General features: G+C 43.4%; 1 protein-coding gene across 2 annotated transcripts; it reads left to right on the top strand.

The window, feature by feature from the left end:
• Nucleotides 1-7,259: 7,259 nt before the first annotated feature.
• Nucleotides 7,260-52,511, top strand: BMP7 (bone morphogenetic protein 7). Of its 2 annotated transcripts, XM_086622780.1 has the most exons (8): nucleotides 7,260-7,288; nucleotides 7,634-7,944; nucleotides 32,120-32,312; nucleotides 43,207-43,355; nucleotides 48,217-48,414; nucleotides 50,220-50,296; nucleotides 50,935-51,045; nucleotides 52,362-52,511. In XM_086622780.1, the coding sequence occupies exons 2-8, from the start codon at nucleotides 7,674-7,676 to the stop codon at nucleotides 52,509-52,511; spliced, it is 1,149 nt and encodes a 382-aa protein (XP_086478906.1). In that variant the 5' UTR covers nucleotides 7,260-7,288; nucleotides 7,634-7,673. The 2 variants fall into 2 exon arrangements, with proteins under 2 accessions (XP_086478906.1, XP_086478905.1); XM_086622779.1 differs by lacking the exon at nucleotides 7,260-7,288 and having other exon boundaries at nucleotides 7,428-7,944.
• The last annotated feature ends 69,385 nt before the right edge of the window (nucleotides 52,512-121,896 follow it).

Raw genomic sequence — 121,896 nt, 5'->3', positions numbered from 1 at the left:
GGTCCATAGTGGTTTCGGTTTGTCACCATATCTCCGATTTCTCTAGCAACTAAACAACCAAAGCCTTTTCCCTGCTTCAGAGCTTTCCCCTGCTCATGATAAACACACATTATTCACAAAGATGATTTTTACTCCCCAAACAAACGCAAGGATCTTACTGGAATGTGAAAATCTTAACTTCTTTGGACTTCACATTTTTATTTTTGTATAAGCTTACCAGAAAACAACTAATGTCCTCAAAAAAAAAATTAAGCTTTTATATGGAATTCATAAGAGTCTATTTTATAGCCCTTTGATTTAAGTAAACAAACAAACAAATAAACACACACACTGCACACTGCTTCCTTCTGCTCTTCTCCTGACAATCCAAATATTTAGAACTCTTTATAGGATGCTGATTGTGGAAATTCATGCTTTTACATTATTCTTTTTGGGTGCCTTGAACAACAAAAACAACAGATTCTCTCTTGTGGTCAGACCACCAAAGCGGAGTAAAGTGCAGTCACTCTGAGAGTTTCTGCCCCATGTTCTGCTCCGCTTGTCCTTTTGAAAGGGGTCTCAATGAAGAGCCTTGTTGAGACCTCCGCTGGTGCCACTGTTTATAGAGGGGGTCATTAGCAACAGTTTAGTCAGAACAAAAGGGGGTTTGTTTCTATTGTCCCGCTTGCAGTTTGACGATGTCTTAACTGAAAAATTATCTTAATAGTCTAACAGTATATATTTGCCTATGGGGCTCAGACAACTGCAGAAAGGGCTTTGGATGAATGCTGAAAAGATGCACTTTACAAAGCAAACTCGGTGCACGCTGAGCACCATTCAGGAGGCAAAAATTTTCCGACTGAAAACTTAGAAGTCCCAGTCTCGGAAAGATAAACTCTTACAGTGTTGCACATACAACTAAAGTATCCTCCACAAAAAGAGCAGCAGTAATACCAGCCGCTCCATATAAAGTCCGGAGAGCCTCGGGTTAGTTCCTCAGCTGGTGTAAATAAGCATACCTCCGTCTGCTCACATGCTGCCATGCCAATTTACACCAGCAGAGGAAACAGTCCCTTCCTATTATTTTAAAATCCTCCAGCATAAACTTCTGATTAATGATTTTTCTGCTGCTAAAGCTCTAGGAGATTGCTTCACGCAGCCACTTGTAATGTGGCAAACCTCCTCCCTCCGTCAGGCCCGGAGCTGGACGTTCCTCAAACCATGGAGAACTGGGGCCAAACCGTGCTACTCTGCGCGACTTGGGAAGGGATTTTTGTGGCCAGGGCTTTAGAGAATCAAATGAATCTCCAACTTCCATCTTGTTTCAGACCAGTTCAGAAACACTGCTATAAATCATCGCAGATATAAAGAAGGTTATTTTAGAGGCAGAATCAGAGACAAAAAATGCACATTGTATCTCTGCAGCCCCATGCAGCTCGAAATTGGCAGCTCAGAACTCACAATTTGAGTGGCTCTAATATGTATTCAAAATAAACTGTTAAAATAATTGTTCCTATGGAAATGAAATGTAAATAAAAGTAGAAGCTGAGACCATATTAAGATAATGTTGGACCAAATTCTGTTTCCTGCTTATTTAAATGCACAAGATAAGTCTCAACAGGAGAGAAACCGTGGGGTGCAGCTGTTGTATATAATCCTGTTTCCTACAGACCTGTAAAACCCACAGTCTCCAAAGATCCCTCTGCTCCAGCAACAGAAGTTTTATGATTCAGGGGCATGGTACATACGGTTTAGCATACACACCCCAATTTTCCATGCAACCTCCCCTGTTAGGATTACTAATACTTGTGGCATGAGTAGTTTGTACAGCAGCTGTGCAAGGGTTATGCAAGCATTTATGTACACATAAGAATAAAGGCACAAAATAATGGTTCTTTTGAGGTATTACTCTGCACCTGCCTGGAGAGAAAAAGTAAAGCCATCCAAATTTGTCCCATTGCATTTTACAGGTCAGAATCAGCTATTGTTGTTCCCTTTGAAAACAATGAATAGGTTTTATATGCTTTTTGTACATAGCTGAGTGTAAAAATACCAAACATCTCTACCTTTAGTGAATACAAACAGCAGAAAACTAAAAAATACTCTAGAAGACATAAATATATGCTAATAGGAAGAATCCTCAATGTCTAGTGATGGACTGTAGAAGTAAAGATCATCATTTATTATAAGAAAACATTATAACTAAGCAGAATTTCAGAGGCACATTTCCAAAGTGCCGCACAATGGCTTAAGTCCGCTCCTAACAGGGACATGTAAGTGTGTTCTCAGCATAGTATTTCACAAATATAAGCCTAAGATTTCAGATGTTCAGATCACAATGTTACCAATGAAGGAAATGCCTGGGTTTATGTCAAAAGCTTTAATGAAATCAAGTATGCACAGAAATATTTAATAGTAGAAAATTAAATTCAATTTTGTTTGCCTTGCTTTGGCAATATACAGACCTAAAAGTGGTCCTACGCTAAACAATATACATATGTACACATCTATGCTACAGAAATATGCCACTTACATAAATTTTAAAGACTATTGAAAAATACTGGTGTATGCACACATACACATGCTCATACCAATAAACGAACAATTACATACAAACATATACATAAAATATAACATAGGCCTATATTCAAGCTGTATATAGATGTATGACAAAAATAACACTACAAATGTTTCGATGATGTGAACTCATTTCTAATGTTCTCTGGAGTAAATAATAATAAAAGAATCCCCATGGAGATACAGTTTTATAAAGTGAAGTCCTTTGTAAGTGCTGAACTGCGAAGGACTGAACTTTGTTCACCTTACTCAGCTGATGAACATTGGATTCAGCACTATAGTCCCATTTCATAATTTCAAAGGTCATTTTCTAATTTAGTTATCACTAGCATCTCCAGAAGTAATAATGCCCTTTCTTACCCCAAAACACAGGTTTCATTTCTGATTCTCCTCTGATCAGTAGCGATGAGAATCAATACTTAATTTTTGTAACATAATCAGTATCGTCCAACCCAGCACAGTTCAATCCAGATCTGTTCAAATTCCTGGATTACAGCTAATATAATGGCTTACCCATAATGCGATTACTTTCATATTGGTGAATATGTTCTCAGTAATAATGCCGAAGAGATGAATAGAAGCTTTTGATAAGAATGATCCAACATAGCGTAATTAAACATGCAAGCTAATTACACACTCTTATACAAATAATAATGCTATTATTTTTGTTATATAAGTGTTTTGCATGCACAGGGCCCAGAGGAACTGTTCAAAATTTCCCAAACACATGCTATTTTAGTGGGAATATTTGGAAGAAGAAAAAAGTTTGCTATAATTTAGGGCTTGCATTTTGTTCAAGACAAATGAGAGAAGATGCAAAACAGAATGGAAAAGAAACATGGTTAAAGTTAAAAAGAAGACATCAAAGTAGGAAGGCAAGGAGCTTGAAACTGATTCAGCAGAAAAAAGGAAAAAATGCTGTCTGTCTGAATTTTAAAAAGTCATGAAATGAGTTTGTGAGCAGAACCCCCACTTTTTACTGCCCATTTGGCAAAACTGAATGCAAATGGCCAAATTCTGGCACTGGCATATGCCTAATACAGGTACACAATGATGACAGCAGCACATACACATTCATCAAGCACAAACCTACGCATTTGTGTCCATTTCATGCTTTAAAATCTGACCCTCTATTGCCTAAATACATGCTTCCAGCTATACTGACTTCCACACAAACAAAAATAATGGCTGTAGTTGGTACAAAAACCAGATAAGAGCAGACATGCAAAGCTCAAAGAGATCAAAAAGTTACTCAATTGGTAACGTGGCTTGCACAGAAACTCAGAAACATTGGGAGTTTGTTTTTATAGAAATTATCTGAAGCAGCAAGTGCCAACAAACAGGGATTACTTCATAATAAGCATTTCGTTTTCCTTCTCAAGGAGGACAGACAAGAGAAACAGAGAAGAGTAAGAGGAAAAACTGGTTTCTTAATTGATCCAGGAAGGAGGAGGAAAAAGACAATGACATGAGGGTGCCCACATTTCAGCAACCTGTGTGGAACTGATCCTACAGGAAGCAGGATGGGGCTTATGCAGCAGGCGAGAAAGGAGGGAAGACAAAGACCTTGTCCATGAGAAAGGCAATCCAGTGTGGCAACCTTTTTTGTTGGAAACGTATTTGAAATTCAAGCTTGGATCTGAGGATTGAACCATTGCAGTTTGAGTTGCATCATCCTTTATTATATGCAGCAGAATAAATGCAGCTCTTTGTTGTGTCCCAAAGCAAACTGAAGTCAAGAGCTGAGGACCTCACGTTCAAAGAAACTGTTCTTTGACAGATTCCCTTCCTCATCACGCACTCTTAGAGTGTTTTTGTTATGCTGTTTTAAGAATACACGCAAGCAGTACCCCCATTGCAAACTATCATGTGCTTATTTAATGCTGCACCTGGTGCCACAGGATCACAGAAAATACTGCTATAAAAGATGAAACTCTTGCAACTATTCCTATGAAAGCATAGGATACAGTTGCAGCATTGCCCTCTCTTTAAAGAACATATCCTGCATTAAATCAGGATGTATCTAAACTTGGCCAGGCTAAATAGACAAAACAAGAAGGAAACTGATTCAAACATCACTTTTTCAAGAAATTTGTCAAATCAAGATGTTTCAAGGTGTACTTCTCTCCCTCTGCTGTTTCTTCAATGACACATACAGCTTCAACAGTAGTTATCTGAGGTGTTAATGGATCAGGTTCCCAACCTCCCAAACTATCTTTTTCTTTTCTTTCTCTCAAAAAGTGACGTCATTCTGAAGCACAACACTGACCTGAAATTTAGTCAGTTTTTAAATGTGACCTACAAGCAATTCAGGTGTAAGTAACTCAGGCAGCAGAGACACCTGCTCTCCAGTCAACTGTTCCATCCTTATATATTTTTTAATCTCCTTGTCCATGACAAAGGCGAGTCTCCTTGTCCCACTGCTGCTTGATGAAAGGCCAACACTCAAAACTCCAGAAAAACAAACTGGCTACAAGGAACAAAAAAAAAAAAAAGCGAGACCAAGTTATCTGCAGCTGAAAGGGAGAGTGGAGGTTCACTGAATCATCTGTCTGCCCTTCCACCACCAGTTTAAGCCAACCTAAGGCAGCCCAGCCCAGACACCCTCTCCTTGCCCCCAGCTGTGCATTCCTGTGGCCTCCCCAGTTCCAGCACAGTATGTAATCAGTCAGAACAAGGAGCTGATCCAGCAGAAAATTAATTCAGCAAAAGCAAATACATAAATGGTTAAAAAAAGAATTACTTTTAGAAATAGAATTGGCTTCCTGACCTGTGTGTGGATGTAAGTGTTGGTACCAGCATTGGAGAGAGGTGGGGTTGCACAGCTGAAGGTCCAGGCTCAGGTGGGATGAGAAAAAAACACCTTTCTCAGGAGGAACCTGGCTTTAGATCAGCTTAAATTGATCTAGAAACCACACCCTCAGCAAGAGAGAAATTTAAGCAAATACCTGCCTGGTTAAGAGCAGGTTAGTGCTGCTCCTCAGGAAGTACAAAAGATGCTAGAGAGTTTGATCTTAACTGGGCATCCAAAATGCAACTGCTTAGTTATTGGTGTTTTCATTAGTGGGCAGCAATGGGAAGGCAGCTACAGGGGTGGTGTCTGAGGTCCCTGTGATGAAAAGAGCGGATGATCCATACAGTCCCTCATTAGCACCAGTGAATTTAGCAAGTGCTTTCATATGACCTAAGGTTGCTGTGGCTTCACAACCTCTATCGCCCCACATCCTCCCAGAGCTTGAGCCAGTCCTGAACACGCATGCTCAGTCATGTTAGGACTGAGCATGGAGTTTAATGCTGGTTCCACCACTATTTCAATAGCTCTGAATCATTTCAATGTAATGCCTCAGTTTCCCTGTTATTAAGAGGTGAACATGCATGCCTACAAACACACTAAATCACTCAACGTGTTTCCCATGCCTTCACACACGGATTTTAAACAAAAAGAGCTAAAAAAAGTGCTGAATATTAGTTTCCAGAACAGATACAAGATCTAGTGCTGGATACTACTGGATATTGCTCATCCGGAAACATCAGACAAATAATCTATGAAAAAAACAATGCTGACCTCCTTTATCTCCTGCCCCTCTTCTTCCTCCTTTGCCTAAGGAATGAATCTTAATGTCAGCATAAATTTAGTATATATATATATGTGGTTTCTGAAGTCACCTCTGGCTGGCTTCAGTGACCCAGATAAACTCTTCCATCCCGTCTTCCCCTTGCTTCACAAGTAAGATTTGGGAAACAGTAGTCTACATTTGTTATCTGAGATTATTGTTATTTACTCTTGCAGTACACATCTACCTGGACTAATCAGGACTGGGGCTCCAGTACTGTAGACGTTACACCCACTGAGCTTAAAAAAAAGAAAAAAAAAAAGTCACTGCTTTAAAAAGGTGACAATCCATCTCAAGAAAATATTGCACAAAAGTGTGAACCAGAGAGCAGAAGGAAAGGGGGAGGTGAGACGGTAGGACAATGTAATGGCATAAAGCACCCGTTGCACAGGTTGATGGTTCCAACCCAAGTAAACGTTGCTGGTTTTACGACTCTTACATGATAACTTTCCCCTTGGAGTTCTAATGCTTCTCCATTAACTCTCCCCGCTGCCAGTTAGAAAAAGTGACCTGGGGCTCTACACACACAGACACACATGCCTGCGTGTGTGAATACATAATAATCACATTTTAAGTATTTAGTGCCTTTGGTTTTGTCCTGGACAGTCTCTCCCCAAATGTACTTCTGGAAGAAGAAAGGGTGTAAGGGGAGGAAAGAGCACGTCTGTGTATCCGTGCTTGTGCAGACCGACGACAGCCGTGCATCTACAAACTCTCCGGGAGTTTGGGCCCCTTCCTTATACATAAACCACCCTCCCTCCCGGGGTGTCTTCTCCTTAATTACGTTCACGATAATTGAAGCACTCGGGACCGGCTCGCCCTCTCCCCCAAGCCAGCAGCCTCCGCAAACATCCTGAAAAGCAACCTGATCAGATGTTCCTCCTCTAGGCAGTTACACGGATTTTCTCTCCCAAGCGGTTTGGAGCGGGCGAGCGAGAGCGCTTGGGTTTTCCAGCCTGCTCCTCCCACCAGAGACAACCTCCCGCTGCCTCTCGGCCGCGCAGCACTGCACACACGGCTCCGCCGCGGCGTGCGGGACGCGGGCAGAGCGCGCCGCTCCCGCTGCCGCCGCCGCCGCCGCCGGGGGAAGCGCCTCGGGCCGCCGCCGCCGCCGCTCCGTCCATGGGCCGGGGCCGCTAGGCAGCCCCCCGCCGCCGCCGGCGGGCAATGAGCGGGCTGCGGCTCCTCCGCGGGGGCCGCCGGCCGCCGCAGTGAGCGCGGGGCCGCGCCGTCCCTCCGCGCCGCTCCGCGCCGCGCATGCTGGTGGGGCGCGTCCCGCGGCGGGGCAGCCCCGCGCCCCCCGCGCCGCCCCTCCGCAGCCGCCGCCGCCGCCGCGCCGCGATGCCGGCGGCGGGGCGCGGGCAGCCCGCCTCCTGGCTCCTGGTGCTGGGCGCCGCCGCCCCCGCCCTCTGGCTGCGCTGCGTCCTCGCCGACTTCACGGTGGACAACGAGGTGCACTCCAGCTTCATCCACCGGCGGCTGCGCGGCCCCGAGCGCCGCGAGATGCAGCGGGAGATCCTCTCCATCCTCGGCCTGCCGCACCGCCCGCGGCCCCACCTCCACGGCAAGCACAACTCGGCCCCCATGTTCATGCTGGACCTCTACAATGCCATGTCCGTGGAGGAGGGGGCGGCGGGGGCCGCCGCTGAGGAGGGCGAGGGCTTCTCCTACCCCTACAAGCCCATCTTCAGCACCCAGGGGCCGCCCCTGGCCAGCCTGCAGGACAGCAACTTCCTCACTGAGGCTGACATGGTCATGAGCTTCGTCAACTTGGGTGAGTGTCTGCTGGCGGTGAGCCCCGGGGCTGGAGCCGGGCTGACCGGGCAGGGGACCCGTGCTGAGGGAGGCTGGAACAGGGTCCTGGCCACCAACGGGAGAGCAGGGGCTGGTGGCGGAGATGGCCCCAGCTGGGAGCTGTTTCCGCAGCGGGTCAGATGGGTGGCAGCTCTTTTGGGCGAGGAAGGGCAGGTAGCGACCCTTGGAAAGGTGGCTGCTGTACCAGGTGGTAGTTAAATGGCAGGAAGGTGGAAAGGGCTCTGACTTTCTGTCACAGCATTTGGACAGCCACAGGCTCTCGCCACGCTCCATCCCGCACGCCAACACACTAAGTTCTTTGTCGTCTTCTCCCTTAGTTACTTGCCGCACCTCAGAAATTGGATTCGCAGGTAGGAGTTGAACAGGACGATTAGCAGGTCTGTTCCGCATCCCGCACTGCCAAGGAAGACATGAAACCCAGGCAGGACCATGGCTGGCGCTGGTGCGGGATGCAGGGCCACCAGGAGAGCGGCAGAGCCTGGGTGGATAGTTCCCTGCGGCATCCCAGCGCAACGCTCCCTCGGCCGAAGGGGCCGAGCTGCTCGCACATGTTTTCCTAATGGCTTGAGAGGGATTCCACAGTAAATCCTTATTTACTCCTGCAGCTTTTTCAGTTGACCCCAGTTTATGTGGCTAACTCGCCTCTTTTCACAAGCACATGTGGATGGGTTTATGCAAATGATACGAAAGTTGGCATGCTTTGTATGCGCCTCGCTAGGCCTCCCTAATTGGATGCCACAGCCCAATCTGATTTCCATTTGCGTGCTGTAGATTGCACACCCGTGCAGACTGACTTGGCCGGATTTGAGTGAAACATTGTCAGGACGAGCATTCTATTTTAAATATATAATTATAGACCCTGGTGCACTCTATCCATTTTTAGACCTCATCATGTGCAGCTCTGAAACCACCACACGCACAGATTGGGTGCCTGCAAGTTCAAGACAGAATTTCGGTAGTATTTTCAAAACAAGATCAACTCAAACTGTCCCAAACAAAGGGACATGCAAAGCGCAAGAGGAGCCCACCTCTGGCACGTAGAATTACAGACACCCCCATCGCCAATAAATCCATTAACACCTTTGTGGTTGTCACTGCTCTGGACACTTCCACTGTCTGGAACTTCAGAGGCAACAAAGATTAAACCACCACCTAAATCACCACCTCTCTAATCCCAGCGCTTTAACTAACTGAAAAAGATCGGTAGTTGTAAAGGCTCTGTGACACGCGTTAATAAATTAGACACGGTAGCCATCCTGGCACAATTCTTGCTTGATAGGGAGATACACAGGACGCTGTGGGAGATCTCTAGTTTGCATGAGCTGCACCTCCTTATTAACTACCATTAAGCTTCACAGTAGGGAGCCCTGAAATTACTGCTGGCCTGGGGGCTGCGCTCTCAAGAGCGCTGGTGCTTTCCATTTGGAATTACAGTGTTTGTCTAATCGCTGCTAGATACTTAAGCTGATCAGCAATGATACATTTAAAATCAAATATTTGAGCAGCCAAAAGTACCAATGGTGTCAAAATAGTTGACTTTAGAGATGAGTCGTCTTGCTAACATTGTTCTCTGTGGTTCTTGGGTCCTGCGCCGTGTACAACCTGAGTGCAGGGGGAGTCCCGAACGGAAGACAAAGGATGTTGAAATAACGATAGCGAAATTCACACTTCTCTTTCCGTTTCGGTAGAGAGGAGGGAACCTTTATGAAACATCTAAGTACCTAATGGAAGGGAGTTTAGCTCTGGGGAGACAGCTCTGCTCCTCAGGTGTAGTTATTTACTGCGTAACTTTCATCAGTAAAACTGCAGCGCTCCTGTCCTTCCTACGTAAGGAAGAGCCTTTGCAACCAATGGAAGTTTTACATAAAAGGAATTAATGTTCAGATCCCCAATTGTTTTGAATACAAATGAGTGGAATCGATCTATAAACTGTGACATAAAAATTACATTTTGAACGTGTCTGTTTCTAAGTGAGAACTTTTTATAGAGCAGGTTATACCTGTGTAAACTGTACGTAATCAACAGTCGACATCCCAATGCGATGTCCTGACTGCGGTGGATATATTCATCCATTTCAACCTGCTGGGTTTTGTAGTCTGCTTAGAAATCTGAAAGTGCAAAATACTTCATTATTGCTTTATTTAATTGCGGGCAGCATGGTCAGTGAGTAGTAAGAGTGCAGGCAAAATCCAATAGTTTCAAGAAGGACAGGTGGAATTATTACCAGGAAGGCACATTTTGGAGGTTTATCTGTACTGTTTTGTTCCCTTGTCAACAGTGCATGCCAGGACGAGTTTAAAAAGGACATAGATCTATAACAGCTTTCTTCATCACTGTGCACACCTTTCATCCCATTATAGTCATCGGTCTTTCATCTTTACAGGACAAAGACAGGCTTGTTTATGGACGTTTTAATGAACCAGGCCAGCCACTCGCTCCCGTATATAGTCAAATACAACACCTGCTTTGATATGTACAGTTTTCTATGACATTCAGGGAAAATTAGAAGATCTATTGTAGAAGTGATATTTTTTTGCAGACTTTCTACAATGATCCCTTTTAAAGCAGAGCTGAATTGCTAACTGCAGACTGTAGTAAACTGTGTCCTAGTTTTGTAAGAGATACTCTGTGAGCATTGCATTTCACAGGTAGGCTTTTATTACTATACTCAAGCCATCACAATGAGGAAGTGTCACAGCATAATAAAGTTTCATCTTAGAATGGAGGAAGTAAAAGTGAGTAAAGAAATAATACTTTGAAATTTCAGTAGCTAAAACATATTATTGCAGACTTCCAAATGCTAATCTACAAAAACACTTTTTTGCTTTATTCTTATTCTTCATCTATCTAGTAATACAACTTTAGAGGAAAAAATACATATAAAAAAAAAGATTTGCATTGCAGGATTTACTGGGCTACATAGTAAAAAAAAAAAAAAAAAACAAACGAAAAAAACAACAAACCCCCAAACATTGATTTCTATGGAGATACTGTGTTTGTTTATTCCAGAGAATTTATACTGGGTATTGGTAAGGAGGAACCAGAATACAGGTGCTCCATTTCAGAGTTATGTTGCAGGGAGTTTTGTACTAAGCATGTAATGTTACTGTAAAATCTTGACAATTAATTAGATTTAGATTTATAACCAGTTAATTCACAGGCTACATTTTGCCTTAGCTTACACCTGTGCTAAGATAGATGGGGAATGGATTTGTGTCAAGAATGACGTTACATGTAAATTAAAAGAGAATTTAGCCACAGTGGTCTGACTAAGTCAGTTAATTACTAGCTAATTTTACAAAATTTATTGCTATAATTTCAGTATTTGGAATTTCGTTTCAGATTCTATCCAAGCACAGTTTACAAACTGATCTGTTTTAGGGACTGAAAAAACACAAAGCTTTTTTTTTACACAAGTTAATTTCAAGTTTATAAACAGCAACTAAGGAGTAAACATCCTCTGGATTACTTAGACCCTCTCTTCTAAAAATAATTGAGATGTCCTTAAGTGAGTAATCTTGCTTTAGTAAACAGACTTGCTTAGAATATTTTTAAAAAGAGTCGGCACAAGTGATATGCAATTTGTTAATTTGTCTCGTAGTTGATTATAAAGCGAACAACATTGTTTAATCCTTGCAAAAAATAGGGGGGGGGGGGGAGGAATTAGTCATTCTTGGAAGGAGCACATGAAAGTGGCTTTTGTTAATGTAAATCAAGAAGCTGAAGAGCCCCCAAGTTTCCTTTTATTTCATACCATCTGGCTATCCTTTTTGTTGACAAGTGTTTGGCATAGAGAACCATCCCTTTGCCCTTTAATAACAGGCTTTAACACTGTAGGGTATTAGAAAAAGATTCTATAACAGTTAAAAAATTTCCTTCGGGGAATACTTTATAAAGTGAGCACGGGCTGCAGGCATTTGCAGCTGTAACCTGGCTTGTGTTAAAATTTGGAAGGGGCTGCCTTGCATTCCAGCTCACTACAGGCCTTCATTGGTGTACAGCCAAAGGTTAATATAGATGTCACACAGTTTTTCTTTGGAGAGCCTCAGATATAAGAGTACGCGTACAGCTGTGTTTTTAGTAACCCTTTCATAATCACTTCTTTTAAACCTCATTTTCCTGCTTATATAAATCAAAGATTTTCAAGGATATTTGACCTGGATTTGAACTTATTTGATATTCACATATTTCCCACTTGAAACAAAGCAGATTAAACGTTAGCCCTGGATGCCTGGCCGTGATCACATGGTTTGTCCATACGTTAGGCCAAGCCCTCGGCTTTTTTGTGTGTTTCTCCTCCACCTAGCGCTGTTAGAGGCTCTCAAGCCTGAACAGGTACATCCTGTAATTGCTTTGGACAGTATGGATACATGCAACACTTGGTGGTATAAGATTAGCTAAGGTAGAAATCTTGCAGCAAACTGAAGGTACAACGAGGTGCACTGATAGTGCAGCAAGGAGCTGGCGGGTATTCTATGAATACACAGACCCCTTCTAGAGAGAAATTAATTAATTTTCTAATTTTCAGGTGCATATGGCAGAACAGAACAGGAACCGTTTACCTCTGCCGTAGGGGTGCGGCGGTAGCAGAGAACGGAGCAGCCGAGGACAGATGTCCTCGTGCACGGAAAAAGCACGTGCAGATTGTCCCCATCCGCTGGCGCGCTTCTGCGGCGGATTTATCCCAGAGACAGGGTCTGCCCTCCGTTCCCACACAGGCTGTCCTGGGGAGGTGAAGCCCCCTCCGGGAACCGTAGTTTAAAAGCCAAAACACAACGGCTTGTGAAGTGCTTTGAAGGAGACAAGCCTTGATGGCCAGATCTTGTGATGCTGGTAACAGGAGTTGGGCACAAGTGAAGCGTGCAGGACCTGCTCCCACCCAGCTCCGCTCGCTGTCCCTTTGGCTTGTGTGCCCGCGTGCGTGTGTGTGTGCAAAAGGAGGTTTAATGGCCTCTGGGCAAACCAGGCGGTACGTTTTCGTCTGTAAATAAGCTTGAAACACGTTTTCGGGTAGGAGGGGAGGGGGGAATGTGTGAGAGAAGGTTACACAAGTTGTTGGAAACATTAATTAAAAAAAAAAGATTATAACTATTAAAGGCTAGTCGGGGCTGTTGACAGGCTCCTTTTAAATAGGACACTGTGATGTTTTAGTTTAATACATTCTGGCAGTGTCACCGGGGTTAAGGCTAATACTGGGATGTGTGGATCCTGTCATGTTATTGTCAGGAGGAATGCAGGGATTAGGTTTAAAAGTGGCAGTGGGTGAGTGGTGCAGCTGTGTACACTTATTATAAAAGATTTAAGTCCCACTGGCAAAATCAATATATTAAATTGCAAGAGCCTCTGTTTTTAATTAGTTTAAATCAAATATACTGTTAGTGCCATTATGGCTTCTATCCTTGAACCAAGTGAGGAAATGCTAATATTTGCATGAAAACTGTTAATTTGTGGTTAAAATGATAACACACATTGGTTTTATGCCTCTAAATTGTTCTAACTGGATGAATAGCAGTGAGAAGTTGCAATGATGGATGAAGTCATCTGAGCAAGAACATAAGTAAGCAAACTTTGATAGCGTGCCAGATAAAGAGACTACCTGTTGATACACAGCATTAAGAGATCACAATATTTTAAGCCCTTTCCAGTGGTACAGTCCTCCTCTCTGAGGCATGCATCAAAATACTCATGTGAATTAACTATATATATGTACATTTTAAAAAATATATATAAAAAGGTAAAATATACTATTATATGTATATATTTCTTCTCTAAAGGGAAGAAACTTGCAAAGAAGTGAGTGAGCTGTTTAAATTAGTTTCAGGATGAAGATTTTCATTCTAAAACTGTTTGAAGTAAACGGGACTACTCACGAGGACTAATCACATGGATAAAGTCCTGCACACACATATGTTTGGAAAATGGAAACCCAAGAGAAAATTCTTGGCTAGGTCTTCGTTGGTGTAAATTGTCAAATTTCTACTGAAGCTGGCCCTACGGTCTCATTTATACAACTGTACGTCCAAAGTAATTCCCATAATCTCCCTGTTGATTTACACTAGCACGATTGAGAACAGAATTGGGCCAAAGAAATGCCCCTGTGTTGAAATAACGAGCATGCAGTAGTTTCTGCTAGAGCTTCAAACAGTTTTCTCTCCTAATCTTGAAATTGTTTTTGAGGGAGGCTTCCTTTGCTGCAAATAATCAAAACTTGAACTAGCTCCTATTAGTCACTGCTTATCATTATTAGCCCAATCCATGTTGTTGAACTGCAGCTGAATTCCCATCTTTGCAACAAACAGAATTTAACAAATAATGTTTGACAAAAATGTGAAACTGATATTTCTTAATACGAGACATATTTCATATGGAGAAATTTCAGTGATGAAAGATTCCTGGTATCAAAATATCCGAATCACAGTACAAATAAACAGTGTGTTGTAAAGACTGCAGGGCCAAATTCCCTGCTGGAGTAATTCCACTGAAGTCAGTGGAGTTGTGCCAGGAGATAAACTGCCATCTAGATTTTTTTTGAAAATAGAAGTGCTTAAGATTTTGTCAGTAAACATCTTTGCTAAGAAAAAGGTTGCAGGTAGCAAAGTTTGAACTAATTCTAATTCATATATCTTTCCCGGAAATCCTTATTTTGATGATGAAAACTACAAAGTTTGCCGAGTTCCCCTTTGTTTGGGTATATGTTGTACACTTCCATTCTTTATACATAAATTTACCTGATTTACAGCAGGTAACGTAGGAGGATGCTGGGTGCGAGCTCACACGTGCGAGTCCCACGATACCATGTCTTGCACGTTCTTTTAAACATTTGTATCAGCTACATCTTGAAGTCAGTGAAAATCCTTTAGTGATCCAGATTGAGTGGATTGAATTAATGGCAACTTTGAGACTACAAGTTTTAGTGTAATTGCTTTATTGTTTTGGAACCAAGATGCTTACAACCCAGTTCCTGTGCAAACATGTTTAACGTGTGTTAATGTGTTTCAAAACCAGACCCTCTCCGCAAAATTCTGCTTTTCATTAATTGACATCAGTAGCATGGTACAGTATTTCAAAGCACTGGCCAAATATAAACTGTGTTTCTAATTTCCTTACTTTCCTGTGTTTGGAATGCCAATGTTAATTTGTTCCCATGGAAGAGTGAGAGCTGCCAACCACAGTTTTATATAAATGGCTTTACAGTGCAGGGCTGCCAACATTAAATGATACTTTGGAATTTTCATGACATTTAGTATTTAATGCTTGTGTGTGTATGTGTGAGAGAAATACAGAGAGATATATGGGATGTTGAACAGCACAGCCACTGATGACCAAGGCAAATGTTGGAAGAAATTTATCCATTGAGTAGCTGTTACTTAATGTTTCTACTCATTTAAGATTTTTTAATAATCTACCAGATATTACATCGCATATTGCTTTTGCCTCGAAAAAAACCCTATTTTGCAGGGAATTTTGTTGCTAACTATCTCTTTGGTTCCCCCTACCTCCCACAATTCTAGTTATTTATTAATAGATGAGCAGAAGGACTTTTGTTTACGCTGCTATTCTGATCATTATGAAATAGATTGTAAGAATGTGATATTACTCAGCATGAGAAAATGTAAAAGTAGAAAAAGCTGCCCTAACTAAGGAATAGGGGGATTAACTGATTCAATCAAAACTGCCGACAGATATTTTTTATTTAAAAGAGTAGGAGTACCTAGATAAAATCATTTGCTTTCTTAAAGAAATTCAAGCATAATCATAGTTTCTGTAGTGGTATGTACTGTCTTTGTACATGAAACACACATGACATTCCCTTTAAACAAATTAATTTTAAACTGATGATGGTGAAAACAAGGTCTGTTTATGTATTTCTCCTTTTATTCCTGGAAGATATTCAAAAGACAAATTGTTCATGTTTCAGTAGATTCCTCTTAATGAGTGCTATGGTTTATCTCTCAATTTTCCCGTTTTATTGGAACAGGTGCAATGTCTGCCATCTGTGCCAGCCCTGCGCTATACCAACAAACAAAGTGTTGTTTTGGTTCACTGGATTTAAAAGTCTCCTGAGAGTAAAGAAATGAAAGAGAAAGAATTTAGAAAGTGCCTAGTGAAGGAAAGGCACTTCAAGTAATGTGCTTTGTCACTCAAGTCTTCCCTTAAATTACCTTAAACTATTTCTAAACTGTTTGAAAAATTGTATCCGTAGAGTATTAAGTTTCTGTTTCATCTCAGAGGTCCCACGCTATTCTTTATCATCTCTATCTTGCCGCAGTAGCTTCCAAGCTAGACTCTTTTGTTGTCAGGCTGAATTAAATTTTACAGGAGTAAAAATTCTTTTTTCCTTGCCTTAAAGTAGAAGAATTGTAAATTTTCAGTTTTTCACTGTTTCTGTTTCCAGCCTCATTTAAAAGATACTGCAAATAGCCATCCAAGTTTAAACAAGATTATGTTGTAATTAGACAGACAAACTCATAATTATTTAAGGGCTAAACCAACAACAACAACCCTTTCAGGTTCATTTTGACAGTGTTTATCCAGTGTATCTGGAAAGGCTTACAATTAAAGTGCCTGAAGGGTGGGGATGAGATTTTTCAGCATGCAGTCAGTGCTATCGGGTCCACCTGGCCTGGGAAACTATGCAGGCTTTGTAGTAGAGAAAATCCTTTAACTTAGATCTTCATGGCAAGCTCTTAAAAGCTACCTTCCTTTTAAAGAAAAGAAAAAAAAAAGGGAGGGGGAGAGGGAAGGCACTGCTTCCCTCTAAATAATAGTTGAAACGAGCAAGTGCCGCCTTGGGCTCTTTGTGAGAGGACGCACTGTCGCACTGACGGGCCCACGATCTCAGAGCATGTTGTGTTTTAAAGTTTTCTCTGCAGTGCATGACTGCCTTTCACGGGAGCCAAAAGTTTCCTCTCATTCGGCTGCAGCCTCCCAGTGCGTGATGCTGGTCCCGCCAACACCTCTGCATAAACCCGCCGGTGTCACTGGGCGATACCCTCAGCTGGAGCAGCCTGGCATGAGGCCACCCCAGCAGTGAGGTCGCCACAGTGGACACCATCCGAGGAGCTGGCACAGTGTCCGTACCAAGTTGGGGGGCTGTAAATCAGGCCAAGCTCTGACTCTGGGCCACATCCTGCCTTCAGTCACCTCGTTTGGTTGGCACTGGTGGGGCTGCCTCGGTCCTCTGATTTTACCAATTGTTCTTCCCAGAGCACAGCGGCAGTAAAACATTTTAAAAGAGACCAGAAGAACCCTGGGAGAACTACTAAAAAAATGCTCATAAAATAATACAGCATCAGTAGTTGGAAGTTACAGTTCCGATGGAGGGACAAGTTTCTTACAGAGCAAGGCATAGGAGCAGGGCTGGCAGTATTTCACTGCCTGCGTACCTGGGACGCCCGGTGACTTTAATGAGTCCTTTGGCACCCCCAGGGAAAGCAAGTTCAGGTTTATCATTTAAAGGGAAGATTAAAAATTACTGTAATTTAGAAATTCTGAATTCTGGTGCTTACAATTTAGTAGCGTTCGAATACTTTTATATCAATATTTGAGCAATTTATTTACATCGGCCAAGTATCTATAATGCCACGAGTGATAAATCATTCACCGCTAAGAGGAATCAATTCCGAGTCATATCTGTTCTACCTGCGTGCTCAGTGCTCGTGAGCTGATCCTCTCCTGCTTCTCGAGGTTAAAACTTATCGCTTCTATCACTCAAAATATTTGGAACATTTTAATCTTGCTACTTTTATTTGTTTATTACTGTGCAGTAATTATAATCCCACGGGGACTTTTTAGATGTTAATAAAGAGTATTGCACATCACTTTTCATGAAGCTTGTGTGGCACTATAAACATCATGCTGAGTTTAAGTTCCTCTTTCTGACCATATCCTTAAAAAATCCAGCATTTGTTAAGAGAAAGGAGGGGATTTTTTTTTTTCTTTTTAACAAAAAGAAATAGGAAGAAAAAAAAAAAAGAAGTAACTTTAGCCTCACAATCTGCTAGCTACATAAAGCAGTAAATGGTCAGTTGAGGCAAGGAAAAACCAGAACTGCTGGAGATCGGTTGTTTCCTTTTGGAGGAAACAATAAATGTGCCCACTTGTATTTTAACAACATTACTACTGGGCCCCCTAATTACACAAATATACTTGTAATAAACTGCAGAAGAGAAGAGCTGAAAAAGAATCATTCAGCACAGATCTTTCTCTTCAACTCCAAAAGAAACTTTTGGGTAACGACTCTTAAATCTTGGCCCAAATCAGAAGATGAAGATATTTCAGCACTATGTGATGAATCATTTGTCTCCTGAGACAGGTGAAAAGGAGCAGCTAATTGGACATGTGGTGTAAAACTTCTCTCATTGGTGCGAACACAACTTTGACCTCTGAATACAGCAGTTCCTGCAACTCAGTGGCGTGTGTTATAATCGAATTACAGGAATATTAGACTCCGTATCCACAGAAATCTCTGACCGTTTCACTACATTAAAACCTGACACAGGGAATACAGAACATACAGGAAAGAATCCAGAATGATGCAGCAACACGTTCAAGCAAACCCCAAATATTTTTTTAGAAAACAGTAACTGCCATTTTGCTCATTAGTCCATAACTGTGAGATGAGAGCTGCTTCACTGAAAATATTACAGAGCAGGGAAAAATCTAAGCCAGCGTGTCCAATATTCTGCAAGTCTTTGCTCCTCGTATTGGCAATTGTACCCCAGCAACTGGGAGTAGTGACTGGTAGGCAAGAGACCGAGCTGGACAAGAACGATCTGTGTTCCTGCTCCTTGAGAGACACTTTCATAAATGCTGTACTCTGATTTCTGTGCTATTTTTAATAGTTGCACGCAAGAGGACTTGAACTGCGTTCCCTTCATTCATACCAAACCGACGTGAGGACACGAGCGTGTTACAACAGCTGATCTTTTACCCCAGAACTGCAATTGCAAAATTGTGTTTGAAGACACAGAAAACCCAAAACAAAACAGAAAATGCTGTTGTTAGGGGCTGACTCAGGAGCCTGGATGGCCCAACCCTTGCGAGAGGCTCGGTGTCAGGAATCCAGCCCTGCGATCGGCGAGCTGCAGCGTGGTATGCAGGGCTAGGTGCTGCCGTGACACCGATGGGCTTATCTTGTACCACACAAAAAAATTCCGCTTGTATAATAGGGATCGTGGGTGGGAATCAAGCTGAAAATAAATCTTCTCCTAATCTTCAGATGCTGTTACGCCTGGGGCATTGGCCACCAACATTTAAAGTGTAAAGGGGATGCATGCACACACATGCACGCACACTATATATGCATACGTATATATATGTATGTGTATGTCTTCCTGAGGAAATTTCTGAAATAAGAGTTTAAACTTGCCATCACTCTAAGAAAATAGCATTTTACATCTACCAACAGAAACATATGTGAATGTCATCAACTTACAGATATTTAATATTCATAGTTTTCAGGCCCATATACCAAATTATTAAAAGAATAGACAGTCCCCTGCCTGTTTCTCAATAAAAATAAATGTGTTGCACAGCAGACTTTCCTAGAAAGCAAAAAGATCATATGCATGAGCTATGAGTCCCACCACAGGCAAAAAGACAGCAAGTGGATGTGTGGTGGTTGGCAGCGAGGATCACCACGGGGCAATGGTGTCCTCTCCAGACCCCGTGTCTCAGACCCGGGAGGCTCTGCTCCGTGCCCCACCTGATCTCAGCTGGCTTGGCAGCACGGAGGAAACATGATGATCTCAAAGAAAAATGTGAAATAGGTCACAAAGTCCCGCTTTCATGAGAAAGGGCACTCTAGAGTATCTTTTTAAGCACTTGTTACTTTCCAAAGTGTTTCCTCCCATCCCTCCAAACTTTGTATTTCTGTCTAATAATCCTGGTTTATAAACTGTGTTAATATCACTGGACCTCCCAGGTACAGAACACCTGAAAAACACACGCAATAGATGGAACAGTAAGGATCCGAGACAAGCTCTCGCAGGGATTTCCCCTCCAGGACAGATGAGCCTTTCCCCAAATAGTTTGTTGCCCCCTAATCTCCCAGTGCTTGCCCGACGGAGAAAGGTGCAGATGTTTGTTATTGCACGGACAAGCTCGGAAGGTCCAGCTGATTGCGGTCTCACGGCAGGGCTCGGAGTGTGTACATTCCTAGTCGAAATTCTGCTGATTACAATGAAAGGCTGAGATTCTTATCTGATGGCCGCATGTCTGATATCGACAGTAATGTCCCACAAACTGTTTTCTCAACAAAACCAGAACCTGGGATTTCAGCTGAGAAATCTAGCAAGTCACATGGTTTCAAACTGGAAAACTGGTTCTTGAATTATTTCCTTTTATCATAGTAAACTGCAAAAAAAGGCTCAATTCCTCATGCCTGCAACTCCCACTGTGTTGCTCCCAGAGACCCTGTGCAGGTGTAGACCCACACTCTGGAATATTTGGGGGGATGCTGGTATTGTTGTGGAAATACAATATTAAAGACAGATTAATTAGATTTATGTTACTTATTTGGGCAGCTGTTCAGCAGAGGAAAGGAAGTCTAATGCAAATTAAACGAATAAGCCTTAAGAGGCCAATGTGCAGTCACTTCTCCACTCGTGTCCCTTAGCACAGCTGGTGCAGAAACAGGCACATTCTTTTGAGAAAAATGAGGCATTTGAAGATTCCATCAGCTGAACTTTCTCTTTCAAGTGTTGCCAGTAGATGCACAATATATACATGTGCTTTTAAAAGACTTTTATTTTGAACTCAAGATGTGAATCTATGGTATTAAGGAAAGCAGAACAATCCTTTATTTAGCTGCACCTGCACCTTAATGCCTAATGAGTTTAGTCTGATGGAATCCAGACCTCAGGAAGGATTATAAATTCTCATTTGATTTCATTTACTTCTAAAATACCTTAAACCAGCTGTACCAGTCCAGAATCCAGTCCTTCTTTCTATATCAGTTTTGCAAATGTTGTTGAATCTTTTGCTGTATTAAGTAACTTTATGCTATACAATAGTACACCAATAGTAATAAGGAACAGAAGGCAACTTGAAAAAATCATGTAGTGGAAGATAATTAGCAGCATGTAAGCTTGAAAAGCATCAGTTTACGAGCACAACTTTATGAAAGTTCTTCATACTCTGGAAGCAAGATTTGGAAAACAGTGAAATGAAGTTGGTAGGCAACATCCTGTCTCACTGACCCACTGTACGACAGAGGAGTCTGGCCTTGCAAACGGTGGATGAACACGCTCTCCAAGGCAGTAGTGGTACGTTTAGCCATTTCTGTCTGTTTTGTATAAACACATCAGAGACGCTTGGGCAGTGACCTCTCCAAAATTACTGACTCGGGCTGTTTATTATGAGCAGTATCTAATTTATCAAATACATTTGAAGCCTTCTGCGCTTGCCCCGGTGTGGTTACTGGAATGCAAGAGCATAATTTGATGCTATCGTATCTCTGCATGATCAAATCATTGCATCAAAGAGTTACTATATCACGATTTGTTTTTTCTGTGCATGTCCTCTGCACGTGCCTTCTTGCAGATCAAGGTGCCTGTGCTGCAGGCTCCCAGCTTCCCGCAGAGCTGCCTAGTCCTTCCCTTGGACAGAGACTGGGGTGTGAGCAGACACCCTCAGTGGGGCAGGGAAGCTTGCGGTGCTGCTGCCCGCACCCTCCGCTGATGAACACCCTTCCAAGACTACCAGTCACCAGTGGGCTGTCTTCCTTTACCCAAGGTTAGGTTAGAGCTGGCTAAAAACATGTCAGGGAGATTTCTTGTCTTCCCCCTGAAATGAATTTGGTCCAAGCTGAAGAACTGTTTCACACTTGGAAGATTTCAAGAACAACGTGGATTTTTTCACGTCAAAATTCGCATTTCATCCCAGATAGCCCGTTTTGGGTTTCCCTGTGGTAGTCTCTTGTGCTGCCTCTTATCTTCCCTAGCTGAATACACATTATTTCTGACCAGATCTGTTCAGCCACTTGTCTTTCCTTCCTTGGGCCTGGGGATTTGTTTCCATTTGCTCAACACTGTGTGGACAAGCAGATGGCAGACTCCTGGTTTTTGCATCAGTGATTTTTTGAGAGGCCGTCAGCCTCAGAGCAGGTCGCAGGAAGCACCTTGAGCCCTGTTTGTCTGCTGGTTGGACTGGGGGATTATTCGTTTCAACAAACCATATTGTCACAAACTTTCCTCCCTCTTTGTGCTCTGCAACCTCCTCCCCATCACTCTGCTTTCTCCTCTAGACCAGTACTGCCCTTCTGTGCTGTGGCTGCCACCTTGGTCTCCACCGTCCCGACTCTCGTCCCTGATTCCTCCCCCTCCTCCCCAGGCTGACTATCTCCGTGACCCTTGGATGCACTGGCAAAATGTGTGACTTGGAGTTCACACCTAAGGCTGGCACAGCTCCCCCATGAAGTTGGCCTCGCTGGATACAACTCCCTGATTTCACAGCTCCAGGAAATCAGCCTCGTTGTCCCCCAGATTACAAAAAGAGAGAGCGCAGTGTAACGTAGCAGTCATCTCTGTTCAAAGAAGGAAAATAAAAATGTATTCCTGCATCTTCACATACCTCCCACAGCTGCATCCAGAGGATTTAGGGGAGGTTTGAGGCAGCAGCACACCTCTGCTCTTAGGCTGTGTTATTCCATTATGGTGCAGACAGAGAAAAGAAAACAGGAGTAACGACGAGCTTCTGCCTGTTGTTTTGCTCGCTGTTCAGTTTGACCACAGGGACGTTTCTGGAGGAGGGTGTAGAGAAGCGCTAAGATGGCCTTTGGTGGGCAGGAAGCTTTGCAGCTGCCTCAGCCTGCCCTGGGCAGCCCACGGTCCCTGCGGCAGTTCCCAGCTCGCAGCTGCCGTCCAGGCGCATCCCCGTCTTTCAGCTACGCAGAGAGACGCAACAACCCCGATCTGGGTTAACCAGCCTCAGTTAACCCTGCTACTGGTGACAGCATGAGAGCTCGAGATGTTTTGTGATGGCCGCAATGCTGGCCGGTTGGGAGGACACAGGGAGAGCTGCATTTTGCAGCATCACCACGGTCCCCAGCTTGCCTCTAGGTCTCTCTGGAAAAATGCCACCCCCAAGCTGGGAAAGGGAGAGCTGCTGGGGGCAAACCCCCGGGTCAGCACTGTCCTGAGTCCCCCCTTCCCAGTCAATGGGGGAAGAGAAACAAGATTTGAGAGGCTGAGGAGGGAGGCCCTGCAGGAGATTTCCTTATGGTCGATTCCTGGAAGATGAAGGTAGAGATAGAGAGAGTCTGTCTAAAGGAATAACTTCACTCCCATTTATTTCTTTCCCCTGTCACTCCCCCCATTTCTCTCACACCCCAAATCCCGCAGCAATCCTGAGCGCGTTACAGCAGCTGCAGCACTCTGCGCTGCTGCGTTTCACGTGCTGAGGCTGTGAATAAGGTATTCTGAAGAAACACAACTCTTCTCTGCTTATTTAACTTTGCTTTCCCCAGATACACATACAGACACTGCAAACTCAGCATCAGGATTCACACCGCGGTCGGTCTGTTTACTATTAGGAGAGTTCCGTGTTCACAGAGCAGTCCCACGTGTAAATTTTTCACAATACCTTTCATCTAGTCTGGCTCTGATTTCAGCAGAGAAACCACAGCGTAAACGGGTACCGGTCAGGGCACACTCAGAAAAGAAAATGGATTACCTGTGCATAACCTGCCCAGATATTTCAGTTCTTTAAGGAGAAATAGTTTTACCATCCAGCATTGCCATAAATAGCCTGCAAAGAAATCCTGGCAGGGGAATGTCTCTAAATGCAGAAGGCGGCACGCACGCCTCTCTCTCTCCTTTCCCTACCAATTAAGTTTCTGCTTTGCCATCTCCCATCCTCAGGAATTTTAACTTAAAAGCCTCCTGGGTGACACATGGAGTGAGAGGATGTGGTGACTGGCAGCATCCTCACCCCCCCACTGCCTTCCTCGGCGGGATGGCTCCCGGGGAGGCAGGTACTCCCCACCGCTCCCCAAAGCCCTGCCTGGGGCTGGTATGACACTGACCCTGGAAGAACATCGGAAAGGGCCCAGGCATTTTGTTAGGGAAATACCAATTTCTACCCTGAGCGGTCCTTGCTAGCTGAAGTTCAGCTTGGTCAGGAAGAACTTGCTGCTGCTTCGGAGATAATTAAACCCATCTTCCCTCAACCCGCTGTTTGTACACGCACAATGATACCATTGTTCGGAGTCATGCAACACATATGCTGACATTAAAGTGTTTAATCTTGTAGTACAGTATTCCATTATTTTTTGGACATCTGTACATGATAGAAAGGGTACGTATTAAGGGATTTGTTGACAAAGAAATGGCTAATGCTGATACATGTGTGGACTGAAAGGATCTTTCCAAGTTGTGTTCGGCAGTAGGGAGAGTGCTCCTTCCCAGGCCCGGAGCCTGGCACAGATGTGATATGCACTGTTGCTATTACCACTTCTCAATTTATAACAAGGAGTCAGTGTTGAGAAGAATTTTGGAAGCTCCCTGCTGGGTTTGTGGCTAGGTGGTCTTGCTGGCAACACCACCTTCACGCTGAAAGCTGAAAAAATGAAGTGATGGCTAAAGGAAGAATATTAACTCCAGAGGGCTTTTTTTTCTCCCCGTTTCGAAGCAAAAATGCTTACCCAAGATCACTTTGCAGAGTGAGCACTGAAGAATTCTGAACACCCCTGTTTCTAACCTCTGGGGTTGAGGATCAGGATTTATGGAGCCTGGTTTTCATCTCATCTGAAATTAATGCATTAGTCCTGCTTTCCACCCATGGACAGGACAGGACCTTTCCCTGCTGCACACTGAATTTACCACATGAGAAATAGCTTGTCACCTTCACCTCCCTTTGCCCGGCTGTAAAATGGGTACATGAGCACCAGGCGTCTGGGTGCAGGTTCCCTTCTGCTGAGCGCTGCCTTGACGCAGAGCAGCCTATTCTGCAAAGGGCAGATGGGTGTGAGACCATCAGGACAGGACTTCAGCAGATAATCCTAGAGCCCTGTGAATGCCTGGGGGTCTTGGGCCTGTGGCTGGAGGAGAGGCTATATTTTTAGAAGTGGCAGGATGGTGATGGGATGCATTAATGAGTTATAGAAAAAACACAGACTATTGTTCAATAAGCCTTTCTCGCAGACCAAAATCAAGGATGCATTTGTTTTTCCTTAGGTTTTTCAAAAAACCTGCAGTAGCTTTTAGATGACTTGGAGAGCTGCAACTACCCAATGAAAAAAAAACCTCCAAATGCTGTTTTTATCACTCTTAAAAAAAAAAAAACAAAACAACAAAACATCACACAACCCAGGACATTCGCTCTACTCCATTTATAGAGCTCCCAATTTCTATTCTTGAACTATTTCTTCAAATATTTCTTTAACTGCTGCTTTAGCTGCCTAATGTCAGCATGTAAATCTTGTAGCTGAGAGGATGAAGCAAATGAAAACCAATCACAGAACTTCACATTCCCAGATTCTTGCAGTTATAAATTTGCTGCAACTGCCCCTGTAACTCTTGCTGTCAAGCACAATGAGGAGGGAAACGTGCCTTAGCAGACCATGGCCTGGCACGACATTATTGCAATCTTTATTATACTCCCCCTTTTCCTCAGAAAAATATAAGGACAGACCTTGCACTCCTTGCTCAATCAGGAATCCCACTGAGCCCAGTAGCCTCTTTCAGCTGCGGAGACCTCTGGATCCTTCCCCTAATTGGTTTCCTCCTTCTTGAACCTCACTAACATAAGGAGAAAAGGCCTATATTTCATAAGTGACATGGTTTTATCCACCAATTTAGAGACAAAGAAGTGCAATTTATAGTGGGAACATTTAATGCCTTGTAATTAGAATCCCATCAAGAGGTCTCAAATTTGGCATCCTGAAAATTTACAGCGCAGTTTCACAACCGCCGCAAGCCCAGAGTTTAAGGGGTGGCCCTGCCCTTCCTCCCACCATGCTGGGGGGTCCCTGGTCCTCCTCCTGCCACGGCTGTGGTGAGCCAGGCGAGGACGTGATCCACCTGAACACTCATCTGGGAAAGGGAAAATTATTTTCCACTTGAATCCATTTCCCAAGGGAGACGGCAGAGTGAAGCAGTAGATAGAGTGGACCCTCACTTGGAAAGCAGTTAACATGTGTAGGCTGAAAATGCTCATGGACCCCAGGCTGAGCTGGTGGTCCCAGGGCAGCTGGTTTCTAGGAATCTTGTGTTCTACACTGAAATGATGGAAGAAAGTTTGTCAAGTTTTGGCTTCGATTTCTAAGGGCAGTGATGGAGGAAATTAAAGGTAATTTTTCTAGAAAAATTCAAACAAGATTTTGTGCTGCTGGATGAAAATGGTTTAACTGAAAGCGTAGTTTGCCCTTCCATGAAAACACTAAGGCTAAATGCATTGGTTCCCTGGACAAGCCAGCCAGCCCTTGGCCACCTCTGAAGAAAGAGCACTCATTTTCTGCAGCTGTCAGAGGGAAAGGAGATGAAGACTTTCCTACCCACTAAACTCACCTACATGACTTCTTCAGTCCCTGGGGCCAGGCAGGCACAGGTAGACTCTGAAAACCTGTTAGACCTCAATGCCGGAGTGTGGCAGACTCTGTTTGGCACCCAGATCTCAGAGGGGTTTCGAGGCAGTTGCTGATGGCTCTGCAGCCCAGTCTCCGCCTGGCCGAGAGGCTGAGGTGAGGGGGTGTTGTCTTTTGGAATCTATTTTCCTTTGACTTATCTTTCAGTCTCAGGAATTCAGGACCTTTAATCTATTTGAGATTAAAGTCCTTTACAAATCCCTTCTGGCCTTTTTTGGGAGTAAAGAAGTTACAGACACCCTACTGCACATTCTTTTTGGTGCTTTTTTTTCGTCGTAAATGAGAAACAAGTAGCACTCTAATTGTTGTGAGCACTGCAATAAATGAGACAACTACTCTTAAAGTGCCTTATGAAAACAATTAACATATTATCAGGTGAAAGTGTTAACAGGAAAATTGAAGTTTTACTTGTTTAAATATTCAAAATATATTCCAAGTGCATCACGCAAATGTCCCAGGGAGGAGGAGGTATGGAATTACCAAAGCTTTCCCAGTTTGGCAACCTGAGCACAGAATCTATTCATCTGGTGTTTGCTTGTGAAAAAGAGATTTTTTTTTTACATCTTCAGAAAACCAGAGCATAAAAATACTTAGGTAGGTAGATTGGCAAAAGTCAGGGCTCCCATTGAAATTAGTGGAAATATTTCTGTTGACTTCCCTGGGGTTTGGATTAGCTCTTTAACGCTTCTGTGGTAATTATTTTGTAACACAGTCATTCTTGGAAAATTATTGCTGTGATTCACTGGTTCTTTGCTTGACAGATGGAATTAGTGATTGACATTGTGCTACTGTGCTCAGTACTAAGGCTGAAACGGAATGGTTTCTTTGGTATGTGTAGAGAGAAATAATAACTACTGCAAGCTATGTCTCAGCATAATCTTTGCTGTCACGTGTCACGCCTTACCTACCATCAATCCGAATTACAAAACCAGTGGTCCAACCAGCATTTACAGAATCAGCTCAGGTCGGCTTTTCTCTTACCAGTAGTGATTTACAAAGTAGCTGAAAATAGTTGGGGTTCTTATTTCTAGTGTCAACATGTTTTGTTGTGAAAACGACCAAAGGAGGGATCAGAGGGATCGGTTCAAGTTTCCCAGCTTTCTGCTGATGTGTCATTTGCTTTAGAAGTTTGGGTGCCCTGAGGTGTTAAACCAGGATCACGAGCCTTAGGTTTTTGGTACTGGTTTCAGCTGTATTGGTATGAGCTTTAGATGTGCACAACTATACTTTTTCATCTCTGCATCTTAATGTTTGGAAATTTTGTATCTGAAAAGAGTACACTTCAGGACATGTGAAAACAAGTAGCAGGGTTTTGTTGACATTTTATCTCCAGCTTTCCCGTATTTTTGGATCTGATACCTGGCTACTTCACACCTGAGCACATGTATCCATCGTGTTTTCTTTTAACCATCCCTGTCGTTGCACAACTATGCTGTCCTGCCTCCTCTTGCGTCATTGCAATGCCACAACAGAGGCGGTTTGGAGAGACAAAGGACTTCAGAGAGATCAGAGCCCTATCTGCATCAGATAGACCGTCTGTGCAGCATTCAGATTGTAGACAGATAGTCAAGGCCAGACTTTCAAAGATGCTGAGCTTACTTGCATATGTGCAACTGAGGTGTGGCAAATTGACTGATAACCACTAATTTAAGATACGTGCTTGTTTTGGTCGGATCACCTTAATTGTCCTGCACGCTTTTTGGCATCTTGCTTATTTTCTCATGAATCTGCTGGCTGCCTCCATGCTACAGCTCTCGAGTCCCATCGTCTCAATCTTTCCTTTCCCTAAGGACTATGCCAAAGGGAGTGTCTGATGATCCCCACCTACTGTAGCTACAATTAACTGCCACACTCACCGTGTCCAAGAGTTATTTTGCACCAGCAGATTTTGAGCCGTGTGTTAAATTAGGTCATAATTTGCCTTCAGCAGTTGTGCCTCCAAGATTTGATACCACTTCCAGAAATGGAGAGAGACGTGCATTTACACGTGCATCACCTGTGAGTGGCTTTGGATTGTTTCTTTAAGAGAGGAAATCCACTGTTTTCCCACAGCTAAGGCACACAGGCTGTTTCATAGCAGAATTATTTTTCAAGGATGTTCTTCCTTTTCGTATTTTACAACCTTTGATTGCACATCCAGAGCTTTGGCTTCCTCTCCAAGCAGCTGCCTTGCCAAGGCATTTGAATTGTGACAGTTTCTGAGCTGGAATTTCCAATGTTTGAAATTAGGAACTGGGCTAAAACCATTCACCAAAAGCACTTGGGTAATAGTGATTTGTAAGAGCTATGAATCTGGGACAAACATGACTTCAAGTTCTTTGGGCAGAAAGGCTATACCCAGCAAGTGTTCATATTGCTTGATGACTTTTAAGGAAGCATTTAACACGTAACGGCTGACAAACAGCTGAGATTAAGTCCTTCAAGAATGATCAAAAAGTTCTCATTATGGTATGTCCTGTCTATAGGGATCACGGGGTTTATAGATCTCATGGAGAAACCACAGCCTGGTTTGGAAGAACTGTAGCAATTCTTTTGACCGTTTCGGTGAACACTTAACATACCATCCTCAGGTAATTAATTGGAAATGACCCGGCTGCAGTATTGTCAAGGGTCTGACTAGCACCCATCAAACCCAGGAGACTCAGACTTTTTGAGTGCTCCCCTGCTTACCTCGTGCTGTTGTGCTCAAGGTACTACTGGGGTCTGCAAAAAGCGCACAATAGTATCTACCATACCATATGTTCACAAATACCAACGCACAGCAGCATGAAGTAAGGATATGATTTCAGCCTTCATAACGAAGAGCCTTGCTTTTATGAGTTCGAGTCAGACCCTTAACGTTATTTTAACATAGATTTGGGTGTTTAATTATGTAATAAGATTTACTGCAGTCATCTAACAGATGTTGATTCAGGGTCAGTGTTTCTCATAAATTAGTTCTGAAAGGATTTGTTACTTCTGGGTCAGCAGATAGGTCCAGAGTGCAAAGAAAAAGGGGAAAAACAATAAACACTGAGTTGAAGGGTTTCTTGGGATTCTTTCTTCAGTTACATATCCACATATTTTCATGATCTTAATGACTATAGCCACAGGAATGTTTGCTTTAACACTAAAGATGGCTCAGCCCAAAACCCTATACCCAAACATCTGCAAAGCATGGGAAAGTTCAAACTTTGGAGCTTTTTATTTTATGACCCTGGCCATTAATTTTTCATACTAATATGACACATTTTTCCTAGGGCTCTGCAGTGGGAATCACTGAACAATAGCAGCACCCAAAAAAGTTTTATCTTTGCGTGTTTGTTGTCAGGCTTTGTGTATGGATTCATAGATTCATAGATTTCTAGGTTGGAAAAGACCTTAGAGATCATCGAGTCCAACCATCCCTAATCCCCATTAAACCATATCCTCAAGTAGCTATGGAGTGCAGCCACAGATCAGTGTTGGCTGATGTAGTTGCCATCACATGTGTACACTGAAAAGATGCACCCACCTTCCTTTGAAAATTCAGCCTTCACATGTCTTTGGAAGAAAATTATATTGGTAAATCTTACTGCTGGACCTCTCTATAATACACCCTGCTGGTGGTTTTATCTGTAATATAACTAGAACCATGCAACATTATATTCATTCTTCTATAGTTGTGGTTAAAGGAGCTATTCTGTGTTAAAATATTTTTTCCTTCTCTCTGTAATTTAGGCGTAGACAAATTCCTTTGAGACTGAAATCACACTCTTTATATCTTATTCTGCTGAGAATACTTTGGAGGAAAGGGATTGAGGCACACTTAATAGTGTTGCTAGCAGTTATAGGGCAGTTTTAGCCTGCCAAGTGTTTTACAAACACTGGTGAATATTCACAATATACCCCCACTTCAGGGTACGAGAGACTCCGTGGTATTCCTGAGGCTGTATGAGATGTTACAGCCAGAGATGCAACTATATCTTTGTTCACTCAGTGCGTGCTAGGACTGCCCAACCTATAAAACCATTTGCTGAACTTAATCGTCTTTATCTTGGAAAGTTTAGGGGTTACCTAAAAAACTCCACTAAGATGAATCCCAGCTATCAGTAAGAGCTCTGAAGTATTTCCCTGAACAGCAGCCATACAGTGGCAAACTGTGAGCCCTGGACTCCTTGCAGAAGTAATGTGTGAGAGGAGGAAGAGCCCGTGGCCAGCTGCTGAATCTCAGCCAGCAAAGCAGCGCTGAACCTGCTCCGTGTAAGTGCTTGGCCACAGCCCGGTTCCCGGACGCTCTCCGTGCTCCGTCCCTGCCGCAGGGGAGGCCCTCGTGGGTGCCGATACGCAATTGTGCCGTGAAGCACCGTAAATTTAAATAGCACTTTTCAGACTCAGGCTTGAAACTCTTCTTTTTCAGGAGTAATTCCATTTAAGTCAATGGATTTACACAATGGATTTACTGCTGCCAGAAGAGAATCAGGCCTGTAGAAAGACACACATTCTTTGCCAAGAAAATCTCAGAGCTAACTACTTGAATTGTGCAGTTGAGCTGCAGGGAGGTCAAGTGGACAGACGACGGGGCTGGGACGTATGGGAAGTCCCTGGTTCAAACCTCAGCTCTTAAAATGACATGCAGTGTGACCTCTGGCAAGTCAGTTCACCCTTATACCTCTGTTTCCCCATTTCCCTTTGTCCAACTTGTCTATTTAATTTGGAATTTGTTCCAAGAAGGGCACTGCATTTCATGTGCTGGGCTGGGGCACTGACACCTCTCCTCCCCCTTGCTGGAGGACAGTCTCGAAATCTTTGTTTCCTCACATCAGTGACCCTCAGCTTCAATATGCACAAGCAGTGTTACACAAGACCATCAGCTGTCCATCAGAGGACAGGCAGACCTGTCACTCAGTAGGATAACGCACCGTCCTAATCCTGTCTTGGGAGAACCCTGGCACTGTTATTTCATGGTCTGGGTTGAGAGTTGGAAGAAGGTCCTTGTTTTGAACATTTGCTTCACAGCCCTGCTTGCTAAAGATGCTTTAAAATGAAAGCTTTGGCCCTTCGGACCCGGGCTGGGAGTTTGTGATGAATTCAGCTGGCACTGAATGTGGGTCACTGACATGAAAAGCCTCAAGGACTGGAATTTGTGTATATACGTGTGCGGGTATGCGTGCGTGTTTGCGTGTGTAGTTTTCAGAAGCAAAGTCGGGCCAAGAACCAGCACTCCTGAAAAGCCCCATCTGTTTCTTTCAGCTCCTTCCCACAGCAGCTTGGTCGTTATCGGTGGCAAATGTCCAGAGTCACTTGTCAAGCACAAAGCTGCCAAAAATCATTAAAACACAACGGTCACCCACACCCTGTACCCGCCAGCTGTAAAACTGTTTCAAAGAGAGTCTGATAAACACATATATGCTTATAATAGCCCAGATAGGTCATGTATTTCCTACGCGCTTTAGTGAACCGAACAGCAGCATGAGATGCTGCAATCAGATATTCTTGCCCTTTTCTGTTGTGGCAACTCGCAAGCTTGTTTGATGGCGAGGGGAAGGGGAACAAAGCAGGTGGCTAATGGGCTGTTTTTCTGTTTCAGTGGAGCATGACAGAGAGTTTCACCATCAGCGCTGCCACTACCGAGAGTTCAGGTTTGATCTCTCCAGAATCCCAGAGGGGGAAGCAGTGACGGCTGCCGAGTTCAGAATATACAAGGATTACATCCGCGAACGCTTCGATAATGAAACGTTTCAGATTAGTGTCTACCAGGTACTCCAGGAGCACCCAGGAAGGTGAGTGACCCACAGGGAAATCCTGATGAAAGCATAAGCACAGTACATTCCTTCTAAGAGTTACATCCAATGCTTTTAGAAACACTGGTGCCATCAGCAAATGTGTCTGAAGAGCTGGGCTTGGGCATTAGGGTCGTACAGAGAAATCTCAGTCAATGCAAGTGCAGTGGGCACGTAGCTAGTGTCCGGTCAGCCACCGAGGGCACAGGGCAAAGGTGCCCCGTGAGCCTCCGCATGTCCCGAGGAGCATCCCCAGCATCCTCACTCTTGTCGCTGGGAGCACTCAGTAGCTGAGGAGCCAACAAGCCTGGCTATGTGCTGGTGCAGGAAAAGGTCATAAACTCAGAGTATTTCAAGATTTCTGGAAGACCTACCCTCTTCCTCCTGCCGTTTATGGATCCTGAGGAGGCGAAACCACATCCTAATGCTTCCTTTCTAATTATAGCTTAATTACTAGCCTTTATTACCAAAGGCGTTCAAGATCCCTAATTAACAAAGACAGATGACACCATGCGTTTTATATTGACTGATTGTTTTGTGTGTGCAAAACTACAAGATGAGCTATTAAATCCATTCCGAGCAATTATTAATGTATGCCAAGCTCCCTCACAAATACTCCAGGGAACTTGAATAAGAACATATGTTCAATTTTCTCATCTGTTTTTAGTTCCAATTAATCAGCAATCTCAAACCATTTATCAAAGGCACTTAGTTTCATTTGCACATATTTCTTTTACGTACAAATCCTACCAAAAGTGAGACTGCGTTTATTTACATGAAAAGTATTTACAGTCACATGCTAGTCAGAAGTTACTCTCTAGGACTACTAAATAGGAGGTAATAATACTACAGCCTTAATTTAGGTTTATGAAAAGAGAAACACTAGGGATTTAAAGAGGGGGAAGTCCAAAAGGGTAATAAAAAATAGTGTAATCAGGACTCTGGCTTTATATTTCACAAGAGCTAATAAAAACACAGAAAAACATGTTTTGCATGTTTTGATCCGTTAAAATGTGACAGGAAACCTTATCAACATTTTAAATGGTGAGAATTTCTACCAGCTTTGCTGTATGGTAGAAGTGTTTAAATACATGTGTTTTCTTCCATATCTGAAATTCCAGCTTTATGAGTCAAAACTCGTGGTTCTCTTGGCATTTCTAGTGACATGGTTATTTGCAGGGTTTGGGCACTATGCTAATATTAGTCTATTTTTATCAAATAATGATAATTCAAATGATACATTTTAACCAGGCTTTCTTAAAGGAGAAGGCAACAAGCTGCAAATGTGTATAGGACCTGTTAGATGTCACACCTGTTAGATGTCCTGCTTACTACAAGCACTGAAGTTTGTTCCATCTTAGGCCCTTCCAAAGATAGAAGCCTCTCTTTGCTGTATTTCTTGAGTAGCTTATATAGGTACAAGCCTGCAGGGATGACTTTTTGCTCCCAAGAGCAGAAACAAGCAATGTGTTGGCAGATGAAGAGGTGCCAGGGCATTAGGGAATTGCCAGAAACCTGTTCTTGGAGTAAGTGCCCTTCATCATCAGATGCCAGGGAATTTCTCCTTCAGTTCCTGACGAGTGAGGTAGGTGCCCACTAGGAATCTTACTGACAGAGTTAGGATGACATTTATTACCTTAGTTTTAAGACGATACGTCCACAGGCTTATTAAAACTATGTCTAGAGAGGACTGCAAGGTACCCAACTGGGAATAGTTACGTGTGGAGCAGCAAGTGTTTCTGCAAGCTGTCTCCTTCACAAATTGTTATTCCTAAAGGAAAAAATGTATGCAAAGGGCAGGCGTGTACATGAACCATTGGCTGGAAGAGGTGAGGAATCTTGCTAATTATACAGATGTTCCAGCTACAAGATTAGATGCAATTTTACTGCATCATATTCACCACAGGAACACTTTTTAAAATGAGTGTTCGTGCATATTCACCCTTCGCATACATTTTGGCACAGGCAATGGTGAGTTTTGAACAGTTTGTCCTGAAAAAACATTCATGTTCGTTTGGATTGACCAAAGGTAAAAATATTGTCCCTAACATTTGTAAAAATATTTGCTCTTTTTCTGCATTTTTCCACTGACATTTTCCAACCGGCTCTGTCACAGACCAGTCATCCAAGTCAGTGTGTCATTGGGCAAGTAGGAGAAAGAAAACAAACTCTCTCCAATGTTGATCAAAAAACACCCGTTCACTTTGATGCTTCCTTGGCTGTTTGTCTCATCCTGAGCAGACTGGAAAGTCAGATCCATCTGACGTTGTTAGCAACAAGAGCAAAACAAAGCCAAACCCTCCCCCCCATGCAGGCAAGAAAACCTTTGCTCACGTTTGGCTTTGTACATTCTTCTCCCTAGAGCATGCCAGGTACAATGGCCAACGAAAAGCCAAATGGTTTTCCCTCTCCCTGTGCCCTTATGATGATACAAGAGCATGTATCATCCCAGGAGATCTCTGGATCTCCCAGGGGATTGCTGGAATTGTCTTTTGGGATCTGAAACACGAGGTATTCTCCTGCCCTGTGCCCCGCCACTGCGTGCACCTTCGTTTAAGCGCGCCGAGGCACAGAAGCTCGGTGCCAGGCTCCCTGGAGGCAGGTACAGAGTCACCTCTCCTTTGTCACACAGCAGAGATCGAGACGACTTCTAGGACCACAAAACCAGCACTAGATGCAGCTGAAAAGCCCACGCTGAGACTGACCAGAGATTTTTTCCTTTGAGGATGAAGAGACCATTGCATATGCTGAAAGCTTGATTTTCATTTAAACCTCAGATGAGCCTCCAGCTTGGAGGGTGTGATGGTGTGCCCTCAGTTCAAATAAACCATAAACGCGAGCGGTTCAGCAACTAATAACTTGCTTTACGAGTTCAGACAGGTTGGGAGGTATCTAACCTGCAACATCGCTTGTCTGCAGTTTATTGTCGGTGAAAAATACTGGCATCAGTCTTTCCAGACAAACAGCTGCACCCACAGCAGACAATTTCTGAAACCCTGCCCCTCAACAGTATCGACACTTGGACAGAGGGTGGAAGGTCCCCTCCATCCGCCCGCTCAGTCGCAGGCAGATACACACCTAACAACTGCAACAGTGACCTGTCCTTTGTATGGGGTTGCCACTCTGGACTTCGACTAACAGAAGTTATATCGTTGTCAGACTGAAGATATTATTACAGGTGTTTATAGGAAACCAGACTAAATGATCAAACATTCTTTCTGGCCTTTCTAAATCTCTGCATTCATTGCAAGGCAAGCTTTTCAAACTGGCAGCATCTCCTTTATAAAGGGGCACGTAGAGCATTCTTTAGGCACAAAGCATCAGTTATTCACTTTAAGCAAACAAGTACATTCATGAACAAAAATGTTCCTAATATCATAAACACTGTGAAAACAGTTGATGTTTTGACTAATATAACATGTCTCAAAGCTTTCGTGTGCATAACTTAAAGTCCAGTGACTCATGTCCAACTTCTGTTTGGTCTTCATGGTTCACTCGCCCAAAAGCCTGGGAAAAGAGTTTTGTAAAGCCAGCGACTGGCTTGAGAAGGGTGCTGAGCAGCAGGACATCAAGTCCCTGTTGTGGTCACAGACCCTGCCAGCGGGAACTAAAGGTTGCCATCAGGGAGCTGGGTGCTGCTCAAGCCTCCATCTCCTCCCTCCTGGGCACTGCAGGAAAGCAAAGCAGATTCCGGTGCTCAGGAGTGCCCATCACAAGGCACAAGGCTTGCTACAAGGTGTTGAAAGTCATTTATCTAGGGCACCTACACAGAGAACATGTCAAAATAAAGCTCATGGATATCAACCTGAAAAAAACCAAACTTTGATACTTTTACAGTGCAAAAACACTTTTACTTTGCAAAAGAAATATCCATTACCTGCAGACTTTCCACTGTTGTAAGCCATGGCCAAAGCAAGAATTTCAAAGGGACTAAAGGGCTGAAGAGACAGACAGGCATGCAGTGGGATTTCTGAGAGCAGCTAAGCAGGTTGCATACCTAACTCCTATTGCAATTGATAGGAACTTATTTATTTTTGAAAAGTACCCTTGCACTTCTGGGGCAGATTATCAGTCAGGGCATCATCCTCCATTTATTAACCTGAAGCTGCAGAAAAAACGCAGACTGTATAGCTCCCCTCAACCCCAGAGCTTGATCCTGCCCATCTGTCTGCAACTTCAGAAGCTAAAATATCTCGTCCCAGGATTACATCTCCAATTTCATTGGACCCAGCACTTGCACTATGGAGTAAATCCCAACCCCTTTGAAGTCGATGGGAGTTTTGTTACTGGAGAGAATAAAGCCGGGTACTTGACCAGCCTTTGGTAATTGAAATGTAGTTGCTACATGTTCGCTTTGTGGCCATTATGGATTTCACAGGCTTCAAAGGCAGTGAACGATTTGAATGCTCATGTTACCAGCCCTACAGAAAAATAAGATCTTGCATGATGCATTCCTGGGTTTGACTTGCAGCTGGAACGCTTTAGTTTGTGCTTCAGACTACACCACTTCTGCACCCAGATCAAACCTGAGCCCCTCTCCAGACCCCTTTCTCCCGTTCATTGGAATCTGTTTCCATGTTGTGGGTTGAAACATGTAATTCTAGTAACTAAGAAAGGCTTAGGCCCACCCAACCCGTGAAGCAGATGTGCCTTCTTTTCAGAGCTTTTTTTAAATACTAACGTGATCGTTCTTGGGCTGGTGCAGCAGAGAAGAGTATAGTTTGTTTTAACATCATGCCCCAGCACCGCAATGGTATCTGCAAGTACTAACAGTATCTAGAAAGGTATTGACAATAGCTTTGATTATTTTTTTTATGACTTATCTACAAATCAGTTGAAAACTGTACTCGTCCTGATACACTCTTGGGCACAGTAGCAAGGGAACTTAAGCACGGAAACCCTGTAGCTCTCCAAGAACAGAGCTGCATCTAGTTATTGCTTTCAGACCATTCCTAAAAGCCACTGCAGAACCTCTGACCAATCCTGAACTCACTTAGCAAGGCACAGCTCTTCACAGGCACTTGGGCAGCTGCAGGAGGCATTTTGCAGACCCCAGTGGGTTCTTGCTCAGCTAAGCGATGCACTAATGAACAGCGATTCAATGCTGAACAGAAACAGCTGTATATAAAGTGTCAGAGATACGTATATAACTGCACTTCTCTCAGCACTGCTTTGACAAGAGGCTTCATATTTAGGAAACGTGCTGCATCTCTGCGTAACAAACTCCCATTGCCACTTTTAATCAGTCTTTGATTACCCTTCTCAAACACCACATAGGAAAGGGACTACTGGAAACGCACAAAACACAATTAAGAATCTGCTGAAATTTTAAAGTGAATTTAATTTCTCCCAAGATTCAGCAAAATTTAGACAGATCTGTTTCACTGCCAGCACAGCCAGTTTTCAGACCAGTCTTTGGAAACCACCTCCAGCAAAGTGCACTCCTGCTGCAGCCACCCCTTCACCTGGAGGAGCCCCCAGGCTGTGTTTGGCCACGGGCTCCTTGGGAAGGGTTTTTATCAGCGGGGAGGGAGAGGGCAGGATAAGCAGGGGATCCCGGGCTGGCAGGGAAGGGAAGGGAAGGTGTGGGAGGAGGGCTGCGTCAGGTCTGTGTGCGGAGGGTGTTGCAAACGTGCCAGGGAGAGGCCCAGGGAGATCCTGGGGCCCTCTCGAAGTAGGAAAGTCTGAAAAATATTTTCCTAAGCTTGTCTTTGGACAGCTGCAGCCGACTTTAAGCAATGACACCAAGCAAACTGGAATCTGGATACTGCAGTTTTTTAATCCAAACAGATGTCTTCTAACCCCAGATCTCCTCTCACCCTCACAGGATGCCCCTTCTGCCTTCTCCTCCCTCCAGCGCCTCAAACCTGGATGTGAAATGCCCCTGACCCCCCACGCCAGCTCTGTCCCTGGCCTGCCTGTTAGCGAACTTGCTGCCTCGCGCCATGCGTGTGACCCTGGTAGGGTTAGAACACCAGTCAAGAGGACAGGGTTGTGCTCCTGGCTTAGGGGCTGTGGTTTACATGCCACGTCAATAAGACATTGAACATAGCTGTGCCTCAAGTGTTTCCCACTTTAAAATGGAAGCGGAAGGGTTGACCCATATTTGTAAAGCGATCCGAAGCCTGTTGTACTGTGTCACAGTATGGTTACTGTTTAAAACACTGCTAGATCTGTAATTCCTCAAACCAGCAGGTAGGGATTAGAGCGGTGCTGCTGCCGGGCAGCCTCAGTGTGCTCCTTGGGCTGTCAGGTTCACCTGCATGCAGGCAGGGGATGGCAGGACCTGCTGGCAGTGGCCGGGGCTGGCTGCTGCCCGGGCACGGCCGGGTGAGCCAGGGCTCCGAGCTGCCCGCGCCGCGGAGTGCCAGCACCTCACAGAAAGCAGCGCATCTTGCAATGAATGTTGCTGAGAGTCACCTTCTGTTCTGCCTGCCTGTCCTTCTTCCCATTTATTTCTATCCCATTTGTAAGTTCTCCTTAGTGTTTGCTACCACTTGTCAACCAGCAGCTTGAAGTAACAGAGCTGACGAGGGGGATGGGGAAAGTGCGTGAAGAAAGCAGACCCAAGAGCAGGTGCTGTTTGATGAGAGGGCCACCCTAGAGCAGTATCGACCATACAGCATTGTAGGGTACAGCTGCAGAGTTTTGTCTCCCGTTCTTCTTGCTATTGCAGAATCGCCAGCTCTCATCTTTTTACTGAATCTCTCTTTCTTGTCCATGTTCTTCCTCATCCCCCAGCTCATCAAGGCAGGTGATTAGGAGAGATGGTGCACTTCTGATTTTGAGATACGCTTCTAAAATTTATGGCTACAAACCAAAGTGCATCCTAGAGGCTGAAAAAATATGCCAGCAAAAGGCAAAGAGCCTTTTCAGGAAGCTTCATGGTTGTTAATCCATTTTCTTAGAATTACTGTGCTGCAACGTGGCAATTCTCTTCCTCACTGTTTGCTTTCAGGATACTCTTACTTGCCTGTCCTGTATTTTGTCTCCTCTTATTTCTTCTTCCAGTCCATTTCTCTTCCACTACTTACCTGTGATTCCCTTTCCTACCCCACTCATGCCTCCAGCCCTCCACAGCCCTTTGGCAGCTTCAGCCTTTCCACCTCCGTAACTGCAGCTGCTTTCCAGACACGATCTCACATGCATCCTCCCCAGCCACCCTCACTTTGCAATACTTGTTATTCACCCTTAATTCCAGAAAATACCAAGTTTACTAAGGAAATTTCATAGACCACACAGCAGTTATATGACCTGTAGACAAATTTTTGGGGGTGTTTCTAAGAGGAGGTCCCTCTGCTTTCTGGCATCGAGTACCAGACACTACCAAAGCAATCAGTAGACAAGTGCCAACCTCCTGTCCTCATCTTAGGTTCCATCAACGGCCCAATGCTTGAGAAAATTTTGCTGAAAGCCCTGAGTTTTATCATTGCTAAAAGCTTTGACACTCCCGCTGATGTACATACTTTGAATGCTGAGCCGTTTTGATGTGGTCTCAACAAAACATACTTGTGGTCTGGATCCAGACTTCATCATTTATTTAACTCTAATCTAGACATGAACATTACTGTGTCCCAGCTTAATTTTCTGTAAGATGAGGATCACGTGCCTTTTCCTATCTCTTAGTCTTGTAGGAGGTTCAGTACAGTTTCTCACATGCTCCGAAGTTTGCAAATGAAGGGATTGAATGCAGGGCCAAGGAACCAAAGGTGCTTTTCTGCCTCCTGGTTGCAGAGCCATTATTCACCTGCTCCAAGAATACTCTAAATATGCATACAGCGGGTAGGTAAGGTACCAGAGGGTGAGATGTACACTAGAAATCTTTTTCCTTTGTGCTTAGATCTTTATCTCAAACCTAAAACCCAAACCAGCCACATTAGTTAGGCTTAACTAGCATTCTCCTGCATGATAACTCATTAGATGGGAGCCCTCAGAGCAAATTTTGTTTAAGTCTAAGCAGAATAACATGCCTTTGCCGTGTTTATTATGTCTTGTCCAACAACGATGTCTAAAGGGCTTGCTGTCTATTAGGTAGTGATTTAATGCTGTTTGCCATAAATCTTTGGAGAGCAGGGCATTTCACTTGAAGGGAGGTTGTTCTTTTAAAAAGAACAAGATGTTACTTTTCATTGGAACAGGCACCACAATCTCAGGAGCCTCTGCTTGCAACACCAGTCAGGTTTGCATCCCAATCCCGGCCAGTGCTGGTGGGCCAGTGGAAAGTGCTAATCCAGAAGTGCTTGAACTTCTCTGGAGCATCTGACACGGAACCTTTTTGGGTCCAAATGTTCCAAGCGTGTGTGGGCAGGACATTTCCCTGTTGTGGGTCCTTTTGATCTCTCTCACTTCGGGCTTCCCCTCCAGGCCTATTGTTTGCACATTGCTGTAACTACAGGAAAACAAAACGCATTATACAATTTCCCAGACTGACTCACCCTGGTAGATGCCTCATGTTGTCTGGTTACCCAAATTGCATCATGTCAGCATGGGAAGCTTAAAGGCTGGTTTTTCTGAGTAATAATACTGCAGTTGAGCAGTAGCTAAAAACAAAAAAGTTATCATTATTGCTATTATCTTCAACCTGCAAACTACAAGGGAGAAAACCCAAGGAAGCCAAGTCCTTATTAACTAAACCTTGTGTGAATCATGAGTTCCAGTCAGGGGCCATGCTTAAATGATGCAGTATGTGAATATAAAAACCCTTTACTCCTGGAAACTTGGACTCAGCCATTGGAACGGACCAATCCGTACTACTCCCTCAACTCCAGCTCCTCTGGGATGCATTTTGTTGTGCATGTTGTAAACAGGGAAGGGCGGGAGGTGTCCATGCGGCTGCGTCATGCGCAGTGGGAACAGGGCCATTGCTTCTGGGTGGGGATGAAACCCCAGGAAATTCATCCCCCAGTTAGAGTTCAAGCATCTTATATTCCTGTAACTAATATGTCTGTGGAGGGAGGGGGTTATCCGGACTGTTTATCTTCAGCTGTCCTAGGTGCACCCAGCAAAGCCGACTGAGCTTCAGGGAGCAGCTCCCGACACCTGGGTTGAGGCTTTCGATCGCTGCACCATGGCCCCTTCCCAAGCCACTCGCTTTGGCTGCCCAGACATCACCAGAACACTCCCCCATAGGACTCTCAATGCATTAGCAAGAAAGCGCAGCGAGTTCATTTCTGATGTAGGGCTTCTTCCACGACCCAAAACCATGTTTAAAAGAAAGCAAAACTCCCTCTCCTGTGCCTTCCTCCTTGGCAGGGACGTGGTGGGCCAAGAGAGGAGTTGCCTGCAAAACATCTCTTGCAAGCGTCACACCTTGCCTTCTCGTTCCGAACTGAGCTGACCAGAAAGCCACTGCTTTCCCTCAGGCTGCCATGTGCAGCACCATCTGCACCCTCGGCAGCACTGCTGCTGTGTCGTATCCAAGGGTTAACGACATCCTGCATCGGTGAGGAAACAACAGAATCCTCCTTTTACACACGCTGGGCGATGCGCTCGCGTGCTCTGCAGGAACTGATTTCAGAAGTTTAATTTCGTGTAAGCCAGCACAGAGCCAGAGGCAGTGACATGCATTCGCTCGCGGAGGAAAGCCATCGTCTCTTATATGTCCCGGCCCACAAAGGTTGAAAGGCAAGCTGGAGAGTAAAAGCATTGCAGTAAAACTCCATTTCTGTTCTAAATCAGCTGCATGGGACAAAAGCCTCTAATTTGTTGGTATCTCAGGGAAAAGAATCACTAAAAGCTACAAGACAAAAGCCTGTATGTCTGAGCACTTCTCAGATTCATTTGTGATCACTTGATATTTCATGCAAACGAGAGGTACTGTGTAAAATAAGTTATATATATTTATGTGCACTGAGAAATCAATAGTGACAAAACTAATAAGGCCTTCTTTAAGCTTTGAGGACACGGGAAAAGGATTTTCCAAGGATATTTCTTCATTCAAAAGGGTATAATTACACTTAAACAAGTTATCGTGCTTGTGCACTGTAAGTACAAAAGCAACTCTTATGGGGCTTGTCTAGACACTTCCACTGTGTTTCTTTGTTCTTCTTGTAAAGCAGTTTTTTTATAAAGGAGCTGCGCCACTACCCAATTTTTTCATTCAAGTTTTATCTCTTTCTTAATTTCTGATAAGAGAAGATTCCTTCCTCTACAGAATCTGCATTTTCTCAAATTTTCATTTTACATAAATCTGCCAAGAAGCGTTTTGTAAATCCAGAACAATTTCACCTTTTTCAAATGCATTAAATCCTCTCTATTTCTGATCTCTCTCATTTTCTGGTATTAGTTCTTCAACCAGAATTACCCAGCAGTGGCCTTTAAAAAATGCAAGCAATGAATTGAAAGAAAATTGCCACCTGAAGTAACGCAGACCTGTGACTGTGCAGAGGGTTATTGCCTCAATCAATTATCTGTAACCTCAGATGAACAAATTTTGAAAAACCATTACATATGTTAATGTATGCACACCAGTGTTCCAGCTGGCTTGCACCAATGCTACAATTATGCATAAAAGTCAGAAAATGATGTGTGGAAAGGATAATGAGCAGCATTGTCTGTCCAATTACCAAGTCTGCATATGCAAACAGTAATTTTGCAAACCTGTGCTTGGCAAGTGTTTTTTCTGAAGTTGCATCAGCAGCTCTAAGGTTAACCGTAACAGCAAAGTAACCCAAAACCTCCTCAACTCCGCTTCAACCCATCCTCCCTATTTTAAAGAGAAGAAAAGCACTTCATCTGAAGGTGATTAGATGGGAAAGGATGCCAGCCCAGCGCTGGCATGAGCTGCCTGTTGCTGAAAGGCCGACCAAGTGTGTTGCTTAAAGCATGTATATGAATGTCTATAGATACTCCAGTGGAAAGGCCAGTAACTGGGAATTATGCTTCTTTGTTTCAGGGATTCAGATTTGTTCCTGCTCGACTCTCGAACAATCTGGGCCGCAGAAGAAGGGTGGCTGGTGTTTGACATTACTGCAACCAGTAATCACTGGGTGGTGAATCCTCAACACAATCTTGGCCTGCAGCTCTCCGTGGAAGGCATTGATGGTGAGTGTCAGACACCAACATGAACATCATGTGAACATGAACATCTGTGAGCATCAACCAATGAGCCTCTGTTTCTGGTATACAATTCCCAGCCAGGGAAAGCCTTAAGCTTTCAGTACTTTTTCGTTTGAATAGGATTTCTTTAGCATGTTTTTCCTGAATTTGCTTAAGATGCAAATAATAATAAGAAAAGAAGAATCTATGGACATATTTCACATTAAGGATGTACCAAAATGCTTTAACAGATCGGTAACCTGTCTGCAGTCATTTCAGTATTGGCTCTGTACCATCCCTGTCAACGTATGTATATGCTGCTGGCTGATATGCAGGTAGTGCAGCCCGGTCAAGGAGAGAGGAAGGAACTATGTTATGTGCGAAAAGACACAAGTGAAGGATGTAGAAGGCTGATGTTAATTGGCACAAAAGTCCTTTCAAATTCAGATAACAGCTAGGAAGCATTTTAATTTCCTTTGTGGCAGTAGAAACAACGAGTAAAGTTGTGCCTGGTCTGGACTTCAAGGTCTGCAGCATGCTTAGGGTGCAAACCTGTGAGGTTTGGGAACAAATAGGAAGACCTGGCTCTGAAACATCTCCAGAAAGGACATGCTTAGAATCAGACAGGGAATTTTCCTTAACCAGATCTTAACTAAAAAGTTGTGTTGCTTTGTCTTAAAGTTAAGATTCCTAATGTTCACTTGGAGACTTGCGCAAGGAAACCAAAGTTTCCTGGATCTTCTGGGGGGTTCCTGGTACCATCTGGAACTGCCTGGCTGCCCCACAGGAGAGGTTAAGCAAAATTCAGCTCAAGACTATTAGAAATGCTCTGAATGTAGTTATGTAAGGACATACTTTCATTCTCCAGATATGCATCTATGGTATCACTTGCTATTGTTTTTTATTCATCACGCTGAACATTTCCAGTAAGTAGTATTTTGCATAAAGACTGTGCAAAGCAGTTTTGGAACAGGCAACATACAGAGAGTCAGTTGCCTGAAAGAGTGATTTTACTTATGTGAGATCTGCGCGCACGGAGGTGCACAGGGTTTGTTTTAACCTGCCCTTTCTGAGTGATCAGTGAATTCAGAAACCCAAACACAGATACAAAGCAGGAGCTTCACCATGGAAGTTACTAATCCCCACCCTCAATGACAGAGTACTTTTGCCATCTTTGTATAAAAATCCAAATTCAACCTGATTTACAAGTTAATCTTAACTTTTAAAGCTAAAACAGTAAGGCAAATCAACAGCCCAGACAAGCTTAACCCATTTTCAAACACTGTTGTTGTTTTTAGTTTACAGTTTGCCTCATAAAGGAAATACTTGGAAGGAAAGAAGCTGTGTCCACAATCATGGCACATTCATTCAGTTGTGGTTCACATATAGAAAAACCATGGAGACCCAGCCCAGAGTCCACAGAAAAGCGATAGCTGGAAGTAGGCTTAATATCTCTAAGCACCATGGATGCTACAGTATCACACCCACACTCTTCTACTGATAAAGTTGTCTTATTGCTCTGTCTTCCTCCATCCTCACCTAGTGATTTTACAGCAAAAGTCAATCCCTTTTTTCAGCATTAAGGAGGAAGGAAGCTGATTTGTGAACATGTTACCGATCTCAATGGAGACTTTTCAGGATTCTGCATCCGAGGAAATGCTGCAACTTTGCACACGCTTACAGTAACTCTGCTCTACTGGAGCAATCAGGAGTGGACCCTTGAAAGTACACAGCCAGATCTATGAGAACGAGCTTTCAAAGACTGAAATTCCCAGGTTCAGTGATAAGTGCATTCTCATCTGTTATTCAACTCAATGAAAATTAGGAATCTGGTTTCTTTTTACACTCCTGAAAAGCCTAGCTGAGTTTGTAAAGGGTTGAAATCATACACAAAATTATTTGCTGGTTTCTCAAAATAGATTAACAAAACACTTTAATCAGCCTGTCATTAAAGTTAGAAAAGCCATCTGCACTGTTGGAAAAGTAAATACAGAGATACAGGAGCGGATTGTCTGCTTGGCTTCTGTAACCAAGTCCCCTGGCAGCACACCTTTGCACTCACATTTCTGCACCATACATGTGAATTTTTCTTTCTATTTTGAATGGCGAGGACATGTCCTTCCTTGCTCCCCAAGTTTCATTTTGGATTTAGACCAACTGTGTGTGCTAACAAGAAAGCTGCTTTTACACCTGGTCTTCATATGAAAATCATATGCTGCAAACACAGCAGGATTTTGATGCAACACTATATGCTTGGGCAACCCCCAAAGCTTTAAGTGAATTAAAAAAAAAAAAATTTCTTTGTATTTGTCATTACATTTAGAGATCTCTAACTGTCAAGCCAATACTCTCTCTCTAAAAAAAAAAAAGTCTGACATCACGAGCACTGTCCAGATGAAATCATACAAAAGAAATTCATTAAACTGATCTTTGTATTTCTTTATAATCTTGCCAAATAAGTCTATCGATGTGTATAACTAGGGTGGAATCAAAGGGTATTTGTTAACTCTTAGAAAATGAGGATCAGCCCAAGCAGTGAGCAAAAGAAAGGTTCGAGTGAGTCAGTAGCCTTCAGCGAGCGTTCAGCCCAGCACCCGCTACGCCTTGCTCAGCAGCAGCACGTGGGAACAGCAGCTGCCCACTTGGGCTTACCTAGCTCATTACTTAAGATCCCGTTTTTGACAGTATTAAAAAGGCAGCGTCATAAAAGCAGATAAAGCCGTGCCCGCTGGTTCAAGAGCACAGCTTTAGTTCTTTTGAGGGAAGTTTATCATTGTCTGCTGGGGACTGCGCAATGCGGCCTTGTGTTTAACCTTGCTTTCTGAATGTATAGGAAAGCTAGAAAGTGGATTTTCCCCATCTTCATGAAAAAGAAATATGCTACTTTGCCTACAGAGCATTACACACCTTCCCCCCCACTCCCAAAGAAACATTGCCACCGTAACAGTCTCGAACAGGACATGCTGGTGCTAACGAGGCGGTCGTTCGTCAGATGCTACTTATTGCTGCGCTACTGCAAATCCATTAAACACACCAGTGTGAAGCTGGGTCCCCTCCCTGCGTACCGCTGACCTACTCTCGAGACATGGTAAAGATAAAATAATTTACACTGGACAAACCACAGCCATAGAGGTACTTGGTAGTTTAAACAGCTTTGGAAAGCAGAAAGGCTTCTTTGAAGGGGCAGGGAAAGCCATAGAGCAGTATTCAGTGAGCTCTGACTCCTGCAGCTGAGCTTGTTTTCAGGAAATAAGGCTTCGGTCTGGCAAAGCCTGAGCACAAGTGGAACTACTTATATATTTAGCATTAGCTACTTGCTTAAGCACTTTGTGGGCTCAGCCTCAAACGTTTCAAATGAAAACTGTTTGGACAAGTTTCTGGAAAGGAGCTTAAGCAGAAGGTGAAGAAGTAGTTGATGTGTGTCCACATATAAATCTACATACATGAGTTTTTGCATTTGCTATTTTTGCCTGAGCTTTCCTGGTGCCCTAAGATTAGTTTCCCTTTATCTAGTTTGCAAAGCCTGGCCACGCCAGGCAGCCTTCCTGCTGCCAAGCTCCCATTAAAACACCTCTTAAGCCAGTCATCTCCACAAATCCCGTGTTCTGCAGCTCGGAACTTGCTCACTGGGCTGCACGCTTATGGAAGAACAGAGAGTGGGCTCCAGCTGAGCCTGGTCCGTTTCTTGGCCTCGAGCTTTGACCACGGCCCCCTTTTTCTGGGTCTGGCACATTTACCCATCTTTTGGCCACATGCAAGAGCTGAGATGGAAACAATCCCTTAAAGCCAATAATTTATAAGTCTTGGCATTTACTTTACTCATCTTAAAAACAGCAGTTATAGAATATTGCCTAGAAATACTTCAGGTTACCTGCTGCTTTTCACACGGTAGTAAGAAACTAGCAAGATAAGAAAACTTTTGTCAGTCGACTGTAGAGCGCCTCGCCTGCTCTCCCCAGCCAGGCTGCCGTTCAGAGCTTCTCTAGGAAAGTGTCAGCTGTCTTTTGGCATACTTGCTTTGTTGCTGACAAGGCCCAGCTCTGCCCTTAGCAAAAGGATCACAAAAGCCATTAACATAACTTTGACTTAGCAGCAGTACTCGGTAGCTTGGAACAGAATAATTCTGGATATCTGCATTTCACAGCAACACCCAGACATCCTTTGGAGGCAACAGGGACAAACGTTACATTTCCCACTGCCACCCTCTCCTTGTGTCTTTTGTAAATAATTGATTTAATTCTACAGAGAAACCACCTAATTATCTTTTACCAAAAATCGAATTATTTTGAAAGCCCAGGATGAAGGAAGCACGCACGGTAATCAACAGTTTTGCAATAAAGTTATCAGGTATGATAGTGCTGAGATACAGCAATAAGCAAAATATCTCTAAATATCTGAACTATTTGTTTCTCTCAGCTACAGTATATCTGGAACTCGGTCAACATTTCATAAAGGCATTTTTATTTTAAGTTAATAACCTTCCAGTGGGAATTTAGTGTTCCTATGGGCTGAGTTTTATGGTTCCTTTTATAGGATCACTTCAAATTATAGGTTGGTGAACTTAAAGAAACCCCTCTAAAGAATGCAGGAAAAGTTAATGCTAAGCGGATTTAGGGTAAAATAATTATATGTAGGACTATTTTATGTAACTTTTACACGCAGATATAAAATGAAGTTAGCTGTGCTGAGCTGCTCTTGTCAGAAGCAGCTTTGCCATTAAGTCCAGGCCCTTGGTGGATGGATGCGTACAGACATGCCTAGGAACCACCCTTGCCAGCCAGCCAGCAGCTCTCCTGTTATCCCTACTGTGTCTGCTGAAAATGAACAGTTACTGCAGGCCCTCTTATCAGTCCGTTCTGTTCGGAAGGGCAAAGCATCAATCCCAAACTGGCGGGTCTCATCGGAAGGCATGGCCCACAGAACAAGCAGCCGTTCACGGTAGCCTTCTTCAAAGCCACCGAGGTCCATCTCCGCAGCATTCGCTCCACGGGAGGGAAGCAAAGGAGCCAGAATCGATCAAAAACGCCAAAGAACCAGGAAGCCTTCCGCGTGTCCAACATCGCAGGTACAGCGCGGGTCGCCGGGTCCGTGTTTCTGGGTGTGGGAAAACGCTCTGCTGGACTTGACACTGGATGGGAACAGTTTCTCCCCTACGAGCCTGTTTGTTGTCTCTTAAGTCTACCACCAGTGTTCTCTTACTGGTTTGAAACTACTTGGAAGTAAGAATTATTCCCAAAAAGTTAGAAAAATAGCGTTCCTTTGAAACAGTGTGAAACTGAGGGATTTCTTAACCCAATTTAAAAAATAAAAGCCATCTAAACAGAAAATCTCCTTTTCTCCCATATGAAATAAATTCTCATTTTGAAATGTAAGATAATGACATGAAACCAAATAGTAAGTGATCAAAACAGTAACATATTTCAGTAGCTCTAATCAAAATGCTGTAGATTAAGTTTCAGAGTTTGTGATTTTAAGTTTAGCCCTCCAAAAGTTTAATACTCCCAAAAGTTTTGCACACAAGAGGAAAACCCATTCATTCCTCAGGATAACTGCAGCTATTCTGGGGGTAGCTGTGCTTCCGAATATGGAAGAAAACTCCGTCAGGCATTTGAAACGTGGCTTAATTATGAGATACCTCAGAATAACGGGCCCTTGGTGACCTTCCCAGCAGGAACTGCAGCACAGGGCCAGCTCCGCTGAGGGCAGTGGCAAATTCCAGCTCTATTTCTGCAAGTGCTTCACTGAATGGAAGGAGAGCTTGCAAGAGGTGGAAGAGGACAATGCAGGGCACAACATCGTCTTGCGTGACTCACCTCCACCTTGGGTTGCTTGGGGTTACCTGCAAGGCCATGGGAGAACTCTACTCCATCAGTCTTGTTGCAGCTTCCCAATGTTTAATCAGGTCATTCCTGTCCTGGAACTAATGATGCTTTTCTGCAGCCCTGATGATAGGTGCAGCTTCTCTGATCTGCCCACATAGATGTATTTCTGTACCTCTCATCCAAAATTCTAGACTCTGTTCAAATGGTTTTCTATGGCTTATGTTTCTGAGCTCTGGGTTTTGCAGTTCCCCAAGTGTAGATGGTCTGCAGTTTAAGTGTGCATTTTTATCATCTATTTGCTATATCGGTTCAATTTGAAAGGATAGGTAGTGAACAAAAAAAAAGTCTTACTTCTGCGAGTAGGTTAGAAAAGTCCCTGTAACCAGTGCCCTGCCTCCAGCTCGAGAACCCCATGTTGAGTTAGTTTCCAACAACAAGGGTTGAAAAAAATATTTACTGGTACTTTTCCTTGGGTCTCCAGCTCAGGCTGTATGTCCAGGATAGACACAACTTAAACTGCACTGATAGTCATGGTTGTTCAGACCCACGCTTTATTCTTTGGCTTCAGCATTGTCACTCATTGTGAGAAGTCTGTAATCTGGATTCAGCTGCACTGGACGGAAGAACGGATTTCACGTGGCCTTAGTGTCGTACGTTGCCTTTGTAGGCCTGAAGGTGCAAATATCACCAGTAATGCAGGTGACTCAAAGACAGTTAGAAATTCAGAAAACATGTAAACAGTGCCTTTCCCTATCACCCCTTTCACAGGTTCTCATTTTATAAACAAAGAGATCTGCTTTTTGCTAATATGAGGTCAGAGGAAGCCCAGAAAAAAAAAAACCACACTGTTTTCCCAGGCCTTTTTTTGCCTTTGCACAAAAAGCCAGAGGCGCGTTTCATGTGTATTGAACCCAGCCATTATTTCATCACTAAACCCGAAAACGTTTGCAACAATGAGCAGTGATGCCTCACTCCCTGTTGGGGCATTGCTGAGGGCTGTGGGCCTGGGGCAGCCCAGCCTTTAGGATCTCCTTTCCCCTCCGTGCAGAGAACAGCAGCAGCGACCAGCGACAAGCCTGCAAGAAGCACGAGCTCTACGTCAGCTTCAGGGACCTGGGGTGGCAGGTAAGGGCTGTGCAGGACCAGGGTGTGAGCTGCGATGCCTTTCCACATCACTTATTGAGCTGCAATGGTGAGAACAAGCCAATAACTGGATTTTTTTTTTTAATCCCTAGGGAGAAAAAATTGTATATAGCCTTTAGCATGCTTAAGAAATGGTTCTGTAAAGTTGTGTATACAAATATTTAGTGTGAGACTGGCTAGAAACTCAATACGCTTGAGAAACTGCGGCCCCCAAATTTCTTCTGGCAGTACCAAACACACATACAGCTCTCCATTTTCATCTATCAATTCTTTCAGACCTAGTTAGAGACGCTTTTGTTTCTGAAAGTTTGTACCTGCATTTCAGCGATGGGTGAAGTGATCTTTGTGGACAGCCAGGAGGACGCTGCTGAATGGAGAAACAACTAAACCCAGCTACGTTACGGGCATGTTTGCAAAATAGGTCCCTGCAGCAACAGCAGCCGCTTTCGAGGTGTACAAGATAGCATTAGAAAGGCCAGAGCACCAGACTTCTATTTTGCAGGCTACTGTAGCTGTATGTAGACATATGAATTGTTAGATTTATGTGCTGTTCCACTTTTTATTTCACTGCACCATATTTCTGTCTTTCTCCACATTCTAACATCTTCAATTTAATTAAGGACTGGATCATCGCTCCGGAGGGCTATGCTGCGTACTACTGTGAAGGAGAATGTGCTTTCCCGTTGAATTCATACATGAATGCTACAAATCATGCCATTGTACAGACACTGGTAGGTGCACTGCAGCTCCTAACACGGAGTTATTTCTGATAGGTGCTGCTCAGAAATAAGTTTATACACAAAAAAGTCTCTAAGCTAACAAGAGAAGGAAGGTCTGCATTAGCTCATTAAGATGCCTGCAGCATCTGGCTAAACATGTCTAGCCAAGTGGCCTGAATTAATAGTTGGCTAGGAATTACCCTGTCTTTGCTGCAAGCATTGACATGCTCTCTCGAGTTTCAAAGGGCCCTATGACAGACATCTTAATGGTGGCATAGTCCCACGGCATGGGAAGGACAGAGCAGGATGTGAGACCCACTATCAGCATCTCTTGGAAACACTCTGTAAGGATCCACTGTAGGCTGCTGCCAAAAGTGGAATTGGGGGCAGACTGAGGAATGGGTCAGGGAATCTCAAAATTACACAGCTCAGCTGCTCTATGGGTGTATTTGTGTTATAAATTGTGTAAAGAGGTCCAGATGGGAGCCCCAAGCTGGCGTGTCCTCATGACACAGCGTCTGTGCTCAGGGGGACTGTTGGCTGGGGGCCACCCAGCCCCAGCTGTGTCGCCAAAGGCATCACACCATCACAGCTCTTGGCATGGGCCAGAAGACACGCTGGTCCCCAGTACCCTGTCTGTGCAGCATCCCCAGCTGACCTGCCTGGACTCCCTCCCCACCTTGGGTCCAGTGATAACAGCCCAGGCCCCCTGCACACACCTGCGTGGCACGAGGAGGCTCACTTCACCTTTTCTCTACATCCCATGTCCTGTGTGCATCTAAGAACAACATTGCGAAAAGTATTAGGGAAACTAGAAGCATCTATGTTTCCAGTGGAAGAAAGATCTGTGTGTTTTTCTCCTAATAGATTGCTTTTTATTTGCTTTTTCCTCCCTCTCCTTGGAGGTCCCGCAGCAGGGAACACAGGGGACCTGCAGCCCTTGGCCCCAGATGGGTCTCGGTGCTGCAGCTGCAGGAACAGGGTCCCCCACCCAGGGCTGCTGGGATTTCTCACAAAACCTCACCTGCGCCTCCCATAGAGTTTATCCTAACTGGTACACTTCTGCAGAATGCTGACTGCTTTGACAAATGGGAATTTTCTAATGGAAACCTACTTCACTGAAAGATTTCCAGCTAGATCTGACTTAGGTGCGTGCGTCAGCCCCCGTACACGCAGGGGACATCTTGAGACATTTGTACACAAAGCCAGGTGCTTGAAACATGTCTGAGTGAGTGTATGGACAGACAGAGGGTTGCCTGGGAAAGAAAAATATGGGAGAGGAAAGGGGGAAATGTAAAACTTAACACACATCTACTTTCATTCCCCAGGTTCACTTTATAAACCCAGAGACTGTGCCGAAACCCTGCTGTGCTCCTACACAACTCAATGCCATCTCAGTGCTCTATTTTGATGACAGCTCCAATGTTATCTTAAAAAAATACAGGAACATGGTGGTACGAGCATGTGGCTGTCATTAGACTGGTAGGAAAGAAAAAAAAAAAGGTTATTTGTAAAGAGTGGTTTTGTACGGCTCTGTGGGGGAGGGGAAAAGGTTAGCACTCCAGCAACGGGTTTAAAAAAAATCCCAAACAGTTCTTAGGATGGGGCTTCTGAAAGTTCAGACAATGGAACAGTTTCTGGATCTAAGTGGCATTTGAACACATTTTGTTTTCGTTTATTACAGACAATGAGCTTGTAAACTGAAACAAGCCAGAGAAACCATTTAAAACCAAATCTGCCTACAAAATTGGCTCCAACAATAAATACTTTTGGAAATGAGTCTTTCTGAGGATTGCAAACTCACTGGTGTTGATTGTGAGTTAGAAAATAATAATCTACCCAAGGTGAGAATGTGCTGTGACTAATAAGCATGTGTAGTTCCTGTAATACAGTTTGCAATAAAATAAGTGAACAAAATATACCTGGAGTGAACAGGTATTTTGTTAGAGAATTATTACCTCCATCCCTCTGTTTGCTTCAATTTCATAAGCAACGATCAATTACATGCAACTTCCAGTTTTAAACTATAGTAGCCAAAGCTATGTCTGGATTGATGCAAGTTCAAAGGACAGATTAGTCTAAGGGGAAGAAAAGAATTTTCTAATTGGCAAGCAAAAGAACTGAAGAAAATAATTCCAAAGAGCAAGACTTTTTGGGTATACTTTTTTTGTCAACAGGGGAAGAAATTTCCTCTAGCAACAGGAAAGAATTTGAAATTGCTATGAGCTAGAAACAGGAAAGCAGCAGAATGTTAAGAAACAAGGATTAAACCTAACTTTTAGCTGGGGTGTCCTAAGCAGTTAGGAGTTGTGAAAGCCAGCTAAAGATCCTGCTTCTGTTTGGAAAACATCCATTGACTTCACTGACAGAACAAGTTCCAATGCTTTTGTGAAAACATGGAGGCTCAAGCGCAGAAGGTGCCGTGAGCTGGGATGTACAGCCAGCACCACACAGACTCAGCTAGAAACAAGCTAGGAAACCTTACTTCCCAGGGATAAAACCCCTGCTTTATTACTGGCTTCACCTTTAAATAAAAATAAAGTCCCTTTCAGGAGCCACACCAACAAGCTGGAACCAGGAGCAAGAAAACATCCCCTCAAGGCTTTTCCTTTTCCTTCTTTTAAAGTCACAGGTTACACAAACATCACACTTATGTAATTAAAACTCAATTAAAGTTGTTGTGAATAAGAATACAAAGTAGCAGCAACCAATCACAAACTGATTCAACACTTTGGCATACGTTGTGATTACAAAAGTAGGATTGGCATAAATTTCACCAGGGAGATAAAAAAAGAAAATTCTGTCCAATAAAACACCAGGTCCTCAGCACACCCAGCTCTAAATCTCCAAACTTCAAAAACCTAAACCTCCAAGAGATGGGTCCAGAACACAACAAATCCCTGGAGATGGGTCTGTCTGCACAGTGAGCGGACAGGGCGATGCAGCCGCAGTGGGAACTTGGCTCCATGTCTTGCCTTAGAGGAGAGTCAGAGAAAGAAGATAAATGAACACAACCGCCCGATTCTGGAAATCAGTCACTGCTCTTCTTCCTTTAAGTCACAGATCAAATCCAGACCAGATGCCTCGCTTTAAAAAGAATAAGCAAAGGAAGAAAAAAATTACTGTCTATGAAATAAATTGGAAACTTGTTTCTGATGGTCTAACTCTAATCTCGTTTAAGTCAATTGGTGTTTTCCCACTAGCAGGATTAGGCTCATGGGAAAGTGGAAGTCTCTCCATGACATCAGTAGGTTTTGGACCAGGCCCTTGGTGAGCAGTTGCCACGTTGCCAGATGCGTCCAGCTTCCAACCTGGGTGACTCAAACATCTGCAGGACCAGCCTGGCCATGGCACGCACACTTCAGAAGCATGACTCCAGCAAACTTCCTAACTGCCCCAAGGTGAGGCTTTGACCAAATAGTTAGAGAGCCAAACGGCAGGACAACAGCTGAAGCCAAAAGACCATCTCTCCCTGGAGCCTGCAGCCACGACCATCTACGACAAACAGCCAAAACTGCCCTCAGCACATCTCTTACAGAGTGAGTTATTGAGCTCACACAGATTGGAAGTGTCTTTTGATGTTGTATACGTATATACACTAGTCCTTCTCCTCCTAAAAAGAAGTTAAGGTGCTGCCTAGAAAGTTAAAAGCTAATCATGCCTAAACTTTCACTATTTAGTAGTCAAGGATTAGTTTTTCTTGCGGGTGTTCAGTGTTGGTGGTCACTGCATTGGTGTATTGCATTTTTAACTTGGACCACAGTATCTTGCTGTGTAGGATTCATATATTAAATATTATGTGGGGATTGTTTCTGTTTTGTTTGTTGGTTGGATTTTTTAAAAAAAAACATAACAGGATCTCTGTTGCTAGGCTCAACATCAGCTTCACTGTTTGTACATTTTTTATGTAAATAGTTGTCACAAGCAGAATAAGAATTATTTATTTCCATCTCCGAATTCCTTTTCGATCACATCCAGGAAAAATGATTCTCAGTTCCTAAACACATTTGTTTCCTTATTTAAGAAGATATTTATTAACAGTTGGCAAAAATGCATCCACGTTTCTGGTTCTTTTCATAGAGCAGTTGTCAGAAGCCTTTTGTACAAACTAGTAAAATAAATCATTGAAACTTTACAAAAGATATCGCAACAACGTTGTGTATCTGTGTGGTTATTCTCCCCATATTCAAAGAACCTTTTTGGCTGGGTGATATTTCATCTTGAGCCTCTGTTTTCATGTAGATCAGTCTCTATGTATGGGCAAAATGGGCACATGTCGCTATTTGGTGTGGCTCCTTCAGTCCAAATACAACAGAGAGGGAAGAATACAAAAAAATATGAATATGTTTTGCAGATTGCACTGCAAAGATCCGTGATTGAATTATAGTGCAGCTGTCAGCAGCTGTTTCAAAGAAGCAGGGGGTAAATTAGTTCTGTTTACTGCTAACATAGTTCAGAGATTTAGTCATCCCAATAAAATTATAGAGGCACAAGAAAGGAAAAAAGAAACTCCAAAGGAACGTCAGCCAAGAAGCTGACATTTTCTAATTTAGATTGTTTTAGCATATTTCAGAGATGCTGCTGGCATGAGGTTTCCTACTGTGGATACCACACTGCATTGCTATGGAGGCAGCTGAAAAAAATAATGGTCTAAATCCCTGTATTAACTAAACATTACATCTTCAGGGCATAACAGCAGTTTTTTGGGTTCTTGTTTACTTTGAACTGTGAGTAGAGTTGTGGCAGTTTATGTAGATATACGTCCTGATCCAGAGCCTTAAATCATCAACATTTTGCAGTTAAGCTATCATGAATTTGTAATTGCTTGTGAAAGATAAGTAAATTTGCTTCGTGCACTGACCTGAAGTCCAGCAAAGCATCAGTGGAAAGACCTTTATTAACCTAAACTGATGGCTACTTGGCTTTTGTATGCCTAGACTAATTTTAGAAGGAGGATCCTCTGGTATTTCTCAGTACGGTCCCAATCCTATTTAGACTCAGGGTAAGTCAGAGGTGGTTCCAGCAAGAGGAGGAAAAATTAAAAAAAAACCACAAAACATCCTGCTTTACAGTGCCAGCCTTGCAGCCAACAGAAGCTTTACCACTAACTTCAACACATCCAGCCTTATATCATGAAATATCAGTTGCTTTCCAGTTCTGCCACAAACACACACAACTTGCTGGCTATGTTTCGTAGCAGCTTTCCCAGTCTGGAAGCCAAAACTCCATTCCCAAGCTGGTTGCAGCCTCCCTTCGGTCCGCAAAGCTACTGTGGCTTTGTCTCCTCATCTACTGTTCTGGAAGAGGAATTCTTGATGTGAGTACATATGCTGCCATAAACTGGCAGGGCTGTAAAACTCCAGTGAACCAGCTTCAAAATGGCTAGATTTATCTGAGTAATGACATTTTAAAGCACATTTAAAACATTTTATAGATCAGTTACTTTAACTTCCTTTCAGGCCAAACTTTGAGAATGTTATGTTTGCTTAATTGAGCTGGTTTAGATCTGTTCCAGTACTGACAACGGGATCCTTTTGTCCCTGTGCAGGAAAGCGCCTCTGTTGCTGCCAACGTTCATATAATAAAAGATAATGATTTAAGTGAGTCTTAGCGTAATTTTAAGATTTCTGATTTTTATGGAAGTGTCAGCTGTAAAGCCTTAAACCAGAGAGGGAGAGCAGAGCTCGCACAAGCGCAGCTCAGCAGTGTTGCCACAGACCACGGGATTTCCTCTGCTGCTCTGTTCAATCCTTCCAGCTCTGCCTGCAATGGGAACAGACACTTTCTGGATAAGTAAAACTAAAAAGACTCATCTTTTGAGTTCAGAATTTGCATCCTCTGTGTTTCCATCCAAATACCCTGCTTGCTGACTTCCATTACTGCCACAAAAACATTATTCTCTGTATTCAGCCTTTCCTTTGGAGAGAAATTCTGCCCAATTAAGCTAAAAGGAGCCTGTTTGAAGCTTTTATTTATCAGGTAATGATTGACAAGACCTCGAGGCAAAAACTAGGAGCACTTTATACTACAGTCATTCATTACCCAAGTACAAAAGCAACACAAATGAGTTATTATGGCCATTTTGAGTTACTCCATTTTAAATAAAAATATCTATTCCCTTTTTCTGCTTAATGTGGTAGAATTTGTATTCCTAAACCAGCAGCTAAGAAAGATCAGAAGGTTTGGATAACAGACGTTTAGCGTACCGATTTGTTTCCTAGCATGCACGCTGGTTTTCCTAGGATCTGTTTGTTGACCAGGCAGTAGGAACAGACTTTTTAGTTTGAAGGTTTTGAGAGTTATTTTGATGTTGTGAGGTTTGTCACTTTGGGACGAATCTGCTGTTTTCTCCAATTGGTAGAATCCTGATGTTTGAATTAATTCCATAAAAGAAGATAGCACAATCTGTAGACAGCTTGAGCTTGCTTTTGTATTTAAAATTAAAACAGGACAAGTCATAGATTCCTCCACTTCACATTTGGTTTTCCATTAGGGAAAAGTATTGGGGAAACTAGAGGAGAAAAGGGGGCTCCAGCTTCGGTCCCACAAACCCTTAGAGAGGTAGCTTTGCACTTGACTAATTTTTGCAGCATGGTTAAGCATTTAACCATTTGCAGGATAATGCTCTACATGGGGCTGCTTGAATTAACCTCAGCCTCAAAGAATTGGCTTGCTTGTCTGCAATAAAACCCAATCCCAGGCCAGTCAGCAGTAATCTGGGGAATGGAGCATTTGTGCCTGGAATTGGGAGGGGGCGAGTGGCTGTATTCACTGCAACGTCCATGGGCCTGCCTGTAATTAAAAACAGGCACTTACCCTTTCTGAATGGGAAGCTGAAGTAACTCCAGAGTTAGCAGCTCTGCTGCTGATAAAAGAAGACCATTAGCCCAAAGTTAAGCAGCTCTTAAGAAAAATGGGGGGGATGCCAGTACCTCAGCAGTCTGTTGTGCTTTAGCATGTCAACACCTGTAGCTCAAGCCCAGGACTTCAGGTTTATGCTAAATTTCCAAAGCAGCACAAACAGGTTTGGGAAGTCACTGTGGTTGTGGGGTACGAAGAGCCCCATAGAGGCATCGGGAGCCTTTCGACCTGGCTCCCCAGCTCCCCCTCCAACACTTGATCTCTCTGCCAAGGTCTAGAGTGGGCAATGGCCCTGGTAGTGGCCAGACACTAATGGTGACACCAGCAAGGTGACCTTTGACTTGGCTAACAAAGGCAAACTGTTCCAGGCTGCTGGATTTATTCCTGTGTTATTTGTCGCTGCTGTGTCAGGTGCTTCCTATAAAATATGTGGAAGCAGAGACATTCAATGTCTGGATTCGGTTATGAAGGGTCAGAGCTCAAAGATATCATTTCTCAGGTTTCAACAATTTAAGTCATTTTATTCTGCATTTATAACAAGCTGTAGACAAGAGCAGAGAGGTTGATGGCTCTACATCTGTCTGCCTTGGGCAGAAGTAGTAGTCAGCCTCTTTAAAAAAGAAAAGTATTTGGCCAATTGCTTAATGAGAACAAATTCCTCATTTTAGCTTCTATCTTTGACCGTGTACTAAGCATCCAAGAACGGAGGACAAGCCAACATACTCAGCTGATCCAAAGCTGACAAAAGGTTTTGCTTCTGATTTGTTTATTCATTTCTCACAGCGATCTGCTGCCACTACTGACCTATAGTCGCCTCCTGAAGCTAAAATCAAGCACGTAAATCCACTGAATTGAATGGATTTCCTTAACAGGGAATGACCTGGCTGGGCTGTACTTTTAGGACTTGGTTAATTACTCCAAGGACATATTTCATGAAACCTCAGGGCTAAATCTCAGAGTGGACTGCAAGTAGAGGTAGGACCATGCATTTGTGAGGAGAAAGCATGCAGCTACTCACTTTGCAACTGTACAACCAGGTGTTGAAATCCATCTTGCAGGGTTCCCCTGGAAACCCTGCCAGTGGTTTTGGTGAGAAGGAGCACGACACTCTCAGAGGTTGGGCCGCCATCAACTTGGAGCAACTTTAATCAAGAGATCTTTTTCCTAACAGCAAGGCAGGCTTTTTTTTTTTTTCTTTTTTAAATTAGAGAAATGCGCAAGTGATTCCAAGTACAGCGCATCAGTTGTTTTGGTTTCACATGACTACTGAGAAATCAACTGTAAAAGATGGTGCAGTTATATATGCGCATACCATGCACAGAATGTGAACTATAAATACTGGCAGGGAGTCTGGTTTACAAAGCTGCAGTTAACATTGTGTCAGAACAGCCCTTGGAACCCCCATTTCCAGAGATTTATATTGCAGGGGGTGAGGAAGGAATAAATCCGATTTTGCTGGAACATTGCCTACAACTTCTCAGCCATAAAGCCTTTATTTATGGCTGTTACTCAGCATGAAGGATTCAATTTGTCCTTTGTTATGAGTTTCAGTGGATCATGTAACTGTTTATTTCCAGATATTTTTCAAAAGTTGGTATTTTTGGTTCACAGGAAAAAACAAAGCTCTTCATAGTCTGTACCAGTGGGGATGTGTTTAGACCACACTTGACCGAGACAGTACAGTGTGGTCCCAAAGTCCTGAAGTTTCTTCACTGGGTCCACAGAAGAGGATGAGACAAGGTGGTAAAGGACTTTCATGAGGTTGGTATGCTTGGGGATGAAGTCTAGACTCTAGGTTGAAGTGCTCCCATCCCAAACTCCACCACCTCAGTCACAAGCTTGCAACAATTTCAGTCTCTAGTGAGGAATGGCAGCCAGCTCCCTTCGAGAGCTGCGGGAGGGACTTCTGCTCAGAAGCAATAGCTTCACAGGAGTAGGTGGAAAAGCATAACCAATTCAAGGCACAAACTGGATCAGCTCTTCCCAGCTTTGTGAGATTTCCTGTTTCTAGTAGCAGCTGACAACAAGATGCTCAATAAAAGTATATCACAACCAGAGAGAGACGTGCCCTCAATGACACATTGCATTTTGCAGCCTGACTCCTCTACAGTGGCAATGTGGAGTCGCAATGACAATCCTATTAATTAGCACTTGCAAAGCACTCTCTCTTCAAAGCCCTTTTATTGGTGTTAGTTAAAAAGGAAGAAGATTGTATTTTGCATTCATTTATTTCATGTTTCTCATCTGGCTCAAGAACAAGCCTTGGGAAACCTGTTGTTTGGGCAAGAGGTAACAGCCTCAAGTTAAAAGAGATGGAGACTGCTTCCTGGGAGATGTGGGAGACTGACAGCAAATTAAGCTCAAAGGTCAAATATTATGTTCTCCAGATGGGAGTGACAGTCTTTGAGGAAGCAGATCTGGTTTTCTGCTGCAGCACCTCTCAGAAAATGAAAAGACAGACATCTCCGCTGACGCTGCAGGATACTGGAGTTGCTTTTGCTTCATTTCCAGCCCGTGTGTCAGACATACTCTGATGTCGTCTCAGATGTGTCCTCCTTCCCTTTATCAAAAGCAGTAGAAGACCAGAGAAGTTTCAAGGCCGTGATTCACCTACCTGCTCTTGAAAGATCATCAGCAGATGAAGAGCTGGAACAACTCATGAGAACTATCACTATCCAGGTCAGTCTCTGGCTAAGCAATCAAACGTAGGGTTGATATTCAGTTTTTAAGAACATGGAGCAGATATTCTGCAGCCCCTTATCACACTGCAAGCAAACACAACATCCCTCTTCTGCAGATACACCGAACAAATTAAAAACCTTCAGTGCAAACTACCAAAGAAGTGTGTAAGCTAGAGGCTTTCAAGAAGAGACCTGGGATGCTGATGTCCCTACAGCAGGAGCACTTGCTAGACAAAGACAACAGCATGGCACCCTGCATTGGGTGGCAGAGCAGTCCTCCTTTATTAGGAGGGGAATTGTTTTTCCAGTAAGGCTCTGAGGCTGACAGTAATACTTCCTATTTCTTGTTAACAACGCAAACAGTAATGAGGTTTGCTGTTCCCACTGCTTCTTGATAGGAGTAAACTTGACTACAGACTACCAAGCAGCCAAGACCCTTAATAAAACTGATGGCATCAAGGGTCACGCTACTAGAGATGAGACTTGCCATGCTGTTCAGAAGAGAAGGGATTTAAGATGGCATGGAGGTCCATTAGACACAAGTGAGGAAGGAGACATCCAAGACAGGTTGATGCAGAGCCACTGATTGTACTGGATGATGGCAGAGAAGAGGACCAAACACTGGCGAGGCAGGCACAGACGGTTCTTTTAGCACTTGCAAATGAGCTAGCTCCAACTCTTCTGATGTTTATTTTCCACCACTAATTTCAAGCCATCTTCCTGAACCACCCAAATTTTTCCAGCTTTTAGCCTGCTTTGGCAAGTCCTCACCACTTCTGTGCTTTGGATACCCTTGCAGCCACATACATGTGTGTGTTTACATGCTTCCAATGCTTATGTGTGTACATACAATTAAGAAAAGCAAGATAACTTGACTAGTCTCCTAAGAACTGGGGAGTTGAATCCCCATCTGTGTTTGGAAAAATGCTTCACAACCTACAGTAGCCTTAAGCGAAGCCTAGAAGGTAGCAGAGGGAGAGGGGGTAAAAAAATATTATAAAAGGAATCAGCAAACTGTCCTTTTGCCAGACAATAGATTTCTGTGGATCAAAAGTATTTCTGCTCATGTCACTAACCCCGAGTTACACACTTACAGGGAAAGGTGGAACATATAACAGATGCTGGGTGTCCCCAAAACACCTTCCACAGCACTTCCTTGCATACACATACAGGTACCTGAAACGGAAGCAATTTGGCCCTCACTAGTTCTGCTGCCACCTGGGCTTTGGCAAGCCTTACACTGTTCGATGCTTCTGTTAAGGGTCTCTGCTGCTGGAGCCAGGTGACAACAATATTTCATTTGTTTTAGTTTTAGCTTTCAGATCTCTGGAAAGTGGTAGAAACAACCCTACACATAGGTTACCACAAAGGAAACTGTTGATACTTGAATCTCTATTTACATACAGATTCTGATTTCAGCTAGATTTCAGTAAGGTTTTATTGCTTTACAAGAAAGACACAACTTCCCAAACACACTACAGACACAAACGCATCCTGGACCTGATGTGCTGCGCATTAAACAGCTCTCCTGCTATCTTCAATGTGATACATGGTCACAGAATATCAAGGAGGTTGCACTTACTGCTCCTACTGTTTAAGACTTCAAAATTAAGATTTTGGTTAATTTAGTGTCAGTATGACAGTAACGACCTCAAGGGCTCACTCTAGGCTCAGAATCCCTCAGTTTCGTCAGCCTCTACATTAAAATATATGAGCTAATTGGACAAAGGCATGTCCACCTCGGTTCCCTGCCCCTGAAGGGAGGGTGAGGATGAGCAACTTGCCAGAGGTCACACACACACTTGCAGAAGTGCTTTCTGGGCCAAGGACCGAGCAAGCTTTCACACTATGGTATATGTCATATAAAATATTTCATCAACACTTGCCCCTCCCACTCCCCTCTACATATGATAATCTTCTGGGAAAAACAACAGCTACTTGATCAGTACACAAAAATATCAAGCTACAGCACTTCCCTCTTCAGTCAAATTAAGGAGAAACCTTTTCTGTACAGTGACGACTGATAAACACCGTGCCCTATACTTTAGGTCTTCATTGCTGGTGCCTACCTTAATTGCTGCTTCCCGTTTGCTTTGGCCTCTTCTCAAAGCAAGCAGCACGTATAATTGCACATCGAGAGAGATGTCTGCTTCTGATCTGTCTGACCAGTTTCTCCCAGAAGTAATTTAGGAGCGTCTCATCAGTAGTAGACTTAACCAACAAATAAGAACAGCTTTAGGATTTGGCCATCTTCCCAAACAATAGGATGTTGTCACATTTGACTGCCAAAACTGTTTATTGTGCTGTGAGTTGTTGGCCCAAATGAAGCTCGACTGCTACCTGAAGTAGCTCATTGAGGCCCCCTCATGCTTCAAAGCAGACACAAGCAATTCAGAGCTTGGTCAGGCATCACCAACACCTCCCTCTGGGGACAGCCCACCCCACACACCTAGGGTTGCACACCTCAGTGACAACACCATGGGTTTCTCACTGTGCCTTGGCCTCTTTCACCTCTATCCAGTCTGCTTAGCTCAGGGAAAGAGTCCAGCATATTCACATTCACTCAACAATTTAAGGAGGAGATGCTGCTGGAGCACACCCAAACCCCCAAAGCTGCCTAACGATACAGCCAGCACCCACAGCATCTTGCCAAGCTCCCCCCTCTGCCCTATCCATTTTCTTCCCCCATTTACATGATTACATTAACATGAAGAGCAACATCAGAAAGTTTGTGGCAATGAGACTGGAATTTCTCAGTCAAGTTTATTTTAACATATCTAGAATACTAGATATCCACTGAGCTATATATAGCTATGGCTATATTACAGGGGGAAGAAAAAAAAAAAAAAAAAAGAAGCCCTATACTTCCGAAAGCCACAAAGCCACGAAGATAGATTATCTGGATTACTGTCATTACCAAAATTGCTAGCTAAAGAAGAAACTTCCAAGCACCGTGCATTGCTCTAGCAGTTTGACTATAAGAACCACTGTAATTACAAAGTATTTTAAATCATGCCAGGACAAACAAGATCTGGAAATGGAAAATACCGTGCTAGTCATTGCATCTGGAAATTAATGGTTGGCATGGAAATGCATGGAACTGGTTACTCATGCAGAGCAGTGGGCACAGTGAAGTCATGTCCACCACTGCTCCTGACTACCTTTGACTACAGGCAAAGGTTATTTCCACGGTCTCACCCACACTTCTGGCAGCCTTCAAATCCAAGTCCTGCTCCTTCATAGGAAAGGCTGGCGTCGCTGTTAGGGGAATCTCAACTCACAACATCTCTAAGTGCCAAGAAAGACGCGATGTGCAAAGGCCAAGGGGCAACACAAGCCACACCAGCCCTGCTCCAGGCATTGAGTAGGTGCCCTTCACTCTGTTAGACAGCCTGCCCAGAGACATAGTGTGTTCCTCATAAGGACCAATGCTTAGACTCATGGTGACCCACACTAAGAGATCATCCATACAGAATATTTTTCATCCTCTCCAAAGGTTTGAGGGGAATGCAGAGCTATTTTCCTTCTGAAAATACATACATCCAACAGCTCTTTGGGATCCCTGCAGGAAGCCCAAAATCAATGTTGCCAAAACACAGTTATCTCGAGTGAATGCTGTCATTCTCTCTTGCAAGACCAAAGCAACATTTGAGTCAAGTCATGCACAAAAAGTTATTCTAAATAGCCTCGCTGAAATACCAAGTTTTAAGAATTTCTTAATAAAAACATTAAGAGAAGAGTTTCTAATCAAGTAATTTCCATTAAAAAGAAAGAAAAAAAGTCTTTACAGCAACTTCCACATTCAGCGTACACACCCCAGGCTTAACAGGCAAGAACAGCATTTCTCCCCAGTCTCCATGGCAGGAAACAGTTGGGGGTATAGAGCAGAGAGAGATGAAGCAGAATTTCACCCGTTTACATCACACCTTGCGTGCTACAGCCCTGATACACGGACACACAGCGTCCTTCCCCGACACAGCTACCCCAGTCGCAAGCGCGTGCACCAACAGGACCATCCTGCCCTCATGGGCTGCACTCCTTCATTGCGCAACGTCCTGAGGACTAATCTCCAAACACCATCAGCCTGGAGAGCGGCTGTCCTTATCTATTGCAGAGCAGCTGTTGTGGACTTCTCTCTACAAGATCAAAGGAAAGCTTATTCCAATAAGCCAGCATTACTCAGAAAGCTGGAATCAGCTCGCTCTGGGATAAAGCTCAGCACGTCCCACCCAGGGCTGGGGCGCAGACCAGCAGTATGATTCCAGCCAGAGCTGCAGGCTGAGCTCTGCTGTCCTGAGGACAAGAGCAAAGCAGCTTTCAAAGGCAGAGCATCACTTCCTACTCTTGCTTCTGCACCCCCATTCCAAACAGTGCTTTTCGTTTCCTGCATGGATAAAGCAACACCTGCTCTTCCTTAGAGGACAAGCTCCTGCTACAGCAGCAAAATCCAAAAGTTCAGGATTATTTTGTCTGCAGGGTGAGAAGGGCTTGCAGGAACCTTCCTTACCCTGTGTTGTACTCAACCCTGGAATTGAGTAAAACACAGAGAGAAGCAGCAGAACAAGGCGCAAAACAGACAGCCAGCAAACAGATTTTACTGGTTACAGAAAGTAAGGCAACTGCCTAGCTTGCCTTTGCACATAACCAGCCCAAATCCTGGTCATGACCAAGAAGAAGGTGAAGCCAGAGCAAATCAAGCACTTAAATAATAATTAAGATAACATTACTCTAAAAACACTGCACAGAAACTCCTCTTGCAGGATTCAGAGAGTACTCTAAGCTGCAGTCTGTTCAGGGATCAACCCCAACACCTCTGCTTCCAGACTCATAACCAAGCTGGCTGAAGACCAACAGATACAAATAGAAGAGGCTGTTCATCTGCTGTGTCCTACACAGAGTGGCAGCTCTGCCCAAGACTGGTCCTCCAGACTCTACTTGTGGCCACTCCAACTACACCCCCTACATCAACCACATTGCCATATTTCTCAGTCATTCCAAACTACTATATCATTTTATTTAGGACTACAAAGGATAAAGCTTACCTCTCCAGTACCAGATGTCACCTTTTCCGTTTCCCCCATGCAGAGTCTTCTCCAGAGAAGCAAGCTGCAACATCAAGGCGGCACCAAAACTTTGTCCTTCCAGGGAAAGGACAGCTCACACCTTCCTGAAGTTAACAAAGCACCAGAGGCCGTAAGACTCTTCCCCTCCTCAGAACAAACTCGACCCTCTCTAACCAGGCCTCCAGCACTGACCCCTCAGATTAACTTCTCAGTGACTGGTTCAAAGTCCTGTAACTCAGTCCTTTCTGGGAGCTTCTGATTTTCACCTCATTTGGTGATAATTGACCCATCAGGTTTTCTCAATCACAAGGCATCATTTCTTCTCCCCAAGGTGGTATAGCTTACATACAGAGGAGCCTATATCTGCCCTTCTCAAAGGCTCCAACCCCCAGGAGCTCACTAATGAAGCAATCATCCATGTACTGAGTGTGTGTTGGTGCTCAGCTTCACCTACTTGTATTGTGCTGTTACACAGCCTTTCACAGACTCCTTTGCTGGCCACAAGAAGCCACTCGCATGCCTGGGCTCTCTGTGGAGGGACTGTGAGGATCCTGCCTCTGTCCTACCAGCCTCTCCTCCTGGGGCTCTCACAGCCTGTCCTGTCACCAGCAAGGAGAGGCTGGAGGGCCAGGTGTGCCTCTGAGCGGGGGCTTGGGCTGCTTTCACCTGGCCAGTTGGGCAGCTGGGGTGTTTCTAGTGAAATCACCGGTTCCCTGGAAAGCCTGGTGTAAAAAAGGTAGATTTTTAACATCCCATTGCTGGTTTGAATAGAGATTGCTCTCAAGAAAGTCCACTCCCAAGCTTGTCTAGAAGGTTGGGGGGCCTCACATCTGCAGAGGGGTCGGGAGCCCTGCCCGCCCGGGTGGGCAGCTGCCAAGGCTGCACATGAGGACATTTGGTAGAGGCACAGAAACCTTTTTCCCCTCACGTGTTATTTGAAAAAGTGATTGCAGGCTGTGCTATCTTTCCCCCTTCCTACGTCAGCCTCCCCATCGCTTCCGCATCTTCCTCTGGAGCCACGGCTTGGACCATTAGCATCACTTTCATGTGGGCTTTGTTATTTTTGCATCTGGGCTCCACATTTAGGAGCTCAGCACTTTTCGATGCAGTGGGGACAGAGTGACAGCGGCTGGGCTGCTTAGCTGCTTGTTTACCAATTCCCCTCTTTTCTGCACACAGGTTTTCCTCCAGTTTGAACTGATGGGCAGCCCTTCCCACACTCTCACAAGGCTGTATTTTAATACTGAATTTGTGAGTCTCAAGACTGTGTTAACCCACACGATGTCTTAACACAGCCCCTACTATATCTGAAGTGATTAACACAACAGAGTATTTCGGAGCCTACTACACAAAGTGTTCCCGTATTGAACTTTGACAATTGCTACGATCACTTCTGTACTTTAAACAAGACATAACTCTGTATGATATGGAAGGAGTTGGATCCGGAATCTTGATCTCTGTTTATCGTCATCCACTGCATAACTTTGGGCAGGAGGCATCACCCATCAGTGCCTCAGTTTCCCTGTCTGTGCAATTTTTATTTTGCAGATGTGGCAGAATTTTTAAAGCAACTCATATGATGAGATGAGCTGGAAAGCACGCAAAGCGCTGGCACAGTTTATATGGAGGAGCCTGGCAAGGAGTAATCACACCCAGTGAACAGACAGGCAGGAGGGAAAGCATCGAGTGGCCATAGGTCCTGCCCAGTCCAACTGTCCCAGAGCAGTAACTGGACTGCCTGGGATGGGTCAATTCCAAAGAAATAACAACTAGGAAAACATATAGCAAGTCAAAAATTGGAAAGTGTTTGGCCACCATCCACCTGTCCTCACCTAGGCATTGAAATTGCTTTCTCTCTGCTACTTTGTTGAATGGAAAATTTACCCTCTCCAGATATTTGTGATGTGTCACATCTCACAGCCTGGCGTACAGGCAGATCTGCCAGCTGAGAATTTTATAGTCCCATTAACGGAGAAGAAGGGAGTGAGCTGGTCCCATAGGAAAGGAGAAATAATGAAGAGGTTTTGTTGAGTAAGATTTAGAAAACAAAAAACTGGAAATGGCTAAGTGTCTTAATTGAAATATATTTCAAATTTTCAGTTTTATTAAGAATTTTCTTTTTCTCCACTGAAAAACACCTCTAGAATTAAAAAAAAAAAAAATCTATGCAAAAAGGTATTGTATAAATAAAGTACAGATGTCAGACATAGAGAAGAATTATTTTAGGTTTAAACTTTTGACAAAATTTGAAGAAAAGCTGTGTGAAGAATTTTTACAAAAATACTTATTTTTATCTGAATTTTATGTTAAAATGTAGTTGCCATTTTTCAGTCTGCTCTCCATAAAAAAGCAAATTTGAACTTCCCCAGACCTGCAGTTTCCAGAAACCAAGTTTAAGCATAGGCATAAGAGTTCCTGCAAGCCCATGGCAAGGTGGCCGTTGGCCGGTGGGAGCACCAAGAGACGGCAGGAGCTGGATGTGTGGGTGGGAAAGGCTGACACAGCAGCTATTTTAGACTTGTGTCAGTTTGAAAACAAAGCGTGTATTCGGCTGACTTTGGGGATGGAAGAAGATTTTCGTTCACTCCTTGACTGTTGAAGAGATTCATTCATTCATAGAAAACAGCGGGTCTGCATGGGTCAGCGAGTTAGGAAATGGGGGATCCTCGCCCGCTGCGGGCAGCAAGGTGGGCTGCAAGCGCAGCCCTAAGGAATGGAGCCGGAGCCCATGAAGCAGTGCCCAGGAAGGGTCGAGTATCCAGCAAAACTAAGAACAAAGAGGGCTAAAGAGAGCGTCGAGCGGTGCTGGGGAGAGCTGAGGATCCAGTGGAACTTCTCCGTCACCCCTTCTCGCATCTGCCCGTCAGCGACCTGGGACGGACCTAAATCACGCTCATGGTTTGCTGCTGCCTTGGATGTGCTCCTGAGTTCACATTTCTCAAAAAAAGTTGACGCTACTTTGAAAGCTTGTCTTGTTTTCTCTAATTCAATCCGGAAGACACTCATATTAATACCAACAGATACCACCCACACGCAAATCAGAAAAATTAAAGGGCATTGCAAAAATGACTGTTTCCAGTGGTCAGATTAGCTGCAGACGGAAGCAATTCAAGATGCATTAAAACTAACAGGCTGTAATTGTCCAGAGGCATTGTCTTGCAGTGCAACACTTCTCTTTGGCTCTTCAGAGAGGTTTCTTGGAATTTTTCAGTCACTCTTCTGCTTGAAATATATGCTACATTTCAGATCTTTCCGTTCCATGTCACAAGAGAATGAGCTAAAAGTTCATCAACAGCCTATGGCAACATCTCAGCGGAGAAAGTTGAAGTCATTTCTTAATGCCATTTCTTATTAGCTATCATTATTGTGTAAATGTTGCGAGTACAAGAGCGCAGGAGGTCTGCTGTTAATCATTACAAACCTTGGTTTCCCCCTGCCTAGCAGTTAAGCCTTCAGAATCGTTTCATTTCTTTAAAATACACAGAAAACTGGCTTCTCCCAGACCCTTGGGTGTTCTAGTGAATAACACCGTGAATTTAGTTCTCAATCAGCTTTCTTTAGTTAGTTGGTTAGTTAGATCTTCTATTTAAAGATAAGTTCCATCCCACCCTCCTGCAATCTGGTTATGATTACTGGTTACTGCCACCCGCAGACTGATAAACTTATAACAGCTGCATTGCAGGAAATCACCTCCAATTCAACCCTGATGTTGTATGGATGTCTTTAGTTAGCTTAAATAGGCTTTTAACATTCATTTTTTTGTGTGCAAAACACCTATCATTAATTTTGACTCGAGAGATCAAACAGTTAACAATGTGTTGATCCTAGCTTACTTTCAAGTGATGTATTGTATCATTTCTGAGAGTTATGAGGGGTTGATATTTTCTTTTACTAATGCATCAAAGTCGATAAGTGAATGGGGCAAACCCGCGTCCTGGGAAAGGAAGCTATTAACAGCTCCGCTCGGAAGGTTCTGAGGGCCACATTGCGTCACAGCCCTTGAGTTTATTGAATGTTAACTCTTTTTTTTTTCCTTAACCAAAGGAAATGAGTTTCTATAATCCTCTGCTTTGAGCTGCATCCTCAGTGGGGTAATGAAAAATGACCTACGCCATTTGATAGCACACTACTTTGCACACAATAGATCTTCACAAGAGCAAGCACAATGCGACTCCGGCTTTTTCTTTTTCTTCTTGTTGAAATGCACAATGAATTTATTTATTGCTGATCTAAAAGGCACTAGAACAGAACGGGCACAGCAGGGGAATTGCCCGAGTTTAACTTGGCATAGTAAGAAAGCAGTCCCAGAGAAAATGACCAATGTTCAGACCTGGGAGAGCAGAACATTTTTATAAGGAGGATCTTGAAACGGTGGGTTCACGCACATGCAGAGAGCAAGGCAAATTGGTTCCAAGAACAAGGCATCTGCTTCCTTGAAAACTTTTTTTTTGGCAGAATTTGTATGCGAGTTGGGCATGTTGAGTGATTTATGGGGCCATTAAACATACACTAAATCAATCTCTATTAGGGAAAAAAAAAAGCGCCATGCACTTAAAAAAGGCCCTCGAGCTAGATTTCTGAACCCAAGGTCTGATGTTGCAAAGCAAAATGGTCATTGGCAATTTGGAGATGTAACATGAACTCAGTCAGTCAATTTGGATATGATAGTTTTTAATGTTCCATGAATCTAGCAAAATGTGTATCCAATTAACTACTACTAAAGGACCTTATTTATAAAATAATACTTTTGCGGTCAGGTTGCACTTTTTCCATTCATTTCGGTACACAGTTCAGGTTGCAGATTGTGTGTCTATGATTAATAAAGACAAACATCCGTTTTGTGCTGGCTGCTGTTGGCACTGCGGCGCGGGGCTGGGCAGCAGGACTGCGAAAAGCAGTTTTGTCCTCATTATCACGGTGTTAGGCTGGGAACGGACGTAGGAGAAGGGTTTCCTGCTGAAACTAAGCAGCAAGAATTAAACTAAGAAGTTGTCCTTTAATGAGGGATCTCTCTAAGGGGAAGATACAAGTGCTGGAAACACTGAGTTGGCAAAAACCTCAACTATTTACTTGGTGCTGTTTTGGAGCTGAAAAAATTAGTAGGTGGGACAAACGTGTCCTTCAGTCTACAGGAAAAACACCCTCCTTTGAAAACATAGCTGAGTTATTTAAAGGATATGTGCAGAATGTATGCATCCCAAAACAGTCCCTTTTCCAATGTAATTTCATTTTAAGCCCATGCAGTGGGCAGGCATTCACAAATTCAGGCAAAAAGAGGTTTTATGAACTCCCCTGTGAATTGCCTATGCAAACAAGCATAACCTTCAAATGGAAACAGGCCAAAAGTATTTTGTGAATAGGGCATTAAGATATTTTCTTCTTGATATGGTTAGGGATGGAAAATCTGTATCAAAGCCCTACAGCTGGTCAGAGAAAATTCTCACATGTGTATGTATGTACACACACATGAGTGCATGAGGGAGTGACATGTAAAGTTTCTGACAAGATGAGATGGTGGAAACTGAGGAATGCTTCACGAGTCCAAGAGCGTTTCTCTCCCAATTTCAGCTTTTTATTTCCAGCTTTTCTCTGGTATTGTTTTCAGTTACATTTTTCTTCTGATTTCAAAACAAAAATATTCTAAGTGTGAAATGTTTGAGTTTCAAAAATGGAAACCTAACTTTTTTTAAAAAAAGAAGCAAAACAAAGTGCTTGACAAAAACAGAGAAATAAAAGGCAAAGGAGTGAGATTGTAACAGAAGCTGACACGGACACAAGAGAGGACATGTAAGCAAAGAGTCTATCTTTCACTTGCATGACAGCCCCCTCCCTCCACGAGAAACCTTTGAGCTCCACCACAGCCCATCACCTCCTGGAGTGTAGGGATCATCAGAGGGAGGCGTCTGGGGCAGAGAACTAATTTTGTGTGCAATGGAAGCAATGGATTCACGTTTTGGATCCCACTCTCATGGCTATAGGATTCAAGAGCAGTGACAGCTGAAAACACAATTAATACAACAAGTCTAAACCAGGTAATTACTTCGGCAATACAGTCTAATTACAAGGAAAACAGGTCAGCAGCAGTGGATTTCTTCTGAGTACAGAGAGATAATATAGACTGTTTTCTAGTATTTTGGCAATCAAGTGCACACTCATGAGACTCATGTTACCAGAAAATACTTTCTGGAAGAAGATCTTCTCCAGTGGTTTCTTCTCTAAAGACCAGTAAAACTGCAACAGCATCAAGATTTGATAAAAAAGACACCAGAGAAACAGTAGTGGATTATAGGGATGTGCAAGACAGTGCTCCTAAAACTGCATCTGACGAATTTGTAGCAGCAGATAAAGAGTGGTGGAAACAGAAATGGAACAAACCACAGGAGAAAACTTGAGGTTAAGAGGAAATCTAGAGAAAACACCAAATGTGTAGGCACTTCCCAGAGCTGAATTAGAAATTGAATTAGACTGAGTCTCATCAAAAATGCAGATGATTTTCTCAGGATGCCAACCCTCACCTCCCATGATTTCAGCTCAATGCTGATCTACACCCTTCCCTACTCTCTAGCCAGTCTCTCTGGGATCAGAGGGGCCATTGCTGGAGCAAGGGGTGCAAAGATTTGCTCTTGCCTTCCCAAGCAGTCCCACATAGACAACAGGAAGGACAGGGCGTGTGCCCTTGGTTCACCACCAGTGGGACTTACTGCACAAGCTAATACTCATCAGAGTGAGCAAAGCCTGCATGTGTTACCCCAGGAGCCTTTGCTATTTAAAGAGAATTGAAAGTAATTGAAAAGAAGACACTTGTCTGGAAAGTGTTCCTTGTCAGCTTCGCTTCCTGTGTGAATGAGGCTCCGGGGAATATGTCACGCACATATGCCTCTGTCTTCCCAAAACCTCTTAACTGCTCAACGTGCTGGTTATGTTTAACCACATTTGATAGCAGGGATTTTCAAACCCTGAATAAGAGAGGTGCTGTTGGGGAAACGCCCTGGGGTGCTTGCTCCTTGCTTGCTGGCCACCACCAGCCCCTGTGGGAGAGCACTCTCAAGGACACTGCTCGCCAGGCAGGTGTTGCTCAGAGCACATGTTTGCTGGGGGACAAAAGCCCAGGAAAGGTGAAGTGCCCTTAGCTCAGGGACTCACAGCCTCTGCCTTACCCAGAGGCAACACCTACAGCTGCAGGTTCTCTTTGCACCCAAGCTTTGCTGCCACTGCATTTCAGGTTATCCCAGGATTTTCATCAAGCTACATTTTCTCTCCTATCCTGCTTGCACAGCTGGTGAAATATCCAGAACCTGCCTTGCACATCCTCCTTGGCTTTTCTCCTCTTCTTCATTTGCATTTAAAAAACAAAACAAAGCAAAAACAAAACAAAGCTAAAACAAAACAAAACAAAACAAAACAAAACAAAACAAACCCCTTCTCTTTCTTTCCTAGCAAAGGAAACCCGAAATAAACAGAGAAGCAACTGCCTTCCCTCCTCCCTCCTCAAACCCTCCAGGCATCGTGGAGGTAGAATGCCCCCCTTTCTAATTTCATTGACAGTGCTGTTGATATATAGGGTAATTTTATCTTAACAACCTGTAACAAAGGATAAGACAGTAGTTGTCTTACATTCCAGACAGTAGGAGATGTTTACTCATTCTCCCAGCAGACTCTCTCATCATTCATCTAGACTTTATTAGGATGCCAGGAAATGGGAAACCTATAATTTAAGAAATGTATCACACTGGGAAACTTCTTCTGTTTGGTAAATAAAGGGTAGCGGAGGATCTGAGGTTAATTTGCTTTTTAAAAAACGTTCTCACCAGTTTTCTTATTCCTTCCCCAAAGTTTACCTTGAGTTAAACCTTTTACGGAGTGTAATATTGAGGAAGAACATCACTGGACACCTCAAGAAGGACCAGGTTGTGTCCTCCTAACCCCAGTACTGAGCATGGGTCTCTGCTCTGGGGTCCTACACGAGCCTGTTTGCAGGCTGTGCTCCCAGCAGTGGCTGCAGCACACAGCAGCCTTCTGAGCATGAATGTGTGTCTATTGGCAGGGACTTTTTTGTCTTTATCTTTCGAGGTATCACATTGTCCAGGATAGCAACATGCTCTGACCAATCTCCTTTCTTGGGGCCAAGAGGCAGGCGAGGGAGAAGAAAGCACATATTTTGTGGCAAACATTCTTATGGGTTTTTGCTTCTTAAGCGACTTTCACATGAGCGTTTATTCCTGTTTACGTAGCTCGACATGAATGCCTGGCTTTGATTTGAGGACAAACTGCCCCATAAACTCATGAATGTCTGAATTTAACCTTCACCTTTCCCCCCTAACCTTCACTCTTGCTTTTCCCTTCATAATTGGTGACATTCTCACAGCCAAATTTAATAAAATACGTGCTACTGAGAGTGAACTTGATTGCAAGCACAGACTGAGGCAGGGAGGGATGATGTGTGATGCTGGTCAGTGCAGGGGAGAAAATTCCTTCTAAAATCAAGTGCTAGGACGGAATTTCTGTTGTTTAAGAGCAAGTTTCTCAGTGGTCAGAAAACCATTAGCAAATGGATAAATCTGGTCCTGGCTCTACCCATCAACCACAGCTTGGCTTCTCCCTCTGACAGGTTAAACAAACACCCAAATTCATCAAAACCAAGTGCTTTAAGTGCTGTTGCTTATGGACCACGGTTCCTGTCACACCATCAATCCATGCTGATTGCAATGTTGTTTCAAGAGATGATCAGCATCTTCCTAGGCACAGCATGCTCATCCTGAAAGGAAGCACCAATTTTGGGTATCCATCAAAGGAACATTTTTCCTTTAAGTTGTGCTTCAGACTCTACCCTCCAGTTGTCAGCCAGGAGCATGGCTTTCTCTGGCATACTTCTGACAGCTGCCACTGCAGTTGTGTGGGCTGCATGGACTTCACTTATGCTTAGATTTGGCCGTGTGGTTTTGAGGCTTCTCACCCTACGGCAGTCTCCCAAATAGTGTGGTCTTTGTCATCTTCCAAGTAGCCATTAAAACTAGAGTTGAAGTCAAGGTTATGTTGTACCACAAGCCTTTGAAGAACTTCTTTGCGTGCTATGTAAAGCAAACCCAGAAGACCACTGATGTACTTACTGGGTCAAATTAATCTCTGCTGTGAACTCCACCTAATCCAGTGAAGTCATTGGAGGGGTGAATGTGGTCAGCTCTGTGATTATTAAAGGATGGATAAAGACCTCTCACATTTGGACATATCTGATCATAGCTGTTAACTTGTTTGGCACAGGAGAAGAGAGACCTTTTTTTCTCTTTGCATTTATACATAAGGTCCACTTAGATAGGAACTGCACCAGTTGCAGCTTGGTGGAGGCAGTAATGGATGGAGGTAATTTATCCTGCGTAATTTTTCCCTGAAAGAAAATTTAGTTTTTAAATGCAGTTATCGTGGGGTAGGAAGAGAAGGAGGAGGAAACTGAGAGGATAAGAGGCGTGACGTTAATGACAGGAAAAGAAAAATTTGTGAGCTCAAACTAATGCAACTTCCAAACTTAAATAGATGTCACCATAGTGACAAAGCCTCAAACTTCATAAATTTTTTCCTTTTCCCATTTGTGGTGAGCACTGTTACCCTGTTAAATACATCCAAAGCCTTTCAAAGAATCATTGGACACGTGATCAAGTAGAAGAATTCCTCATAATAACACTCATTAGATACGAGGAGAAACCACATCTCAAGTTGCCTTCCTGCCTCTGAACACTAGAGACAGGAATTTTGGAGATAAAATTCACTGCCTATATGAGCCTCACTTGCCTAAGCATGATTTTTAGCACAAGAATTCCAGCGGGGAAGCCTGTGGTAAACATGTTAGGTTAATAATCCCAAAGATTCCATTTGTCTCAAGCTCTCTGAATCCAAAGTCGGTGACTTAGACATGTGACTGTAACTAGTGGTTGATTTAATACCATTCCAGTGATGAACTGGAACTTGACTAAGGCTGCTTGGGTTTGCATAGCCTCAAACCGTTAACCTTTTCAGACAGAGTTAACTGATGCACATAGACTTCCATGCACACACACATGTACTTACACCTCAGTCGAAGCACATCCCAGTGCTCCATAGCTATCACCAGCTCAGAACTCTTCGGAGACTAGTGCAAAACCTCTTAGTGGCTTGTTCTCCTACAAGTTATTCATCCCCACAAGTAGTCCTCTGGGTAGAAGCCTCCACAGAAAGGCCTTGACATTGAAACCTTAGAAGTAAAAGTTCAGAAACCAGCAGGAAGAAGCCCCCTTCCTAAAAGATCCTAAAAGGATCTTTACCTGTGCCAACTTCAGCTGTACAGTTCTGGGAAAACCATGAGCTTCTACACAGCCATAGCTGGTTTCCCTTGATAACCACTACACGCTGCACACTGCATAGCTTAACAGTTCCATTCCCTCTCCAAATAGTAGTAGTGGTCACTGCATCGTAAAAGAGAGCGCTGTTAACCTAAGTTAAACATGTCTTTGTACATATATGCTGACAGTTACATCCAGACACTGGAGACTGGGTTTTGCACCAGAGGAAAGCCGCATTTAGACCTCTGCCCTCCTCAGAGGGGACTGCGTGGGGCAGAACAGAGCAGAAAGTGCATTGGTTTATTCCTGCGCAAAGCAAATCCCTTGCACTGAGCCATGAATCCCCTGCAGAACATCAGATGACTTCAGCAAATACTTCCCCATCCTCAGTGGGGGTAAGAAAGGGCTATGCTTTACCATTTTCCAGCCCAGAGAGGAGAACATGTGGGAACATTCTCTTCCCACTCCCTCACAGTGAATTCAAAAAGCCTACGAATGTGCGATAAGCAGGTCCTGATGCCATGACAGCGTGTTTGTCCCTCTGGACCTTATTGGCATGATACTCCTTCCCACAGTTCCTCCACTGTTGCTCTCCAGCCTGCGAGGTTTAACAACAGGAGCACTTTCAACCAGCGTTTTCACAGCCAACAGCAGCAAATGAAAATAGCACTTCAGTATCTGACTGAGAAGATCTCTTTAAATGCACATGATGCCCCTCAAACCTGAGACTCACAGCAGGTTCTTCTGTGAAATCTAACCAGATTTGGGCCTCAGTGTTGACCAGATACGCCTCACTCAGCATTTGCCAGCTACAAAAATGTCATGGGCCTGAATATTTCAGGATTTACTGCTGCAGAAACTCTCCAGTGTCACCTTTCTCCCCTTTTATGGCTCAGCCATAATCTTAAATTCAGCTGAATACAAAGAGCTGCCTGTAGACAGCTAATCCTAAAGACGGAGCTTTGTGTGAAACTTAGAGAGGAGAAAGGAATAAAAAAGAAAGAAATCACTGAGAAGGATTGGCAGGAAACGCAAATATTTTTGGCTAATTTTTGCTAGTATTCTCCAACCTCAGTTAAGGGCTGAACAAAAAGGCTCCTGCTTTGCCCTGGCCCATTCTCACACCATGTATTCACCAAAGCAGATAATTCAGCAGACAACAGACATGGCAAACGCAAGCCGGGATGGAAAGTCCTGCGCTTTACCCGCTGCGGGCGCAGGTGTGGGAGGCGGATGGCTGAGCCAGGGCGGAGCAGCAGGCTTTCATTTCACACGCGTAAGGATTATCCGTCAGATCAGCGGTGAAATCCAGGTTTGATGATAATGCTACAGTAATGCCAGTAATTACCCAGCAAAGCCAGCCTGTAACCCAAGTCCTAATTGCATTGAAAGAGTTCTCGTACCCAGGGAGGTGCTGGGTTCGGATACGCCTTGGTAGGCTGAGCAGTCCCCACTGTCCCAGATCTCCCTGCGCTTTGGGAACCTGCTCCTGCCAAGCCGTGTGTCGGAGCTGGAGCAACGTAAGCCCAAGCTGCTCAACGTTTTGCAGAATTACCAGCTATGTTGACCTTAATTTGTACAGGCTCTGATCCAAGACTTTCCCAGACTGATGTGCCCTAAGGTACTTCAGGACTTTCCACCCTTTGACCCTGATCTTTCCCCCAGGGTCAGCTGAGTGACTCTGAGTACTGGGGCACCTTGAAAGACAGTTGCTATTTTCCCCACTGTGCCTTTGCTAACGGAGAAATGCTGCCCTCAGGTACCAGGTATTGGAGACAGGAGGTAGAGGGATAATTTCAACTTTAAAAAAAAAGATCCTGTAACTACCTTTGCATTTCACATATTAATAAAAGCCATGTACTCCCTAAACAGAGAGCATCCTGCACACAGGAAGTCAGTGACCTTCACTTCAGTTTGTGAAACCCACCAAACAAAGAATATCTCCCTAAAAGTGTGCACTGCGTATTTCTGGCTGTACAGAATTGCCTCCCAGCCTTGCTGCCCACCTACTCCATGAAATTAGAATGTGAAAGACCAAGTCAAGTCAAAATAGTTGGAAACTAGATAAATACATAAATAATAACACTTTTCTCTCCTATTATATTACTACAGTGTGCGCACATACACAAAAATGAGTTTTATAGTTTTTCCCCTCAGGTTTTAATCAGTTAGCAATTGGCTTATTTTTTGGTATTTTTTAGTATTATTCAGTATTTTTTAGTTGGAATTAGCAATGTCACCTATCTTACAGATGCCGAGAGGAAAGCAGAATTCCCCTTGTGCTATCTGGTTTTACCTCATAGGGTGCATGTGAGCTCTATATATGAAGCAGAGAAACTTTCCAGCAGAGCAGGAATCCCACATTTGCCAAGCACTCAATACTCTCAGCCTCCTGGATCCCAGAGAAACTTAGAGACATGGTTTAGGATGACTCCAGTCTCTTTTTGATGCTTACAACTCAATTTTGCAACCAACATCCAGGATGGCTTGTGAAACCAAAGAAGAGGGATGATCAAGGTTTTATTGGGAGCCTTTCTACTCGCTGCAAACTGCAGGACGCTGTTTTACAGTCTGTGCCTCTTTGATATATGACACATGCTGCTGTGTGGGTGCTTACCTGCTAAAACTGTTTTGATTTGTCCTGTTTCTTTCTTGTCTGCATATGGTTTGCATCTATGTATGCTTTGCTAATCTCTCATGGCATTTTTTAAGTAGCCAAACTGTTTTTGTCAGTGCTATTTTTGGCATGCTGTGCCTTACTGGTACCTTGCAATGAAAAGAATCCAAATTACAAATGAAAAATATGTTCCCTGCTTTTAGTTATAATCAACTCTTTTAGCACAGAAGAATTAAATATATTAATACACAACACAGAGCTCTCTACAGTCATTACACAAAGCACTTCCAATCGACCTAGTGATGAGAGAGTAAACGGCTGCTTTGTTACAATATTTATCTAAATGTATCAAAGTAAGAGGCAAACCTGAGACTAAAACCTCTGAGGCAGAATCTGAAAATTCTATGATATTAAATCAGTAATAGTAATAGCACATTTCAGCACCCTTCAACAAAAAGAAATTAGCAGCTCTGTGCTGAAGACAAGGAGTTAAGAGACAGTACCAGATTCCCAGGAAACAAATATCTTACCCAGGAGTCAGCTGAGCCGTGCTCATTTATATCCCCTGAGAATCTGTATTGATTAAAACACTTGGTCAATGTTATATGACATAGAGGAAACAGGAAAAGATGCTAAACGCTGTTTTTGTGATTTATCCATCAAAGCGTGTTTTACTCAGTGTGACTTTGCCTGGAAACGGGCAACATTGTCTGCTGCCCCGGGGCCAGGAGAGCTGCAGCAGCAGCATGTGTGACTTGAGAAAAATCAACAATCTTTAAGTGTAGCTTTAACTTCTCTGAAGGGATCAACCTTGCCTCCACACAAGTGCCAACATACAGATTTTTAGACACCTCATACACATCCCTGTCCAGGTAGGATCTATGAGGACAAAAGATGATCTCTAACACCATGGGATGGCTTTTCATGGTTCTGAGCAGCTTACAGCCTAGGCTATCTCTGATGAAGACCAGATCACAGCTAATTAAACTCTAATAAACCCTTTCCCTCAGCTGCGGAAACTGCAGTTGCTGTGGGTTAATGCAGGAGCAGTGAAGTGGGGAAGGAGGATGATGAATGGGTGAGTCCCAAGCAGCAAATGCTGAAGTACCTTGATGGGAATTAGGATCCCCTCTGGCTGCTGGTGGCCTGTGTGTATGATGGGAACTAAATCAGGCAGATTGTGAAGACAGCAGGGCTTAGTGATAATTGTGGGTATCTCTGGAGAATTTCCTCCTTCCCAAATGAGTAGTCAGTGTTGAATACCTTTTAATGAGAGAAGAAAAGTGTCTCTGGAGGAAAAATTGTGCTGAGGAAGGTTTTTGTGGTGTTTAGAAGCAAGGCAGGAAAGGAGCACTCTGAGACCAGGTCACTGGCTACACATAGGTGTCCAAACCGACTGTCTGCCCTGCGGGAAGAGCAGCTCCTCCTCTCATGACTCCTACCTGCATTTACACTGGGGGATGGAGGTGCTGGGGGCAGCTGGGAAAACACTGCAGAAATGCTCCCAGCAGTGCCACAAACCCCATAAAGCCCCGGCTGGAGGCTCCAGCAACACCAGAAGCAGGGGAAGCGAAATGCATCACTTAGCCCTGTTTTTTTCTGCAGCTTTATTCACCTGAGCAGGCTGGTGCAAAGCCCCGGTGCTGTATATCGGGGCACAACTCACGTGGACATCCACTCTCAGTGGGAATGGGGAGCACCGCTGTGGGCTGCCCTTGTGGCCCCATCCACGTGGTGGTGGCCAGGCAGAGCCCATGCACTGCACAGAGAGCCCCTGCGCCAGGGCTGCAGGGTGGGGACAGCTTACACCAGCGCCAGTGGAAGTCTGCTAAGCCCTGGCCTCAGGAAATCCTGATTTCCAGGAATAAAAGTCTCTTTCATCTTATAGGCTGTTTCTTCCCAATAGTTTAAACTAAGACGACCACATAATCCTGTTTTCTGTGGGGATGTTTGTAACCTAGGGACAATGTGTAATCCCACTGCAATCACTTCAAAATTCTTGGAGGAGACTCAAGTGATGCTGTTATTTGTTATTACCAACAGAGTAGCTGGTAAGCAGTGTCCCAGAGGGTTGAGTAAGAAGGGGAGGATCACGCTGCCTCACACAGCTCCCACTCCAGTTCCTCCTTATGTCGCCTTTATTTCAGAAACTCAAGTGGGAACAAATGTTTAGATCTCCTGTTGTTGTGATCTAAGTATCTTCCCCACGGTGCAAGTCTTTAGCTCCCTTGAACTTTTCAAAACCAAAAGTGCTTCTTCTGCTTGCCAGAGCTAGACCTAAATATTGGAGATGGAGCGTTTGTGGCATCAGAATGAACATTTCACTATTCACTAAGGAACTATCGTGGATGAAAGAAGCAAGCAGCTGTCGTTTCGGCAACTCACAAGCACCATCTCGCTGTCAGTAATACCAATAGATATCATTGTGCTTAGGTAAAATCATTTCACCCATCAGGCTTAAGTATTTTACTGTCTTAACAAACGGAGCCAAACAGTTCTCACCTCCTGGAGATGTTACTGAAATGGAATAATTTCACCCCATTCACAGCAGGAGGTTGCAAGAATATGGGTTATTTTACTGCTTCCATCAAAAGCGGAGCTGCAATAGAAACTCTCCCTTAAGGCACTTTGAATTCAGTGAGCCTTGTCCTGGGGGACGCAACCTGCCTGTCCCTGTGCCACCCCCACACAGTCCTTCTCGTCACCCAGATCTCCAGGCACCTGCAGGAAGACAGTAGGTCAGTTACCTCCTCTGCCAGAGCGAGGAGTGTTCCCGACCACTGAAAGAAAATCCCAACACCCTCCTCCTTCTCTGAGAAATGCAGAAAACCTGGGGAGCTTTGCCCTCAAACCCTCATCCTCAGCAATGCTCCAGGCACACCGATTTATTTACCGACCTCCCTCCTCGGATTTACTCTGAATGTATATATATATTTATATTTTATTCCCACACCCGCCCCAGAGCAAACCCCGTTTCACAGGCCTCCCCCTCTATCCCCTCCGGCAGCCCAGCCCAGCCCAGCCCCGGCCGGGGCTCCCCGGGGCCGGGGCCCGGCGCAGCGCTGCCCGCGGCGGCTCGGAGGGAGCCTGCTGACCCCTGCCGGCACCGCCGGGGCTGGCCGGGCAGCAGCCGGAGAAAAACTGGGAGAACTGGTGGGGCTGCTCGGGCACGCCCGGACGCCCGGGTCCTTGCGGCGCCAGTTTTGGGGGTTCTGGGGGTGGGATTCGCGCGGAACTCTACGGAGTTCCGTAGAAGCCTACAGACCCCTATAGAAGCCTATAGAGCCCCATAGAGTCCAGACACCTATAGAAGCCCTATAGAGTGATACAGAGCCCTATAGACCCATATAGAGCCCCATGGAGCCCTATAGAGTTCTACAGAGTTCCACAGAGGTCTGTAGACCATTATAGAGCTCTATAGACACCTATAGAGAACCTAGAGATCCCCATAGACCCTTATAGAGCCCCATGGATCCCTATAAAATCCCTATAGAGCCCTACAGAGTTTTAGGGAGGCCTATAGACCCCTATACACGTGCTACAGAAGCTTTATAGAAGCCCTATAAAGCCTTATAGAGCCCTAATGACCTTTATAGAGCCCCATGGAGTCCTATAGAAGCCCTATAGAGTCCAATAGAGCCCTACTGACCCCTACGGAAGCTCTACAGAGCTCCTTAGAGCCCTACAGACACTTCCAGAAGCCCTAAAGAGCCCTATATAATCCCTAGGGCTATAAACCTATAGAGCCCTACAAAGAGCTCCAAGAGCTCCTTATAAAGCCCCATAGAAGCCCTACAGAGTTCCGTAGAGGTATATATACCCTTATAGAAGTCCTATAGAGATCCACAGATGCCTACAGACCCCTAAAGAAGCTCTATAGAGCACGAAGATTCCATCCGGCCGGTCCCTTTTTCTGCCCGCCCGCCCCCGCACCCCGTCGATTTGGTTTCGCGTCACAAATGTTCCGGTCCGTCACTTTTTTCTGTCCCCCGATCCGTCACTTTTTCTGTCCCCGTCTCCACCCCCTCACCCCGTGGACTTGGCTCCGCGTCATAAAGATTCCGGCTCGTCACTTTTTTCTGTTGCCCCGCCTATAGAGCCCCATAGAACCCTATAGACCCTTATAGAGCCCCAGGGAGCCCTATAGATGCTCTATACAGCCCTACAGAGTTTCATAGAGGCCTATAGCCCCCTATGGAAGCCCTATAGAGCCCCATAGAGCCCTGTAGAGTTCCATAGAGGCCTATAGACCCCTATAGAAGCTCTGTAGAGCCCCATAGGGCTCTACAATAGGCCGGGGGGGTGTGTCTAGAATGGGTCCAGCAGGAACTGGGATGTCTAGGATGGGTCTGGGGGCTGTAGGAGAGGTCTGGGGGCTCTAGGATAGGCTCGAGGAGGTCTAGAATGGGTCTAGGGGGATCTGGGGGTCTCTAGGATGGGTCTGGGTACTCTAGGAGGGATCTAAGAGCTCTAGAATAGGCTCTGGGGGAGTCTAGTATGGGTCTCAGCAGATCTGGGGATCTCTAGGATGGATCTGGGGGCTCTATAATGAGTCTGGGAGGCTCTAGATAAGTCTGGCAGGGAAGAACCTGTATAAGCACTGCCAGACCAGCAGTTTTTAGCTGAGTGTGTTTGTTACTTTCTTTGTAAGAACATTTTCCAACTACTCCACTTTGGCAGCCCAGGCTAACTTCTGTGACATTTCTATACCCTACACAACACTGGAGAGGAAACTATTAGTGCGCTTCTAAACCGGGCGACAGCTGCGTCTACCAATTATGCCGCACAGAAATCCTGCACTGAATTTGGCATACAGCAGGTTCCTGCATTAACAGAGGCTAGCCAGAACCAATTACGGAACCAAAAACTTATCTAGCCACACCATAAATGGTCCCACTTTAATTAAAATATATGTATATATTTAACTAATCACATTTTATATAGATGCACTATTCCTTTTCCTAACTTTTGCCATCCAACTCACACAATATCTCACATCATTCAGGGCACCAGTCTGGTCCACAGGTCCTCTCCTTTAGGCTGCTTGTCACTCCAGCTACATTATGTTTTCATTTATATATCTGTATCTACATGATTTTTCTGTTGAGAATATGCTGTCGGCCCTTTTCTCTCCTCCCAGCTGAGAGGCTCATGAGCCACTCCTGATCTGTGCCTTTGGCCTCTGGGATCATTCACCTCCAAGTGGGAACCCACAAACCTTTCACCCCATTGAAATGCAGTACCGAGGTAAATATTTTGCTGTGCTTATTGCACAAGACACTCTGGATGCCAATTTTACCTTCTGATTGTATTGTTGCTGCTAAGGGAGAGAGCAGGAGGGCAAGGAGGACTCGCTTCGGGGCTTCACGGCTGTACTCCAGGGCTGCAGCATCTGCGGAACAAAGGACTTTGCAAGGACAGTGCTGCCCACTTCGCATCTCCTTTGAGTGACCTGTGTTTATCTGACTGAACAAAAAAAAAGCTTAAATAACTGATGTGCATTTTTTCACAGGCTGTATATCGTGCGTGACATGAAGGAGGGGGGAGAGGGCAGCAAGGGGAGGGTTGCGGAAAGGCCGGACTTCCCGGTGGCTGCGTGCAGGGGGAGCTCACGCTGCACCGTTAACGGCTGCTTCCAGCCGCAGCTACTTGTCTCTTGGCATTTTGCATGTTTTTGCAATAAAAGTAATGCCATCTATTGTGTAGCACTGCCCAGCTACTCGCAGAAACTACAAAAGCCTGAAGAAATACGACAAGCAAACACAGATCAGCCTAACGCAGGTACCTGCCAGCCCATCTCATGCCCCAAGTTGCTAATTACTATTATTTGGGGAAGAGAGATTGATTGGCCTTGCTGAGCCTGAGGCCTGGCATGGTGTGCCCACAGAAACTGGTGACAAGCAGTGCCCGGTGACAGGGACCCTGTGCGGGTGTTTCGGCAGGGCAACACGGGTTCTTGGCTGCAGGACTTGCCTGCTCGCTTTGCTACAACTGTCTTCGTCACAGAGATACGAGTCAAAAGTCCACTGGATGATCGACTTCTAGACTTCATTCTTAGCTTCAAGTTTCAGAAAAAAATGACAATTCAGTTCCAAAGACAGGCAACTTGAACCTTTGTTTGCACACAGAAGAGTATCTTCACCCTAGCGTACTTCCATGTCATCTCAGCATGACTAGAGAAGGATTCTTTGCTAGGTTTTCCTTTCACCTATTTTAACAGGAGTGACTGGTTAGTACTTTCTCTGGAGAAACATGGCCTTGTTCACGCAGAAATAGTTCCTTGGGGTTGGTAGATATATCAGATAAATACTCAAGAGGACTCTTACAAGCTACTCCTGAGTTAATAAAATAATAGCAACAAGGATCAGTTATCTCTCTCGATACCTTTCCAAACACATCCTTTAGAAGAATAACTTCTATGGTGCTGATTGAGCATTTCCAAATTATTAACATTCCTATTTTAGCATCACAGAAGCTTAATTGCTGAGCAAGTATAAACAAGGAGTTCCAGTTACAAAATTCTCTTATACACACAGGATTCTTCGGTTTTTTAATTACGTTTTATTGCCTTCATTTTGCAAATGGCAAAAATACAATGGCTCCTATTATAAAGTTATGCACTGTAGTTTACTACATGGAACAGTTTGCGATAGTCTTTCTGAGATCTCTTGCAGATCTCTGATCTGCTGCATGACAACTTTGTAAACCCTTGCTCTGTTTTGAGCATTTTCAGTACTTCATCACAACGCAACAGGCAGCCCATATTCAGGTTTGCTGCACAGAAATGTCTTCACTTGCTCATTTCTCGAGATTATCTCATTTTCCCAGCCTGAGCTGATGCAAACCCACTCCACCCAGTCCCAGCACACACAAAGATTATTCCAAGCCTGGGGCAGAAGGAAGAGCTGAATATGCTCAGTGTGAGCCGTACTGACCATGCTTCATGCCCGCTGGACTGCAACACCAGCTTCGTAGTGGGGACAAGTGCACAAGAACGAGTCCCCTGCACCCAGTTCTGCCCCACTGAAGCTGCATCTCATCTCTGCTATCAGAAGCTTTTGGTTGCCTGCTGTGCTGAACGACAGGGGCAGAAAGGGGATCTTGTTTTCAAACCCAGTGTGAGCAAGGCAGTTCCCCATGTCCACTAATTCGCTGGTCTCTAGAGGTGTGAGCTGGTGAAACCTGGGCTGTGTTAGGCTGCTGCCTTTGGGTGTGACAACTCCAGTGACCCCCTGCCACCACTCAGCACTATGCTCTGGGAGAGGGGGGCATCCTGGCTGCTTTTCCCTGTAACCAGATGCCTGGCAGGGGAGAGAAAGGGGGCAAATCTCGGCAGCAGCCATGGTGCAGCCTTCTGCACCAAGAATGAGACTGCCCTGTCCTCACTGCACCCACCCATGGACCGTCCTGTTCCCTCCAGCCCCCACAAATACCTCCAGCCCCAGCAAAAACCACCACAAAGCCCTTTGCTCTCAAACATGCTGAGTTTCCCCTCCACTTCTTTCACATACTTAGCTGAGCTTTTCCTCCTCATTTCCAAAGCTCTGCTAACTTCGTGTCAGGCTTCCCCTCTCCCTCATGTCCCAGTCTCGTCCATGCCTGCTTCTGCTGCCTCTGCCACCCGTGCTGTACGTCTCCCTGTTTTCACACTATTCCAGTTGCCTGGAATAACCTTCTTATCAAAATGCAACAAGCTGTCTCCAGCTCCTTTACAAACCATATGAATATCCACCTGCTCCCTTGACAGTAACCATATGCCTCTCTGTATTTGTTCTGGAGCGTGGGAGGCTGCTTTGCGCTATTTGGGCAAGATCCAGCTCCTACTGAAATCAAGGAAAAACTTCCCATTGATTCCCTGGAACTTGTACTAAAGCCTCAGACTGTAAATTTAATGGGATGCTTTCCGCATGTTTCCATTACTGCAGCACATCGCACACATTGAGGACTCTATTGAAATAGTCAATAACGATTATCACTTAATTGCAATGATATAACACCAGCCAAAGAGATAACACAAGTATCACCATCTCAGAAGAGCAGCACAAAACCACTGTCTGTATAAAGGCCTTTTATATGGCAGTGTTTAAAACACAACATGCAAGGAATTATAGGCACCTAACAAGACAGACTTCAGCTGGGGACAGATCCTCGCAAGTCTAGCTCTCCTCGGTGATTTGAATGCAGAAGCTATCTCTGTATCAAAAGAAATCTGTCAACACTATTTGTGCAGAATCATAAACATAATAAATCTTGCCAACTCCTCTGTGAACTGGCTATTTATTCCACTCATCTCCGAGGCTTTTTGATACTGGAGCTGGAGGCTGCAAACATAAATACTGAAATGATGTGTTGCATATGCCATAGCTTAATTTACTGTGCTTGATTTGAGGCTGAGTTTTGGAAGACCCTCAGCATCTAGCCTACGGGCCCCCCTGCACAGCCTGAGAGATCCCAACAAACCACATGTCAGCCTCCCTTACACCCACATGAGTCAAAACGACGGCGTGTGTGTGTGAGCACAGCTAGGCTATGCACTTCCTCAGCCAGCACTGGACCACCGCGAAGGGCAGAGACCAAAAACTGAAACCAGAACCAAGTCCTGGCAGTTCACCTGAACTGCCTGAGCAGAGAAGGTGTGTAAGACATGTCCCATCCTCATCATCTATTACTGGTGGTGTCAGGAGACTTCATAACATGGGAGTCTGCCATGCAAGCACCATGGTCAGGCCCTCACTTCAACCCTGACATCAAACCTGGCAGCTGATTTGACGTACTAAGCACTAGACCCAGGCAAAACTTTTTTCTTTTTCCCCTAAAAATGACATTTCTGCAATTTCAAACAAAAGTGACCTTTCAAAGGTGAGTGTCCCACATCCAGGGAGATGGTTCCCCTTCCTGTAGGTCAGCAGTTAGAGCAAGTATGCAGCACAGGTGAGATCCAGCCTCAGAGTGGCTGATGCTGGAGGGAATGTTGAAACCCGTCTTTTATCATCTCCCCAGATTCAGTGACTAGGGGTGATTTAGTGGAGCTGTTGGGACTCCTGGAAAAGGCACAAATATTCTTATGAGAGTGGTGATTTCTAAGGTCCAGGGATTTTGTTTGTTTCTTCATTTGTTTTCAAAACAGAACAGCAAACATGGGAACTGAACACAGCTGTCCTGCATCTTTCTTACTTTGAACTTAGGAGCAGACAAGAACACATTGGCACCTCCATCTGTGGGTCAGTGGTTCCCAATGCTGGGCCTATATTTCTATTATTTCTTTTCTTGTAGAAGATTCTACATGAGAAACGTCTCAAATAGCTAACAAATTTCAGCAAGAACAGAGATACTAACTTTCTTGTTCCAGTGAGAAAATAAACATATTCACTCTGGTTTTATCTGAAAAGCCCTCCTTTCTCCCTCCTTCTCACACAGTTTTTCATTGCTGCCCCTAGCCTGAAAAAAATGCCTAGCTGATGTCACAGAAGCAACCTTTCTGTGTGCAATTCATCCAGCGTACTGTCTCTGCCCTTGTCTGCAGTGGCCTTTGCCTCCAATGCACCAATTTCTGTAGTGTATTCAGAAATGAGAGCCATGCTGTAGGAGGGCAGGGCTCCTGCTGCAGCCAGGGCTGCCAAGCAAACAGGAGGTGATATTGCCCCGTATTGTAACTCCTGCAGGAACTCATAGGAAGGACTTTGTATGAAGTCTCTTGCAAGGTGTTGTGTCTACTTACACGATGCATCCAACTGTAAGTTACGTGTCAGCTAAGGAAATTGAGAAGGACGATGCAAGCTGAATTTGTCCTTTTGTCCCTTGAGATCCAGAAGAGCGATGATCTGTTTGAGAAACCTGAAAGAAGAACAGATAATTTCATCCAACATTTTTTGGAGAATCAGTCTGCTTGAAGTGGTATTTTTTCAATGTGAAATGCTCCTCTGCTTTTTGCTGCTGCCGCCTGGTATTTTCCTTGCTTGAAATGTAGGGAGAGATTTCAGCAAAGCAGAGGGAGATTACCTGAATGAGGCATGGGGCTTTCATGCTGCCCATTTTTTTCAAAAGTCACTCGTGAGTTTGGGTGCTCAATCCAACACACCTGAAAGAGGCTGTGTGTGTGCAAGGTGAAGATAGGATGCACTGGTTTGGATAAGACAAGAAGTGACTTGAACTTTCTTTGCAACTTAAATCAAATCTGACAGCACATTTAAACATTTATTTAATTTAGAAGGGGAAAAAAAAAGCAAAACAAAAGTCCACTTATTGTAATCTTTTCCCTAGGCATGCCGGAGCATCACAACCTCTGATGAAAGCAGGAGTGCTAAAGTTTAGCCGTATGACAGCTAAACCTTCACCTCTAATAGTCAAGGATCTCTGCACTTGTATGCCTGAAAAGCACAGACCAGTCAGGAGAAATGCCAGCTGGGCTGCGCACGGTGCACAACTGGCTTGTGCATCTAGGCTGAACAAATAATTATCGACTCGGCTTCTGCAGCGCGTTCAAAGGAAATTATTAACTGCACTAGAAAAATCAGTGAGGCAGGTTCATATGCAGGGCTGAGTTTTCCTCTGAAATCTGTCCTGCTCCCCATCCCATTCAGCACATCAGTTCATTCAGCACATCAAAAATTGCCAAACTTTGCCAATTATTCATTTTATATACATATATATGTATGAACATGTACATATAAACCTCCCCTCTAGCTGTAATAAAGTGGTAAAGCAGAATGTAAACCATCATTAATATAACATGAAATTCACTATAAAAAAAATGAAAAAGGGTATATAGTACCTCAAATAGGTTTTCTATTAGGGTGGGGTTTTTTTAAGTGAAATATGGCATCCTTGTTGTTTCTAAACTGAACAAATTACGAGATTTATCTTAAGTGATTGGTGCAATTGGTAATGCAAAATCCAGTCTAGTGCAGAATGATTTACTTGTTTTCTCTGGCAATTTCCAAGTTACAAGAGCCCAGTCTCTATTTTACCTTTTTACAGAGCCATTCATTACTTTCTGATCTACATTAGATCCTTTCGAATGTTCAAAATATTAGATCTAAAATAACGAACCTCCCAAAGATTTTCTGTAATCAGTTCAATCCTGCCTGTGGTCGGAGCAGAGGACTGGGAGCCGGGAATTCTTAAAGTCTTAATCAGAGCTCTGTCAGTAATTTGCTGGATTACAATTAGTTCAAATCTTTCAAGTTGTGCTTAGTTTTGAGTCCCAACAGTACTGAGCAGCCTTATGGAAGACACTAGGGCTGAAACTAAGCCCCATTAGAACAAGCACAGATTTTGCCACTGACCTGACTGGGATCAAGATTTCACCCGCCGGTCTGATTTGGAGGTGTTCTGCTTTATGAACAACAAGGATGCTCTCCACCAGCCCGTGCAATGACTTCAGCAGCACTGAGATACCCTGGGATGCTGAGCTTCATCTTCCTGTCTCAAAAATGAACTGCTAGTCCCCTGCACCTTTGTCAAGCCTCTAAATTTGTAAAATACTGGAGGAGTTAATCATTTTGTAAGAGGCAAAATATCCACGAACTGTTGATGTTCACCATTTTTTAAAACAAAAATGAATTAAGTACAAAAGCAGGTTTCACAAACTAATTGTCCTTTTGGTCCCAAATTTTCACTTTAAATGAAGGCCCTGCTGTTTGGTCACCCAGAGCACATCTTGATTCCTCTCCTTTTTAGAACTCTCACTAGCCTCCTTCCCATTGCTGTTTCCCTATTTTTTTTCCCCTGCAAATACTCCTGACAGGCGAAGAGCTGTTCCTGGTCTCAGACCACATGAAGAAACACCAGCTCCAAAGAAGATTTTCAAAGACAGAGGACATTGTCTTCCTCTATCCAAAGGCAGATCTGTGAGGACAGTCTGGGCACACTTTAATGTTCACAAATGCTGTGTCCATGAAGCGCAGAATGACACATCCTCCCTCTCCTGGCCCAGAGAATGTGCACAGCATCTAAACATCACACTCTGAACTCAGGTTTAAGATTCATTCGGTGCCTCCAAGTAAGATGTCGATGTCACTTTGTCAACAGATCTAAAAACGAAGTCCCCTACAGACCTGTGCGTAACATCAGAACAGCAGACGAACGCTTGAGATGGATCATGCAGGAATACACTGACAGCTCCGCTGCCTTTGCATTGTACAAGTCTGTCTATTCCCAGTGTCTGAGGACGGGTGGCAAAGAGAATGCATTTAACAAGAAGAAAAAGACATTAAACATCAAACGTCCCTTTGCTTCTGACAATTAATTGAGAAGAAAACCTCATAATCAGTTGCAGATTTGTCTCTGTGTAGCTAGCGTGACTCCACTCAATTATCACACTGTAGTCCAGAGCAAGGAGTTTGGTTCTCATCTTTGTGTTACTTGAGGATGGGGAGGCAGCGGACAGAGCTGAAAGGTCAAAGGTGGCAGGAGAAGGTCGCCAAGGGTGTCACTGTCTCTGTGTTAGCCATAAATAATAGAAACCAGTGTGGTCTTTGCTTTACAGTCCAGCTCTAAACTCACATTTTATTGGGAGCTGTCAGTGATATGCTGGGAATATGCGTACAGAAAGCTGCCCTGCACCAAGGCAGATCTGTGTCTGCACCGAACAGTGCAGGGGCTGTTGGTAGAAGACATCTCAAGAACATCTTTCACCATTGCCCTCAGCTCAGTTGTGCCTTACACAGCACGACAGAGACACTAAGAAAACTATGAAACGTTGCTGAAGTTGAAACTCGTTGATTCCCCCACATTAACAGCAAAACCAATTCCTGCAGCTGCAGTCTGAGCCATTCCCCTGGGGCTATTTCACAGCACAGACCGACCAGGCGCAGCCCTGCGTCAGTCAGCCCTGACTGCTTTAGCACCGGGAGCGAAATGGATAAATTAATCAATCGAATCAGCTGATCGGAGATACTCGGACCTAATCTACACTTGCCCCTAGAGTGAAATGAAAGTGTCGGTACTCCTGACCTTCCTCCTGTGTGAATTTGTTCCTTTATGTTCCAGAATTAACTGCATTGAAAAAGGGGTCCCTGGTGCATGAAGAAATTAAGGGCATTGGAAATGATTCAGGAGAGCTCTGGACCTGGGCTGAGGAGCAGTGGAAACCAGCGGTGCTGAGCACTTCCAGGGCAGATTCTGAAGAGACTTGGCTGGATCCCAAGCGACAGAAGAAAGGCAGATGTGCCCTGCCCTCCCTGACACCTTGGCATGTCCCTCAGTCTATAGGTTACCCTTGCTATCACCTGAAAGCAAAAAAGCCTTAAAAGTAAGCATGCAAATGTGCTAATCTTTTAGGACAGCAGATAGATAAAAGCAAATGTTTATATAAATTATACCCCTCACTTCAGGCTGAATTCAATCATCAAAGGAGAAAAAGAACATTTTGTTTGGTCTTTTACTAGTCAGAAATGGCTGGTATTTAATAAGCCCCGGAGCCAGATCTCAGTAGGACAGGTTTTTTATGGGCCAGAGGCACCTACCATACCATCCCTTTCCACATACAGCCACTGACCTATGTCCAGCTGATTTGAATTTACTTCCTAAATCTGATGCTTCACCCAGTTAGATCAAAAAAAAAGAGAGAGAAACATGGCATTTCTAGACCACAGTTCTTGGTGTCACTACACATTACTGATAATTTAGGAATGCTACAGAACATCTCAAGTTTAAAGTACTTTCATGGTTCCACTGGAGAGCTAAAACAGATGGGGTTTCAGCGTGACCTTTCAACCCACCAGACACTGTTGACCCAGAATATAGTTCAACAAAGCTCTTCCTGGATTCGTATTACATTTTGGGAGAAACAACAGGGTTACGGTAGAATGGATACGCTGCTCAGAGGCAGCTCGGATCTGGCTCAAAGAGCCATGGAATGGGAACGGCATGTTTGTCCTCCTCCCTGTGCACATATCTTTATGTCAGAGTAGGTGCTCTGTGCTTGGAGAGAGCCTCTGCTATCTGTCATAAAATGCTGGAAAAGGAATTCAGGAATAGGAGAAATAACATCTGAGAGATTTCACTGGGAAATCAAGAAGAGAGTCAAAAATCAATAAGAAGGGAGAAGCACTCCCATTGAAAACCCACTTTTTCCAATTTCAAGCTTCACAGTAGAAGGCCAGAGCTGAAGACTTTCTGGTGGTGTTCAGAAGAGGCCAGGTTTTGTCACAGAGGTGGCTGCACTTCAGCAGTGGGTGAAGAGATTGCTACAGCTCAGTGGCAGGGGCTGGTCAGCCCAAACAATGTGCCCACCCAGGCTCCATCGCAGTCAGCCACGCTCGTCTGTCTGAGCTGAGCCAGTTGGGAATTGGAGGGGGACCATAAACCGCCAAACACTGTGGCATCCTATTGAAATTGATGATGTTCTTGTCAATGTGCTATTATTATAGACATTACAGTGCTAAAAATAGTGCTTGTATTTTTTTTAGCAAGCTTGTTGTTTTCAGGAGCTCTGAAAATATAAAGGGTTCCATAAGTGCTAAGAACAAGCTTGTGAAATAGTCTCACTGGAATACAAAACCACTTGAAAATACTGTTTGTTACATTCCCCTATGAACTCAACAATAGACTATGCAGACCATTTTGCTAAAACACTGGATTTATTTTACTTAAAACTTATTTTACTGTAAGAAAATCTAGGAAAACACTCTAATGATACCTACGTAGTTTTTCTCTATTCCAGACGGCAGCAAGAAATCTGGATTCTCAAAGTGTTTCCAAAACACTATTGCCATGCCAAAAGCCTCTTCAATCTCTCTGCCCCCCACAATAAAATGTTCATGATCCAAACCTTAATTATCTCTGCTTGTGACAACAAAACCAGAAAAACAACTCTTATGCCCTTCAAGTGGAGATCAGCTGCATGAGAAGGACCAGGCTCATCTTAATCCTCAAAAGACTGACATGTGTCCTAATTGTGAAATCTGTACAGTGTTTTTCAAAGCAGCTTTCTGTAACTGCTGCCCACGTCTATCGCTGTTTGTTGGAGCACTGCTGGAGCCTTTGCCCCATGAGCCAACTGCAGTTGGAGTCACCGGTGGGGGAAGCTCCTCATCAATCCAGTCCAGCACAAAGCCATCGTGGCAGAAGTAAAACATTAGCTACCCAGTGGGGAATTTCCCAATACATCATCCCAGAAGCGCTTGATGCTGAACAAGTAGGAGCTTATCACCATGTCACTGTTCTGTAACTGAAATAGGATGATGGTGTGCTGGTAACTTGCCAACATTTTGTGTTGCAACATTGTGCAGATTATACCTTATGATAAAAGTGCTGCATTTAATGAGTTTTGTCAACTCAGTTATCATTTTCACATCGCACAAAGCAGGTTTTGGGCTAGACTTAGCAGTTATGCAGCCCCTTTCATCCCAAAATTTCAAAGTGATTTGTCCACATTAATCAAGTTTCAAAGCTGCCTTGTGAAATATCTGTTTAGGTTCCTGAAGAACATTAGAAACGGCTGTAGGGATGCTGAGTGAAGGTCTGTCTGAAGCAGCCCCGGCAGCGGGCAGCAGTGGCTGCCCTGCCTGGTGGGCAGCGTGGAGCTGCAGCCGGCGTGGCGCGGCGCTTCCCCCAAGGATGCTCAGCCACCCACGATGTGTGCTGCAAGGGCACGCACAGGTGCTATTACCAGAGGTAACAGATCTGAATGGATTTTTCCTCCCTGAATTTTGAACGTACCTAAACTTTTGGCATTCACAATGTCTCCTTGCAGGGAGTTTTATAGATTAAATACAGAGCGTGTTAAGAAGAACCTCCTTTTCCTTGCTCTGAGTCTGCCATCTGCTCATTTCAGTTTGATACCCTCTTGCTGCTTTCTTGGAAGAGACATTCCCTGCTCACCTTCTCTATGCTACTCAGACTTTGGATACATCTATCATTTTCCCATCTCAAAACAGAAAGACCAGACACATGGTGGTGTTCAAATACTTGATTGCTGCATAGGTGACAAATCAAAGATAAGAACCTAAAAAACTTTGCAGAACTGACTCAAAAGGGTCTGCCACCCAATACTTGTCCCAGCTGCCCCTTCGTGCTTCGACCAACAGATACTCGCACAGAAGTAAGATATTACATGGCAAAGCAACAAGCTATTCAGGTTGTGTGATGTGAATTAATGAGATTGACAGTAGCTGCTACATGTCTTGCTTCTCCAGGTTTGCACTGCCCTGTTGGCAGGGGACATGGAAGGATGGGGAGGGGTGAAGATTAGCATTCAAAAATAAAAGAGGTTTATATTCAGAGGACTATGAAAATACACAGGTACTCTTTGCTCATCTTCTCACACTGCTTATTTTCTGGTTTTAATTACTTTAAAAACTCTAATTTTAAAAGATCATTATTTCTTTAATCAATTTTTTCTGGCACCCAAATGCAGGTTTAATGTTACAGCAATGACTGCAAGTCCAAAGACGACTGATTTTCTGTCCCCACCCATGAAGAACAGTTGATTCACTTAAGCCTGTGCCAAGGCCATATGCTAATCGTCCTAATAGGAGCAGCTGCTGGCCTCACAGCCCAGGGGATAAACACAAGTTATGTTCATGCTGCTGCCCCTGCTCACATTCCCAGAATCACATTCAGGTGAATGAAAATCACAGTCTCTATGAGCTTGCTGCAGCTGTGGCAGGTACTTGTAAAGGAGCCGCACACTGTGGATGCAGCTCTGGCAGCAGGAGCAAAGGCTGCATAGGAAAATGTGTCTGGGCTCTCCTACAGCAAACTGGCATTGTCCTCGGGCAGCTGTGCCAGTCTGCAACACATTAGGGTTTGGCCCATGTTTTCTGTTGAGAAAACAACCTTCCATCTGGATTTCATCCTCTTAAACCCCATGAGTGTATGTTATTTGTGTATGTTCTGTAACTGATAGGATGTTTCATACAGTTTTAGGATAAGCACGAAGGTGATACCTGGTAAAACAGTTCTTCTGTATTAAACGGAAACAATAGCCTTTCTGCTTTGATCTTTTAACGCTTGTCTGACATAAATATCTGGATGAAGCTAAGTCAAAAAAAGACTGAGCCAAGGCTAGTGAAGAGGGAGAGCCTGGAGGAGCTGAAGGTCCACCTCACGTTGTCCCCCCCCAGGAGCCCAGCCTCCCTGCTGCTGCCCCACAAAATGCCAGGGTGTGTATCCAGCTTCTCGCTTTCAGTGACTGAAATCCTCTTAAGACTTCTGAGCTGCTTTGGTGGAAATCAGATGTCCCTGCTTTGGTGGCAGGATGTCAGGCAGCAAAGACTGACTCCACTTTGTCCTTTAGAAAGTGTATAGTATTAAGACGGCCTTTATCATCCAAGGGGTATCACTACACTGCCTTCTGCTCCTCTCTCACCCATAATCTTGAACTAGCTCTCCATGTTTTTCATTACTTAAAGTCCGGACTTCTGTAATGTGTTTTGCTGTGGTCAGTTTATCCTTTAATCTATTTATTTTAAACAGAAACTGGAGGTAGATCAGCCTCTTATGCCCTCTAATGACTTGTTTGTTTAGGTAGTCCATGAAGCAAGGAGAGTCCAATAGAAGAACAGATTTGAGAGCATCATATGTCATACCTGTTTCACATCCTCAGAAGACAGCACACTGCTTCTCTGAGGAGCCTCGGGGAGACAGGGTTGCCAATCCCCTCCATGGTCTGCAGCTTCTCAGTTCAGGTTAACATTGTAGGAAAACCACAGCGACTCAGTCTGCATCGAGCCTGGGGAAGCTTTGGAAACAGTCTTTTGCTCTAATAATTAAAAAAATCCAAATGAGAAAGATTTCCCTGAAATTTATAAGACTTCAGATCTATTTCAAGAAACTGCATTTCAAGCCAGTGACTATGTGGCATACAGTTAGAGTAAGCATAAGGGTAAGGTTGAATTTCTTGGAAAAGAAACAAACTCCGTTTCAGCTCTGGAAAACCCAAAACCAAAAGAGAAGCATCCCTCCTTTTCCTTTCTTCTTGGATCATGTAAATTTTTGGGATGAATATTATCAAAGTGAGACACAGTATGTAAAATCGTGATATGTACACAATTCAGAATGGATAATTTATTCTGGGTTAATCTGTCCAGTCCAAAACCCACCTCTGTTTGACAAACGGATGCTGTTGCCTCTGTGATGGTTTGCCCCTCTATTTCCAGCAGTGCAAATATCTCCCTTTTGGAGCACGTATTCCTCCCTGTCCAGCACTCTCATGCCTTAAAGATGTTAAGATGGCAGAAGATTAACAACTCAAAAAGCTCCATTAAGAAATCTCAATATATCTGATGAAAATATGGTTTTCAATTAATTGAGTTAATGATTGTGGGAATGCTGTTTGTCTGAAATCAGTAAATTGTTGGGGAGGATTAGACTAGCTGTCTGTGGGCTGTTTTTCACAGAAAGATAATTAACAGAGGAAAGAGAACTTGTTTTGAAGCCGTTCTACGTCTGATCAGTGTTTAATCTGGAAAAAACGGTGAGAAAGAGAAGAGGTCATGGAGAAAGTTAATTCCTACTGGACTTCAGAGCTAGTTGCAGCCAGGACAACTGCTCAGATTTGCCGCTCCAGCGCAGCTTTGCAGCCGCTCTGCCCTTGGCAGCGGTGGAGCTGCACGCAAACCTACCCTAGCAGGAGATGTGCTCCTGCAACGGCCAGCTGCAGCATTGCTCTGTGCTCTTTCCATCGCTGAAATGCTACAAAGGGGTTACAAATGCTGGCCTGAAGTCTCCATAGTTGAGGTTGAACTTAGCATTCCATTTTGGGTGCAACTTTTAATCCCCTCAAATGCTTGAGAGGAGAACAAACATTCGCATATGTGTTTGGTGGTTTTTTTTCCTTAAAATTCCTGCCTTTGGCTCATTTTAGGACTCTTTTGACCACCACTCCAGATTTCATCTGAGCCTCAGGGCTCCAAGGAGTTTTGCCCAATTTCAGACTTTGCAATAAATGTTTTGTCAGATTTACATTCAACTTCAGAAGATGCAAACAATTTCTACTCCCAGTTTAATGAACGACCATCAGTCAAAGAAATCCTCTTCCCACCTCCAGAAATTATATTGTTTAAATGGAAGAAAACTGGTTTTAATTAATAATGGAGTATGAAACATAAAATTTACAACAAGGGCACTGGGGAAAAAAAAACTGCCGCTCTCAAATTGTTTCAGTAAGATGATCAATGACATCAAAATACCAGTCGCAGAAACTTGAGTTGTTCTAGACTGTAATCAGGAAAAATAAAATGGCTCTGCCTACTCACCAGTGAAAAGAATATATGTCCTGAAAGAAATCCTTCCACTTGCAGTCCTTCTGGACTTTATGTAATATTTTATGGCTTTTCCTAGCACTGTTTTTATGATGTTGACGATCAGATGTCCAAGTGACATCAATACTGGTGGGACAAAAAAAGAAACTAAATGGTTAGAGCAGAGATGTTCTAGAAAATCAAAGTAAATAATAAAAAATGCACTGGAAAAAAAACATAATGGATCTTAATTAAGAGCCTGCCTTTATTATAGCAAAAGCAAATCATTAACAGCTTGTGTTCAAACTTCCATCAATATTTGCTTTTCAAACAGTCGAGGAGTGTAGCTCACAAAATACGCTGTGTGGCCACGCACAAGATAATCACCAGCTTAATTGGACCAAAGTGCATTAACATCTTCTAGCTCAGTATCAACAAAAGTCCACCAAAACATAGCCACATAATTCATCATGTAAACGTCAGTTCTTCCCTTAGCATGAATCCGCAGATTCTATAATTACTCCCAAGTGGCAAAACCACAAGCATGGAAGTAAATGAACCATGATAAGAGTCTCTCATATGAAAAGCATCATAAAAGCCTGAGCACAAAGCCCAGCAAGAAATGCCCTTCTCCACATGGCACAGCTTTGAGCAGGCTGCATTCACCCCCCGGGTGCCGCCTGTGCTCTTCTACGCACTGGAATTCAGCCGCTCCGTGACAATATTCCAGACATGGAATTAACACTTCTGAAAGCTTTTAGGGATCAAAGGTTGCCCTCTTCACAAGTTTTCTCATACCAAGGACATGATGAAGTAGTCTGGCTCTAGTTGGAAAAATAGTTCAAATGACACTCCAAGGGGTTGTGGTAAGAGGAGGTGTCTGGGGAGCTGGGACCAAGGTTGGCATCAGCCTCGCAGATCGGTCTCCTCTGCCCTCGCATCCATGCAGCTGCTGCAGAATATGCCTCTGCCTTTCGTCCCCAGGTAAGGGGTCTGCTGCTAACGCTTCTTAGGGATCTTGTGGATGGAGCCGGAATACAGAGAAACTATTGTTTGTTCTGGAGTTAACTCAGACTGCAAACATTACACGGAGTAATGAGAAACTTGTTAACTAGCACATAGTCAAGTCTCTGCCAGAAGTGAGCCAGAGAGTCCCAGCTCGGAGGCAACCAGCCTTCCCTGGGTGAACCGAAGGGCAGCATCCTCCCTGGGAGTGGCAGAAGGTCAGCCTGTAAGCTGTGCAGACAGACAATGACCTTTTTATAGGTGACACATCCAGAGCTAATGGTAGTTTCTCAGTTCCTGCGACAAAATGGGATAGTTGCTGTTCTGTCTCTGCTGGTGACGGTGAAGATAGCTGTGCTGCCGCTGGCTCCAGCTGTTGGGAGTGTTGCACATTCATTTTCCATTCTCTTAGCAGTGGGAATTAGGTACTCAGCACAGTATTTGCAAGACCCTAAATGACTTAGCTGTCAAAGTTGTATTTTCAGTGATTTTTCAGATGTTTCAAAGACCTTTTTGACAACATGTGCCTAATTTCTTTAGGCACTATCAAAAATGCTGTCTTCCCTGGGGATAGATGACTAAACAGAAGTCTCAACATTCATGTCATAAATATCTTGAGACAAGCCTGTTGATTCAGTGAAATGTGTGGTTGGCTCCTATTGTAAATGCATTCACGGAAAACCTCACAGTGCGCTGCCTCTTGGGATTACTTGTGAGCAAAATAAATGACAAACATTTTGGGGGTTTTCTAAATAACATTTTGATACATTACAAAGTGGCTTTTCTTTTAATTTTATACCACATCATTTAAGATGACATGAAGCAACATAATTTGTTAAGACAAAATATATAAAAATAAATAAATTAAAAGGAAAGCCAGTTCTGAGAGTTTGTTAGTTGGAAAAGGCTGTAATTTAAATCAGAAATGTCTGGATTAGATTATTCTGACAAGCTAAAAGGAGGCAAAATTTTGCTACACATTTATGAGGCAGAAACGAAATGGAAGGAAAGCAATGTCTTCAGACTGAGGGGGTAACTCTCAAAACCATCTACTTCTGGATTTGAATCCAGATCTGATAGTGATCTTTCCACTGAATAAAATCTTAGATATTGGAAGGCAAACCCAGTCATTGACCGCTTCTAGGAAATGTGAAAATCTTCAAACTCCACAAACCTCTCCAGCATAACATGCAAAGCCACAGCAGTGAGGGAGATATACTCCATAGAAAATACGAAACAGCATCTCTGAAGCCAACCAGTCAACCAGAAATCAAACTAACCCAAGCAGAGCTTTTAATTCTAGCAAAGAACAAAGTCAGACATTTCCAACCAGAGTAGCTGAGATCCAGCTTATCTGATAGCTCAGGGGGCAATTACTTAACAGAGTGCCAAGTCCCAGTTCCTCAGCTGAAGGCTGCGGCGCAGAGGTTGAACCAGAGACGTCCACCCATCAGCTGTACTGGCTGGATCTGTTTGGCAGAGTTGTAGGCTGGTATCCCGAACTTTTTTTCCTGAAATTTTCCTAGATGATGGGTGGAAGTATCACTGGAACAGATGTTTTACAAGCAAAACTACACATTTCTAAGGGTCAGCATTTCCCACTGGAAACCTTTTTTAAAATAAAATTAATTATAATATGGCGTTTGTGGAGTACTTTGAAGAAAAACAGTATTATTAAAACAATACTTGTCTAATACAAATAATTACTATAATAAAACTTAAAGGATTATATGATTATATTATTGTATTACTTTATGTCTCAAAGGATCCTACACGAATTATAAAAAGAAAGTTCTACAGAAGTATAATCATTTCTGCATCTTAGCAGCTCTACTAACCCCTTTGGGCTAGGTGTCAGAGAAAAATTATCTTTAACTTTCCAGAGCCCTGAAAGTTTAAACACCCGGTCTGTCAGAATGACACCCTCCTTACCCTTGTATAACCTGTGCTTACAGATAAATGGCAGCAGAATGCTGGCACTGACATTTTAACTAGGTGAGTATAAATACAATCATGCCAAAAACCAGCTTTGTGATGCAAACAATCACAAATATAACCTCTTGGGCAGCACTTCAGAAAATCCAGTCCTAACTGTTCCCCTAGTCAGGAGAGAAAGTCCTTGGCTGTTTATTCTCAGGAAAAAAGAAGGCTCACTTGCTGAGATTTTAATGTCATATTCTTGAAAGTCTAGATATGTTGAGCATGAGTTTCAGCCTACTGCTCCATGCCCTTCAGCTCATGTCATGCCTCACTTTACAGCCTGCTTACAGATATATTTCGATTGGTAATATTCAAAATTTCCAAATGGAAAATAGCTTCTGGTATGTGAATATGGCCAAGTTGCAGGACAATTTTATTCCCACCAGTTGTTGCCACGCAGCATGAAATTACAGCTCGCATTACTCCATACTATGGCTTGCAGAAATTTGGATCAAAACTTTAAAAATATTAATGTGCATGCAAATGCTGTCTTGCACATAAATCAAGCACACATACTTAATAATCTGGTGCCTTGGCTTTATGAAATGATAGATCAAAGCAGAACAAATGAGAAGATGGAACCCAAATTAACACATTAACTGAAACAGAGCACTCTCAGATCCTGGAAACCACTTTCTGTCTGGGTGTCACATATCTGATTACATTCCTCGTAACTCAAATGACAGAACAGACTGAGAGAAGCAAGGATGCCTATTCCTACTCATCACCAGCTACTCATAGTAATTTTTTTCAGAGTACTAGTAATTATCCTTAAAGGAGAACAATTAAAATCCAGTGTAATTGGAAGTCTGGTTATGATTACGGATGAGTCAAACTGCTTTGGAATATGAACACAGAACTGTTTGGAGCTCCATTGGTATTTTCTTAATCATGTCATTAAAATGGATACATAAAGTGAGTGCAGCTATACAGTGGGATTCTCAAAAGCGCTCAGCACTAGCCACACTCTGCTCCTGATAAAGTCGGTAGAGATTTTATTCTTTGAGTTTAATGGGAGCAGAGTTATGCCAGAACTGAGCATTTTTATAGTATCCAAACCTTATAGTTCATAAGCAGCCAATTGTCTTGACATTTCTTTAATTCTTTTTGGTGACCCCATAATTCTGACATTATTTTCCTGTCCTAGTGGCAGCCCCAGGACTGGAGGTGCTGTAAGGCCTTAAGCCCAGGGAATATGGGGCAGAAGAGTTCTTCCCATCTTCTTCCCCACGAGGATGAGACCCGATAGCAGCTGAGGTTCTGCATGGCAAAGGGAGGACTTGGCCTGAGCCTGGATGCAGAGCTTGCTGCTGGGGGTAAAATGCACAAGACTTGGCCTTACAGAGCTCAAGAGCAATGTAGCAATTTGGAGCAGATGGTTAGCATCAGAGAGCTGTTTAAAGAAACAGTGTTGAGAGTAAAGAGTTGAAAAATAACATAACTGGAGATTTATTTGTGGTCTCTGGTTCAGGGCCGTCTAAGAAACATACGCAGTAGTTGGTACTTCTGAGTTTGTCACAGATAACATGGAACCTTGAACCAAATAAATTTTGGCTTTTTGCTTTGCAAAATGAAAGCCTAATCTGATAAGAGCAGATCTAAACAAATTATGACGCCCTTACACCGTTCCTCTGATGTGGCTCCATCAGGTACCAAAACTCCAAAGCAGGTTCTTAAGGAAAAAGAGGAACGAACCACAAAATGCAAAACTTCAGAGATAAAACTTTCCAGTGTTTTACTTCTGAAACAGTTTGCTAACATTGGAAGCTTGGGCTGAACCGTGCTGAAAAGATGGACAACCATTCATATAAATCAAAGGTAAAGAACACGCAGTGGGAATACAGGCTTAGTTGTCTACTCTGCCCACCGCTTTGGCCAGCTCTAGAGAAACTTCTTTAGATGCACAGACAATCTGCTGCAGCTAAGCAAGCAATGCCAATAGGCTAGGAAAGATACACTATTAGCAAGACCTCCTAACAACACAGATGACTTGAAAACTATAACTTTAAAGTAACTCGTGCCATTTGTTTTTGTGGAACAAAATCTTCACTCTAAGAATTCGCCTACTCAGATGTGTTACACCAGTCATACAAACGGTCTTAAAAAAGTTATCAAAAGTTCTCAAACAAGTTGCAAATACACTGAAAAGCTGTGCTAAAATTGAAAGGATTCCCTGAATAAGATACTAAGATCTTAATTTTCATTTTGTAATTAAAAAAAAAAAATCTACTTATAATCCTTTTGAAAAATGATCCCCTTGGAATGAATTATCTTAATGCTTTACATCTGAAGGACGCAAGGTAAGACAGTACTATACTGCATTTTCTTCTATCTGAGGGAAGCTGGAAATAATCTGGAGAAAAGATTATTTCCAACTTTCCAGCTCTTTTTCTATAATTAACAGGATGTAAGACATAACAAACAGAGGCTGAAGAAAACCACAAACTCTCCATATGGGGTTCAGTTCCTGTTTACTAGTATCCTGTTTACAGCACAGGCTTTGATGGTCAGATAATCAGGCCTCTCATGTTCCCAGAATGACCACACTTATTCTGTACTTATTTAAGGCTGGGAAGCCTTTTTAATAAAAAAATATGTCGAGGAAACAAAGCAGAGAGAGATTATAACAATATGCATCACTACGGAAATACCAGACTCATTGTTATAGAATACAAAATTACCAAATACCCTTTTGTGTGAAAAGAGAAGGGCGATGCGAGTTGCCAGTTCAAAGGGAGGCGAGGAACAAAGCCCTTTCCCTCCTGCCGCTACCCTCTGTCTGTGTCTGGGTCATGTAATTCCTCAGGTGGAGGAAGGAGAAATATCCCTTTCCCAGGGCATTCCTGCCTGCTGCCTGCAATTTTGTCCTTGGCTGAGGGCTCCCCTCAGAACAGGAGGCAGGTGCTGGTTTTCAGCCTGCCCTCCTTGGCCGCGGGATGGGGGACAAGGGGTTTAGCTGCAGGTTTGGCTGCTGCTCTGCTCGTGCCCTTCTTTAACCCAGAGGACCAGTTCAGATCCTGTCCTGCTCTAGCACAGTCTGGAGATAAACCTGAGTGGCACCAGAATAAACAAATCAAACTATTCTTATACTTGGTAGAACCAATTCCTGCCTTGTCATGCCCAGTTCTGCTTTGGCTGAAATCTGTCTGAAGTGCATACCGGACCCTCCCGTTTCCTATTCCTGCATGTAGCCCTGTGTCCCAGGAAGCATTTGCTTCCTAATTGCCAAGAAACGTTTTGATAGCAGTTTGTGGTGGCAGTGCTGACAGGTTTGAATTGCACAGGGACAAACCTGTGCTGTGCTGCCTGAGGAGGACTCAGTCCTGCCAGGCTGGAGCAGGAACACAGGCAGCTTTGGTCAGGGCAGGGGGGACTGCATCCCATGGCATGGGACACATCATCCCCAGTCCTATTTCCCTTCCCCATGGGGTCTGTGCCTGGCACAAGCACATACTTGGGTCCAAATGGGACTTTGGAAACAACTTTCAAACTACCTTGGTGCATCAGGATGATGCACTGACTCTACAACACAATTCATTTCTTAATCAAGACTGGGAGACAAAAGGATTCAGAATAGAAGTTTCTAGAGATAAGGACCAATAAGGTAATTCTTCAGGGAGTCAGAGAATAGGTGAAGTATTTATTAAAAAATATTTTAGTGACTAAAACTTTGCTGCCCATATCTCTCAGACAGACACGGTTTTCTACCTTGAGCCTGCATCAAAATGCCACTGTTGGAGTTTGCAGCAGGAATGGCAAAATCATAGAAATCCCATGAGCTGCTTTGGGGGCTTTTTGTAGTCCCAAATAATAAAAATTTTGCAATATCATATCAGCTATTCTTGTGATATTTCTGTGCCCTCAGGCAATAAGTTTGGCTTTGGAGACAATTCCTTTCCAGTTTTGACCTGAACTGGAACCACAGCTGTCTGGACAAATTCTGAACTTGACAAAACCATAGAAACTTTGAGTTGGTGTAGCAGTTTTGATGATCTCTTGCTATGATGTCATCTGCTGTCACTTCCTTCACAAAAGAGTATATCCTCTTCTTTCAAACTGTTTCTTCCCCTTTCTTTGTAATGGACAACTTTTAGAAACTTCATTCTATTTGGCACATGCCCATTTTTCATCATTGTGTTTTTGTTATGAATTTAACACCACTAATTTCATTGTTAACTTTTTGCAACATTGCTGGTCATGTACAAAGTGTACAGAACGTACAGAAGTAGGAATTTATTTTTTTTAGTTGAGAGAAGAGTTTAGGAGTGGAGAAACCTGCTGTAGCTGTAGGAGAGCTTCCTATTTTCATTTCTTCTTTAGAACTCCTGTTACAAGAGCAGTGATTTAGAGAAATTACACTTAGCAATCAAGATTTTCTCATCACTTTGTATGCGCTAGGAAAAGTTGCAAGTGTTTAAGTAAATAAAATTAAGAATGATTGCTAGATATTCACTGAGATAACATATTGTATAACAGCTTTTATCTCTAAAAGAACTAAGGTTTTATTACAAATAAAACTGCTGAAATTATGCATTGCAAATAAATAAGGTTTTGTTTATTTAGATTTTTTCCTGGTAATTTTATCATGAATAGCTTTTCAATTTGCTTTTGACTCTCTTCAGCGTTTCAAATGGTTTACATCCAAAGCTACGTTGCTATAGCAGATTTACTGATGTCATATATTTGCTTTACACATTGAATGTCTAAGGACGGCTCACCAGCAAGTCAGCGGAATTAAACTATTTACATCATCTGACAGTGTAGCCCTTATATGGTTCTGCCTGTATCAGCTAGCATCAAGTGAATTTATAGGCTATCATGCTTCCTTCTCATTAGCAACACTGGATTTTATTTTTTTTCCAAAGAGCATCACTCGTATCTTATGAAAGAAGAGGAAAGTCCCCATGACTCACACAGAAACACCTTAATTAGTGTAGATTGAAAGGCACACTGATCAGGATATGCTTCCTCAGGGACATGGTCTCCTGGGAAAAAGAGCAATGTCTAAAAATTTCTTGGAAAAGATGGAAACCAGATGGAAATTTTTCAACACTATTGTTTTGGTATGTAAGTTATTTTAGTGCTCCTGAAGAGGATGAGATTAAAAACCTTCAGAACGCAGTTAATTAATAGCAATAATCTTAATATGGTTTGCACCATAAAGGTACCTGACCTTTAACAGGAAAACAGAAGAGGTGTTTGGAGGGGTATCATGGCTATAGAAGATTTCAATCTTGTTTAGCCTGAGGTTTATCTGAAGAACTCTCTTTGGCCAAGATCCCCTCTCACAGTCTCCTGATTCCTATCAGTATAAAAGAGGAGAGAATCTGGCCCAAAAATTTTATCAGGTTTAATATCATCATAATTGCAAGGAGCCCATTTCACTCAGTAGTTATACTATGGAGATGAAAGTTTAACTCCATCCTTATTCTGAGATGTTCTGCTTCTAGGTGATGTCTGCGGCACATTCATATTCATTCTCATTTTTTTATGGCAGCACCCAATATTCCTTACAACAAAGATGACTTTAAGCCATGTTATAGACATCCCATTTGGAGCAGAGCCCCTTCAGCAGGAACAAGGTATAAATCAGAGAAGCAATTTTTCAGTAAGAGTTAATAAGACTGATGTGAACCCATAACTGAGAGGCAGCAAGCTCCATAATCAAATAACACTCCCAAAAGCCTTTCAGCCTGCAGGAAAATCATTTCATTCTCTGCAATTCCTTCCTAATTGTGAGAAAGTCTTAATGATGTGTTGGTCAAACACTGTCATCGGTTCAGCACAAGGTTCGTCTGATAGGTCAAACGCTCATGGATGTAATTTCATAAACTTCTTGGCTCAAGGGTACTTGCTAACTTGCAGAAGGAGCTCAGTGCCGCGTTCATCAGTCAGTTGCTGCTCGCGGCACCTTAATGAGGTCACTATTGTTCATCAAGGTAAAATGACCCACTTGACACTTCTGCAAGACAACAAGAGATCTAACAATAGAGCTGAGTCCTGACTCCCCTGTCACAACCAGCTAAAGATACTTTCTGCACCACAAACACACCACAGCTGAGAAACCTGTTATCAGTCATTAGGACAATGCTGTGAGCTGTTGTGAAAATACAATTCATTTTGGGCTAATTTATTCTTGAGAACTGGAAACATGCTAAAGATCTCTCTTATTATTTTTGAAGGACAAACATTTTCACTTTGTTGAGCTGAAGTCTGTATAATTCATATTACAAGTTCAGTCATCTGCCTGCCACAGGCCACGAGCTGCTGCCTTTCAACGGAAAGTGAGGGTTCATCATTGTTTTATTATTGAACATCCTTTATGTTGATAATAAATCAGTTTAACAACATCTGTCACTGGAAAGCTCCAACAATCATGCCATTGCACAAACACATATACTACCCTCTCAGCAGCATACTGCAATCCAAGTGTTTTGGGGAAAAATCTGCCTCCCTTTCAGCTTAGTGTGCTGTCTACAGCCTTGAACAATAAAATCCCCTTTACCATGATCTTCCAGCAAGTGCAAAAAAGTCCCCGATGTTCATTTACTGAGGGGCCAAAAGGCCAGGTCTTCAGCTGAGAAAGTCATAACAGAACCATGATTTTCTCAGTAAAATTGCTCTCCAAGAAAATCCTTCTCATGGTGCCTTGCTGAGAAGATTTTCTTATTCTCTTCAGTTATCAAAGAGCAATAAACATTAAGTAGACTCGGTCAATACTTTTTAATGTGGTTTCCTTTTATTGCTGGAATATGCTGCTTTGCCCAAACAGATACATTTAGGAGGGGCGGGACAGCTTCAGTGGATTTCTTTCCTTTCAATTATTCTTCTAAAAACAATGGTTTTGAAATGGTCAAAGAAGTTTTCTCTGGCATTTTCAGAAATGAAAAAAATGTTCTTTATTTGAAGCAGCTTTTCATTTTCAAATATAAGCTGACCTATCACCAAAAAAAGCTCTAAACACAAATACAAAGATGAGTGGTTTTCTGATGTGGTATGGGAAAAAGACTTGAAATATTAGAAGTTCAAGGTACAAATAACCCATTTACTGGTGAATTCTAAGACTAGCTGTATACTGTAAATACTTACAGCTTAGTTGACAGGGCTATGTTTTATACAGTATACAGCCAGAATAAAATCTAATCTACTAACTATGAGATATATTGAAAGAAATTGCATAAACTTGAAACACCCTCGATTGAAATTAGTGCCAAACATCCACTGAGTTGAAAAGAGTAGGTCTGGACATACCACATCCAACATTTGCTCAGGAGCAGATCTTACAGAAAGACCCACTGTTATGAATCTAACCTGATTCTACTCTTAGGTCATTTATGGCTCCTCCACTACAGCTGGGATAACTTGTCCCAGTCTTTGGCTCTGAAAAGTCCAAAAAGAAAAGCTCTAATTGTGCTAGGGTGATTTTTCAGAGCATTGGAGTTAAAACTGGAAATGGGCCCTTTTTGATTGAGAATGTGACCAAGGACAGCAATTAGAAAAAAGTGGGGAAAAAAAAAAAAAAGCCCAAATCTCTCTCCAAAGGGAGTGGTGTTTAAATCTAATATCACAGCCTCTGGTTCTCAATGGTGTATAAATGGCTCATTCAGGGAGTGCAAATATGTCTTTTTAGAAGAGTATTAGCCCTACTAGATAATGGTTTACAAAAGAGAAGTGGTCAATCTTAAACTCTCTTCACCTAAATAACAGGTCTCTAACACACACAATCCTGCTTCATTGGTAGAAGCTCCTAAACAATACACAATATCTCCTAGGTAACTGTAGGACTATATAAGAGCTGTTTTATTAGCTTCCTAATTAAATTTAACAAACTTCATAGCAGTGACAGATTCTTGGTTATCTTTGCTGCAGAAATTCAGATGGGATGCCAGAGGGAAAGGATGGGGCTGTTCATCTTATTACGTGCCAAGATTTTGCGCTACCGGTTACACTCGTCAATCTCTATCTGAAGCAGTTAAGAGCTATAAAGAATTCATTAAAAGGGCTAAGATTTATTAGAGGCACCTCAAGCTCATTAGGGATGCTGATGAAATGTGAAGCCCTTGGATCCACACACCATCTAAGAAATGCTCGAGTAAAGACTATTAAGTTTTGGAAGAGAAGAGAAATTTTTTTTTTTTTTTTTAAAAAAAGTGTTACCAAAATAAATAAATAAAAAAATCCCAATGTAATGTTTTAAATTTTTGTTATCACTGATAAAAGTGATAATTTTCAGCTGTGCATCTCCTTTCCCCCCCTCTCCTTTCACTAATACTAAAATGACACCAAGATTTGGGTGTTTTAGAGAGAGAAATTGGGAAAGAAGATAAAAGATCTGGTTTAAACTGTGGGAAAAGCAATAAAAAGAGAAAGAGGGAATGAGAGGACTCAAATAGCAACTGCTGTGGAAAAAACAACTTCAACAAACCCAGCTTACCCCTTGAGGTGAAATACTGGAATCACTAGAAACGGTGAAAACATGTTGGTTTTTCCCTCCATCCTCTGCAAGAATTTCAACCATCCAAACATTTCAAGTTACACTGAAAGCTCAGAGATTTTTCGACTGAATTTTATTTTTAACAGAACTGTTTCAATTTTCACTTTTTCCATGAAAAACAATGCTCTTTGAAAAAAAAAAAAGCAAAATTATTTCTACAAAATTCTTTTCACTGCTGAAACAACATTTACCTCTCAAAACAATGGATATAAAACCTGTCTGAAAGGAAAGGGAGGAAGAGAGAGAAAAGGAAGGGAAGACTAAAAAAAACCATGAGAAATGTGGGAAATTATCACCCCATTTGAGCTGTAAAGTATGTTGCAGAGGAGGTGCCAGGTGTAGTCCTGCCTTTAGTCTATCTCCAAACCCGAGCAGACTCAGCTCACCCCTCCTGCACTTTATTCAGCTCGGTCAATAAAGGCAGACCAAGCCTCAAATGGTTTTTCAAAGGAGGGGAAAAAAAAAAACCAAAACAAAACCAAAAAAACAGAACAGTTTCCTTCTAAAACAAGTATTGACTGAGTTTAGCTCAATAATGGCCTCCAATCCAGCTTGGAGTGAGATATTTTCCACTGGGCTTTATAAATGAAGTAGCTTTGCCTGAGATGGTTTCTCCTCTATGTATAAAGACTTATATGCCAAAGGCACAGGGAGTTTCTGTGGCTAAACAAAATTAATTTTGTGCACAAGGCAACCCCCGCAGGGACGGATTATAGCCCAGGTAATAAGAGAAATTCGCTAACGAGCATGCATGTGAGAAAAGGCAGCGTTGCTCCACAGGATGCCTGATCCGGGAGCGCTGTCACCCACAGGACGTGGGCCGCGCAGCGACAGCTGCGCCCCGGCAGACGGTACGTGCAGTCGCTGGAGATGTGAATGCAAATGGCATACACTTCTCTGAATACCAAATGTTTGCGTTTTCTGTATATCTCAGGATGCAAATACAGTTGAGAAAATTAAACCTCACATCTAGATGGAGATTGAAATCTGAAGTTCTCACAGATTTAGAGGTGTTCTCGTTTAGACTGTTCTAGACATATACTCAGGCCATACTGAAATACACCATAAACTTATGCTGTAACAAGAGAAATTTCAACAGAATTCTTACCAAATAGGTCAAGAGAACATAAGAACACATTATCTTCTTTTCTCAGCCCCCCTCTCCTTTTATGTTGAAATAAATCCCTATTCCTCTAGTTTTATGTAAATTCTACTTTTTTCCTCATAAAGATTTCATAGCAAACAAAGCTAAAATATCCCAGCCAAGTCAGCAGAACAAATTATCTACCTGGCCAACCCCTAACATGTCAAGACCTAATTTAGGAGTTATTTCTTCAGTCCATCAGCAACACACACAGTGGAGCTGTTTGTGTGTTGCACACATAGATGCTGCATCATTATTTGCGAGAAAGACCTCCATGCACACAACCTATGGAGCAAAAGCAGAGCTGACTCTATGAAGACCAGCAGGAAAATGAACTCAGAAAACATCTGTAGGCAAAGATAAATTCATATTATGAAGCAGAAAGTGTTCATGTCTGAGATCTCCCTCAGCAACGCAAACACATGCCGCTGCAATCACATGGCACCAGTGAGTACACGTACAGAAACATGTGAAGAGACAGTGCCAAATAAAACCATAACAAGCTTTTGCAAACCTAGTGAATAAGACTTACCTGAGTTAGATAAGACAGGAAAGCCTCATTTTGAACTTAAAACCCACCTAAGAAAGGGATGGATTGGTATTGAGTGTTTTGATTATTGTTTCCAGGTGCAGCAATTTATGACCTGTCCCTCTCCATCCTATCAGGAGAACTCAGGTGATTTGCCCTGTTTCCCAGGCAGTGCAGAGACTCTCCAGTGCCCATCAGCAATGCTGTTTAAAGGGGAGATTGAGCAGGAACCAATCAATACCTAACACAGTAAATGGTGTGAATCACTTGAGAGCTGGTGCACAGAACCCACTGTCCAACTGGTATCAGAAAAAGTACGTGGCCTTACAGACACATAACACACAGGTGCAGATGCAGAGACAAGCCACCTGAAATTGTGGTGTTGCTCTATATTGGCCTGGCTCACAGGATCCAGCAGTCTGTGAAGTGCAGATGCTAATAAATTCCTAAAGGAAACTGTTCCTGGAGCAAGGATTTATGTAAGGATTCACTGCAAAGATATGGCTCTTTCCAACCATCATGCAGAAAGTCAGTGAAAAAAATCAGTCCAAAGACTACTAATTTTCTAATTCTGTACTTAAAGTGCAAAAGAGCCTTGAGTTCTCACACTGCAGAGTGGGTAGTCGAGATGCACAGATGTTTATGCATTTTCTTAGGTCTTTTAAAGTGTGTATGCCTTTCTTAGAAAGAGCATGATAGAAAAGGCACTAGTTCATCTCCCCCTGTCTCACAGCTGAAGAAAAACAGTGGCAGTACATTAAAGAGTAAGCTGAGTTACACTGGGGACCCAGAAGCCCTTGAGCAATGAGGAAAACTGTTTGTGGTTTTGTGCCTTCAAGTAATATTAGTACTCAAATTTTATACACTTCTCTAAAAAGAAGCGGAACTTCTAACCTCCATACTCACTTCTCTTTGAGGTTCAAGACATTTATCCTCTAGGACCACCTGGAAAAAATTAAGTATGAGTTAAAGCTGTGCTTTACACACAAAAATAGACATCTGCCTTTGTCCTGCATTTATGTTTAGCAATATTCGTAATCTAGGCGAAGAAGTTATGCCAGCGTGGATTAGTTACACAATCACCTCTTGCGGAGGGTGTGGGAAGCTCATTACATCCCTACAAGAGAGAGCAAAAAGATAAAGAGCAGCTTTTTTAATACAGAAGACTCCCAAACAATAATGAATACAGCCAACTATGGAGCCCACCAAGCAAGCAGGTGAAAATATATTAACGCGAACATTAACTGTAACAAGTTTCTTTTTTCCCCTCGAGACATTTCTACTCATTCAAAATGTGCAGCAATAAATCAAATTAGATCAAATACAACTGTCTGAAAGGAAGCCACACAATAATCAGTTTTGAATTTTCCCACCCCTCTCCCGTAAAAAGCCAGTACAGTATTACAGAAAGTTAATACATGCATCTAACACATTGTATCTGGCTTGAAACTGTATAAAATGACATCTGATAGCAGCTTGTATGGACAAGCTCTTATTAAACATAATTACTCAACAAGGTCTATCCTAAATCAGTTAATGATCGGCAACAGACAGATAGAAATTTAGCAGTATTTCCTGACTTTGCATATTATGGGAATAGTTTTTAATATTAAAAAGTTCATATCGTTCTCACTTGTGCTTTGATTTACTACTCATGAAGAGAACGTGAAATCTGATTACATTAATTGAGCATGTAGTCAGATTGTCACTTTTCTCCTTTTTAATTGCCTCCCGTCTCTTTCATTATCCCTGACAAGCCACATTTTTAGCCCAACATCCAGTTTTGCATGCCTGGTTTTTCCATACGCAGTGTTACAAAACTGGTTATTCTCCGAGTTTCCACAAACTGCATGATCTTGTTGGGGTAGCCAGGATGCCAAAGAAAGACATGTGCTCACTGTGAGCATATACAATTGTTTGTATTTCCTGCTGCAGTGAGACAAAAATGCAAAATTAGAAATTGTTAGAGGACATAAAGGGCAACGTTTCTGAGCCTGTGCATGATTATCTGCGCTGTTACAGGCAGTGTAGATATCTACTGTATTGACTATTGGGAGGAATTAATAATCCCTTGTATGTGGATTTCTCCTGTAGTGCCTCAGCTGTTCTAATTCAAAACAGTGTAAAAATCTGTCTCAAACCTCTGTACAGCGATTCACTTGGTGGTTTTACATTCTCAGTAGATACTTAGAACTACTCTTTCCAACTGCAGAGCAGCCTTTCCCTACTCTGAGGAACACTGTGCGTGTTTTACTATGAGCTTGCTCCTGCAACATGGGAGTCTCTGCAGAGCTGAGCGGCAACAGGCACGAGAAGGCCCAATGAAGCTGAAAACTTCATGGTCTCCTCCTCCCTTCCTCCTAACACCCTGAATCCCCAAAGTACACAGAGAGAATTCTCCCAGTAACCGAATTTCACTCTAACTTGCCCAACACCATCTTAAGCTTCTTGAGACCTCCTTGATGGCCACAAAACACTGTAATCTGCCTGGGAGTTAATGAAGGAGTTAATTAGTTAGGTAGTCCCCTTACACCCCCGCTGTATTCATTTCTTTTAGGTGAAGTTACACCTAGTTTTAAACTGCCACTGTAGGAGAGTCCCAACTTGTTTTGCTATCAGTTGGCTTTGATAATTTGCCAAGGAGCTAATCCTGCCTGACGTGCAACTCGCAAGATACACCTCACCTGCGCTCTATCAAAGCACTTACCCCCCGCTTTAAAAGCGTGATCCTGCCAATGGTTGTTGCAGCTGCCTGGAAAACACGTTTTGTAAATGATTCTGCATGGTTGTTGGTTTGGGGTTTTTTTAATCCTTCAGGAGTTTTGTCTCTCACATTACAGCTCTTGCTGTGTTTATGGAGTCACCTTCTGTCCTAGAAATTTGCCGTGTTGTGACGCAGGCTCCCGGCGGCTGCGGGGCTTGGAAGGGAATAGTTCATTGCTAACACAAACATCTTTGCTGACAGTGTAATTACTCCCTTCCCCAGGATTTTTCCTTGTTTTCTTAAATGCAGGACACCTACAGTCACAATAGCAATATATCATTAGCCTGTAGCACAGCTTTCTTTCCTCTGTAAAGTGTTAATGAAGTTCCTCTCCTTGTTTCTGCAGTAATTGTAAAAGCATGTTGGATAATATACTAGCCACACTTTATTAAAATACTGGCCACACTTTATTAAAACCTAACAATCTGATCCTGTGCTCCCTGCTAAGGAGAGAGCTAACTCTAATTTCATTTAGAGTTCATTTCAGCATGCTCAGATCACACACTTGGTTTTAATTCTTCCGGGGCCTGATCTGAAGACAATGTGCCCGGTTGCGGCATGTTCAGCTGTTTTGTATTTGACTGCAGCCACGTCCACACGATTTTCTAACTCGAGGCCTGATCCTGCAAGGTGCTGAGAGCGCAGAGGGCTTGCAGCAAGCCGTCCAGTGCCCACTGATGGCTACAGGGAAACCGAGGCAGCGCTGTGCCGCCGAGGACGGGTGTACCCACGTGGGCAGCTCCGGGGTGGGTCGGGGAGGTCCGTGCGGACCCGCTCCGAGGCTGCCTTGCAGAATGTCTCGGGATGTCGGGGACACCCAGAGCTTGCAAGGCCCTCACCGCAGCGTGACTCAGCATGGCGGTGATTTGCAGGGGACAATGGAGGGGGTAGTGGCAGCTAATTATTTGACAATTATTATTGTTGAATAATCCTTCCAAGGGACAAGGAGGGGGGTGAGTCTCAAGTGTCTGCCTTTTTCTTTTTTTTTTTGTCTTCTTTTTTTGATGATCTTAACATGTGAGTCTTGCACAGAGGGAGGTGGGATGAGGTGGTGAAATCCAAGGGCCACTTGGGGTTGGTTTTGCTCCCATTGCAACTGCCAAGGTAGGAGAGTGCACCAGCATTAGGAGCAGGCGTACGTAGCACTGTTCATTCACAGGCCTGGAATGAGGTTGGTTCAATTAGCACTATTTTAGCTGCGGGGAAACTGAGGCACATGATGCCCTCTCTGATGTTGCAGACCTGGGGGTGGCAGTTCCCTAAGCAACTGGCCTTGAGATTTTTGTGTGCAAGTCTCTACCCAGAATAACTGCAAATCTAGTGTTCCCAGGGTTGCTGTTACTCATATTAATTTCCTCTCTGTGAAAAGTGTAACTAAATGTGTAACTTCTTCCTTCTCTTTTATGCCTTTCTACCTATAACTTCATCATAGACTGAGTGTCTGTGCAGGGAATATGTTGCTATTTATGAGAAGATACACAGCAAAGCACATTGCTGTATTGTTTCTGAGGTGAGGTATTGCTAGAGGTAACCAAGCCATCCACTCTTCGGGGTTACAGCACAAAAAGAAGCCTCTTGTTTGAAATCTCAGCAGAAGTGAGCATTAGTGCAGGTTAGAGATGTAAAGTGCAGAACAAAACAGCATAGACTTGGACAGGAGAAGAAAAGGACCATATGAAGCACATGAGGCAGCAGGCCTTGGCCTCTCATCTTGAAGCATCACCTCTACAAATAATGCAGAACATTTTCTTAAGTCTTCTCTGATGACAGTGCTCTTTGATTTTCTGAAGGAAACATCATTGAAAAATGTGTGGCTCTTTCTGCGTGTGATTAAACCATTAAAAGAATGGCCACAGTGTACAGAATCACTCAAAAATGTCACGGCAGACAAGCGCCCAAATATTTCTTTGGCAGAAAGTGATTAGCTCAGCTTGATTTCCTGGTTAAATACAAGGTTAGATAAATACTTGAATAAACTTCTTTCAGCAAGGACAAGATTAAGGAGAGTGCCTTATTCTTGTGCTGACAAAGTTTTGCTGGTTGCAGACTGATTATATCTTTAATTTAAGACGATTATTTTCTGTTTTCGGTGATTCACAAGGGGAGAGATTCCCCAATGTTTGTACTGCTCGAGTCATCAGGAAGAGCGAGTCCAGTCACCCCTTAAGGCTGTGGGGAAGTGATGGGTCCCGCGTGGAGGGGTTCAGGTGACCTCTGGTGCTGTTTCGGAGGGGACGCCCGCCTGGAAAGGCGAGGCGAGGATTGCGGGCAGCCCTGGCTACCGCTCAACCTTTTCTGGCATTACACTGCCTCCTTCTTTTTCACATCCCTGTTGCAGGGATGACGTGCTGTGGAGCAGGGAGCCAAACTTCTCACCAACGATGCTGCACATTGTCCAGTTCACTAGCCAACTCGTATTAAAGTGCCTTTCTTATTTTAGCTCCGCTCGAGGTAAAGTTGTGGCCCGTAGGCAATGCAAAAGGCTTTGGCCTCCACTGCAGTAGTATCTCGCCTTCAGCTGACAGTGGACTTGAGCTGCCTCATGTATTAGTTACAAAACATGGCTAGCATCTAATTTTAAATTAGGAGTCCTGTCATGCCTAAGAAAAGGGGGAAAGATTTTTGTTCTTGCTTAGTGGAATGAGAAAAATTCACCCAACACTTGTGTTTTCCTGCACACCCACTGCAAATATGAATGTAAGTACTCGTGTAAATACTTGTGCAGCAATTGTTTGGGGCCAGAGCTAAATCCAGCTTGTGAGGGAGGAAATGTTACTTTCCGGTAGGAATAAATTCTGGGTCTGTGCTTTGTGCTTAGATGTAACGAGAAGAGTCGGCTACAATTATAGCGGTGAGAGCCCAGAGGAAGTATTCCTTGGATTTGCATATAGTTCAGCTATACGACTAAGTGTAAAGAAGGTATAATGTCATTTATCTTTTTGTTCTTCTGGGAAAGTTTGTGTGGTTAATGAGCGTTTGCAGATGCACACCACTAAAAGAGCTCAATGCTAATTATCGCTGACTCTAATTCCAACAGTCCAATCATTTATGCTGTGTAACACAGATCAGCTGGCACTGACAGTCTGGGACATGAGACAGCTCCATGATTCCATTTCTACTCTTTTAATAAAAATGATTAGGAACCTGCAGTCTGACCTTCAAGTGAAAGGTACCATGAAACGAGAATGCTGGTGAGGCTGCGGGTCAGTATAGATTTGTTCATAGGAAATACTAGACTGGCATATTGCCCTGGTTTATAGGACTGCAATGAGGAGGTATTATTGCTTCAGTATGTAAGGAGTTATTCAGCATTCAAGGCAAGGAAATGGCACAGAACGAAGCCTAGAGTCTGAGTGTGAAATAAAGCTAAAACACTGCCGTAAAAATAGAAGGCGCAATAATCTTCCACGTTGCATCTTTGGAAAAGATGAATGTGTTTGGCTGCTATTGTGAAAGCTCCGATACAGCACATGGCTCCAGCGCCAACTTCTGAACTCAATGGAGCCACAAAAGGGCTGGGTAGTGAATAACTTTGAAGAGCGAAACATCAAACCAGCCTCAACTTGAATTTGAGAAACATCCTAAACCAAACCCAAACAATGCTGCTGAGTGAATGATTCAGGGGATTGGTACGACCCTCCACATTTTATGTGGAGCCGCGGGAAGGCTGATAATAAAGCCCAGTGGAATACCTCTTTCCAGACCAGAGCAGAATGACAAATAATGAACAAAGAAGACATATTTGTCCCTGGTTAGGCATAATTAAAATCACCCTCTTTGAAGCAGGTATGCATTGCTGTCCTATTTCCTGAATGAAAGTCTTCACCAGGATGTTTAAGTTTCTGGCACACACTGTTATAATTGATGATATTTATCCCTGGCATTTACTGTGTGGGAGACTCACTCGATGGCCTCAGTTCTCATAGCTCCTCGGTAATTTATGCACTTACAGTGGTGCTGAATGGCCTTTTCCTGGTGCATTCCTGGTGCATCACAGTCATGCCAGTGAGTGTGCGTCATTGAGAGGGGACTTGATAGATGAAAATCTTCCAGAAGGCAGAATCCTTGCAAAGTCCCCATTTCTGTGCCCCATCCTGCTGTGTGAGTAAATCTGAAACACCTAGACACATAGATATGATTCTGTTATTTCCATTTAAAATGAGCTGGGCTCCCCACCCAGACATCTAGAGCTCATGTCTGTATTTCCTTTATTTGAAAAGCAGGATGCATATATGTTCAGGTGAAGGTCCGATATGGAGCTGGGATCCAGCCATGCTCTGGTGTTGGACCAGAGAGAACAGGACTCACCAGCCCATGCCTGGCCATGACTCATGAATCACTCATAGCCTGACAACATGGAGGGGAGCTCATGGAAGGCACCAAGCGTCTTCCTTACATAAAAATATTCAGAAAGGTAAAGAACCTGGAAGTTAATTCCTTTGCTTCACCATCTCTCTATTCTCCCAAAGGTTTTAACCTTTGGACAACTTTTCTTCCAACACAGAATGCCTTTACAAAAACCAAAAATGGGATCCAGATCTGCTGAATTCTGGGCCCATGCAGTAGCCAGCAGCCTGCAGTTCCCAGGTAAAAATAAATCCCTGGCTGGAAGAATATTTACTTACATCTGGCACTACTGATATGGAACAACTTTTTTTCATAAAGTGCCTTGGGATATTAGATTAAATGGAAAGTGTTGCAACAAAGCACAAACAGCATTCATAACAGTGCTAATAATAGCAGCACCTGGAGTCACTGCTCCCATAAATAGAGACCAGCATGAGCTAACTCCATGCATTTAAATCGGATCACCAGAATATTTTTGCCTTCAGCAAAAATGATATAATGAATATTTTATCATTATAAATGCTTGCAAGCGTAGGCCGTGCGTAAGAACTTTTAGGAAGATGTGCAGCTTTTCCCCGCTGTCAGGTACAACACATCGGACTACCACGTCACGCGGAGGAAGGCAGAGAAAACACTTATCTCCTTATTTTCTTAACTGGAAAAGATCAAATCTAGTCCTCCTGATTATTATCATATATATATGATATCATATATATATAATATCACATATTATCATATTGTGAAGTTACCAAAGGTAATGAAATGGCTCACTTTGGAAGTAACCTATTATTAGCCTTTTCTTTTTCTTAATCCTAGGACAAAGAGAAGCCTGCCCTGGCTAATTCTGAGATTCAGACCCAGAAGATCACTACTTACTCCTTGCTATTCTTACTTTTCCTCCAGCCCTTCTTCTTCTCTTAACCTCTGTGGTTTGTCAGGTCCTTAATAAAGAGAGATAGTTACTGTCGGTATCTATACTGCGTTCACTTGCTGTGATGTAGTACACACTTTTGTGTGTGCACACTATATGTTGTTCTCTGCGGCTCAGTCAGAAAACAAAATTACTACCTGCTGAACGTGGACAGAGCAGCAAACAGGATTTGATCTAAAGGAAGGACCTGGAAAGAGCAAAGATGAGTGAGATGCAGGTAGTTTTGGATCTCAAATTTTACTGACTGTAGAAAAGAGAAAGGACTTGGCAACAAACAGTATGAAAGGGACTCAGATGCTTTTGGGCATTGAAAGATCAGTTTGTTCTCCCAGAGTCCCTAATTTCCAGGTAAGCCATATTGCAATCACACCACAGGCTTTCCTTGAGGCTACCAATGCTGTAGGTAGCAGAACAGCTGAGACATTCTCCTCACAGAAATTCTACCAGGGTTTTCCCAGATCTAGTGATGGCGCGGTGCACTCAGCAGGCAAGCGATGGAAAGAGCTATTTTGGCCTTAAAACTTCCCTGAGTTCTGCATGACTTGATAGTATTGATATCATCAGGTCTGAAACTTAATTCTTAAGTGTGATTGCTGTAGCACAATGGAGAAAGAAAGAAAGAAAGAAGATTTACCTGACCAGAAGCTGAAGTTCTTCTATATTAAGAGGTCCCAATCCATGTAAATACAACGGGTTTTCTGACTTTTCCACTACCTTACTTTTCCTCCTCATATGCATTTTTTCCTTTCCTCGTTTCCACCTCTTCATCTTCCCGTCTCTCTTGTTCTCTCTCTCCTTCCTTTTCATATTTCTCTTCCAGCTTTTCTTTCCACTGCCTATCTCTCCCCGTTGCACTTCTGCCCTCCAACCCCACAACAACCCAAACTCAGAAAGAAGTCCTTAATCCTCTCTTAATCTGAGGCATACAATAATTAATTGAAAATAATATTTTTACTGCTCTGTGTTGGCACAGTAACAGGGAAGCCTCCATCTCTGCCTTGCTGGGAGAGCAGCCACCAGCAGTACAGTCACTTTGAAGAAGCGCCAGATCTATGGATTAGCTCCTGCAAACCAGAGGGTGGATGAAGAACTCTGCTGTGAAGTGCGGAAAGAAGAAGAAATCTACCTTCTCAGCTGGGTTCAAGATTGCTCTTTGTTCTTTGAGATCTCACAGATTCTCACGCCAGAAGTGCTCAATATAATCCCTGTTTCAGCAACTGCCTCCCCACTCCAGGCAGGTAGTTAAGACAAGCAAGGCCATTACTCGCCTCGGAGGACAGCCAAAAGAGGTTGCTTTGCTTATTTCACGTACTTTATCACTTGAAAGTTGTGTGGTGGTGAGGCTCAGAGATGGCTCAAGGGATCCTAGCTGGGAGGGAAGGTGCGTGGGGCGATCGCTGCTCCCAGCTAGGCACAGCTATTACAGAGCCCGGTATTCCTGCAGAAATGGCTTGACATGAAAGTGCACCATCCGAAAGGCTCAGTGAGGCACTTCTTGGCCTTTTGGCTAAGATCAAGTGTGGAAGAGGCCAATTCACGCAATTCAAAACCACTTTCTCAGAAAGGGATGGGGAACTTTCACGGGAACCAAAGCTTCGACTTGACTTAAACAGTGCATTTGCTTAAAAATAGAAATGCAGTCTTTAAGTTTGTATTCCCTTGTTAGAGTCTTTCCCTCACTGCTACATACTGACTCATTAACAAATTAACATGTTTTGATTCCACTGTGAAAGTCTTGAGATAATTATTACAGCTATGGTCCTGGGGCTGAAGAACTGTGGTTCTAAAACGCTTTTATAGACTACAAATTGGATGCTTTTCATACAGGTTATCTAATTTTAATTACAATTTCCCCTCTGGCAATTCTTTCTTTGCTTTGATGTTGCTGGAGTTTTGTCATCCTTGGGGAGTGAGCAGTTTCAGATTTTCATCATGTCAGATTTTATGTCCATAGAAACACTTTTTCAACAGTTCTTTTACATGAGACAAGCTTTCATCTGTGGGAGTTTTATTGGTCTGAAAAGTAAGACAACCAACTGAAGTGTAAGTGATAGCCTACTCACAATGCAAAAAAAAATCACTCTAAACATATACATTAGCCACTAAAAGAAACAGTCCCTACAGAGATAACTGCAGAATGTAAAAATATTACATTATTTTCAATTAACTATTTTTTTTTCAGTTAAGCATTTGCCCTTCTCAACCAATATTTTGTCTGTCTGAGTCATGAATAGCTGGGAACCAGGAAAGGGGACAGCACAGGAGTATATGAAACGAGCAGATCATCTATTAGAAGGCAGCCCAGTAAAGGTACGACATCTGCCCACCAATTTACGCAGCCACTGAGGTTTGCGCTTTCCAAGCCCTGACAAGACACCCCAAGGATCAGCGTTCGTTTTGACCATTAGGCTGGAGCTGGATGCATTTCACATGACTAATGGCACAGTACTTAGCGTTCTGCTTTCATCAGGAGCAGATATGGTCCCTCCCTCCTCTGCATTAGATGCTTGCCACCCATATATAACATGTAATCTCTTGCACTTTATTGCCAAGATGTTTGTTGATGTTTGTCGAAGCCAAGGAAAAGAAAGATTTAGCACATAAGCATCTCCTTATGAAGGGCTGGTTTGTTTGTGCTTCAAGCCTCAGGCACTATGTCCAAGGGACGAGATGTTAAATTCGAAGCATATCAACTACGTTTGTGTCAGTGATTTTTCTTGTCAGAAATGTTATTGAAGATTATTATTGGCTTGAAGAAGCCATTTGGGCTTGCAGAGCCAATAGCAGTGCTGACATTACAAGGTACTGCCTCACAAGTTTGATGGGCTGCCAACATGTTTACTCCTGTAATGCTCTCACATATGAAGCTGCAATAAAACAACCAGCAAAGTAAGGATGCTTAAACCATTCTGAGTATTTAGATGTTTAGCCTGCATAGTTTTAAGTCAGT

This window comes from Tauraco erythrolophus, chromosome 18, assembly GCF_009769465.1.
Source record: "Tauraco erythrolophus isolate bTauEry1 chromosome 18, bTauEry1.pri, whole genome shotgun sequence".
Lineage (NCBI taxonomy): Eukaryota > Metazoa > Chordata > Aves > Musophagiformes > Musophagidae > Tauraco > Tauraco erythrolophus.
This window is presented reverse-complemented; position numbering and strand designations above follow the sequence as displayed.

What these genes read in the sequence shown, in the direction of transcription:
- BMP7 (XM_086622779.1), top strand. Translation starts at nt 7,428, where the DNA reads ATGCTGGTGGGGCGCGTCCCGCGGCGGGGCAGCCCCGCGCCCCCCGCG. An exon ending in CATGAGCTTCGTCAACTTGG is followed by an intron (nt 7,945 to 32,119) that starts GTGAGTGTCTGC and finishes TTTCTGTTTCAG; the next exon opens with TGGAGCATGACAGAGAGTTT. An exon ending in ATGCCATTGTACAGACACTG is followed by an intron (nt 51,046 to 52,361) that starts GTAGGTGCACTG and finishes TTCATTCCCCAG; the next exon opens with GTTCACTTTATAAACCCAGA.